Consider the following 105,441-nt stretch of genomic DNA (forward strand, 5'->3'; position numbering starts at 1 on the left):
CCCAGCCTCCCCCCTTTCCCCCGGCGCGGTATTAAGGGAATAAAACAATCTACGCCACACGGGTCCTATTGAGATTAATGAAAAAATTATGCAAAAAAGCAAAACACCCTCCCAAACCCCCTCCCAATATCTCATAAATCTCATTTTCCGTTCCCTGCGCCAGGCCTCGCCGCCTTGCCTTGCCTTGCACCTGATGATTTATTAACGTAATCTGCGGGGATAACTACACATGTGCCCAGCTCCGGCTTGTCCCAGCTCATCTTCTAAGTAATTGTTTCTCATTAGTTCTGATAATGTTTTAATAGCGTTACCCATAATTTAGTCAGCCAAGAATTAATAACGGAGGGTGCCCTGAAACGCGTGTTTGTGTGTATGGGGAAGGGGGGGGGGGAAGGAAGAGAACTGCGAGGCGCAATATAAACAGGTAGTCTTTAATTAATCAGATTAGCCCGGAGGTCCCCGCGCTGTAAGGGATCACCCGGCGCAGCGCCCTAGGACGGGACCCGAGTGGAGAGAGGGGATGGGGATAGGGATAGGGATGGGGATGGGGATGGGGATGGGGGTCGGTCCGCCCGCGCTGCTCGGCCCCAAGCCCCTTGGAGGGGAGGGGGGCTCTGTCCCGGGTGCTGCACCCGCCGGGCGCGGGAGCGCTGCGGGGGCGCCGGAGATGGGGCCGGGGGAGGCACCTGCTCCCCATCCCGCTCCGCCGCCGCTTCCCGGGCCGAGCCCAGCCGTGTCCCCGCCGTTCCCGGGGTTGGGGGCTGCCCCCCCCGCCCTGCTCCGCCGCCGCTCCCCGGGCCGAGCCCAGCCGTGTCCCCGCCGTTCCCGGGGGGGCCGCGGCGAGGCGCTCCCGCCGTCCCCGCGTTCTCTTTCCCCGCCGCTTCCGTGCGGGTTGGTCGGTGTTGTTTTTTGTATATTCTCTCTTTCCCCCCTCCTCCCCTTAATTAAACCCAAAATAACGGAAAATGTTTAATAAATGGCAGCTCGGAGCCGGGGGGTGGGGGGGAAGCAGCATCCTAGGGGAGCAGATGGGAGGAGTAAGGCACCGTGACTCCATACGTGAAATGGCCACGGAGGCGGTGGAAAATGAAACCCAAAAAACAACTGTTTTCTATTTACAAATTTAAATAAACAGAACAGCCTTCCCCGCGGTGTTTGTCTAAGTGCAGCAGCATTGCTGCTGTGTAGGTCATGAAAAGGTTGGTGCATAGTTTAAAACTTCCCATTCTGTTAATTTCTTAAAGAACAGTCGTTCATAGTCTGAGCACAAAAGCTCATGATTTAATGAGGAACAGAAACAAAATCTCTGATTGTTGGTGTTTCAAACTTCATTGGAGTCCTCTGGCAACCACAAGTTGATCCTCTGCAGCTTCAATACCCTTTAGCCCTCCATATAAGAGTACATGTTGAATAGAGGACAATGCCTGGTTGTTATGTTTATTTACCCTTACTACAAGCTGGGTTAACCTCTTCAAAACAGCTTTACTAAGCCCGTTAACCACACGGCCCACATGACCTGTAGCCGTATCCCTAATGTGATGTAAATCTGACTCGAGACCATATGCACAAGTTCTGCTGCATTGTGTCTCCGAAAACTACAAGTTTATTGCCGTCCAACCCTTCCTGGGCTGGATGCTTCCAGGAGGAAACGCGCTCTGAATAGCCACTGCTTGAAAAAGGAGAGGAAAAAGTCCAGAGTCCCACGTTGGCAGAGCAATATTTTTAGTGGCTGTTGCACATTTACAGGAAGGGGGTATATGTGTGTGTGTGTGTATGTGTGTGTGTGAACGTGATGTCTGCATGGAGTAATGATTTTCATCCTGATTATTTCAACCAGTGTGTAATTATTCAAGGCTTTTGCCCTGTCTGATGGGAGCTCTGCACTGGAGCAGGAAGATGCGCAGGTACAAATAGAAGCGATCGACCCAGTTTTCATCGTCTCTTTCAACAGAGCTGACAGCTCACGTTTTGCCTTTTTCCTTCAGTGAAGTCATAATCCCGCATTCGTAGTAATTACCGTGATGTCACACACGCTGGTGATGCAACCGAGTTACAGGCTTATGAGTAGTACGCAGGCCAGGCAGAAGCAAGCAGTGGTTTGAGTGGGGAATAGGTTTTAGTAATTAGCAATTCCAGCAAGCAAATTATGACAGATCTGCAAAATGGACATGAATTTCTGCTTAAGCTTGACATCTTTTAATTCCCCCCCCCCACATCCCCCCCCCCCCCCCCCTTACACCCCCAAGTATTATAGTCATCTTTTAAAACAGCTACTGGGGCCCCATGGCGAGAGCTTCATTTACCAGCTCATTTTTTCTTGATGGCTGTGGCAAGCGTAACAATGTTCTGTGCCTGCTTCAGTAATGGCATGTCGATCATGCTCCCGCGGAAAGTAAACGCTCCCTGGAAAAGAGAGAATATAAACTTCCTGAGAGGACCTCTGGAAATCACAGTTGGCTTGTCTTTTTTTTTTTTCCTTTTTTTTTTTTTTTTTCTTTAAAAACACAACCGTTTGCCAAGAAACATCAGCTCCCACAGGAATCCTGGATGGGTTTTAGGAGACAAACTAACCGAGACGGGGCAAATGGCGGCATTGAAAGAAATGCGGTGGGCGCCGAGTGCTCCAAAGAGGAGGGAAAACGAGAGAGAAAAGAGAAGCCCAGCGTGCAGCCTGCCTGTTTCAGCCTCTCGAGCTGGCAAATATCGAGGGCCAAGAGCAGCAAGGCCATGTGTGCCAACCGGCGTGGGGCAGCGGGAGCTGGTGGACACCAGGTCTAGAGGAGGGGAGGCTCTGCTCCCCATATCCAGCATCACCCATCAGCACCAGGGCTGTGCCACAGGGCTGAGGCAGGACTACCTCTGGATGGTGGGCAAAGCCAGAAGCATTTTCTTCATCAGGAAACAGCAAAGGGGCTTTTTATGGGTGTGTGTGTGTGGGGGGGGAGGAGTGCAGGGAAGTTTTCCTGACTTGGGCGGGGAGGGGGTGTGTGTTGAGGTTGTGCTGCTGCACCTCTCCATTTGGTCTTCTGTGCTAAAGATTGGTTGGACCCGTGCTTAGAGCCAGGGGCTGGGATGAACCCTGAAAAGACAAGCGGTAATACTGCCCAAATCTGCTGGGGAGCTAAGGTAAAGCCCACCCGGGCACTGCGTGTGTACCGGGAGCTTCCCTGAGCCAGTGTGCCCCAGCAGTGGTGATCTGAGAGCCAAGGGCATGTTTCAGAAGTCGTTTTGTATTTCAAGGGATTTTGTGGTGGTACCATGGTGACAAGTTTTGAACAATTTGCTACGAATCACAGTTAAGTCTTAAACAGAAGAGACACGCTTTAAACTGGGCCAAACCGGACTCATTCCTTTGGATACTTCAGTCCACGCGTGTTGAGGAGATGCGATTCTGTACCAAGACATGGCAAGGTTCAGTGGGGGCAGGGGTGGTGGGGAGGGAGTGGGGAATAAATATTCTTTGTAATTCTGACAGTACTTTGACACATTCTTGAAACCCCCCCAAACGCAAAGATGCAATTCCTTCCCCGAAGGATTCCGAACTGAAGGCCTGGCTCTGGTGTTGGATGGGGTGTGCCGCTGAAGCGCTGCGCACCCTTTTAAGGTCCTTGCTGCAATTGATACCGGATCATGGGCTGGTCTTGGATTTGTCAGTGAGCAAGGCTAACCCAGGGCAGGGTAAGAGCGATCGTGGCACGCGCGGCCGCGCGGGCGTAGGGAGAGAAATGCAGAGGAGAACAAGCCCTTTATTGTGTTCTGGCTTTCGTTTAAGGCTCGATAATCATTAAGTGGGGGACTCTAGTAAGTAAACTGAAAACACAACCCATTTAACCAAAATCTTTAGGAAATGGTGTTACTCTAGTGACATACCTAGCTTGACCGAAGCAGTATTAATTAAATATTAAATCATGTTCTAGAACAAAAAACTACCTGAAACAGTAATCTAATACAAACTGAGATTACTGCATGCAGGAACAGGCTGTATTAAAGCTATTAACAACCTTGTAGTTAAACCCATTACTCTAAATAGGATTTCCTACAATAGCTTGTAGTGTTTTAGGTGGGTTTGGGGAATAATGGGACTGATGGATACTCAGTGGTAGATGCTCCAAATTGAATTTCTTGTTTACAGAACAACCAATCAACCTTATGTTACCCCAACAACATTAATACTAATATTACTAACAATAACACACCACTTTTTATCTTAGCTACATCTCAGCCATTTTCACTTACACTTTGAAACCTGTACAGGAAATGCCACCTCAAATTATTAATTTTATTAACTTTTGTGAAAATTAATTTGGAACTATGTAGATATACTATGACACAGGACTTCTTCAGAATAATTCTGGTCTGTGCAGTGATCTCAAACTGCAAGAGACTCTTTTTTTTTATTTCTCCACTGTAAGAAAAAAAACATATTTTAACAGTGCCTATTTTCCTCCAGGCATTCAATCAGATAATTGCAATTGCTTAAAAGAAAAAACAAAATTGCATGTGGGTTGGCAGCGATAAGTAGAGATACGTTTAGGTTTGGAATCGTTCTCCCGACTTCTGTACAATGGCTGATGTAGGAGCACAGTTATCCTAAGTACCTGTGCCTGTGGTAGTTTGCACAAGGAGATGGGTGTACTAGCAATGGCAATTCCCATTTCTGGTGGTCCCAGTCATGACTGGGAGGGTCTTATCCCTTCCACTGAGTGTGTACGCAGGATGCTCTGAAGTCAGGTACCTCTGCAGGTGCCTAAGTTGGAGCATGAGGAATCTGGGTCAGAATGTCTTTTTTTTGTTGTTTTTTTTTTTGAAAGCAGGAGTTAATTAAACAGCATGTCTGTCTTCTCTGTATTACAATAACATGTTTAGAAAGGAAAGCAGGATAATAGTGCCTGTGTGGACACACGAACACTGTACCACTTGCCGTACGTTCTCTTCTCGTCAGCGTGCAGCTGCAATTTGGGTTGCTAGGAATTTGAATTCTTGAAGGAAAAAAATGCCTTTTTTTTTCTTCCCACCCCCAACAGCAAAGAGCAACGCAAAGAAGTTGGCTTCTCTGCCTGTTCACTCTAAGGCTTATTTTCTCCCTGCTAATTTGCAGCGTTGAGCTAAAGTCCAGAAAAAGAAACCGATTTTAATGCCATTGAATATACTCTATTCACTGCCTCTCTTTCCACCCACAGGTTTCAACAGATAGGAAATACCAGTAATTATAGCTTTGTCCCCATGCTCTCCTTTCCAATTCTGCTAGATGAAATTTGCCTTTCGCATTCTTTTGATTTTCTCCCGCGCGAATATAAAGAAAACAAGACTTCCTATAAACACCATTTGCTTTGATAGCATTAATCTGGGGATGAATTTAGTCATAGACCTAAATTTTCTTTTTTGGCTAATTTTCTCAATAATCTCACGCTTCCAGCCTGTACTTAGACTCCCAGTAGTTCAACTGTGGGACCAGGGGTCTGTTCTTAAGGACGCTCGCAGCGTGAATGGGAGAGACGGCGGGCGTGTGGCACGGGGCTGGGGTTTGCATCCATGGTCTTCTGCGGTTGTGGTCCTTGCTCACCCACTGCATGGCCATATAAATCATTGAGTGGGAACCTTTTTTTGCGAAAGGACTCACCTGCCATCAGGTGGGGCAAACGTCAGGCCTGCCCTTGGGAAAGAGGCAGGCCTGCCAAGTAAAGGTGGATGGGGGAGCTGGGAGGAGGAGCGGCCAGGCGACAGAGTCGCAGCTGGCGGGCACAGCCTTTTGGGTGGCAATGCACAGTGAAAGTAGCTTGGGTGGGATGAGAAGTGGGGGAATGGAGGACAACTGTGGTGACCGCCATGCTACCAGCTGGAGGAGGTACTCTGAGGAGTGTGGGTGGGTGGCTCTGTGCGCCAAAGATACCGCCCCTGTTTTCAGCAATGGGGCACATATCCTGCTGTCCTTCCTTAACCAGTGCCATACTTCACATAGCAACACCATGAAGGTGCTAATGGTGAGGCCCAGTGAGAGATAAGGTGATTTTTGGCACCCACAGGCCCGTGGGGTACGGAAGCTGCAAGAGCACTTTGGCTGACCTACACTGTGCGGCTGTGCGGCAGAAGGGTTTGTGCTTGAACAACCTTTAGCTTTTCTCAACCTTATCTCTGTATGCCTTTATCAGGGCAGACTGTCATGGAAAAAACAAGGAAGAAAGGCCATTTTTCTCATTCGGGCCATCATTCAGACTACCGAAAAGTCCTTCCCAGCTGACTGACAAGTGAGGAAAGACTCAAAGGTGCTCCCTCCTGGATAGCTCTGTGAGACCAAAAAACATGAAAACAGACCCATCCAGGTCCTCTTCTCTCCGCCTGGTCACTGGAGCTGCCCACAGAGCCCACCAAGTCATCATTTCCACACCTCTGTCTCTTGCAGCGGGCCACCTTTCCCAGGCCGAACGATGCAGGAGTAGGACTGTGCAGTTTGCTACCTCCCCCAGGAACCGTGCAGTATTTGAATGCAATAAATTCCCAATGGCATTTAACACTCCGTTAAAACACTAGTACCATCTTTAAAAAAAAAGAAGCTATTTATGCAAGGTGCAGGCCATGCTGGGTAAGGCCTTAACAGCTCTGCTTTGAATTTCACTATGTCCTAAAGAGCTTTGAGAATGGAACCGAGAGGGCTTTTGGCAAATACAGAAAACAGCTGGAAGGGAATTAAAATTATACAAAGCTGCTAGTTTTATATATATATATATATATTTTAGAAAGAAAAAGCAAAAGAAAATGATAGTCTCGGAAAAAAAGAGAATTGAGCGTGGTCAGCCCCAAGTGATGCAAAGATCCAGCCAGCAGACAAGGGAAGTGATAAGGCAGAGTTGATAAAGAACAGTCATGGTCACGGGTCAGGAGCTGAAGATAAAGGCTTAGGAAAAAGGGGGAAAATCAAGTTATGCATTAGGAATATCTAATGCAACAGGTTTTTGGATGACTGTGGAGAGACTGATAAGATTAGTAATTAAACTTTGTAAGACAGTAGTTTGGCAAAGCTGATGCTTGTGTCTATGGGACCTCCTTTTGGATAGATGTAGCCACTACCAAACCCAGCTCAGGTCTAACAAAGTTCTACATAAATAATCAAGGGCTCTTCTTTGACAGCTTAGAAGAAAACTCAGGGTACGTATTGCTGTGGATCTTGGCTGTGGCTCCTCTCCTATTTGTATATCATCCTTAAAGATTTCCTTTACGTATAAGAAATGACATGCATCAAGAAGCAGAGTTTCAGCACTGGTCTGTGATTTTCCGTGGCCAGAAAATGAACATGTTAATGCTGTGGTTCCTGGAACACAAACACCTCCTCTTTTGTGCGTGTCCATATGTGGCAGCATCTAGGAACATTTGCTCTGTGACACTTCTGGGAGTAGTTAAGAGCTTGGTAAAATCTGTATGACCATCTCATAAACAGAGTATATTTTTTTATGGCAAGAAGCATTTTACCTTTCTAGAAGGCAAATGGAGGGGATGCAGAGTCAGTCAATGATTTTTGTACTGGCTGGGGATCAATATGTTCTTGGGGAACCAGGAAAGGGGAAGAAACAATACTGCCAGCTCTCTCATGAGTGTTTATTGTAGGTGGTAGAATTCTGTTGACTTTAACTACAACAAGGGATGGACAGGGCCACAAGTGAGGCTCCTTTCATGTTTTTCCAGAAGACTGGGGAGATTTTCAAAACTCTTCATTTCTCCTGAAACCTTTTTATAAAGTATGGAATGTTATGTGGGGTTTTACTCCCACCATCCTTCATTTGGTTATCTACCACTTGGGTAACAAAAGAAACAGGCTGGCTAAAACTACCATGATACAGAACACTTAGGGCGCCTTGTAGCTATGTGACACACTTCTCTCTGAGCTGTGGCTTGCAATAAAGTGCATGAGTTAATTAAAGCAAAGGAATAATTGTTGTGGGACTTATGGGACAGTGATCAGATGAGCTAGTCCCCTTTGGCTGATGAGACAGAGGAATCAGAGGTATGTACTCCTGCACCTGGGAATGCTTGAGGTTTTCCCCTCAGTGTTTGCTCTGCCTAGGGCTGTCTGTGCCTCTATCCACGTCCATCTGGATGACTGTGATGAACTCACTGAGAGACCTACTGCAGACCCTTGGTCCGTAGACCACTGGAAACTGCTAATGACCTGCATTGGTACTGTATGGGACAATATTATTTCCAAATGCATAGCAAGTATTTAAAATAAAGTATCAAATAAACCCTATAGCTGCCAAAAGTCTACTGGCTTCCTGGTGGATTGCAGATGGGACTCCAAGTGTGAGCACTAGTTGTAAGAACTCTGTGCTCTGTTTTGGGAACCACTGCTCTTGCTATTGATTACCTTAAGCATCGGTAGACCTTTGCTAATGAACCTTTGAGGTGATGCCCTGTTCTACCAGATCTCTCATACATCTAGCCATCAACTTCAACTCCCACATGACAGTGGGAAGGCCTTTCTTAAAGGTTTTTATATAGACTATGTTAAACCTGCAGCTTATCTGTAGTGGTAAAAACCCCCTCAATTGTCTTGCCTCACATGAAAGAAGGTGGTGCTACCTTCATTTCTTGTGTGTGTCACAAGACATGCAGAGACAGCCAACTTCTTTCAAAAGCAGTTTACTTTGGAGACCTAGTCGGGTGATTTGGATGGCAGGGTTGGAGGTGTTAGGGGATCCTGGGGTGTAGGTAGGACTTTGGCATGGGGAGGGGACTCTAGGTACTTGGGCCAGTGGAAGAAAAGGGAAATCAAGCCAAGGTCACATTCTATCAAATTGCAATATGGACAGGGAAGAGGCTACTGAATTTTGAATTAATATAGGTCTAAGACGTATCCAATGCTTATGGAACTGTAAAAATAATCTCTGCCCCTGGTTAGGTGTCTGTTGCTCAGAAGACAAGCAAACTTATGAGTGAGGGGAGGTCCTTTGACAGCACTCTGCTTTGGGTGGAAATACTGCCCTGTTGATGAATTACTTTGCCCGGTTGATAAATTCACTTGAATTACTTTTCTTAGTGTTTTAGCTAGTGATACTTTCCTTTCCAGACCAAAACCCTGCAATGAGTGTGTGTGGCAGTTGGGTTGTCTCCTCACCCTGTTTGGTTGCCTTTTGATGTGCAACCTAGGGGAAACAGGCGTAGGGGCATCAGTGAGCCAGCCACCCTTCTGTCCTCCACGCCCTTCATCATCAGGAGATGTCATGAATCAGATGGAGCTCCCACACCTCTCTGGCAGTGCAGGCCAGAGGCTGTGTGCAAATACAGCCCTTGTCTAAATAAGTAATTACATTAAGTCCCTTTCCAACCCCTATGACGCGTATCAGCACTCGTGGGCAGATACCAGGATAAATGGAGACGAGCAGAACAGGCGATGCCAGCTGGCCAGTGCAAACCTTGCCTGCCTCCTACAAGGGGAAGCAGAGAACACCTATAGACAAGCACCCTCAACTCCATGTATGCAAGAAATCTTTGTTCCACAGTTACCTGAGAAACAGGATTTTTTTTTTTCCCATGGCAATTCAGTGGCTTGTCCACTTCCAAATCCCAAAAGTCCAGTTATGACTCTTTGGAGACCACAAAAACACATGGAATTAACCCACTGCTTGGGTCTGAGAGCATTATCTCTAATCCTGCACGATGTTAAACTGCTACAAGGAAATAGAGTGTTGTGCTCTGGAAGACAGAGCAGATTTGCTCTTCTGAGGAGGGAAGGAAGCAGGTGGTTTGCAAAGGGTCCTCCCAAAAAGCACTGCATTCAGGAAGATAATTCCCCTAGGATTAAAAGAAAACACACATTGTTTAAATGACCCCCTGCAGAGGAAATTTGGAAATCTTTGCTTCGGGGCTTAAAGACTGCTTGGATTTGCTTACAGGTAATGAACAAAAGAGAAGAGAGTCCTGGTCGCAGCAAATGGCATTGGGTCTGTGCCTGGGGGAAGAGTGATTATCCTGACTGCAAAGGAATGACTTTCCCTTGAAACAGAAGGTTGAAACCACGTTTCTTGGGAAGTCAAGAGTAGGACATAAGCTAACAGCTGCGATGGTGCCGAATGCGGGTTTAATTAATTTTTTTCCTCTTCAAATTGTAGCCAAAGAGCTATCAGAAAGAGCTGGGTCATGATTCCACCTTTTAGTGATAAACTTCCAAAAGTTAGTGAGCTGCTGGGAAGTGTTCAATCATATCTGGGTCAACTGAGCACCTTTTTCAGGCTACAAGAAGATGATGTCTCCAACTCCTCTCTTCTCAGGCCTGTTCTGCCTCCAGATCAGGTCGACACACAGCTCTTGACCTTCTTTTAGCATCTTTGCAGTAGGTTGGAAATGCCTAAATAATTAGTGTAAGCTCTACAAACAGAGCTTTTTGGGTTACATCATTTCTGCACCCCCTCCTTCGAACCCTTTGGCATTCACCCCTTTTCTGCAGCAGCGTTATGGGAGGAAAGACACAAAACCTTTGGGGGGAAGAAAGGATCCCTGAAAAGGTTTGTCAAAAGTGTCTTTTTGGCGAGATGAGGTGCTCGGTGGCTCCCTCTGATCTGTTGGAGGAGGGGGTGGATGGGGAGGGAATTCTGCAAAGTTATCAAAACCAGCAAGTTTCTGTAGCCCCTCTGTGGGTATGAAGAAAGCACTAAGCATCACTACCCTTTGTTTCTTTTCACCAGTGTAAACTTCTACCAAAAGCAATTAGTTGGTTTAGGGGATAAATCAGCTTGTAATGCCAGAAGCAGGCCTGTTTCTGTGAGATAGGCTTCTACCTCTAGGAGTAGATGGAAGGACACAAAAGGTCGGGGAAGAAAGAGCAACAACAACATGAAATAGAGATTAATTTTTACCTCGGATAACTCCCTAGCAGCAGTAAAAGGACTCTGACAGAAAAAGCCCTTTCTAAAGCTCAACAGGTAGGAAGGACTTTGTGACCCCTCAGGTCCACAGTGGTGCAGGAAAGATGAAGAACAGGGACCTACAAGGTCCTTTACGTCTCCTCCGTCGGGCATTATCATTCCCAGCCCTTGGATAAGGTTCATGCCTTGCTGTGTGAGCCAGATGAGCTATTTTTCCCTCTTGCAGCCTCTCCAAGCTGGGGGACAGCCATTTAGGCTGGGATGGGCCAAGGGATCCTGCTTGGTCCAGCTCCAGAAACTCCTCCAAGGCACCAAAGTCTCTCCCTCTCCCTGAGCAAACAGGCTGTCTAAGATCCCCGAATGGAAGGCAGACTCGGGGCTTTTTATTTACCACTGTCTCGACATTTTCTTTTGTTTCCTTCTTACTGGGCTTGTTGCTTTCCTGCCTGCTCCTTTGGAGTAGCAGGAAAGAATGAAATTCAAGAAACAGAAGAAAGTCCTAGAAATCAGGAATATTCTCCGCTGGTTTCCATCCTCTCTCTTACAATGTTATCGGGAACGGAAGATTCCTAGAGAGCACCCTTGCTGCTGCCAAGCAAATCTTTATTTTATAGTACAAAAGCAGCCTACTGGACAAACATTCTATCCAAGCATGCATTCTGCCCTCTCCACCCCCCTACCCTAGTGAGAATCATGGATATTAGATGGAAAAAAATGAAGGGTAACCCATATTAAGACTGTAGTACCCTCAGATGCCCTTAATTAAGTCATTCAGAATTAAGTTGAGGAAGCTATTTGTTAAATACAGGCTTGAAAATTTCATCTGGAAGTAAATGACTCCAGGAGACAGAGAAGGCATTTGATCCCAAAGGGGAAGGCAGCTCTAAAATACAACGGAGGCCAGGAAAGTAGCAACAGTGATGCTCATTCTGCCAACAGGAACGGAATCACTGGTAGTTTTGTATTCTGTATTTTATTCTAATTTCAGGTTCATTTTCTGAATAGGACTGAAGAGCCACTTTTTTACTGTGGTTCTCTATTCCAGCTGATGGAGCTTTCATCGAGAGCTTCTCCAGGCCTCTGAAATAGCTGGCCAGCACAGAGAGGAGTGAAGAGGCAGCGAGAGTGCCGCTACTTAAATTAGCTGAAACACTATTTTGGCTGTACAGGCTTCTGAATTCCCCCAGTAAGCCTTAAAAAGAGCCATCTGGCCAGAACACTGCATCTCTGGTTAGATCCTGCTTTGGATATTGAAACGAAGCTTGTGAGCACTTGTTAATGCTTTTTAAGGAGGGATCTGGGAGGTGGGTAGTAGCCTCCATGAGTTGCTTGGTGCAGGGCAGGTTTTGGATGACAGTGGGAAGGTATCTGTAGGGATGGGTGTCTTCCCACTCCATGCCTGCTAAAAAAGCATCAGCTGCATTGGGAGGGTGCTGGCATGGCACAGCCCTTCCAAAAGCAAGAGTGCTCACCCTGCCTCATCGCGACCCTGCATACACCTCTTTGATGTGACAAGGACAAAGAGGTCATGCCTTGCTGAGGAGGAACCCCAAGGGGTGCCATCCCATGCCCTCTGCATGTCCAGCTGCATGCTTCAGGAGCTATCTCCAGGTGGGAAGGCTAGGGAGTGGCACAGCATCCATCCTTCTGCTCCGGGCTTGTGGAGGAACTTCTCCCTGTGGGAAATGTTGAAGTGCCATCTGAATCCCTCTCCCCCCATATTTTGGACCTAGGTCTTTAATGAGTGGAGTAGAACAGATTAAGAGCCACCAAATGCCTGCTGGGGAATGGGGGGGTAGAGGGGAGGAGTTGGCAAGAAAATGTCTTGTATGAGTATCTGCCCTGCTTAGGAGCTTTTGCAGCCCCGCGTAGTAAAACCTGTCTCCTTCTCTCCCCACCTGGCATAACTCCCTCAGGACTGATTTTGCCAGTGTAGGAACCAGTATAGCACAAGCAATTATCTACTACAGCCCCTTCTGCTCTGTTGTAAAGGTTCAAAATTTGCCCCAGATGGGTCTTTCTAAGAGAAAAGCCTTCAACTGTGACACAAAACACATTTTCAAAGAATAAAATTGTATAGAGAAACTTTAAGTACTAATATAAACTCTCTCAATATCTATTTAGTCATATTTTTTTCATGTGAAGATCTCACTTGGCCACTTCTAAAAAAGACAAATAAAGTAACAGGGGCCCATGCTTAAATCCCACCAGTGCTCTCTGTGTGGAGGTGCACGTGAGCCCACACTTCTCAAGGCTGCAGCTCTGGAAAGGTGGCAATTTCTCGCAAATCTCTGATATACATTGCCTAATTAACATAAACAAAAGCAAATGCCTGATGTCCTTGGTGAGAGGGCTGACTGCGCTGGAGCCCAGTGTGCACAGAGGTACCCCGTGCTGCCGGTGTCACCCTGGCAAGCTTAGCTGTTGGCACCTCATGGGGGGAGCAGGGACCTGGGCTGCTCCCTCACCCCCAGCTCTCCGTAAGGCCCTGAGATATAATACATATAAGATATAATATGTATAATATAAGATATAATTTATAAAGTGCAATGTAATTGCAGGTTGATGGGGTCCCACACTGTGCCATGCCAGAGGGATGCTCCAGTGCATCCCTCCCAGGAGGTGGCCAAGGGAGCCTGCTACCCCCAGGGCACAGTCCTGCTACCCCAGCACCCTCAGGCTGGATTGAGACAGGCTAGATCCCTCGTACATTGTAAAGAGGCCATACATGAAAGGCTGTGGCACTGACAGGAGAAGGGAGGGCAGTGGGGAAAGACCTCCCTGGGTGGCGGTGGGAGCTGGACCTGGCCCAAGCACGAGGGCACATCGTCTCCAAGATACAGTGGCTTGGGGTAGCTTTTCCTAAACAAAGAGCATTATAAGGGAGCCACTGCTGGAAATTTCCATTCCTTTGTTGGGTAGATGCTGTGTAAATAAATGCATTCCTAAGATATTTCATAGCCCTGGCAAGGTCCGTAAAAGAAACTGTACGGTTTGTCAAATTGCTGGAGTGTATATACATTATTCCTCAGCCACCAGGAACATGGTATACAATGGCATAGAATACAATGCAAGAAACATATGCTACAGATCTAAGCAGCGCTCAGCGCATTCGTACGGTGCGTGTACAGATATTTCTTGTGTTTCACCCCACGGGATCTAAAATATTACAGCTTGGGTTTGTGAATTACCTTAACCCTAAATAATCCTTACCTGACAGGTGACTTTGGCAGCAGCATTTAGATCCCTATTCCCTGGTTTAATACGAAAGCATTTATAAATTGGTACATGACATAAATGTGTAAGCAACATCTCCCGTTACTCTTTAGCAACCCCTCCCTTTACTCTTTAGTAACCTCTCCCTTTACCCTTCTGCTTTTCTTTCTGTCTGAATTTTATTTAAAACCCAGACGACCTGGGAAGATCCCATTACAGTAACGATGTTGTGCCTGATGCATTTACAAGTCAGACGGCTCACAAATGCATTTTCGGTGCCTTACTTTCTTGCCATATATAAATACTAACTACACACAGAAGAGATTATATTCCTGTATCCAGTGCACTGGCAATGTAAACGCAGGAGTTACTTACATAGTGAAGTCCATTGTACCTTCATGGATAGAATTGAGGTCTTTTTTCTTGCAATAAGCTCGTAGCTTCTCTCACTAACTCTACCCTCTTGGACTCAGTTAATCTGGGTTTCTAAGATCATTTCCCTATTCAAGGCGGTGCATCTACTTCAGAAATTTAGAACAGAAACTGCCCTTTAGGCTACCAGAATGATGATTATTACCCTGCTTTTTCCTTTTTGAACACATTCTGACAGTTATCTTGTATTTAGATCTGCCCAACAGCTACCCCTGCTTTCTTTAGGGTGAATTTTCATAGTTTTGGAAATCACATCCCCTAGTAATGCAAAATACTGGAAAAATACTGAAATGATACAGAAAAGAATACTTTGCTTTTTAAGCACGTTTTAGATCTCAAAGTACTGGGCAAAAAGAGAGCACTTAAGTAGTTGAATAAAATACAAACTGTACTTTTTTGGCATTTGTCTTTTAACTGTCCAAAACACAATGTTAGTATTTATTGCTTCACTATGCTGTCTTTCAATCAGATTGCATATATCTATCTATATATAAAAGCCCCATGACCAAAACAACCTAGAAGAGAAACCAAAACAAGCCCCCCAGACGTGACTATCTCCATAAGGTAATCCCAAATTCTTTTGGCCAGCGGGTTAGCACTCTGATTTCCTTCTGTTTGGACACTGTCACAGTGTCTCCTGTTCTGCAGTGCTCATCCAAGATCCTAATATTTCCTGACCTCAGTACTCACATTTGGGGGGCTAATGTGTCAAAGCATTTCAGCCTCCAGGATGAAGTAGCTTGGGTCAGCCTGCTCTCAAAGACAGATTATTGCGTCAACTGTAGCTCTGGAACCGGAATGGATTATTAAACCTTATTACTGAATTCTAATATAAAATATTGTTGACGAAAGGCATCGCACTTTAAACCCAATTAATAACAAGCGACGAGCCCAGAGACTGCAGACCCATAACTCATCTACCACACAAACAGCTGCCCAAATCCTTCGTATTTATTTTTTCCAGGCTTTCAACTTTGATTAATAACACAGCAGAACCGTGCAAGTCCCGACCATATTAACCACAGCTATATTTTTAGCCTTACTGACACGAGCGCTTTAATATAATAAAAGGAAAACAGAAGAGGTGTTTCATTAGGACATGAGGATTACTAAAACCGCTGCGTGGAGTATTTGTCAGGGGGTGGTAGGGGAAGAGTTATTACTTACATTTTAGCATGTCTCTAGGATGTGGAGCAAGAGGCTCCCTCAGTGAGATATGTTTGCTTTGGGAGGAAAATATTAAGCAATCAGACGGCTCAGGCTCTTCTTACTGACACATTTATAATGCCAAATTGCAAACTCGGTTAAGAAGTTTGCAGCACAACACAGAAAACTGTTTTTCCAGTTCGGTTATGAAGCCCAGCAATACAGGCGTGATTCAAGATCCAGAGGTTCACATATTAACCTGCCAGTCCTTTTTTACTGATAGACGGCTACATGCAAAAATATATGAAGCATGCAAGATGGCTGGTTAAAAAAAAAATAGCCCAAGCCACAAATCTGTCCTTGCAGCTGATTAAATAACCTTATAACCTGTTTTAAAAGCATTTATTACCAATAAATAAATAAAATTACCCAAACCCAACCCCCCACCCCCCCAAACAGCTGATATAAAAGCATTATGTCAGTAAAATAGCAGCTTCGAAACAAATCCAAAGGCTAATACTTGCCTAATACAGAATTCTTCCATAATAAACATGATTGACTTCACGACTGTGTGATACTGGGACTAGAAATTTAAATTTAGCCTAGTCTCCTCATCGATTGCTCGTATGACAGGGGTGTTTGTCAGACGGGTTTCTGACCCCAAATTCAGCTGAATGAATGGCATTACACACATCATAAACATAAACAATATTTGGCTGAGTATGTTGGTTGACTTCTTCCTTTTTTTGCCTCTACCTGCCCACACGTTTGCACCAGCACTATGTATTTGTAACGATCCCTTTTGCAGGAGAGCCAAGCTTCGTAAATCGGCATAACGGGCAAAACCAGTCACACATTTCCTATTTCTAATTGTCTGCATGAAGACACCTCCATTTCAAAAGCAAGGAAGCAGAAAAAAGAGGTACAGGCATAGAGCATCCTAGTAGTAACCCTGAAGTAACAGCTCAGGACAGCACTCAAATACTGTGGTCATGGATGGGTCTGAAACACCCAGGTACCGCAGAGGGGATGAGATAGCCAAGCAAAGAGAAGGGTAGAGCAGGAGCAAATATCTCATCACACTTTTACCCCAAGATGAAAGCATCATTTCAGCTCTGACCCTTTTAGCATTTCTAATGCACAACATCTGCGGTATCAGAAACGCAGGGGAACAGGGGAGGCACACACCCCAATCTATCTCTATCCACCAGAAAGCGAAGACAACCCTGAAATATGGCACCAGAGAAAGTGAGACCCTGTGCACAGTCTTATATACCAACTTCACTACCAAAGAGATGAGGTTTGTCTCCCACTTGAATGTCCCAGGAGCACACATGAACCGGTTCCACTCATCTACATTCCCCGTTCTGACACTGGGACTTTGCTTTTTAACAAGCCCGGGCTTGGCTGCAACTAAGATAAACATATTTAGTGGCAACTTTCTTTCCCCCCCCACCTTCTTTTTTTTTTTTTTTTTCCCCTTTCAAAAAGAGGCAAACTGGATTATAGCAAATAACCTTTAAGATAATTAACTGACAATGCCGCAACTAGCATAAAATCTTCCTTCAGGCGACCCCTAATTTAAGTATTACTGGCACAAAGTGGAGACAGATTGTGCATCACCACCGCAATATTTACATAGCAGAAACCCACAGAGCAGGAAACGTGAGACTCAATGATGCACTAAATTAGGAACAATCATATTCCAGTGTTAATTTGCTTTCTCCTCTATCCAAATTTCAGGTCCAGCAATTGGTACAAATGCACATAAAACATTCCCATTTTTAATGATTAAGAACCACAATCTGCAAGCAGTTCTGCCCAAGGAGTAAATTCACTCACTACTAGGGATGTTTGATGCGGGATCACACCCCCAAAAGCGAAACAGGTTTGCTAACACAGAGATTATTTTTTTGTCCAGAAAGCCAAGATTCCTAATTGTTTTATTCCTTTCCATAAATATTTGCCTATGACAGCAGCACCGTGCTTCTGCGGCATAATGAAGAAGCAGGTTTAATTTACCAATGCTGCAGATATACACAGGTACTCAAAAGGCTATGTACCCAAAGAATAAAAGTTAAACAGGAGCTGGGGGGGTGGGGGGTGGGGAGAAAAAGAGAGCCAGTCTATTTGTAAATATATTGGGAAGTGAGACATTTATAATAAATATACACTCTATAGTCTATCCAGACAGAGATTCCACGAGCGCTACTCTCAGCTACAGCACACTTCGCAAGATAAACGCAAAGAGCCATCACCAATCTTTCTAAATCTCAAATACTAATCAAATTTGTTTTCCACAATGGCATAGTAACAAAATATTTACCTTGCCTAATCGCTGATGTTCTTCAAAAGCAGAAATCAGTTCTTGTGCCCACTTTATTTTTTCAGGGCTCGGAGAGAACTGTTCCTGGACAACAGCAATTTGGTTGGGGTGAATCACCTGCTTACCTACAAAGAAGATTAATAACACCAGAATCATGCATCGACAAACAGATGTTCAAGCAAAATGTTCCAACCACTTGAGGCTCTCATATGCCTCACAGACTTTCTTGCTCTTTCACTAATTATTTTACTTGCTTTCTTTTATTTTTTAAACTGGAGATAGCCTTATGCTGGACTGTTTTAAGAATAAAAATACAGTGGGCTCTGCTTGCATCTCATATAGTTTGAAGGAACCCACGATTCATTCTCCTCCCTCCCCATTTCAATCCTTCTATCTTCTCTCAGGTGCAATTGTTTGTCTGGGGCAGTCAATAACACTTTACAATGCATCTCTGAATTTTAACTCTGTACATAACAGCTCCAGCCACTCTCAAATAAGTGGCATTAAAATGCAATAGAAAAATGAGACCTGAACAAAGTGGCAAGAGATTTGTAGGACCGAAAAGTTACCAGTTACCTAAGGATCAGTGCCCTGAATTCTCAGTACTGGCTTAGCATCATAAAATCCTCAGTGCTGTTTAAGCTGTCAGTGTTGCAATAGTTAGTTGCAGGTAGGTTGCAATGTTTATGACATTAAACAGCTACTGAGGTTTTATGAAGTGAGTTTGGTTTTATTTTTAATTTAATCCTTTCTTGTAGAAACACACCCTAAGAAAATAAAAATAGAGGTTGCCTTTTTTTTTTTTTTTTTTTTCTTTTTCCTTTTTTTCTCCTGGAGATTTTCAAACGTGAATAGACAGCCACGTAATCTGTTTTAATCTGCTATTGTATTCGGCCGCCTTAAAACAAATACACGTCTAATTTGCTGGACAGTTTTAGAAGTGTAACGTTTGACATTATACGAGTTCATTTCTAAGGGAACTTCCCCGACCAGCGTGGTCTCCGCGCTTGGGTTTCAAAGCGTGTTCATAAAGGGAGCTACCGCGACTCCCAGCTCCTCGCGGAATCACTGCCTCTCCTCCGTGCCAGATAACAAAACCAGTCCCAGGGATGAGCCTGATCCTTCCAACCTGCCACCAAGTGAGCAGTGCCCTGCACACAGAGGGTCCCGCAGCCGTCTGCCGTCCCGCTGCAGGCTCCAGCCTCTCCTGGGAGCCAGATTGTTTATTATATTTTATTTTATTTTATTTTAATTTAATTTAATTTTTTTCCCGCACTCAAGAAGAAGTTTTGAAGTGCCAGGACCTAAGGAGAGGTTTCCTGTGTGCAGCGGGGTCTGCTCTGAAGTTCTGACTGACGTTAAGCCGGCCGTACGTTAGAAATCAGCCCCTCACTCGGCGTAAGAAGCCTCACGCGTGACCGCAGAGATACACCTATTTTTTTTTCAAGGAAATCACTGCTGCGAACACAACCCCCCACACCCCCAAACCAAACCCACAAACCCTGGGATTATTTTTACCAGGCTGCACTGAGGCTGAGTGATAACCTGGAGTACAAACAAAATCTGGGGAGGCAGCGGCACAATCTACTTAATTTAAGGAGCAAAGAAATAGTGATTTTTTTTTTTAGTGCTGCTACTTTTCTTTGCTAAAGAGCCACGAGTAGCTCAACTTTAATTTATTCCCTATTAAGCAACCTTTACTTTATGGTGTCACGTGCATCCAGATGCTCATTTTGAAATTTCACTGTCATAACTATTTAAAAAATAGCTTAAAAACAGGTAAAAGCTTAAAACTTGCTAAGAACTATGTTCTTCGAAAGCGATCACATGGACACAATTTTTCTTAACTAATGTGCTTTACATTAGGTCTAATCAAAGGGTTTTTAGTCAATTTAATCAAGTGTCACCGTTAATAAGATTATGATGTTCCTTATTTATAATACAACAAATTCTCCCTAGCTGGACTACTAATTCTAAAATTGAAGGGTGTACAAATAATTCCTGAAAAATCTAAGGAGCTTAACTTTCTGGGAAAAAATGTGGAAGATATTTTAAATTATATTTAAAGTCGCTCTAAAATTATAACAAAACTAAAAAATGTGTGTGTGTGTAGATAGATATATATAATTTTTTTTTTTTGGTAAAGTGTAAAACATGCTTGTAAAAAAGATTTGCTTTGAAGAAAGTAATCTGTAGCAGTAAGCTATACATTTCATCGTTAAAACACTACCGAGCAATTTAAGGAGAACATAGTCTAAGTTTTGATTTATAGCACTCGGTTTTTGCCACAGATTATGTATCCAAATAACTGGATAACAGACGTAATGCCATGCAGGAATGAAGCAGATATTTTAAACAGAATTGTTGTTATTGACAAGTTACTGAAGAGAGTGCAAAATTGGAAGACATTAAAATTTATGACCATGAAATCCTTTTTACAGTACCGCTTGATATATCGTGCTTTAAATCAATACCTGTCAAGTCTTTTAGGTAACTGTATGATGGTGTCATTTCAGTCTTCTACAAAAGACTGCAGAAAGAGAGGAAACCTATAGTGTTTCGTATTTATATCTGGCTTCTCAGCATGGAGCACAGGACTTTCTATAATGACTAAGTCAGCTGTTAAAGCTTATGGCAAGGTTTACTTCATTTTTTTACAGAAATGTTCCTAAAACTGATGACTGTTTATATAGGCAACACACTGACTTTAAGTCCATGGGTTATGGTATGGTAAAACATCTTCCTGGGCAGGTATGCATGCATGTGTGTGTATATGTTCATCTTAAAAAAAAAAAAAATATATATATATAATTAATTATACGTAATATATAATACATTAAATTATATTATAAAAATAAAATTACCCTGTCCCAAATTACATATGCATAAAATATAAACTAATAGAAAGAAATATCTATTCATTTCACTAAGTTACATTTGAAAACATTTGATTTTATGAACAGCACTCTCTGAAGGAAAAAATGAGCTGCTTTTAAGATAACCAGGAAAGAAAACTTGGCTACAATAAGCAGTGAGGGTCACAATAGCAACTAAATAGCCAGTAAATTTGCTGCTACATTATTTTAGTCTGGAGTGAACGTGTTTGATTACATTAATTCTACCAGTGAAAATCTGAATATAGGAAAAATCTAAGGACATGTAACTTTCCTGAGTATTTTGGATTAGCATTAGTTTAGAGGGTGGTGAATTTGGTCCTGTGCACGCAAAGAAGTGTGTGTTCTCCAGCTAAGAGAGCGATCTGAAAGCCTCAACTCATTTCAGTCCTGTTGATTTCTGTGATTTTGATTCTTTGTGAAAAAGTAGGAGGAAGGGAGCTTAAATATTAAAAAATATTAGGAATTGGGTGTTTTGAACTTGCTATTAAGTATGTTACTCTCATGTTATCAGAGGACTGTCAGTGGCAAATACGATCTTGCAGACTTCTGCTTTCTACAAGGTCATGGATTAAGCTAAGACCCATTTGTAATTTTCTGTGATGAATATTAAATTGGAAATGTGCAAATGTTTTGGTTATTTAGTTTTGGAATGAAATGGTTTTGTTTTCGGTTTTGAAACGTTTTATTTTCATCAAAGCAAGCAAGAAAGATTGTAAGAAACCTGAGATAAACTGAAAGCAAAAGAGACAAAAGAACAAGTGAAAAATTTTGGACGACTGCAATTTGTTTTTTCTTTTTCACTAAAAATATGAAAAATGCTGTTTTGTTGTGACTTGAACAGATAGGGGTTTTTTTCTATTTTTTTTTGCCACCAAATTAGAAGAATCAGTGTTGCCCTGTCTCTAATTATGGTTATGGTTGTCAGGTTGGTTGCTGGATTTTTGGAAATGTGTGGATGGTATCTGTGGAAAGGCAGGAAGCAAAGAGCAGGAGCTGTGAGTTCACCATAATGAAGTCTGTACCTTTTACAGATCTTTCCTTCCCGTATGGAAAGGCAAGACACCTCTATGGCAAGTTAGAAATTCACCTTACGCCCTAAATTTCCATGTGTGACCTTTCTATTTGTCTCCTCTCTGGAGCCTATCCTGATGTCAGACAACTTCCACAGTAAAGTCAGCGGAGGGCAAACCACCATCAACGCTGTTTACTCTCAGCATTACTAAATGTCCTTAAATTGGCAGCCTGAGTTAAGTATTTAAATAGACATTAAGTGTTAAAAGAGAGTGCTCTCAAAGGTGCTGGGCATCTGCAACTCCATCTTCTGACAACAGGAGGTTCAGATGCTTTTTTCAAAAAAAAATCAAGCCCTTCCGTAAACTAGGAAATATATATAGCTCAAGATTGGGTAGCCATCAGCTGGTGCTGCAGCTCAGGAGCTCTAGCATTTTCCCAGCCTTAATTGCAGACGAGTGAAGGCTGTAAGTCCACATGGACGTGGTCAACGTAGCCACGAGGAGCTAATCATTTTCCCTCCGACACAAGATCCATTGTTGCAGATGCTGAAGTTCGACAGTGAGGCAGAGTTTATGCTGAAGAGCATCAGTTGCTGTTCTTTCACAGGCACGTTGAGAGCACTTAAAAAAAAAGCTTGTTTATTTTTTTTTTGCTTGGTGCTTTGAGGTATCATGTACTGCTAACTGTAAGCATATGGCTTGCTAGATGGCATCACCAGGAACCTTGCCTTGAGTAACAAAAGCCTCAGAGATGCATTATTGCCATAGGTATAGGATGGTAAGAGACGAGTAACGTAAAGCGTTGGTCCCACACACTAGAATCCCTGGCTGCAGGTGTCAAATGGCTGATGGCTGTTGTGAAACCCCCATCTTTGGTGGCCGCGCTGTCGCGCCGGGGCGTCCGAGCGATCTGGTACACCAATCACAGGGTAACAGGCTGCATTACAGGACGCTGGCGCAAGAAGCCTGCGGCTCGTGCTGGCTGCCAATCCCCGTAGGTGACACCAGCACTTACTGGGAGGGGAGCCAGGAGATGAAAAACAAATCAAAGAAAATAATAAGAAAATAATTTTCCCCTAGCAATTAGCACGGGAGGTTTCTCAGCTCCTTTACCTAAGGAGTATCTTTTAACAACTGCCATTTAAAAAAAAAAAGCCAAAATAAAAAATAAAAGGAGGAAGGGAACCATGTATTTTAAGAAGCGATTGCAGAGTGGTCATTGCACAGTACAGTATTGCCTTTCCCCTGCTCTGGGGCAAGAGGAATTGCTGTGCAGCCTCCACCCCAGCTTCTCTTCAAAAGCAGTCACACGCTTCGTGGGATGTGATTTTTAAAAAAGCAGCTTGTGACTTTTCAGGCAAAATTTCCAGCCCCAATTTTAAAGGTTCTAATAAACGTTGGTATTACTGAGTTTTTCAATTAATGATCTGAAATAAAACCCAAGGTGTTTGTCTAAGTGACAGTAAATGCAGTGATATATTTCAATTGAAGAAGCTACACAGTATTTTGAGACATGGGCAGAAAGCCATACCAGTGAATCCCATTGAGGCACCTTCCCTTGACTGCCTGCGGAGCCCATCTTCGTCTCGGAAATCGATGTAAACGAGGTCTATTGCTTGAAGGCCAAATGCCTTTGCTGTGACTATTATTTTTTGCTGGGCATATAGAATATCCTGAGTTTCCTTATTGCTTGTTGCACCTATGAAAACAATGAAAACAAAGAAAAGCTGTCAAGAGTGTTTTAAACTTGTCTATTTTGAATACTTCCAATGATAAAAAAGAGAAAAGTTTGAGATTTCATTTAATTGATTTAGAAAACAGAGGAGGGGTGCAAGGCTACACTGTCAAAATTATACACTTCTGAGGAAAAGAAAAGCCTGCTTAACGAAAAAAAAAAGTCTCTTTAAGCAGTAGCTTATAAAATTCAGATTTTTATTTAGTTCAAATCAGAATTTGTAACCCTGAAGTCAGTGGAATCTTTAGCTGGTGAGGGCTGCTGGCTTGGGACTAACATGAAGTAATGATTTGATTGTATTATTTACTGTATGTACACTGAGAAGCATTACAGCGAAAGAAGCTTTATACAAACTGGCATACTTCATACAACTAATGGGTTAAAAAATTGCACACTGAGAATTGAATTGCACTTTTCTTGGTTCTGGTTCTATCACAAGTGAGGTCCTAAGCTGAATATTTAAGCTTTGGTATTTGGATGAAAAATTGATGGTAAATGACTTCTGAGAAGAGGCAAAAGTATTCATGAGATTTCATGTGCTCATAGGACACCAGCTAAGTATTGTGCTCACATGAAGGCTGGTGTGAAACAACAACAGAAATAACAACAGCAATAACAATAATAACAATAATAATAATTATTATTACATCCCTTATGATCACTATTTAGACACAGATTTCCAGTTTGTAAGGAACATTTTAGTAAAGCAATGTTATTTTTTACATCAACATACTTATTTTTCAATTAAATGTTGATAGCTCTGCACTTTTATCATTAAAGTGAATCAGATTAACAAGCAGCTCCTCAGAAAAGAAATTGTGAGATACTTTTTGTTTTTGAGGGAGGCTGACGTTTTTGAGGGAGGCTGTCTCGACATGGGACACAGTTAATGTATGAAAGCAAAATGCACCAGGAGAATATTTGTGCATAACACCAAGAGACTGGCTGATAATTGTCCACAAAACAGTGATGAAGCAGGCTCTGAATTTTAGGACTTTAAATGTTGTTCCTAACAGCATATGCATGTTTCTTTTGAATATCACATTTTAAAATCATTTCAGTGGCCCTCAACAGGTTTTGGGGGGTTTTGTCTTTAATTTCTGGCAAGAAGCACGAGGAAGCGCCAGCGCCCTGTAAGGCGCAGGGACTGTGATTTAATTGGCCAGCGATACGTTCTGCACCGAGAAGACCGAAAGGAGAAAAGTGAAAACGTAAAAAGCAGAAGCAAGAGAGTTGCCATTAGTTTGTGCCATCAGAAAAGCCACGGCCATAAATCATGCCAGGCTTCTCTGATGCAAACGCCACACATTAACATTTATAGTAACCAGGCAGGTAGCAACCTATGCTGGCACGGAAATCCTCTCCTCCGAAGACGACTGCATCCAAATGAAAGCCAGCCCGGGGTCCCGTTCTCAGCGCTTCTTCACAGACAGCCTTCAAACCAGAACAAGGTATTAATTTCCACGGAAATGCAGGAAGGGGAGAGGCGACAAGAGGATATCACAGCGATTCAGCGCTACCAAAACCCTTCAGCTGCTGTTGCTCCCGTTAGGCAAAGCCCGTTACCGGTGCTCGACTACGCACAGTGCCTCAAAATGACTCAGCAAAAGAGAAAGACATTACTTTTCCCTAAGCATCCGTGTGCGTGGGCTGTGTAAATGCAGGACACTGTACCAGATTCCCTACCTTCTGGTTGACATAAGGCCCTAGCTGTTACTGCGATTGGTACTTCAGATGTTTGTGTAATACCTGAATATTCTAATAAGAAGGGAAACATTTGTCAAACACTTGCTTGAAAGCAAAGAAAAAGTATTATGTTTGATTAGTTTGACACATATCTGAACTCAAGAGCAGGATGTCTTTTGTTAAATAAATTGTGTGAACGGTTTAAAGTGGTTTTGGATTCCTTACAAGATGTGGGGGCTCCTTACAGGATTGCCAATTTAAAGTCTTGCGCTACACATAACTAAAAAGTAGCCAAGGAAGTTAAAAATGCAACAAGTGCTGCAGAAAAGTATTAAAATACCAGCGAGCAAAATGCTGCTGCTGTAGCTCTGTCTAGAAAGAAGGGCATTTCCAAAACATCACTCTTTTAAATTGGTATTCAGATAATATTAATGTTTTGTAAGGCTAAGGTACACAGGGAGAGGCAGATGTCATTAAAAGCTCTGCTGGTGGGTGTTCTTCTACGGCAGCTGGTGGGACAAGAAATTATTCTTAACCTGGACCTGCAATACTAAAAAATTCCACTATAAAATCTTGTGGGTGAAGAAAAACCTCAGCGGGTTTAAAATACAGTTTAACTCTGTATATGCACACCGGACAGGAGCGTGTCTATTTGGTTCCTGCTTTATTATGTTCCTGGCGATGTTAGTGTGTGCTGTAAAATAAAATACATGGCCATATGAGACGAGCAGGCTGCCTTGTGAGGCTGGATGGTACTTCTGGAGATACTTCTGATACGTGTGTGTGCGTGTGTGTGTGTGTGTGTGTGTCCCCTCAGCTGGTCCGAAACTTTCCCCTTAGAGCACGCTGAATTCCGGGTGTGTGCACAAGATGTTTCCTTTCATTACCACACTGCCTGGCCTTTCTGACAAACCTGGACTCGATAGCAAAGGTTGGGAGTAATTGATACTAAAATGGACTTTAAAGAGAAGATCACTCTAAAATTACCCTAAAAGAGGAGCACCTTCTTCAGCTATTTGCGATTTCTGAAGTTAATTATACTTCCAGTCTTAGCATTACACACCCCATCACACAGACTGAAAAACGAGAACATCAAATTTGGTTGTAATGAAATTTGGCTCCAATGTTTTCAGTAGAAACCACTACAAAGGTGCCAGTTTAGCAATAGCTTTTCTACTTTTTTCTAATTAAATCCAATACGGAAGTCGAGTCTGATCACTAGTAAACAGCCAAGTGTGTTGCAGCACTGTGAGTATTTCAGATATTTGGAGGAGCGCGTTTCCACTCCCAGCATATTAAAAATGGTAACAGTAAGGAAGAGAGGTTTCATTATTTGGGATGCACTATCTGGACATGATCTGTCACTGAAATATTTTTAATGTAGGAAGGCCTTTACAATGCAAACGTGAGAGTTTAAATGTACCAATGTTTTAGGGGATCGAACAATATGTTTAGTATTTTTTTAACCTCTCTTCCCTGATGAAATTAGGGGAGGGGGGAGGCTGAGGAGGATTTGGCTTCTCCTAGTTTGCTGAGATGGCAAAATATGAACACTTCGAGACCTGCTTACCTTAAAATTGAGCAAGCCCATTGCGGTTTCCACAAAGGGGATAAAATTCATTGGTTCTGCAAGTGTTCGGCCTTTTAGGTGCTGTAAGAATTTGTCTGAAAACTAAAACTAGACAGTATGAGCTAGCAAAGAGAGAGAGAGAAAAAAAAACCCAACCCAACAAACCAACAACCAAAGAGTCTACATGTGTATGTAGCACGTTAATTTTTCACCTGGCTGTAACAACACTCCTCCCCACCCCAAACACTTATGGTTAAAAAAATTCAAACCAGCATTTAGCGAGGCCTGTGATTCAAAACCTCAGCATTCCCATACATTTCTAAGTTTGGAGGCTGGTTTGCCCCCCAAAAAAAAAAAAAAAATTAAAAAAAAAGAGTCTCCAGGCTTAGCACCTCTCACCCTGGCTTAGTGAAATGCAAATCCGCGGGCCCTGGAAAAAACAATGAAGTGCTGCTGTACCTGAGGTCCGGTTTTGTTTCAGGTCCAGCACTGCCATCACTGGAAGTGCTCCCCAGCCTTCTAAGTGGCATCCGTATTATTCATTACGGCACCGTTACCCTTTTGTTCAATAGGCTTTTCTTCATAATTTTTTAGCTTACCTAGGAAGGCCTTAAAAAGGAAGTTTAATTCTTTGAAGACCAAAGCTTGCCAATTTTTTCCATGAGACCAGTTCACAGCTAGCTCTGAGCTGCCAGTGGGGTAGCCCAAATTCCAAAATCTATCATCTGGAAACATACAAAAGCTCTTGCACAGATTTTTCCCCTTTCAAAAGAGGGAAAAAAAAAAAAAAGGGAAAAAAAAAGGGGGGGAAAAAACCCCCTCAGCCCTATATTGTAAATCTATTATGTCTGTCCAGATCGAGTAATTTGTGTGGAGATAAACGTGCTGCAGGTATAGAGAGAATATGTTAGTAAATAAAGACAAAAAATAACATATGCATATATTTTAAATTTAAGGAATATTTGACTATTAATGGATATAAAAGGAAAAGGAATTTTAATCATCTCTCCATTCAGTCTCAGTTGGGTAAATCATATCTAAGAGATTTGCATAAATATAAACCATCAAAGACTTTTCATCTTCAAAGGGGGTTTCAAGACCCTATAAGCTTTGTACTGTAATCATCGCAGGTCACAACCCTGCAGGAATAAGGCTGCTATGGCAACATAAAAAACTAATGCTTAAGGCTTAGCATAATATTCTGACTAATAGAAAGGAAACTCATTTTAAAAGCTGGCAGCCTATTTACCAGAAGCTGGATTAGAGGTGTTATTTCCCCTTTTAGCTTCCCCCCACTGCCCCTCCCCAAAAGAAGGAAAATCTAATCACCCAGATCTTGGGGGGGTGGGAGGGGGGAGCAAAAAAAAAAAAAAAAAGCTTTCCAGCAATTTGCAGTAACTTTACAATTAGGCCAAAATAAATCACAGCTTTCTTCGATGAAGAATTCTGCCCTTCCCATCCCTGCTTTGCATCATCACCGTGGCCCTCCCGGTAACTTTTCTTTGGAGAAGAGAATTTCAACCAAAATCGTTGCAAGGAGGGAAACAAACAAATAAATCAATGCAATTCACACATGTGAGTGTACAGTATGGCAGGTACCAGACTGGCAGGAAATGGGAAACTTCAGGCAAACGCAGAGAATGAGGTAATAGAGTGGCATCAGCGTATGTTCTTGAGACTCCTATCTGATTTTTATTTTTAAGCAAAAAAAAAGTTTTTAAAAAAGGAAGCAAATAGTATTGGTGTGTTTATATTTTAGGCGCAGGTTAAGGCAGCAGAGCTCGTCTTTAATTTTAAAGCATTTAAAAAGTTACACTCCTGCGTTTTGTTTTGAAGGGAAATAAATAATAATTAAAAGAGAAAAAAAGGCATGTTTAATTAAATATTATTCCCTTTCCTCGCCCTTTTATAACATTTGCAATAAGCACCAATAGAAAAAGGGAACAAGTGGAGAAGTTTCAATTAATTTTTTTTTTTCTGGGTTTTTTTTTTTTCCCTCCCCCAAAAAAAGGAGACGATTAAATGTTTCCGGCCTGGTAAAGTGTTCATTTCAGGGAGAAAGGGGAAAGGAAAAAAAAACAAAAAAAAAAAAGAAAAAGGGAGGGGAAAAAAAAAAAAAGGAGGCGGAGAGAAAAAAAACAAACCCCACAAAGCTTGGGGAGGGGATGAAGTAGCAAGGCCTCAGCAATTCTTTCAATTCCAGTGCACACCCAATAGTGTGTCGGGAAGAATGCACACTGGTCGGGATTTGTGGGAGAATTGTCCCGCCACAAAGGAGGGAGAGTTACGCTTGTTATAGTCCAATAAGCCATGCCAGTCAAACAAGTACCCACACTAGGGACAAAAGGAAAGCAAGAGATTCTCACACAAAAGAAAACAAGTAAGCCCATCTTTTAGTTGTGCATCAGCCTCCAGGTTTTCTGCTGCACATAAATAAAAATGAAGGGGGGGGCTGTGGGGGGGTGCGTGTGCGTGTGTGAGCGTGCACGCGTGCGCGCGCGTATGCGTTGGGGGGGGGGGGGGGAATAAACAGCTTCTGGGAGGCTGAAAAATCGCACCGGGGTGAATTTTGGGAGGGTTGGAAAGGAAGGTGGCGGCGCTGAGCGGAGCGCTCTCTTTGTGTGCAAAGGTTTGGGTGAAGTGAGAGGGAAGCGAAAGGCGGACAATGAGGCACAAGTTGTTGGGGCTGGCTTGTTTTCTACGACGGAAATCAAAGTCAGCGAGAGGGATGGTGGAAAGGGAAGAGGGGACAAAGAGTCCCCCCCCCCCGCATCCCTCCCACCTCCCCACAAAACCTACTTGGTGGCAGCAAGGGCCCTGCCATTTTGGAAGCATGAATATTCATTGCTGACAAGTTATGTCTAACACTTACACGGCCGTAAACCCTGAGAGGTATATTCCAGTTAATTTAATTAAACGCCGGTGGAAGGGGACGACGGTGTGCTTCCCACCACGATCGGCAGAGGCCGAAGGGGCAGTGCCACGGAACGGACGGGGCTCCTCACGTACCCAACGTATTTGCTCAGTTGTAGGCTCATGCCTGATCTCAACGGCTTGATCAAGGTTAGATGCTGAGATTAAAATAGATCCTGATACGTCCGCCTGCCTTTCATCACAGCTTGCATGCGTGCTAGTTGCTCGGCTAGTGGTTTGCAAAAATATAGAAGTGAGTAATTAAGCATTATTCCTTTACTGGCACGTTATGGGAATAATGGTATATCCAAGCAAACGTGTCGTCGTGTGTCCCCCTCCCTTTCTTGACAATTAAAACAATTACAGCATAATTAGGCCTATTTCAAAGTTTTCTTAAGTAATTTGACATGCCAACCATTTACATTTCAGGTTTTTATTGGCTGAAAAGTCAGTCGTGAAATGCAAACACACCTGTCAGCAATTAAAAAGGAAGAAATAGAGAACTGTTCAGGAAATAATATCTGTGCTAATTAAAAACACTAGTTAAAAGCTTCCTGTTTGTTCCTCCAGCTGCCCCAAAGACTGACCTTCCCCCCCAACCCATTTTTTCCTATGCTGCTAACAGGGTTTCCCCATCTCCTGCTTGCAATGTGCGCAACTAAGGCACATGGATGTAGATGAGAGTCATTTTAACTGTCAGGGTGTTCAGAAAAGAGACAGATTTTTATGCCTCTATTTTTGATAAGGTGCTCTGACATCAATATTGGTTCTTCATTGACCGCAGGGGAAATAAATCTGGTTTTCTTTATAAATGCAAGGTGTTTCAGGTATGCTTTTGGTTTAGTACGTCTTGCACACGTTTAAATGGATACATTTCCCAGTTGCCTTTGCCAAGCAATGTCATTAACCAGTATTTGCAGCCTTCCTCACAACCTGCAGACATTCATCTCTCTGCCTGAGTCAACTTGGCCTGACACCTTCAGTCAAAAGCTACCGTGTTGTTGGGAAACAGACAACTACTCACCCATCTTATTTCTTCAACATTTTCAACCTTTGGCAGCATCATGCTTGAAGGAAGGGTCTTGGATTGCAAAAGCACCTCTAGATCTTCTTCTGCGAGACCGCTGGACACGGAGTTTATTCTAACGCACTTTTCAGTGCGGCCGAAGTCAAAGCCTTCAAGGGTTTTCACAACTGCCAGTCTTGCTTCTCTCTGCAACATGTATGTATTTAAAGGCATCAAGGAAAGGGAAAGAAAGCTTATTTTTCTATTGACAGGAAAGAGCACTGAGCAGAAAACTTGTTGCAGCGATGTGAAACGATCAAAAAGCTAGACAGCCAGTTTATTGGTGTTCCCAAAATGTCTGGACTCCTACTGAAGCAGTCATCTCCTGCAACCTCACCATTTTACCTTCCTCCTGGCTTTATTGCCGGTAAATAAACTGCCCATGTCTAAGTATTTTACGCCATCACTTGTAGAAAACATGACTTTTGTGTCCGCTGTTGCCAAACACGTTGAACAATGCGCAAACCTTTATACTAACCACAACGCGTTGCGCTATCTGCACTCACAAAACAAGCATGTTAAAAAAATTGCATAAACTAATTCGTTTTTGGAAAGTCATCTCCATACTGCCTGTGCTAGAACAGCACGGACGTCAGAGAGCACTGATGTGCATGTACTTTTCTGGCTTTGCTGTATAAATCTCCCTTGTATCTCTCCACGTATCCCAAGCGTATTAAAGCCCGTGGCAGAGCTGACGACTCCCATGTGAAAACACCACCCAAATAACTTGGGAGGATTTTTTTTTTCTTGAGCCACGTAAAAAGCTATTCTCCTGCTGGCACGAAACAGAATCTCCAAAAGACACGCGCTTCCCATGGCCGCTCGCCACTTTCGCAAATGTAAATCCGCACATCTGTTTAATATTTGATTTGCAGGAAGAATACTTGCATGCTTTGGGTTTTTTTGGAAAATGGAACGTGTTTCTTGGTCTGGAGAAGAAGAGGGGAAGGAGATGGAGGGCGTTGGGCTCCTCACTTCCCGCCAACTGCAGTTTCAACCCCAAATCCCTTCCAGTGGCCAACAGCCCCTAACAAATTCACATTGTCAAAGACGCGCCCTTATCAGAAGTCATTTCATTTGCGACGAGTTTTTATGGGGCTGATAAAACTTTAAAGCTCCTGACCCACGGAGGTTCGGGAACAACTTTTAACGACACACAGTCGCTGAATAGAGATGCTTTTCAAGAAAGCAGGAAAAATCAAGGAGCAAGAGGGGGGAAAAAACATCATCAAAGTTAATATCCAGGCTAATACCAATCAGCAAGACAGCACATGACAGTAGATTTAAACCAGACGGATGCAAATCTCTGCTGGCGAGAAGGGCGGGGGTGGTTTCCCAATGTGGTCCGAGTTAAACAGTGTGAGGGAACAGTAGCTTACAGTTGTCAGGTCCGATCAGAACAGGCTCTCCCGGGCCAGTTTAAGACAGCTCTGTGGTGTACTGATTTACAGGGCTGGGACCCCCTGATAATTAGGGTAAGTTTAGAGAAAAAGCAAGCGATGGCTCTAACTGGTTAAAAGGAAGGAATAATGAAGCAGAAAGTTAATGAAATCTGAAGCAAACAGCCTTGAGCTTGGGGCTACTAGCTGTGCTCCTCCGAAGGTTGGGAGCATATGCCCGTTAATCGGACAGACGGGAGCAAGGCGCACATGTACGCATCCCTGTGCTGCGATCAAGGGGCACGTTCAGAGGTAATCTCTGGAAAATACAACCCGAAACGTTCGAGCTGCTGTGAATGGACCCTGGCTGGGGCCATTAGGAGAGCTGCACAAAGATGCATGCAGTTTACTACAAACACGTCCAGCTGGAAGACAGCTCCGGCGCACAGCCGTCTGAAATGGTGCTTCCGAATTAGGTAAACCGAACCATATGATGCCAATACTGGGTAATACAAATCCCCTGCGTTTTCCTTCTCCAACCAGGGGTAATGGGTTTCTGGGGCTGGGCTGAAAGTTTCTGGGTATGATGCAGAAGGGTAGCTCGAAAACACACTCCGAGCCAATTTATGCTTTTTAATTAAAGTCAGATTATCACCGTTTCGGCACACACTGATCCAATTTGCAAAAGAAAGATCTCCCCCAAATTATCCACTAAGGCAGCATCCAATTCCAACTGAAGGCACATCTCTAGCAAACTTACAGCCTAATTCATTATGATTTTTTTTTTTTTTTCAGATTATAATAATGAGCAGTAGACCGTCTCATTAGCTATTTTCCTCCTCAGGCTGCAAACTCCCTTCCCAAAAAAGACAGATCGTGTCTTTCTAGGTATATTTCCATACAAAACACTTATTAACAGGCTGTTGCTGTTATCAATTTACATAAACTAAATGTGCAGCCCTCTGGTACGTATCCCAAAAATAACCAACAACTTCACTGAATTTATACCAACCAACAAACATGGGGAGGGGGTTGTTGTTTTTTTCCCATATTTTAATAGAAAATATGTTGCTATGTTAGTTAACACACCCATGCCATCTGTCGGGTTGAGAATTGATGCATTTTCTTAGAACCGCTACGGTTTAGATCTGTCTGCCTAGATACCCCAGGAATGGAAACGTTTCCCTTCCATGGTAAAATACTTCTAGTCACTGTAGTTTCCGCATCAGGATTTAATTTATGGTTTTAATTGTGGAACAAACTGAGAGGACCTGGTTGCCAAAGTCAGAGCTCATGAGGTGTTCTGTACCCTTCCTACAACAGAGAAAATCCCACCGATACTGATGGGGTGTATCAGACCTCCACCCAGGCTTCCAATAAAACATTTCATGAGTAAATAATAAAAAAAATATGTACTAAAACCTCTGATTAAGTGTACTGAAAACATGGAGGAAAGGGAGAGCCCTTTCTGCCTCATTCTGCAATGAAGTCTAGAAACCTAGATGGTATTTTGATTGTGGGATCCATGCAAAAAAGCAAAAATTTTAAGCTAGGTAAACTACTTCAACATTGAAATAGTATAGAAAAACAGCAGCCCTTCATAGAGTAAGGACTTTGCATCAGTAGATGCAAGAATAAATGCATTTCTCCAACCTACATGTAATATCCCTGCCAAGAACGATCAAACTAGAATTTTTAAGGAAAGGTGAAAAAAACCCACACGAGAACTACACCACTGGATAATACTCTGTCATGACTGAATAGCTGGTAAAGAAATAAACCTGATTGTTAAGTAAACAATTCCATCCTGAGATAACTTGGAACAGTAGTATCCCTGCTGGGTCCTACATGGATTGGGGTCCTTTATCAAACTGAACATGAGAGAAAGGCAACAGAGAGCTTCCACGGTAAACAGCGGTATTGTTAAAATAGGCTAAGTTTGCAATTCGGGCTGGGAAACCCACTGGAAGGAAAAGAAAGTTGTTTGGAGCCGCTACTTTAGCATCCCTTCTGTTTAACTCAGGTGGGGATACAGGAAGACGTTTGCTACCACGCGCAGCTACGCCAACTGGAGAAGATAAAGGTTTCAGTGACGCGGCGTGGCCGACAAATCTACCAGACACCCGGACACGCCAACACTGAAATTAAAGACGGCTCGATTGGCACCCGTTAAACCTAATAACCAGCCATCCTCACAAGTTCCTAGCTCTGAATTATCGAATCTGCAAAGAAAACAACATCCGTCCACTTTTACACTCCAGTGGAAGAGGTGGTCCCTCGCGGCGGGGCTGCGCAGTCTCGCCATCTGGAGAATAAATCGAGTGTGAAGTACAGTATAGTTTGGGACCAAGCTCCGTGGCGGCAGCCCAGCAGTTAGTTCATTAGTCCCAAACTTGCGGGGATTAGTGCGGTATCAGCTCTACTGTCGGATGGGATCAGGCAGGCAGAGCGCGAGACTCGGGGAAGGGGGTGGCAGGGAAGAAGGAGCCCCTCAGGCTTCCTTATAAAACTACATGCTATAAGCACACCTAAATAGGTGGCTTTGGTAACAGTGCCACGGTAGTCTCCCACCAGCTGAATCAGTACCTTTCCTTCTTACATTTTTTTTTCCCTTTCTTCTTTCCCCCCTTTTTTTTTCTTCAAGTTATATGTCAAGACACAGAAATTTCCGCTTCGAAGCAGAAGGAATGCTGCAGAGCTGGAAGCTCAGCCACCCACTCACTCTGGACACAGTGTTAGCACAGCAACAACAAAACAAAGGTGGTCAGATTAACAGAATTTTGGGGGCTACAACAGCAGGCAGAAGAAAACGACATTTTCTTCTTTCTTTTCAAACTGGTGCAGTGCCCCACAAACCAGTTTTCCATCACCGTGATTTCTCGACCTGCACGATTTGGAGGACAAAATCCTCTTTTTGCTTTATCTTTCCTGCCTAGTCTTTTTTTTTTTTTTTTTTTTTCCTCAAGACCTTCAGACAGTTGGGTACACTTAAAAGACACGTTTATGTGTAGATCTCGTCCTGTTAACATCGTTTGGTAATAATCCTTCATATGGAAGCCTAAATATATGATGCGCTAAAATGGCAGGCCAGAATCTATCATCCTCATTGCCATAATAAGTTTGCATGTTTCAAATGGCAGTGGAAAAATTAATTACTATAATCACAATTCCAGTTATTTTTTGTGACAGGTCTGACACGGTAAAAACATACAATTATGTGTTAATGTTACTTCCCTGGAGTGGTTTGTTTACCGGACTTGACATTGCTGAATCTTTTGTCACTTACGTTAGCGCGTACCCTGAGAATGTGTCTCTCAAATCAGACTGTGAAGAAGCACACACACACACACACACACACACACACACACATATATATATTTATACACACACACATTCTGTACCCACACTGGGTTTTGGGGAAAAATTGAGTTTCTACAGAGGGAAAGCCCATCACTCCCCACATGCTTAATTCTCTGTCACTGAAGCGATGCCACGCAGAAAGATCCTTCATTTAGCTTCAAATTCACAGATGAGATCAGCAAGAGAAAAGACAAATTACACTTATTTTTAAGGAAACAAAGAGAATCATGACCGCAGAGCAGGGTGTTTCTGAGAACAGGAGGCGCCTGGTTGACAAACCCTGCCTTCTACCTTACACAAGTACCACATCTCAGGTACTTGTAAGAATAAGTCTTTGAAATGGCAAACTCTTATTCCCAGTTAGTCTTGTTAGACTGAAAATCTGCCTACGTCGCGAAGCCTTCAGGCAGCTGTTATGAAATAATTTCTGTGGTTACCTATGAGCAGGTAATCAGTTGAGGAGTGTTTGAAGACACGTGAGGGTTTCTAAAAGACGTTTTCTTTTGGTTCAACAGGGAACCTGTCAAACCCACCACGTCATCCTAAAATGGGGAGGAGGAGGGAGAACAAGGCCTCTGTTGTGTAGGTACATGTTTCTCCTCTGCAGTTCAGGCAAGCACACATTTTAGAGTGCTGCAAGATTCTGATTTTTCCGCTACTCTTTCCTGAAATTGTTGAATTCTCTCTTTAATAATTATTCAGTCTATCTGAGCCTTTTCTTTTTTTACACCAACCTTTTCACTTTTCTGAGAGCGAGCTTCTTCATGACATAATGAATCATCTAACTCTGTGCATCTCTAGCATCTGCTGCTTTCCTCTCTGCTAATTGTCTTTGCATGCAGTACATGGTCTAGCGACACTAAAATGAAGCAAACTTTAGTGGCCACTATTATGAACCAAGCGGCAATTTAATTATGTTCTGCTGAGGAATCTTTATTTCTTTGCCCATTTTCCTAGAAGTTTTATTTAAGGGCTAGGAACGCATCAGTGCACCTATTGACAATATTTATCCTGCACTTTTAAAGGACAAGATCTCTTAAAGCTGTTTATGAATAGCTCCTTAGCAAGCCTTTCCCTCCCTCTACCAGCATGGCTGAGTCTGAAGACATTAAGTGGGGTCTATCCAACATCATTAGAGTTGGAATAATTTCTACATATGACGGTCAGGTGATGGCCTGACTTGAGATGCTGTGAACGTGGGGAACCAGAGAAGAATCTGAAGTCCACCCAGCTGGTGGTCCAGGACCCATGAATCCCCATACAGTTTTATGGGTGATTAGCTATGTAAGAAGTATGCAAGTACCCACAAGCTGGGTACCTGAGGATGTGTAAATTAGTGCAAGAGCAAGTAATTTGCACAAGTTGTGCTTAAGGTATTTTTCTGACTGGCACATGTCTGGTAGGAATGTAAACAGAGGCCAGTAGGCTGCTGGAACTGGCACATAGGCATATTCATGTAATATGAGGACTTAGCATAAATATCTCTGTAGCAAAAATAATACAGCATGGGTGTGCGTGTCTGTGTGTGTGTGTGTACATAAACAAAGAGACAGGCTTATACTTTAAGACTATGTGTACAGAAATATTTCAAAAGGGTTTTTTTTAATGATAGCACTATATACAACAGCTTCAATACAAGAAAATTTTGCTCATGTACGTAGGCAGCTATTCTTCTGTCTGCCAACTTTTATAAACACTTACAAAAGAGATGTAAACAACCTTTCAATTAAGACAAATCAAGCTAACACTAATTTAAGCTGGCTGCAAGATGTAGTCTCTTTACTTTTTTTCCCCAGCTTTCTGAGGATGCTTTTGGTTTTGTGACAGATTAGCATCACAAATGAAAATTCTTTAGAAGCATTAGTGTTAATTAGTCTTCCTGGACAGTCCGAATGAGCTGCTGCATGATGAAATGAGACTGCAAAATATTCAATCAGATGTATCAATTAAAAAAAAAAAAAAGCTATACTTTTCTTTCATTCAACACAAGAATTTAACTGTATGGAATTTATTTTTAAATTTAAAAATATTCTAGTTTAAGATGTATTTTCTTGGCATGATGTAATAAATTGTTATGTAAAATGTGTACGTTTGGGCATCCATTTTTTTCTTTTACTAATTTAAGTTTTTGTTAATGCTGATAATGAACCACATCGCTGTCTATCAAAAGTACATCTGCTTTAGCAAATTATCCACCCCTGTTCAGCGGATGATTTTTAAGGTGTGGTGATTCCAAGTGAGATACGGATCAAGCAGTTTGAAAATTAGTACCTCTGAAAAAATTATGTTTGGCAAATGGGTACCATCAGGAGCACTGTTTAACTACTGCTTCAGCTATTTAATAAATTATTTGGGAGGGGTGGGGGGGAAAAGCCAACTGAGGTTAAAATTAAACAGCTTGGAAAGTTAAAGGCAAGCTAAAGGCAATAACAAGTTTATCAGAAGCAACTGGCCAGAGGCTTATACCTGCTTCTACCGAAGGAGCCGGCATCATCTGCCCCAAGCTGCTCAGAAGCCCCCAGGAACGAAGGTGGCACTAAGCAAAATTGGCTCAGCTATGGCATGGCTTCCTTCAGCCTTTCTCTTTTCTGGAAGAAACTTTTCCTAATGTACCCACAGCATCCATAAAACTAGGTCTTCTGAAGAGAAAACTCAGACCAACTCTGTGTGCGTTTTGGTACTGTGCAAGTACTGAGTAGCATCCCTCAGCTCAGGTTTTGTAAAGTGCTTTGTCCACATTGATAAATTAACAAATTAATATTCTGCAACGTGATCAAAATCCCACAGAATTCCCCGTGTCCCAGTGTTTATAGGTAACCCCCCCAAAGTAAAACTGTACTTGTGCAAGAAAGCTCTCCTATGATCCTTCTCAGCTCACACTTCAAAAGTGAAGTGGTGCTGCCTTGCAGATGCACGTGTTTCCACGCAGCTGGATTTAGGATGCCAGCTGGTCACTCAGGTGTCATCTGCTGAGCAAGGCACTCCAAGGAAAGTCCTCCCACTGGGTGGATTCTCGCGCTGTCTAGAGAGGACTTAAACCTTCTCATCTCATGGACAGCTTTTCAGAGCAGAGCTTATCTCATGCAGCCCGGTGCTCCCTTGTGAGGTCATGTCATTTGTTTCTGTTCATGGACTATCAGAGAAATTCTGTATCATCAGATAATTTAGCTCCCAGCTTCACCCAAAGATCCTGGGTCCCAACTGCCCACAAGGATGCTCATGGCATCCAGACCCTCCTTTGGTGCATTTCCAAACAACAGAAAAAAATAACCTATTTCCTCCAAACCAAAACAAAAAGGTCTGGTTTTAGAGACAGGTCTCTGCAGGTGTCATGCCCAAGGAGCGGTATGGGCGGGACTGCACCAAGTTCAGCTGCCTCCACCCTGCTCAATCCTGTGATGCTTGCTCCAGTGAGGCTTTCAAACACTCATGTGTGCCACCTTGCATGCAACGCATATACTCAGCTAAAGGTTAACCTTCCCTCCCCCTGTTGATATGGCACACTGCTCATATTATTTCAGCTGCTGGAACTGAAGAAAAAACAACTGCACTAGAAGTCCATCAGAACCCCATTCCATGTCATAAGAAGATCCAGACCCATGTGCTGCATTTCCATCACTGCAGTCAGTCTCCTCTACTGGTCTGCCCCTACCCAATGTGGACATGAACCCCACTAAGCAAGGGCACCAGGGATCTCTCCTCAGAAGAGATGCACTTAGCATTGTAGAAGTAGCCTGTAATTACGGTAATTACTTCCATGGGAGAATAATGTTAGGGGAGCATGAACGTAATTTTAGATGGTTTTAAGTTTAGAAGCTTGAAAGAAGTAGATGCCAGGAGCACTGAATAGATAGCTCTCCGTGGGGATGTTCAACACAGGAAACTTTGATCTAACAAGCTTCGCACTAAATTGACACAAGTCCTGCCTTCCTGCAAAGCAAACTTGTTTTATAAGTGTATTTCTCAGCCAGCGCTTACCTTAACAAAGACCTACCTCACTATGCTGGATTTTGCCAGAAATCCTTCTTTCTCTACCAGAAGGGCTTCCTTCTGAGAGATAGACCGCTTGGATGGGTGCCTGGGGTGAGTCACGGGACCCAGACATCCCACTCCATCCCAAATGTAAGCTTTAGCACCTCCTGTAGGCAGCGTTTTCTCAGAGGCTGCCAATGGCGTGACGAAGCCCGTTACAGCTAGCTGTTCGTTCTTGGCAGAGTCCCCTAAAGATGGGCAGCAGTACAAAAGCAACAGCACCCCTTTCTTCCCACCCCCGCATCCCCAAAGTGGCAGAGGGGAAGCAGCACCAAAATGCCATGTCCCACACGTCCCCGCATCGGCAGTGACTAGCTGAGGCAGAGACTGAGCCCTCTTATAAAATAAGATTAACTCCATGACTCACGTATTCATGGCAAGGAGTGAGGACTTTTTAGAAATGACTTCACTTGTTCTCTGCAGTCAAAACCAAATCTGACCATGGGATTTATTTTTTTCCCCTTCCTGGACCTATGATTGGTGTTAAAGCAACTGTGATTCTTCTCCAGTTTGAAAGCAGGACCCGAGGAGGTGGTTATTTTCTGGGTGAAACCGCCCGCGTGTGGTTGTAGTATGGTATTTGTACATCACTGACAGGTGTGTTGCATTGGTACAACATAATGCACATGTTTATAGACATGTAGAGAAGAGATTGTCATTGTTTATTGGTGTCCTTCAAAACATTTTAAGGTTCTCATTTAGCTATTCCTGATTGCAGTGGAACAAACTACTGGGACTCGGGGCATTTCTTTCCCTAAGTTTTTCTTCATTTTTTTTTTCTTCTGATGAATTCAACTATTTTAAAATGCTAGGCAGCCTGAGAAGGTGCTCCTTGGTTGGGTTTCTGGAACATTTCTTCGCACATATAATAAGTGCTGGGACCAGCTCAGATCCTGCCTTTGTATCGATTTAACTACTTTGAACACAAAGTTGATGCAAAGCTCTGGCATGCACCTGCTCACCAAGACACTGCTAGCAGAATAATTATCTTCCCCTGTGAACCAACTCCATGGACTGTAATAATTTTGCAGCAGTACAGCTGCATTCATACAGCACTGCTGCTTTGGGTTTATCATATTAATTTTTAAAGAACAGCGATAAAATGGAATTCAGTACTCACAAGTTTGATGGCCACTGAATTGCCATTTTCCCTCACTTTTTTTCTTTCCTTTGCTCATTTGTGCCCAACTTGCTTTATTGTGTAACTGTCTGGACTAAAAATGTATTCAGTGATCTTTTTGTCCCTTTGACTTGATACGAATCTCTTCCTTGACCTGAATGAAGGAATGCCAAAAGAGATGCATGAAAACGTGTCCTACTTACTTAACAAATGCTTTTTAAGGGAAAGTGTTCTGCTTTATGTGCTAAACTTCTTCACACTTTTTGATTGCCCCGGTAATAAAATGTTTTGTATTGAGACCAGAAGTCAGTTTTCTTCACAAAGCTCTCAGAGATGTCTTCTCCAGCCAGAATCTATCTCCACTCCTACATCACCTGCATCAGGTGCAGGTTAGCCCTGGTGGGACTTGGGTGATGCTCTTGTTCCTTTCCTTGGCAGTGGCTGCTCTCTCCACTGCCAGCTTGCCACCAAGCATTGTGTCCGTCTGGCAGCTGCCCATACAACCTCCAGAAGTTCCCAAATCCATTTGCTCATTCCAGCTGGCCAGCATGTTTGTGGTGCTCATGCTGGCGTTTGGTTACGCTGCTGGATACAGGAAGTTGTTCGGGTTCTTTGCTAGTTAAGGTGTCTTTGCTTTCAGTTGGGGTGGGGCTGTGGTCCAAGGTTGGTCCTCACACCACTTGTCAAGGGTTTTCTATATATCCAGAGAACTTCACTTCTTTTCTAAGGGTAATATACACAGTGACATCAGTGCTGTTCTGCTTTATCTGTCAGTACCCATTTCTTTCCCCACTCTTTCATTTGGCATACAACGGTCAATATGAAGTCTCCTCTTCTGAGGCAGCAGGTTTCTGTGGTGAGGGTGCAGTAACAAGTTGCTTGTCCCTCACTGGACTACTCCAATATCTGAGGGTGCTGTACCAGGTACAACAGAGCCAGAAAAGCACTGTAAAGTGTGTATCTCACCAAAGTGGCTTGCATTCCTCATTTGATCTATCACCTCATTTGACCTATCACTATCAGAGACACAGAATCACAGGATAGTTGAGGTTAGAAGTGTTCATCTAGTTTAACCCACCTGCTCAAGCAGGGCCACCTAGATCTGATTGCCCAGGGCCATGCCCGGATGGCTTCTGAATATGCTCAAGGATGGAGACTCCATGACCTCTCTAGGCATCAACTGTGTTGGCCACCCTCACAGTGGAAAAGTGTTTCCTGATGTTCAGAGGGGACCTCCTGTTCATCAGGTTGTGCCTATTGCCTCTGGTCCTGGCACTGGGCACCGCTGAGCAGAGCCTGCCTGTGTCCTGTTTGTGCCCTTCCTTCAGGTATTTATGTACATTGGTGAGATCCCCCTGAGCCTGCTCTTCTCCAGGCTAAGCAGCCCTGGCTCCCTCAGCCTCTCCTCATAGGAGAGATGCTCCAGTCTGTTCATCATCCTTGTGGCCCCTTGCTGGATCCTCTCCAGTATATCTGTGCCTCTCTTCTACTGGGACCTCTGGCATTCCCTTCCAAATGATTCACAAAGTTTAAAAGTCCTCTCTGCTATTTGTCAGAAGTCTTTAAGCATATTAAAACTGTCTACTTATTTTTCATTTTCTTGAAAAATGTTAAGGTCCATTTAAAACAAAACAATACTGCTGTTCACCACTCCAGTTTATTATTAATATTAATTTGAAAAAAGTTCCTATGTCCCTTCATGGTCTCAACATCACCTTTTCCAATACAATTCTTGTTTCCAACTGAGTGATTTGATCTTTGCTTTAAGATAATTTTTCATCTGTTGCTTATTTGGCTTTATTTCTTCTTGACCAGGTTTCACAGCTTCAGATTCTGTGTTGGCAGTTTCTTGGCCAGTTTTCCTTTCCCAGTGACCAGATGTAATCTCTGCCAGTATGGAAGCTAAGTCCTCTATCGCCGGCCAAGCAAGAATCAATCATGCTGAATCTTGCTAATATAAATCTACGCTTAACACACATCCTCCTGGGAATTATCATCCACCCTAACATAAACTTTGTCACATCTTATGAATGCTTAGGAATATTAATTCTTCTGTGCACTTCTGTGCATGTTTGCTAATAGACAGCTATCAGGGTAATTAAAATAGCAAAAGAAGAGTGGCAAAATGGCTTCAATCTAACAGCTATATATCTATATCTATATCTATATCTATATCTATATCTATATCTATATCTATATCTATATCTATATCTATATCTATATCTATATCTATATCTATATCTATATCTATTTAAGAATGCTGCCTGTATTTCTCAGGACAGGTTGCTGTTCAGCTCCATACACATGTGGACCTACTTTCCATCTATTCTAGTTTCACATCTATAGTGCGGAATCGTTGCCGAGCCACAGGCAGGTTGAACCCCATTGTCCTCTAGACCATTCAGGCTTAGCACAAACGCGTGATCTAGCGACGAGAGCTTTCACTCAGCCAATTCTGCGTGCCCAAAAGTTCAGCGCAGCTTTTTCATCCTGAACAATAGGGAAGCAAGGGGGATAGCCTAATATTTTATCCTCTGATTTGCCTACGTAGTCTTTGTCCACCAGCGGTTTGCGGCATTAAAGGCAAACGTCTCACGTGCAGTAACTCTCAAAAGGCCTTCCCCCACCCCCGCCCCGTATACAGAGCAAGGATGAGTTAGAGTCACCGCTTGCTCTTATCCTAATCTGTTTTTCAAATGAAGATGCCTTTTCTATCGACTATGTAAGTCATTCTCTTCCCTCTCTCCGTGTCTTCCCACGCCATGGCACGCTCTCTGGGCTGAGCACAGGACAAAATTCAGGAAATCTGTTCTGCTGCTGCCCTGTCTCTCAAGGATCACCTCCTCCCTTCGAGCTCTGCTCGTACTTTTTTCACTGCTCCTAGTCAAACAAGTTATTGAAATGTTTTTGTTTGTTTTTTGCTGTTTCCCTCCCTCGCCTTCAGTCGATGTTTGTAAAGCATTTAACACTACACCAGGCGGGTTAATTTACTGCACTGGTAAAACAGGCTATTTGGAGTGTCTTGCAACACTGACATGTTTTCAGCTTGAAAATCAGATGTCTCCATCCCAAAGGAAAGAATTCTTGCCAAAGCTTTGTTTATATCGATGCCAGGTGCAATCTGGCCCAACAGTGGTAATGACATATGAACACTAAACAGTTTGTAAAAAGCATGCTTCAAAATGAAATCTGAATCCTATATATAAAGACCCAGGTAAGAGTCTTTGCCTGGTGTAGGTAAGTATTTCTTTGTAGAAACATTAATTTGGCTTCTGGGCTCCCTTTAGTGTTATTAGTGGCTTCTGATTTCAATTTTGTCATTACAGATTGTTTTTCTTTCGCTTCTGGTAGAGTTTTCAAAGCCACAGGTTTATTGTGTAGAAATATTTTAACAAAAATTACTGTAATTACTGTATTTAATACTTTATTTTGTACATGGCTCTTGCATGTATGATTAACAAAAGAAACCTTTCCTCTTTTGCCTCTGTAGAGAGCGACCTTGGTTTGGTGAAAATTAGAAATACTGAGATTCAATGCATACCACAGCACCTCCTGAAAGGAAATTGCCAGAACTGAATCGCATCCTCTTCTTTCTTAGACAAGTTCAAAATAGGCTTTCAAGCCTTGAGGAGATTTTTTTTTTTTTTTTTGGTTACTGCTGGCTACACAGAGGGGAGAAAAAAAAAAAAGAATAAAGAAAAGAGTTAAACCTATATGAGAGTCCTGACCTTTAGATTAAGCAACTCCCTGCCATAACGTGAAAGCATCAGAAACCCTGGTAGGCTGCAACTTGCGTATGCCTGCCTGAGCTCTGTGATGGTCACATCCTCAGCACGGCTGTGCAAACTTACAGTCAGATAAAACTGCAGAAAACGACAGTGGGTTGACACTCCGAGGGGTTTTTACAATTCTGCCCAGATTTTGTTTGCGAACCTATAAAAAAATCGACCCTCCCATTAAATCAGCGTCCGTCTGCATGAAGATCTGACCCTGAAAAATCAATGACATTTACACAGGGATTGGATTCTTCTCTCTTCTGAGGGGCAGCACTAAAACTAAACCCCCATTGCTGCTGTTGAGTGTATGAGAAGGTGCTCGGTGTGATCTCCGTATCATACAGGCAGAGAGCAAATCATTTGCCCGTAGAGCACACCAAACAAAAGACGGGAGAACAACAGCAATAAGAGACTATTTGACAAAAAGCTATTCATGTGTGCAGCCCATTACCTCACCGCATACCTAAGCGTGAGCCAGTGGCTTTGGGTTTTGTCTTAAGGAGAAATCCGAGAGAAATTTTCAGGATGCCTTTCCCATGCGTTTGAAGTAAAACCATGAGATCAGTGTGCCTTTAAAATGAGAGATAAACCACTTAATACTTCGGCTCAAACTTCGGAAATCATGATTCTTGAATCAGTGCCTCAGCAGAAAAGGAAAGACTCAGATTTGCAGATGGCAAGTTGCTTGCCGCAATCTGAGAGGGTCTATACGGTAATGGCAAAAAATATGACTATACACACTTTCTTCCTCTGTCCATCTGCCACTGTTATAGTCTAGTGTGGGGGTGATTTTATTTAAATTTGGACTGTTTGCAGGCTGATTTCTCATTTCTGCAATCATTAGGTTTGTCACAAAAAGAGTAAATAGATTTTTTTTCTTTTTAAAAAAAAAAACAAACCCACAACTGCTGCCTCGGTGCCGTGTGACTTAAATAGTGAAATCATCGCAATAGACTCCCAGCGAAGAAATCTACGTACATCTGCTGCTGGTTTGCATGCTATCTCATCCAGTGACTGTCTATGTATATCTACACATGGAAGCTTTGGGTGCCTTTATAATGCTTGTAAGCATTTTCAGAAATAGAAGGTGCAGAATAGTGGCAATGACCAAACAGGGCAGGAACAAAAGAAGAGAAATATCTTTAATAATAGAAAATGAGTAATGCAAATGGATATTTAATTTATTATTATTTAAAGGTCATAGGAAGAGTCATCTTGTTTTACTCACTTATTATTCACCTTCATCCGGAAAAATTACAGACTAGATTGCCGTGGTTTCCTCCACACTCATTTCGTAAGGAGAAAATATCAGTGGATAGAAGCATGGATATATCAAGACAGGGAAACATTGAAAAGCTGTCAGGCACCATGACTGCAAATGTCAGATCACTCACCTTTCCTCTTGCTCAAGACTTGCCAAGAACAGGGCATATAGATGGGTTATTATTTACTTTTGCAGAGGGACTGGATTTAACTAGAAGAAGCTTTTGTGCCTGCAGCCATCAGACCCTCAACCCTGCAGGCACCACTTGGTGAACCCACCTCATGGACAAATTCCCCCCCACTCCCTCATCTCCCCCAGCTCAGGCCAGCCCCCTGAGCTATCCTCATGCCTTTGGGCTCCCAGCAGCACTGATGTACCAAAAGCTTGTCCCCACTGCTCTGCAAAGTCACCCCCAGAAGTCAAGCTGGTAGAGGTTGCAGGGGATGGGATGGGAGCAGCTGGCTAAAGCTGCCAGCTCTGCCAGGCTGATGGCAAAGGAATTGCAGCGGATAATGGAAATTGGCTCCTTAACGTGCTACATTTTACAGGGTGCATACAATGAGTTTAGGGCCTGTAGTCCCCTATTCGGGGGCTCTAAAATTTTAATATCTGAAAGCAGACCTTTTAAAGGTTGGCTTTAAATAGTTTATCCTGTTAAATTAGAAACTATTAGAAAATATCCAACTAAATTTATTAGAGAATGTTGATTCCCCTCTCATTTGCACCCCAGGAGGAGCATCAGTGTGCAAGCTGGAACTCAGGCCCGTCAGGATATTAAAAGTTTTGGATCTATGTTTTGTGCAAGCTGGAAGAAAAAAAAGGCAGCTGCCAATAAGGTTTCACCCTATTTTTAGTCCCACAGCAACTCCACCCGTGAAGGGAGGAGTTTAGCCCATTGCTCGGCAGCACCTTGCAAGGTATACATCTCTAAGTCATCTTCCTGGTCTAAATACTAACAAAGTAGTCTGGGCACTTTATGGATGACCTCCCTTATATATTTTTGGGTTTGGTTTTTTTTTTCCTCTTCTGTTTCCTTTAAAATTTAAAAGGAACTTTGATTTTTGTTGTAGCTCGCATTCAATATTGCTATGTTGCTGAGAGAATACAACACACATGTTGTTCTGAAGTCACTGAAAATGGTGTTAAAGAGCACTGGAAAATATTATTTGTTGTGGCTCAAAAAATATATAACACAAATGTATTTCTTGAAGGGAAGAAAATGAATAGGCAGGAGACAAACCGTTACATGGTTCTGAAATTAGGATCTTTGCCCAAAGCTGATGTAAAAAATAAATGGGTTTTAAGCTATGCAAGGTTTAAACTATCACCTAGCAGATTTTTGTCACTTACTCCATGTCAAGCAGGTACAGACTGCAGTGATTTTGATAAGGAGGCTTCTCACATTCGCTTCTACCAGTAGCAACCCAAGATGCGGAGAGGGGTGAAGAACAAGGGTCATATTTATAATCTGGAATGCTGCAAAATGCATCTCTTCAAGTTTTCAGCTGAACTGAGATATTTATCTTAACAAGATCTAATTAGACCTAATTTCCATAGCATATCAATTATTTTCCTCATTAGAGTAGCTAATGCCATGTTCAGATATCATGGCAATCAAGCTTGCGATTTCTGGAAAAACTGGTTAGAAGGCTTAGTATTAAGTGTGTTTCCAACTGTGAAATTTATCCTTCCGAGCAATGCCTCCCAGTTTACTCACTTTGTTCCAGGATTCTCTGCAGCATATGGCCACTGGAACCCATTAAATAACAAGAAGTAAGACAAAGTCAGCGATGAGTCAAAAATAGCTGCACTAGTGAATCGCCTTTCAAAATTCTGTCTCTAACAAGAAAAATAATGAAGAATAAGACATGCAATTAGAAGAAATTAAGGTCAATTTTCAAGCCGAGTTGCCTACGTGGTGGTTTCGAAATCCACGTTAGGCACCTCAAATAAAAGCAGTCTGATTGAACACCTGCAGCTCTTGGCAACGCACTTGCACGTATAAGGCAGCCAGGCAATTCTTGTACACAAAGTCTCTGCCTCTTGGTTTTATTGTCCCCATCCCTTAAAACTCCTAAAACTCCAGGTCCTAATGGCTAGGTTTGACACACTTCTTTCTCCTCCTAAGGAAGCTACCCGGTGTTTCCAGTGCGTGGCCATATGCGTGCCATATACTTGTTGGATAAGTCCCATTTGCTCAGCAGGAGAGCGAAGGCACTTGGGTTTTTTTCAGTACAGGAGCTTGTCACAATATATTTGGCCAAACATATTGTCACAATATATTTGGATTCCTTGCATCCACCAGCCTGAGTCATCTAAAAGTTAGGTGTCTGGGGTTTTTTTATTTTTCTTTTTTTTTCCCCCTTCCTTTTCCCTAGGATCTTCTAACAGTCAGTCGTGAGAGGTCCATGTATCTGGAAGGAGATTTACCTTCTCCTACGCTACCTGCCTAAGGTGTAGTGATGCTTTGTTCTTTGGAGGAACCCAGCTCCCTCGGCTGAACATGCAGTGAGCCTTGTCAGCCTGCTGAGATGAAGCACCTTCTTCCTTGAGAGCTACAACGGGCAAGATCAGCCTCACCTCAGTGTTTTTTGGGCTGGTAGCGCCTATCCCAGATGAGAGACATGAAACACTTCACTAATACGAAAGGCCTAACTATAGACATTTGCTGCTATAAAAATATCACACTAAGGGTGGATCTTCAGGATGAGCTCAGTGTATGGCTGTACTGAGGCGTCGTACGGCTGGGAACAGGGAGATGGTTTCATTCAGAGCTAGACCTTATCCAAATGCTAGCCAGCTACTTTTATCTCCTCTCACTTAAAACACACCCAGTGCTGTAATGGGCCCACCTCAAATGAGGCGTAGGAGACACGCAAGATTCTGAATAAACCGAGTTCTTTATTGAATGCATTTTGAAGCTTTGTATTTATTATTATATTTGGTTACTTCTGTACCCAACTCCCTTCATTTGCAAGTAAAAAGGTGCTTCATCTGGCCATCCAAATAGTACACACAGGCAAAACCTCCCAGGAAATAAACAACTGTGCTCTTCTGATCCATGCTACGAACAACAAAATGTTATCTGGAACCCACAGAAATCACATACTGTGCCTGTCCCCTCACACCTAAGCATATCCATGGACTTAACGGGCATATTCAGGTGAAGCGCAGATTGGAGTCTGGCCACGCAACTCCTAATTGATTTAAAACTACAGGGACGGTAACAGTGCCAGAAGACAATTTAGTTTGCTCTCTTCCCTTCTGAGCTGAAGTTGTTTGGTTTTCTTAAAAGAAATAAAACTGATAATTGTCACTACAGTAAGTAAATATGTCTGAATACACGCGGAAAGCAGATCTATTGGGTAAGAAGGTTACAGAATCTCATTTTGTGGTCCATCTGCTCCCTCTTTGCTTCCCAAGCCAACAGACACTAATCTGGGATGAAGAAACTGACAGGACATGGGGGAGGAGTAGACGGTCATGATTCCGACTCGTTTCAGCTTTTTGATATATGTGCTCATGCCACTGTGATATAATAGAAGGAAAATAATGCACTGGAGTCAGGAGGACAATTCAAACAATTATGTATTGCAGCAGCATTTTACGGCTGAAGACTTGCTCATAATTTCAGTGCAATTTATATACTCTACCTCTAAGACCCAAGCTCTCAAAATTAATGTTCAAGGGGAAAAAGGTGCATTACTAAACAGATCATAAAGCTGAAATAAAGAGTAAAATAACCAGGTAGAGCCAAGGAAAGTGTCCAGCGTGCTCCTGTTGGAATTTTTTTTTTGTTATAATTTGCATCTATGCCAATGGCCTTGAAGAAAATCTGACCATCACCCCAATAAAAATTTTCTAGCGAACCCGACGTGAAACAAAAAAAAAAAAATCAAAAGGAGTGCACGGGGATGAGAACTAAATACAAAAGAGCTGAGGATAAAACCAAAATTCAAAGCCACGGACCGTCAGAGAGGAAGACAAAGCTGAGGCAGCAGTGTGGCTAACCAGGGATGGCAAATGAGAAGGAGATGTGCCGTGTGACAGTGCAGTGGTGAAAAAACAGTCAACGGAGCTGTATCATGTCACCTCCATCTCTATGTGGCTCTGCAACAACAGCACTGCCAGGCTTTAGTTATTTTTAATTCCGGGCACTTTGTCATCAGGAAGACCATAACAAATAGAGATATGTTCATGCAGAAGCAAGGAGGAGCAAGATAAAAAGGACAGATGAAAAGAGATAAATGTGTGTTGTTTGGTTTAACTGTGATTAAGCCCGGGGCATGTACAAATGATTTAAGCATGTTAACACTCCACTGAAAGTGGTCAGGTTTTCAACGCACTCAGAGAGATGCATCCCTAGCATTTTGTGGAAGTACCATGAAGATGTTACAAAAAAATAAAGCTGCAGTCAGAGGGAAAGCATGTCTTGTAATTAAAGCACTTAATCTCAGATTTTAAAACCATTTTGACCAGACGATGTGAAGCAGTGACACAGCATAAGGTCCCTCTGCCAGGTGAAGGCTGGCTGTACTTTCTGGGAGGGCCACTTTAGCCCGGATCAGAGGCTGTGGATGTACACAAAACTGTCTGAACTTCTCTCGTTTAATCACGGACTTCTCATGCATCCTTTCTCATCCCTTTTCCACACTCAGTGCTCCAAAGCTATGGTTACTGGTTGTTCCTTGGATGTGGTCGTTCTCCCTTACATGCAGGCCCACTAAGACTCATTTGGCTTAACTTTGACCTTTTGTTGCCCACTACAAAACACCTTAACTGACTCAACTGTTCCCAAGACACGGTAGCCCAAGTCAACCACACCAAACTGCTGATCACCAGTGTCAGGACTGAGCTGGTGACCCCAGCCAAACATGACAGAGACTGCTTGCTGACAGCGGTATTCCTGGGGAAACCAGCATTTGGTCAGGGCACTGAAGGCACTTGGGTTGGGTTGTGAAGGCAGCAGCCACGCAGGAGCAACCAGGTCAAACTCAGGATGCTGCCATGCACAGGACGTGTAGATACTTCAGAGCACTGGAACAGTAGACAGCCCAGGGAAAGCTCTGAGCTAAGCCTATGAAATGGTCAAGGGCAATGACAGAAATTCAAGGTCAGCACTACAAGGAGCTTGTCTGCATCCAGACAAGGACATAGACACAACTACAAATGCCACAGAGCATTCCCTGGGGAAGTGATCCTCCTTTGACCAAGGGCAACTCAGTTCTTTCCAGAGGAGGCTAATAACCCACATCATAGATGGAGAAGAGATGACTGGAGGACACCTCATCGAAATACTGATTTTCCAAGATGTCCAGAAATTGGCTTGACTTCCATGTCCCTCAGTGTGAAAGCAATGTTTGGAGGCCTTTTGTTGCTTGGTTTTTTTCTGAGCACACTGGGAAAAACTGGGCAAAAAGGTAACTTTTTCAGTTCTGTGCTCTCACACACACACATACAGACACCTACAGAGCTGGCTAAGCCTTGCAGACCCCCAGAGCACCCCAGCCCTGGCACAGGGTCTAAAATTTCCAGGGTCAGAGGCCTTTTCCCTTAGTGGTTTGTCCTGGATTAGTGGTCATGAATCACATGGTATTGATTTTGTGACAGGCAAGAATTTCATACAGCAAAGCCTATACATAATTACAGATGATCCTCTGAACTTCATCTAATGCATCAGGATCTATAAAAATCAAACATGAACTTGAGATAACAAAAGGGATTCCCAGCACAGCAAGCTTTTCCAGAGGAACCCGTGCAGATCTCTGCTTTTGTGGTTTAGTGCACCACAGGCACAGTATGCAATCATGGAGTAAGGATACGCTTCGCACCAGCAAAGATGCGCGTTCGTCAGCCTGGAAGAGCATGGATCCCAGTCACATCCTCTGATTTGTGTGGTGCCTTCAAATGGTCAGAGATCACCAAAAAAGTCAGCCTGCGTTCCCCCTCCTCACTCTCATGTACTTTGGAAGTTGGTTTGGATCCTTTTGTCTTCTACTGAAGCTGTCAAAAATTCAGTGTTCCCAGGAGTATGAAGAAACTGTCCCCTTTTACCTAGTCTGGATCAAGGATCTCTGGGACAAGAGGCAATATCTTTGTGTTTAATAGTTCCCAATTAGGTCCTTTCAGGAATGTGCTTTGTTGCTTTTTGGACTGAAGTTCATTTCAACACTACCAGGACGAAAAAGAGCCTAACTATTCCTTGTGTGAAACAGAGCTGCTTTTCGATTTGCTTGGAACATGCCACTTGATAATTTTTCTTGTTTGAAGCATCTTGGCATCTGCAGCTAAGGCCAGACAACTCAAGGACACAGCTGGTCCTACAGGCTCTAGAGAAAGCCTGGGAACAGAACCAGGGCTGCAGTGGTGAGAGAAGACTCAGCAGAGTGAACGTGCAAAATCAGACTTGGCAGAGAAGGCACCATGACCGTGGAGCACGGCCAGGCTTCAGTGGGTGCCTCAGTGGAAAACATGAGGCCTTTGTCCAGGACATGATTAACAGAGGTCATCACTTTCTCCTCCTCAAAGTCCCATGTCCAGCCTTTAGATCCCACTTCTTGATGCAGCTGCAAAGCCCAATGCAAGCAAAGGCTGGTTTGACAACCTGTGTGTCTGTCACCTGTGGGATGTGAGGGCCAAGAGCTTTTCTGGCTTTCACTTTGCAGTCCTGGATGTTTGACAGCATAGCAGATAGAGCTGAGCAACCACCAGCTTCCAGGCAGCCACGGCAGCATGTTTGTTCCTCCTCTGCAAGGGGGTTACTCAGCCATGAACGGGGTCCTTCTCATCATGGAGCCCTCACTGTGCTGGACCTCCTGCCCTTGCCCTGTCCTGCAGGACAGACACCAGAGTGCTCAGTAAGCCCAGCTCCACTTGCAGACTCAAGTACCATGTCCTGTGTCTGGCTGGCACAGGACACGGTACTTGAGGCTGAAGATTCCAAGCATATCCCCTGCTCCTGCTTGTAGTGTCTTTGCCACCTCCAGCATGTGCTTCTGCAGCCATGAGCTGCTGAAAAGCAAACAGCACCCTGAAAATGGCACAGAGTTTCTCTGTCAGGTTATCCTACATGGTGGCCAGTGCCCCACACTGCAGAGGGTGGGAAAGCTGAATGTGGTAGGACAGGGGATGCTGCGGACCAGCCCCATGCCCCACACTGGGCAAAAACACTGTCCCATGTTGCCCTTGTCCTGCTCAGCAGAGGTGCCTGATCTGGAGCTGCATCCACTGACTCAGCAGTGCCTGAGATCCTGCAGCGCTGGCCTGGGACCAATTAGCTTGGGAAGGAGTTGGCTGCAGGAGTGGCAAGATCTGACGGGCAGCATGCAGACGGAGAGGAAGGAAACCTCTGTCATTTGCTGTTATTTGATTGACTGCAAATTCCTTTCTGGGGAAGGGAAAAAACTTCCATGTCTTGTGCTAGACCAAAGATCTGGGCTTGGAAGATCATGAAATACTTCAGTACTTACCGGGACTTAAAGACTAAACAAAACCAAAAGCCCTGGGGAAAAAAAATTCAAAATCTGTTCACCTTGGGACCCACCTTTCGACAGAGCTGAGCACTGGAACTAAGGACTATGTGGTTTCTCTTAACATGGGGCTCTTCTCTTACCTTCACACAGCCACTTACTACTGTGCATCTTGGTTCAAGTCCAGGCATCTATCCTGAAAACAGGACACGTGACTTCTAAAAGCATTGGAAGGATTTACTGCTCACGGTAAATCACCAGATGTAGTAACCTCTCAAGAAGGAAGCAAAGGCAGCCAAAATAACATAGGTGGGTAGGTCTGCAGGAGCTAAGTAATCCATCCTGACTAGGAACTGCTGCCAACCATAAACGTAAGAGAAACAACTTGTGGTTGTAAAATGCACCCTGAATGTAGCTATAAAGAGCTATGAAAATAGGGATGTTCAGATTCACTAATTAAAAGCAGAGACAATTTTGATTGGTTCATAAAAAATACCTTTTTGTTTAACTTTTCTTTTTCCTGCAGATAGATAAAAATATATAAACTGTAAAGGAAAATCCAAACAACCCTTTATGCTTTAGGTCAAATATATTTGGTGACAGCCTAATTTAGGAGATTTAAATGGTGCTTTACGCAAGTGTTGGGTACCGACCCCCTTAGTTCCAGCCCCCACAGGGGCAAGCACAGTCCTCTGCCCAGCACCAGGCTCCCACCCTTCCCACGACAATAACGTTTCCTTACTAAGGGCTGTGTCTCCAAAAGCTGTAAATGGGCCCTCGTTCGAGCTCGTCACAGATTCAGCTTTATTCTTTTATCTTCAGTAATTTGGAGGGGTTTTTTTTTTTCTTCCCCTGCAGATAGTTTCTATGTTCCACTCGCTGCTATTCGCTACAGAAAGTCTCTTGGGCTTTTTGCCCTTTGTATTTCCTCTCTTCTTTCATGTGGAGAAGACTGCCAACGTGGGATTTGCAAACTGCTGCCAATATGGGATTTGTGCTGCTGCGGCTGCCAATCTTTAATTTAGCATATGTATAAAGCTAATTTTTGGACACGATGCTAGTGCCTGGCATCTCTGCAGGAGTCAGCCAGGTTGTAATGTTTGTATTGTACTGCACTATAAAAAACAATAAAAAGAAAATATAAAGGAAAAAGCCTTTTATCTCTAGCTTTATAGCTACAGATATGGTCTAAATACTTGTATTCTCCCTCTGCATCTAAAATCCGCTTCCTCCTTTCTGTGCCGTAGCCCTTTCTTTTAGAGTCGCAGTTTGCGTTGCCTGCAGTAGGAGCCAATGATGGGCTCCCGCTCCCTACTGAGCATATCTTCGAATTAAAATGTATAAATGCAACTCTTTAGCGGAAGGGGAGGAAAAAAAAAAAGAGACTAGTTTCCCTTTAATTATATTTAAACTACACAGCCACAGGCGGGAAGTAATACTTTCTCCTTTTCTAAAATCTTTTAATACAGAGAGTCGGAGGGAAAAAAAAAAAAGAAAAAAGAATATCTAATCATCCAGGAAACATCTTTCTTACAGAAAACATAAGCTTGACTACCCTTCTTTGGCAAGGATAGCTGCTGTTCAGGAGGGGGTTCCTGCAGTGAATCTTCTAAAATATGGCAATGCTGTTCCGGCCCCTGCACAGGAGGGAGCTGGAGTCCTGTTCCAGGAGGCTCCCCCACCTCCCCGTATGGAAGACCCTCCGCAGCCCCAGGTAGCTCCTGGGCTGTGCCCTGAGAACGGGCGAAGGGGAAAGCTGCTGGGGCAGCAAGGCGGGCAGAGTGGAACAGCTTCACACCACCCCAGGACTCTGGTTGAGCAGGACAAAGGCTGTAACAGGGGTTGTGCTGGTTTTGGCTCCCAGTGATCCTAGATGGATTTACAGGTGGATTTATTGGAAGAGATGGATATATAGGAAGAGATGGATATATAGGAAGAGCCTCCAGCCAGAGTTTGCAGCTCTTCCTTTTGGAAGAGATTTACTAAACCCTTTACCTACACCAATTCCAGCTCTTCCACCTCATCCACCTGAAGGGTAGATGTTCACCAGAAGCGCCGGCATGAAGGAAACTCCAGAAAACAGGCTGTGGTTTGGAAAAGCACAGCAGCCCACGACAGTGGCAAATTGAGCTTGTGACTTAAAGCAGGGCCCATCAAATGCATCCAGGCTGAGCATCTTTCCTCAAATGCAGAGGAAAAAAAATAAATCATCAGACAAACAGAGAAATACAGAGGCATTTGCACATTTGCTTTTTACATACATTTAATTTTCCCCTGGGCTGCAGAATTTGTTTTGATATCATGATGGGTTTTTTTAAACAGAGATTTTTGTAATTTCTTTTCCATGGCTTACATTAGACAAAGGAAAACTGTATTACACTGTCCTGGCATCACTTTTTAATTTTAATTACTGTGATTTAAATTACCCCATCTACAGAAGTCCACAATATAGCACTGACTACCCAGCAATAGAGGGTAGTTTTTCCACACGGCTAGACTGGTATTTTCTAAGAAGGAGATCTGCTGGCTTGCCTACTTTCACAGCAGCAGTGCCATGTGCCGTAATGAGACAGGATTATTGTTGCAACTGCTCTTGAAGGCCTCTCTCCCCAGGCAGCCGAAGAATGACTGAGTCATGCAGGTGATGCATTCGCTGTAACGAGACGGACAAAACCCTGAAACCCACATCCAGGCCTCTCCGCTCGGTGCTGAACAATCCCCCGTGTACCCACGCTTCCGGTGGAGCAGGGGGGGACAGGGATGGGGGCCGAGAACAAAACCATCAATGCTGGGAAAAAACCTAAATAGATAATATTTATTAGGAAAAAAATTAATAAAAAAAAAGGGGGTGGGTGATGTTATCTCATAGTAATACACCCTACACAGTCATGCAGAAAACCTGGAGTTTGATTTCTAATCCCGGCCTCTCGTTCCCCCGGCTGTTGGGGAGCGAGCGCAGGATGGAAGGAGGTGCCGTGCATCACTCAGCAGCAGCCCCTCCGGCTGCCTAATGAAAGGGACTGACAGGCTCTTACGGGAGACCCATCCAGCCCGCCTTGGCTGGAAGGATGATGGCCTTGGCACAGAGCATCGCGCCACAGGAGGGGACTTTTTCCCGGCTTTATAAACTCCATCCTTGAGGCCCTGTGTCGCTGCCAACTTCTTCTGCCCAACGCAGGACTGTCTAGGACTCCCTCTGGGGCTCATCCGACGGTTGGAGAGGCTGTTATTGAGAAACACAGGATACACTCTTGCAGAGCGTGCTGAGCCTCGGACCACCCTCGCTGAGCTTCCCACACCTGCTGGCCGGGAGACTGAGCATCGAGGCTGGGAACGGTCGCAAGAATAGTACCATTGATAGGAAGCAGAAGCTCAAAACAATTATTTATCTTGTGCTAGGAGTTCATGAGGGGGGTATCGTGCCAAGCCCTCTGTAAATTAGAAATCGGCTTTGTTCCCAGAGCATCAGTCCATCAGAACAACCTACTGACAGGCACCTCGGAAATACGGAAAGGATTAGCACTCTGAATGCCAGGATGCTGTCACCAACATTGTGCTCACGTTAGCAGCCCTGCTTCAAGCCCTCCCCCCCCCCCAGCTCTCCCATTGTAGTGGCGGCAGGAGGAAATGCTGTCATCTTTTTTGGAGTCAGGTGTAACTGGACAAATGTGGGACAGACTCTATTTTATAGACCTCCACACAGCTTTCAGATTACCATGCAAACATCATTTTCCAATCTGTAATGGAGAAAGGGGAAGGATTTCTGTGCCTTTGCTTTGCCAACTCCTCTCCTGGGCACCAGTGCATGAGCATTGGTGACTGCACAGGGGAGCCTTTCCTGGCGACTAAGGTCTCATTTCCACCGTGAGTACCTGCTGTGTTTTGGATCAGTCATTTGATTTCACAGCACACAGGACTGACTGCCCTCTGCTATGAGCCAGTGGCATCTGAAGCTACTGGAGAAGCAAAGGGACACTTCAGGCCTGTCTACCAGGATAAAACCTACCACAGGTTTTGTTTTGCCTATGTCTGGCCCTAGACATCTGATTTATTATTTTTATTATTTATTAAATCCTCCCATGATTTATTAGGCTTTCCTGATGCATTCAGAGCCCAGGCACCCTATTTTCCCAAACAAGGTACCAATCAAACTCATGAAAGCACTGTTCAGCCCCAGTACAAAGATACTATCCCTGGGTGGAACACACAGGTCAGCGTCCGTGTCCGATCAACCACTGGTGACTCTGCTAAACCTGCCAGAAAAGAGACTGCCACCAAGTATTGCTGCTGTCAGAGAGTTAAAATCTTTGACAGCACCAACCAAGAATAAATCTGAACCGATGGATGAGTACTTAAACCGCATGCGGCATCATGAAAAACCTATTCAGCAGCGTACACAAAACCCAACCCAACCAAAACAACAACAAAGAGCTTTTCTGGAGGTCTTTGTATGACCTCATCATTGACCTGCTGATTCACCATTCAGTTAGGCAAAGGATTCATATGACACGAGTCTTTCCCAATCATGTGAGAAAGGTACCAAATAAAATGGAGTCACTGGTGTGAAACATGAAATTATCCTCTCACATTTCATCTGTCAATTATTTCACATCAGCAGTCAAGGAAAACAGATGTAATGAACAGCTCATCATTCAAAACAATCACCCACTAAACCCAATTCTCTCACTAAATATATTCAGGGGAAGATCAGCAATGATTGGATTTACACACGATGTGAGTCGAGTTCACCGGCCTACACCGGGCCACACCAACCCAACACCTCCGAGGGTCTGGGCAGGCTCTTGCTTCCAATCTGTGCCCCCTCACCATACAAAAACACATCCAAAGGCAACCCCCTTAACTTAAAGCACAGTGCCTTAACGTCGCTTACTCAATATCCTGGGCATCTACCTCCCCTGGGGTACCAGTGCTCTAGAAAAACTACCTGTGCAGGTTAAGAAAATAAAGACAATAAAATAGCTGGGGCAAGAGATAATCATAATACCATGATTACATCCAAAGCAGATCACAATCAACAGTGAAAGCAAGAACACATCAAGCATGAATGATACAGCTTCATTTAAAAAAATCACTGGTGTTTCTAAAAATAATCCATAGTTAAGAAGCAGGGAGACACCCCAATTTTTTGCTACCTATTTTCTCCAAGTCTTAGCTCTTTGCAGCCTTTGCCATCCTACCCACGTCTGACTTCAGGACTACTAAAGCCTTAACGCCGCTGACTGTATCTTAGCGTAAGAAATACCTTAGAAATAGCACAGATGAGAGAATTATCACTGCAGCCTGCTATTTAAAAATGTGTTATTATGACTAATGGAGGAAGAAAAGAGGGTTGTTTCTTTCTTATTTCTCAAAATATGGCACACACCTCTACCAAGCAACAATTAAATGCAGGGTTTCTCCACACAGTCCTTCTCCGATAGGAGCACTGGAAACGGATGCTCTGTGGTCACCGGAGCACCGCTTGAGCGCGGGCAGCCACACAAGAGTGACGTTTCCCATCTAATCTCACAAACAGGCCAACAAACGGCAGCGCCTCGGTGGTCTGGTTCCTCACTGATATTTCAGTTGTTCGGCTGCCGCAGCCGCCGCCACGGCGAATTTGGAATTAAGCACCGGTGCTCGGCGGTGCTGACGCTCGCAGTCAAGCATATCTTGATGAAATTAGAGATGCAGAAGATTATTTTTTTGACAGAGCACACACACACAAAAAAAAAACCAAACCAACAAACCAGCCAGAAGTGCAGCCGGTTCGGTGCGAACGGCTCGTGCAGAGAGAGAGACCGGGGAGATGTTGAAAATTGGACTCTCTGATTTTGGCAGGAAGAGGCGAATTTTATTAGCCTTCTACGCCGCAAACATAACTTTCGGACTATTAACAGTTTTCAGTTGCCAAAAGAAAATCACTATTTCTAATTGCTTCTCAGCTCTTACATTTTATAATGGAAGGGGAAGGGGGGTGGGGAGGGGGGTGGGAAGGCAAGGAAACTTACATCTCCATTATGTAAAATATTAGATGAGCGGAGAGCACAGTAGCATTCCAGTTTAACGAAATCCTCACAAACATAAACACTTTACAACCTTCCCCCCCCCAAACCCAGCACCTGTACCTGTACTTCCACAACAGTTGTGCAGGCGTATTAAATGTGAGCAGGCGAATTTCACAAATTAAATAGGAGACGCTAAAAATAAGGCTGGCTATTTTTACTGCTGCTCTTTATTACGTAGTGTGCGGTGTCTTAGAAGACTAAGGACACTTCATTTCCTTGAAGAAACATGTTGCTTTCGGATTTTCCTTTGAATTCAACAGAATGCAAATTTTAAATTGGTAGTACGAGAGACAGCAGGATTACTTCCCATCCATAAAGCACCGAGCCCCACCTGTTTCACTGTATTCCTTCCTATCTCACAAGGAAAATATAGCCTTCCTGGCTCTGCAAGTACCACCGTGATCACCAAGCAGAGGAAATGGCTATGAAACAATACTGTAAGTGTCCCTGGCTTAGAGGTTTGGATGCGTTAAATGAGACTTTTAAAGCAATGTGCCTGAACTCCATTGAAAATACCCTCAGGCTTTTAAAAGGTTCCTAAAGGTTCACTAGGACACAGCATGTAAAAATAAGCATCTAGATCCTTTGCAGGGAAAAGCTGGCAAGCTCAATGGGCTTGTGCAAGGCCTTTGACACAGTCCCCCATCACATCCTTATCTCTAAATTGGAGAGAAGTGGATTTGATGGGTGGACCATCCAGTGGATAAGAAACTGGTTAACAGACCATAGCCAAAGGGTGGTGGTCAATGGGTCTATGTCCAGGTGGAGGCCGGTGACAAGTGGTGTCCCCCAGGGGTCTGTCTTGGGACCGGTGCTCTTTAACATCTTTATCAATGACATCGATGATGGAATTGAGTGCACCCTCAGCAAGTTTGTGGATGACACCAAGCTGAGTGGTGTGGTCGACACCCCAGAAGGAAAGGAAGCCATCCAGAGGGATCTTGACAGGCTTGAAAGATGGGCCCGGGGGAACCTAATGAGGTTCAACACTGCCAAGTGTAAGGTGTTGCACTTGGGATGGAAGAATCCCAGACACAGATACAGACTGGGAGAAGAGCTTATTGAGAGTAGCCGTGCTGAGAAGGACTTGGGGATTGTGGTGGATGAGAAACTTGACATGAGCCAGCAGTGTGCTCTTGCAGCTCGCAAGGCCAATGGTATCTTGGGCTCCATTAGAAGAGGGGTGGCCAGCAGGGACAGGGAGGTGACTGTCCCTCTCTACTCTGCCCTTGTGAGGCCCCATCTGGAGTACTGTGTCCAGATCTGGGGCCCCCAATACAAGAAGGATGTGGAACTGTTGGAGAGGGTTCAGAGGAGGGCCACAAGGATGATTAGAGGGCTGGAGCACCTGCCCTACAAAGAGAGGCTGAGGGAGCTGGGCTTGTTCAGCCTGGAGAAGAGAAGGCTGCGGGGGGACCTCATTGCAGCCTTCCAGTACCTGAAGGAAGTTTATAAGCAGGAGGGGATTCAACTTTTTAAAAGAGCAGATAATGGCAGGACAAGGGGGAATGGACTAAAGCTAAAGAAAAGAAAGGTTTAGATTAGATATTAGGGGCAAGTTTTTTACAGAAAGAGTGGTGAGGTGCTGGAACAGGCTGCCCAGAGAAGTAGTGGATGCCCGTCCCTGGAGGTGTTCAAGGCCAGGTTGGATGGGGCCCTGGTCAGCCTTGTGTAGATCCAGGCCTGGAGGTTGGTGTCCCTGCCTATGGCAGGGGGGTTGGAGCTCTATGATCCTTGGGGTCCCTTCCAACCCAGACCATTCTATGATTCTATGATTCTATGGGGAAAGACCCTTTAGTCATAGTGAGGAGACCAGCCCCTGGGGAAGGGCCCAGATGGACTTGGCTCCCATGGTCAGCTACGTTGCTCACCCAAAAAAACACTGCTTGCCACTAAACCCAAAGCAACTGTCCTCAAACACAAGGTTATGTATTTGTCAGCTGCAAAAGTGTCTCTATCCAGTGCTTTGGTCATGCTAGGCCAGAAGACACAGTTCCAGCTGCATTAAAAAAAAGCACTGATTAGTTGCTCCGTGAGGTGAGCGGGGACATTTCCTACCCTAGCTTGCCAGAACATGGCTAGCATATGTACCAGCTTCCAGAAGACAGGGACTTGAAAATGAAATACAAATCCTTCTACATATCTTTACTGGAACAATGGATGTTGGACAGAAGATAATGGAGCGGTGAGCAGAGCCAGAAGCTCAATGGCTTGAAACTCATGCTGCTGATAAATGTGGGAGACCCAGTACAAGAAAGATGCTGAACTGTTGGAGTGAGTCCAGAGGAGGGTCACAAAGGTGATGAGAGCGCTGGTGCATCTCTCCTATGAAGACAGGCTGAGAGAGTTGGGCTTGTTCAGCCTGGAGAAGAGATGGCTCTGAGGAGACCTTAGAGCAGCCGTCCAGTACCTGAAGAGGCCTACAGGAAAGCTGGAGCAGGGCAGTTTACAAGGACATGGAATGACAGGACACGGGGTAATGGCCATCAGATGAAGGAGGGGAAGTTTGGATTCGATATAGGAAGAAATTCTTCCCTGTGAGGGGGGTGAGGCCCTGGCAGAGGTTGCCCAGAGAAGCTGTGGCTGCCCCCTCCCTGGCAGTGTTGAAGGCCAGGTTGGGTGGGGCTTTGGGCAACCTGGTCTAGTGGAGGGTGTCCCTGTCCATGGCAGGGGGGTTGGAACTAGATGGTCTTTGAGGTCCCTTCCAACCCAAACCAGTCTATGATTCTGGGATTCTGTGTATGGGCACAAGGCAGGGCTCAACTACAAGTTCCCTGGACTACAATGTGCCAGTTAAAGCACAGAGCTGCAGATGGCCAAGCTTCCTCAGCTGTCTCTGTGGCTGGGCACAGCCAAGCACATGTGTCAGTGGAAGTTCCATTGGAGATCTTTTGGGGCCCTGGAGGTTTCTTGCAGCTTTTCTATGTGGTAGCCTTGGATCATGGTGTTCTTCTCTTCCTCCACAAAATATTTCCGAACCAGAAGGGAAATGTAGTTCAGATGAAACAGGTGGGTGGCAAGCACTACATCCTCATACAAGAAGCCCCAGGCTCCAGCCCCTGGGGTAGAACCCACTGCAAGGGCAGACCTGACATTCCTCTGGCTGCCAATGCTCGGGTCTACCTCAACCAGGACCCCTGAAGAGTGCACAGAGGAGCAGGAGGGCAATGAAACCCCACTTCTCTTTCTTCCCTCTGCGAGACTGCAGAGCAACCCCTGCACGTGCATGTGTGCATTTGGAAGCCCAGCCCCTGGGAGATGCAGCAACCATGACTGCCTTTGCATGCCGCGTCCTGCCGGGTGCCCGCTGGGCCGGCGTGGCACTGCACCCACCCCTACTGCTAGCCCCCTCGCAGTGCAACAATTTACCCTTGAATAAATTAGCAATAATTGGAAATCCACTTCACTGGACCTTACGCAGCATGACTAATGTGACTCACTTTTTAGCTCTGTTCCTTTTGTGTGACTACTCAGCGAAGAGGGTGCCTTAGAAAAGAGGAGAACCAGTAAACTTTATGCTGTGGAAAAAGAAATGACAGTCTCTGAAGAGTGATATAAAGGTTTAATGGGCACTTTGGATGCACAAGAAGCAAGTGTTTTAAGAGTACTGTGGGGCACAGTGCTTCTACTGATGGCTTTTTTGCCTTTGTATCCTTGTCTACCTTTTTAGATGGTGCATGTTAATTTTGGTGGCACAGGGACAAGGCTCAGAAATGTACGTCACTTCAACAAAGGGAATACAAATAATTTGGAAAAAACAACAGAATTGTGTGCTATTTAATGGAAACATTGCAGGGGTTGGGTGGGCTGAGAGTTGTCTGAATCTCAGCCTTTGTCTTTGCCTAATTCTCTTATGAGAACGTGGTTGAGCCATTTAAGCCCCTCCTTCATGGAAAGAAAAGAATATTAAAGGATATTTAGAACAGTAAACACTTAGAGTGAAATTACAGCATAAAATGCTAATGTGCCAGAAATGCAGTTTTTAAAAAAGTGAGAATGTAAACATTGTTAATTCTGGAGTGTCACATACATCAGTTTTCTTTCACGACCCTATTCAAGCTCATTGTATCGAGCTAATTGCTAGGCCATTAAAATAAAAAAAAAAAAAAAAAAAAAGGAAAAAAAAAGGGGGCATATCCAGCACACAAATGCCCATGCAAGCCCTGTAATACAGCACAGCTACAATAGTCAAGCAATTTGGCAAACTCTGCGTGCCAACAGTAACTCGCAACCCGGTATGTGAAGTAAGCACTGTGAATTTACAATATAGAATTCCTGACTTAGTTGGTGTGGGTTTATTAATGTCACATGCCAGTGCCATGTTTAAATATTTATCCTTTGGTACCTGCCAACAGGTATTTTCCATTCTAGGGGGAGTACTTTTCTCTTGATTTATGCACATAATTCCTACGACACGGAGCCCAGATATGTGTGCAGGAGGAGGGAAAAATACATCCCTGTAGCTCCAATTTTTTCTAAGACATTAGTAAGACAAGTGTTTCACAATTTCTGTGCAGGATCCTTAAGCAGAAATTGTGGTGCGTGAAACAATCCCAATTTCCAAGGAAAAAATTATAGCCTTTCATTCTCATAGCAGCATGTAACTAAGGTTTAGATGAGTGAACAGATGCATGCAAAAATCAGCCATGAGAATGGAAAACATTCATTTTCACAATCTGCTAAATCTGCTAGGTATGCATGAAACGGAGCCAAAGAGATCTCCAGCAGAACGCAATGTCACAGTCTTGGCACAACGGGGAACTTTCTCAGATGCTCCTCGTGCCAGCACTGGCGCTTGTACTGTACAGCTGTGTTTAGAGATCACCGAAATACACTGGGATCTCAAAGAGTTAACAATATCACTGCTATTAGAATATATTAAAATAGGGATGTGATTTATTTTTTTCTTGTTACTGCAACTACTGCTTTACACCAAGTAATGAGTTCAGCGGAGAGATTTTCTGAGCGCCTTTCCCTCAGCGACAATCTAAGTCCCTTATCAAACCCTTTCAATGAAAACTCCATGGTGTTGCCTTCACAGCACTCACATGACCCAAGCTTAGTGACCTCATGCAATGCTGAAAAAGATCCCAAATTTTGTATGATTTTTTTATATTACCGTTCTTTTAACCTAGAGTAGAAATGAGCATATAATTAGACTGGGTAGATTAGATTAAATTAAAGAGTATAGTCAAATCTTCTCTTAAGTAGTAGTTTCTCAGAAATAAGGCTTCTGACTTTTCAAGGGTGAATTATATGTCTTATTCTGTTGAAATGTAGATCTTATCAATTTAACTTCACAGCTGGCGCCCGGCCTCCAAAAGCCTGACTCTCTAAAGCCCAAAGAAAGCAACTGGATTGAGCACCACCCTGTCTCATTTTAGCACGTTGAAAACAAGGGCCGTGGGCAAGAACGGATATATGGAAAAGCAGGAAGGGAGGAGACGGCTCCCTTGAGCGGCAGGCTTCGGCTGACAGCTCCTTTGTGCCTGCTCCTGGCGTGGGAGGCTCGGGCCCTCCCGTTCCTAAAGAAGGCACCTTTAATCTCTTTCCCCTTAAAAGCAGTTGCTTGGAAGCACTTGGTTTTAGCAGCACCTTCAGGCTGAAGACCTTTTCCCTAAGACATAGGAGAGGTTTTCCACAGAGGTAGCGCTGTTTTCTGAACGGATTCTTTCCTTTTGGAAAACTGGCAGCTTCACACGTAAGGGGATCTTCTTACCTTTTGGGATCTTGGATCAATTTTAATGGGAAAGAGCATTAAAGGACCTTGTCACACGGCTCCTGGAACCACATGGAGAGTCAAGGATGTCTCTGCTCTCCAAGGCTGCTGTGCAAGCCCTTGCATTTATATTTCGTGGCAAAAAAACCCCAACGTTTTTATGTACTCACTCAATTTCCAGAACAGGGTGAAAAACAGATGCCCTTCTTTGCACCACGTGACTTACACCCTGGGATGTCTACATGAAAGATACTGTGATGATGGGGTTTATTTTAAGGAGGTGGTTGATTGGTAGCCTACAGTGTTGCCCTTTTCTGGAAGGAAAAAACCCAACCCCCTATGAAAGGAGGTGTGCTTGCGCCAAGGCGCGCTATGAAGTACACCTTCCCTCTGATCTATGACCTGGAATCGGTCCCCAGAGGCAGGGAGGTAGATGCTGCCAGGATGGCCCTCGGACTGCTTACAAAACTCTGCTGGAGTCCTGACATGAGGAGGAGGAAAATGAAAAGAGTAGTTTAGAAAAAAATACTTTTGTTTAGGCCAGATCTGTGACCTGTAAAGCTGTCTCAAAAGGGGTATGCAGCCTCTATCCTTCCTTCAGAGGCTCCATCAAAAGGAATGCCTGGAATCTGCAGCTCCACACAGTGTAATGTTTCACTGCGCACTCTTTCCTCTTTGTTAAGCTGTGGTAACGTGCATTACCATTTTGTATCTTCAGCAATTTATCTGCCCTTTACTGGAGTATCTCTCTTTCTTCCTATTGAAGAAATTTCCAGGGATATTACTCAGCACCAGAAGAACGGACAATTTATTTGTGTAAGTCAGAGGGAACACCGGCGTCCACTTCTCCGGTTTGTCCTGTTAACTGGCAATAGTGATTTTTAACAGTGCTTTGGGGAACAAATCCTCTGCAGTTAGGGAATCCCAGCAAAGTTTGCAAGTTCTTCAATATTGTAATGGAAGGATAAAGCCTTACCTGGTTTTCCTTCTGTGGAGAATGGGATGCAAACCCACGTTTTGGGGGGGGTGGGGGGTGGGGGTGGGGTTGGGATGCTATGCCATGGGTTACAGAGATGCCCCAAAACCCATGTAACTCCCATTCCGTGACAGCCAACTGCAGCCACTTGAATAAAAGGCAACAAAGCAATAAATTGAACTAGTTCACTGCCATTACTGCCAAGCAAGCTCTTTACTGTACACGCTGCGAAGGCGACCTCGGCACGCCCACGGGCCGCTACGGCGGGACTGACAAATGGCGGGGAACCCGTTTGCACGGCTGGGTGAGCCCGGAGGAGGGAACGCGGTGAGCAACCCGGGCCAGCCTCGCCACCGCCACTCACGGAGACGGGTAAAGTGCCAAAAGGGAACCGGCAGAACATTACACTCCTAGGAAATGGGAGTAATCTCATTACCAAAGGTGATAACCATTGCACCCCTGATGGAAATGCATAATTACTGAAAACAGCTAATCAACTGCAAGAGCAGCAGGGTAGCCAGAAGCTCCTATCTACACCATCTACTGTGCTTAACCCAGTTGAGCTGCTCCTCCCCCTCCACCGTCTACAAAACACGCTGCATGTACAGACCCTCACATGTGGGTCAGTGCAGCTAAGTGATGCAGAGCTTTGCATTTTTAATCACCAGTAAAACACACATTAATGCTGTGAAGTTTCCTGCCTAATTCTGTAGGATGCTCAAGCATGTCACGCTTACAGCTGTTCACTTCATAGCTACACTGAAGATAAACAGGGTTTGGAATAACAGTTGAACTCCCAAGTCCTATTGAAAAAACCAGTGACAGCAAGCTTCTTAGCATTAATCTTGATCTCTTGAGTTTGGGAAAACTCACCTTTAATTTACTAACAACATATATGGCTACGGGCAATAAGAAGTGGTAATGCTCCAGCTAATGGTAAGCTAAGTTGAACTGTGAATAGGATCTGGGGCCAGCTGCAGGAGTTCTCTAGTGCGTGTGCCCGTCTGCGTGCTTAAAGAAAAGAAGTCTGAGTAACAGCAACTACAGTGGGGCCGTGAACATCCGTGCTTCATAGGTCTGGGGGAGATGAGTGGGAACTGGGGCCGGTGATGGGTTCTGCTGCCTCTGGAACAGGTTGCCCAGAGATGCTGTGGAAGCCCCATCCTTGGCAGTGTTCAGGGCCAAGCTGGATGAGGCTTTGGGCAACCTGGTCTAGCAGAAGGTGTCCCTGCCCATGGCAGGGGGATTGGAACTAGATGATCTTTCAGGTCCCTTCCAACCCAAACCATTCTATGAGTCTATGATTGAGCAACCTCTAACACATTGGGCTTTTCCTGTCCCACCCTTCACAGTCTCTATGCAGGCACTTGCAACAAAAGGAGAAACTGCTTTGATTTGCTTTTTCCAACTGCAACAGGTGAGGGAAGAGTAGAGAAGGGAAAAAAATAGCTGCTAGCAGTTGTAAGTAAAATATATAATTTTCCACTTACAACTAGAAAAGCTCAGTAAATTGTTTCAAGCTTTTTAAACAGAACGAACTGGTCATGGAGGTGGCAGCCTGATGAGAAAAAGCATAAATGAAAAATTCCCTGGTAGTACAGGAGTACCGTTGATGGTACCAGTTTTGTGCCTGTTGAGGATCTGATTTCCTGATTAGGTTAGTAAACTAGGACTAGAACCACACAGGGACACACATGTGCATTGAGATATTTGAAAAAAAAGCCATAGGCTAAAATGTATGAGCTCTCCCTGGAGCACAGGCAGAAACACAGGTCTCTCTTCTCTTAGGTTCATGCCCTAATCACTGAGCTAGAAAGTCAGCTTGACTCACTCTCTGGCCCAGTTAATATCTACTTATTTCAAGCAAGGTGAAGGATGTCTCCACCACAGAGGTGTGTGCATACAGATGGCACATTAGAGTTTTATTTAGCAAGGAGGGTGCTGTCATCACTAAGGACAAATAGACCTCTGCTCTTCCTAGACAAGATCTCTAACCACTAGGAAAATCATACAGTCACATAGTCTAATTCAGGTTGGAAGAGACCTCAGGAGACCACCTCATCTATCTGCCTCCTCAAAGCAGGGCTAACTGCTGCTCTGTGCCAGGTTGCTCACGGCTTCATGCAGCCAAGGCTTGAATACCCCCATGGAGGGAGGGAGGATGCACCATTGCTCTGGGCAACCTTTTCCGGTGTTTGAACACCTGCATGGGGAAACAGGGAAGACTTTTTTCCTTTATCTCCATTCAGCATTTCCACTCATGCAGCTTGTGGCCATTGTCCTGTTCCTGTTGCTGAACTCTGCCGAGAAGAGCATGGCTCTGCCACCCATCCAGCTCCCCTCGAGCAGCAAAGCTTCCATCAAGGTCCATCTCAGCTGTCTTTTCTCCAGGATGAACAAACCCAGCTCCTCAGCATCTCTTCCTGTTCCATCACCACCTTGGTGGCCCTTCCTGGTCCCTCTCCTGTTGTTCAGTGACTCTCTTACCCTGGGTCTCCTCAAAACTCAAGTGGAGGGGATGGACCTCTTCCCCAGACCTTTGGAGAAGATTAGTGGGATCTGGGTACTTTTAACCAAGCACCAGTCAGGCTCCTATCTACTGAGCACTATTCTTTGAGCTCTACAGTCCAGGCATTTGGCATGTGTGGTCCCTGTCTCTTCCAGCTGGCTAACAGAGTATCATGGGACACTATGTCAAAAGTCTTACTAATTTAAAGGTGAAAGATGACCACATCTCTCGCCTCATCCAAACTGCCAGTCATCTCAAAATAGAAGGCCAATCAGATTTTTCAGGCATGATTTTGTCCCAATCAATCCACTCTGTGTAAGTCCTTAGGTGCCCTGAAATATCTTCCATGAAAACCAGCACCATTGCTTTCCTTGAAACTAGTGTGAGGTTGATGTGCCTGCAGTTCTTTACTCTTTCCTCTCCTGTGACAGCTGCAACATTTACCTTTCTCCAGGAACCAGGAACCTCCTCTAGCCACCAAAACCTTTCAATGATGACAGACAGCGGTTTCATGATGTCACTAGTCAGCTTCCTCAGCAGCCTCCTGTCTGGTCCCATGGCTTAGCCTATTTAAATAGACCCTAACTTCACCCTCTACCACATGTAAAACCTCTCTTCCCAGGTGTTGCTTCTAGACACAGGGACATGACCAGGACACCTGAGAGCAGACTCTGACTGTGAAGCCCAAGGCAAGGAAAGTATTGAACACCTCAGCCTTACCCGCATCCTGCAAGCAAAGGTGATCACTAGGTAGCACATCCACATTTTCCCTGATCTTTCTTATGTTGCTGATTAAAGTGTCAAAACCTTTGTGGTCGCTCTCCTGATCCCTCACCAGTTTTGACTCCAGCCAGGCTTTGACCTTCCTTATTCTGTCCTTACATGCCGAGGCGATGTTTCTCTATTCCTCCGTGGTGGCCCATTCCTGTTTCCATTTCCTGTGTGCTTCCTTTTTGCATTTGAGTTAAATCAAGAGTTTCCTGTTCAGCAAGCTGGCCTCCTGCCATGCCTGCCTGTCCTCCTACCCTTCAGATGATTTTCTTGCATTTTGAGCAGGTTGTCACTGAATCAGTCCTTATGAGCTCCCTTACCTTAAGGGGCAGCCTAACATGGGATCAGTCCTGCCTACCGGTCTGTGTCCTTGCCTTCCTTGCTGCCTTCAGGATCATAAACTTCAGCATCTGACAGCTCCTGCAGTCAAGGCTGCTATTGACTGACAGTTCATTCTCATTCAGGAGTCCAGCAAAACATCTCTCCTAGTTAGCTTGTTCAGCACTTGCATCAAAAAATTGTCTTCCATGCACTCCAGAAATACGTATTGCTTGTGTTCTATCACACTGTCCTCTCAGTAGATACTGGCATGGTTAGAGTCCTCCATGAGAGCTAGAAAGAATTTGAGATACCTTCAGTTGTTTAAAGAAATCTTTGATCATGGTCTCTTCTTGATCAGGCACCACCATGATGCCCCCCACCCCCCTCTGGCTTTCCCTCTGACCATGATCCATCAGCTCACAGTGAGCCTGCTACCCGTGCCACCATGGACATGACCGTTATTGCTTCTTTCCTATCCTAGCCATTTTTTAAATCAAAAGGCCATTGTTTCTGTGGTTTGCATGTGTCTCCTGTCAGAGTTTTCTAGGCAAATTTTGATCCCATCTGCTCAAGGGCCTTAGACAGAAGACACCTTTCTGATGGCCTTGGCATGAGAGAGACCACAAGCTGCCAGGACAGAAGTATTTCTGAGTATGCATAAAAGCAGACTTTCAAGCACTTAAAGGCACATGCAGAGATTTAGCAGCGTGGCTGGGCATCGCATTCACAGATGCAGATGTCTAAAGTCAACTCAAAGCAACTAAAATTTTAATGCTCAGAAAGTACAGTATGATCCAGTGCTAATGAGCCTTCAAAACACCTGACACCATGAAGCTGTTATGATGAAGTAAGAATAAAGTCTCTTGTTCATTAAATCTATTGATTCTAGCTGGGTAAAGAAGAAAGCTGGACAGGACAGAACAGGTTGCAATCATGATATTGTGGTAACCACAGGCAACATAACGAGGGAAGAAAATGGGTAAGTCTGTGTGGGTTGGAGACAGGCGAAGGACATCTCTGCTTGCACAATCTGATGGCCTTTTATGGCAAAATGACTGGCCACACAGACAAAGAGAGGGAAGCAGATGTAATACACCCTAACTTTAGAGGGCACAGCACTTAGGTCTGGAAGCTGAGAAAATGTGGGCTAGAAGAACTGGCTATTAGATGGGTTAAAAACACTGGAAGGCTGAGTTTGAAGGATAGTTATCCATGGCTCGGTGCTTAATTGGCAGCTGGTAATAAGTGGAGAACCCCAGGCTTTGACACTGAGGGCAAATTTCATCCAGCATCTTCTGCATCAACCTTAGCGACGACACAGAACCCTCAGCAAATTTTCCAATGATACTAACCTAGAGGGACATGAGCTTCAGTCCAGAGGCACCATGAGAAACAAAAGGACCAGGCCAGCAAGACCTCCAGAAAGTTCAGAAAGGAGAAACAAGAAGTTGTACAGCAGGAGCAGGATAACCCCACACATCTGCCCAGCCAGAGGTGACATGTTAAAGATTGTGCCTGTTGAAAGGGGCCTGGGGCTTTAGTGGATGGATACCTGAATGAGGGCTAGCAAGGGAATGATATGTTCTCATTGCAAACAAGGAAGACTACACACCGGGCTACATTAGGAGGAGTGTAGCCATAAGAATAAGGAGGTCATTGTCTCCTTTTACTCAGCACTGGTGAAGCTGCACGTGGAGTATGATGTCCAGCTTTGGCCACTTTCTTCGAGAGAGGTGTTGAGACACTGTGCAGGGCAGTCAAGATGTGAGAAAGCTTTTGACACCACTGCACATAACCTCAAAGGAAAAGTGCTAATGTGGAAACCCACCTTCAAAAAGTAGCAACCAGTATTCAACTGAGCACCTCTCCTGGAGGTGACATAATTTCAATATTTCCATTAAAAACTCGGGGAGTGCAAGAGAGATTAGATTTTCAGTATCTTCAGAGACCTGTAACTTGGAGGGAGATGCAAAGACATTCTCAGACTGGACAGACAGTAAAAAGTGAGAGAGACAGAGCTCTACCACGTATGAGACAGAGACACAGAGGCAGAAACAAAGCTGAAAATGCAGTAAGAGTAGTAGGTTGAAGTGAATGAGTGCCACCAATGCAGCGGTCTGCAGGAGACATTGATACCAATTCAATACACAGAGTAAAATTTTATAGGAGAAGGTTATAGATTTCTGCTTTTCTTTCTGTAAGTGGTCATGGACAACAATTACACAATTCAGTAAATGTTCTACTTAATGAATCAGGGTTGATAGTCACGGCAGACTTACAATACATACCAACTTTACTCAGCACTTGGGGAGTTCTGGGTCTGAAAAAGCCAGTGGCTGGCAACTTGGCAGCTTCCTGCATGTAACTTGCCTATTTAAAAGCCTCCCAGTTAGGATGCTGCTTGCCAAGACCATATGGCCTGGAAAGGTGGTCCTTGTGGGTTTGCTCTCCCTTAGCAGCACAGAGAAAGCTCAGAGCCTCAACCACCAAAAAAAGGAAAAAAAATGTGAGGTCTTTGGTTGGCTGGTTGACCTTACAGCAAAGTTCCTGTAGGGAACATCACCCCCAGGGGGGAATGAGCCACCCAGCACTTTGTTGGGTAGCACCCAATACACCTTTATGAAGAGACAGACATACAGAGAGGTGATGCCTGTTGACTGGGGATCGGGATTGCCCTGACAGGCTAAGAGCCAGTTGCTCTTTCTGCTAGTTCCTGTCAAGTCACATCAAGCGTTGCTCAGAGGTTGCTCAGTGCGTGAATTCCCCCCAGCTACAAAATCAAGCTTGTGTGTGCAAGGCTACTTGTAGCAGCCTCAAGCACAGAAACCCACAACTAAACATCACATTTCTGGGCATTTCTTTCTCTTCTTGGCACTTCCATCACACCTTACCAATGATAAGCAAATTTGACAACAAAACAAAGCCAAATTCTGAGATCAGGTGCCCTGACACACAATGTTCAGGTGCTGTTGCTGTGATTTTCCACATGCTGGCCCTGAACAAGCCCCTAAAAAGCATCTAGTCTAGAAAAATACATACTCAGGTGCAAGAGCACATGACAAGTGTCCCTCAGCCCTCCCTCCTGATTCAGTGAGGTCTTAGGTGCATAGTCAACACTACTGTCATAGCCAGTCTAGGGTCACCTGGAAGATGAAAGATGCTGTCCTCAGTAACCACATCACCTCCCTGCATCTCCATGTCTCTCTTCCAGAGACTAGGAGCAGAGTGTACAGGCAGGTGATACAGATGCAATTCCCCAGTCATGTAAGTCTTCCCATATTATCTTTCTCCTATCTCAGTTGAGAGCTGCTTCACCTGCTGGGTCAACATATGAAAAACGAAGAGCTAAATGTATTTTCACGAGATGAGGAGCTATCCAAATGCATTAAAAAAACCCCAAGTCTCACTGGCCAAATGTCTGTACTTTCCAACCCAGACAGCAAAACTGGAAACAAAAATGTTATAGGATATAGTAGTTTATTACTTGAGGGGGAAAGAAAGGTCCTTTATCTAAGGAACATGTACTTCTCAAAGTCATATCCTTTCTGATGTGAGAAATCACAGGCATGTTTTACCCAAAGGTGCCCAGCACTCCATAAAGCTGTGGCAATGGCTGAGAGATACCTGTGTGCTCCAAAATACCAGGTTTATGGACTGTTGCACACTTCTACATAGACGCTGGGGGGAAGCATTTGGGGGGCAGATTTTGGGGAGAAAAAAAAAAAAAAGAAAAAAGAAAAAAAAGCCACAACAGAGGCCATACATCTATTTCCAGTTCCCACTAGGGTTCATTATCTTTGATGTAACGCACATCAGGTGATAAATCTTGGTCCTGTTGATGCCAAATGGTGTGAGTTTTCCCGCTGACATAATGGTGCCAAGGTTCCTCCTCATGGCACTAACTTCAGAGGAGGGCAGTTTGGCAACACAGAAATTTCACACTATTTCCCCAGCTTAGATGTTGTTGTATCCTTTGCAAGGTAAAGCCTGTGTTACCCAACCATGAGTGAATAAAGCCCTTAAGGCAGTCACAGCCACACCTCTGGTAATGGGTTTACCCACAGCAATGATTGCTATAAACGCACGCACCGGCAGAAAAGATGCTTGCTAAAAATATAAGCCAGTAAGTAATAATGGTTAAAGTAGCAACCCACAAAGAGGAAAACCACAGCATTTCAAAAGCACCAAACCAAGAATCAATCCAGGAAGCCACATATTAGGTTTGCAAAGCCACAGTTAAATCCCTGATAACAAAACCCCAGTCTGACAGCAACTCGGGTCCAGTTCTCCTTTACTTGAACCAAGAGACTGGGAGGTTGGAAGGCAATGTTAAAACAAATGGCTTCAGTTTAGTTCTCATTAGTAATGAATGAAGTTATCTATTTGATAAGAAACAAGAAATTTATGAGGCAAGATGGCAACCAACAGATACTGTTACAGTACCATTGGTACTGGATCGACAACACTGAACATGATGTTGAAAAGTCTAGAAGAAATTGTTTGGCATGTTTTTGTGGCTGATATGTTTATCAAGTGGATTCCTCTTAACCCTCCACACCATCAAATCATGCACTACTTTCATTATTTCAGTGCTGCAGCTGTGAATAAAGGTTCAGATTTTAAACACAAAGCTTTTAAAATAATTTAAAGAAGATTTGTACTTAGTGATTTTAAGTCATAAAAGCTTTGCTCTGCAATTGTGATGGGGACAAAGATTTCTTAATGTAAATATGACATGGCACGTAACCTTACAGCTTGCCTTCAGCCTATTTAGTCTATTGATGCCTAGAATCACTGAGTGTTAGGAGTTGGAAAGGACCTCGAAAGATCATCTAGTCCAACCCCCCTGCCAGAGCAGGATCACCTAGACTAACGCATCCAGGCAGGGTTTGAATGTCTCCAGAGAAGGAGACTCCACAACCTCACTGGGCAGCCTCTTCCAGTGCTCCATCACCATCACAGCAAAAAAGTTCCTCCTAACAATCACATGGAACCTCCTATGCTCCAGTTTGCACCCGTTGCCCCTTGTCCTATTGCTGGCCGTCACTGAGAAGAGCCTGTCTCCATCTTCCTGACTCTCATCCTTCACATATATATAAACATTAATAAGTTCACCCCTCAGTCTCCTCTTCTCCAAGCTAAACAGTCCCAGCTCCCTCAGCCTCTCCTGATAAGGAAGGTGGTTCCACTCTCTTAATCATCTTGGTGGCCCTGTGCTGGACTCTTTCAAGGAGTTCTATGTCCTTCTTGAACTGAGGGGCCCAGAACTGCGCACAATACTGCAGATGTGGTCTCACCAGAGCAGAGTAGAAGGGGAGAAGGACCTCTCTTGCCCTACTAACCACACCCCTTCTAATACACCACCCCACCCCCCCCCCGCCCCAGGATGCCATTGGCCTTCTTAGCAATGAGGGCACACTGCTGGCTCATGGTCATCCTGCTCTCCACCAGGACCCACAGGTCCCTCTCACCTACAACAGGCCAGTCCCCACCCTATACTGGTACCTGGGGTTGTTCTTCTTGTGCAAGACCCTCCACTTGCCCCAGTTAAATCTCATTAAACTTCTCCTCATCCAGCTCTCCAGCCTGTCCAGTCTTGCTGAATGGCAGCACAGGCCTCTGGTGTGTCAGCCACCCCTCCCAGTTTTGTGTCATCAGCAAACTTGCTGACTGTGCACTCTATTCCCTTATCCAGATCATCAATTAATATATTGAATAGTACAGGTCCCAGTACCAACGCCTGAGGGACTCTACTAGATACAGGCCTCCAGCCAGACTCTGTCCCATTGATCAGAACTCGCTGGCTTCTTCCCTTTAACCAGCTCTCAATTCACCTCACTACCAGACCCCACACTTCCTCAGTTTAGCCACGAGGATGCCGTGGGAAATGGTGTCAAATGCTTTACTGAGGTCAAGGTAGACCACATCCACTGCCCTACCATCATGCATCTACCTGGTGATATCCTCATAAAAGACTATTAGATTAGTTAGATATTACTTCCCCTTGGTAAAACCGTGCCTGCTCCTAATAACCCTCTTATCCTTGACGTGCCTAGAGACAGCACCAAGGAGAAGTCTTTCCATCACCTTTCCAGGGATGGAAAGTGAGGCTGATCAGTCTGTAGTCATCTGGGTCCTGCTTCTTGCCCTTTTTGAAGACTGGAGTAACATTTGCTTTCCTCCAGTCCTCAGACACCTCTCCCATTTCCCAGGATTTAGCAAAGATGATGGACAGTGGCCTAGCAATAATAATATACTGCAAGACAAAGCAAGCTTGGTGACCAACTCATGTCCTGTACCACTGCCTACAGCAGTTGTCCCCTAACTGTCCTCCAAGGTATGTAAGGAAAACTTCATCAGGGCCTCTATGGAACACCTTCACAGGCCTGTTCATTAAAGGAACATGTGTTTCTTCTGCAGTGCTGCCAGTCCTTTGCTCCTATAGTATCTAGCTGGAATGGAAAGACCTCAGCCCTCGGGACAGGAAAAGGCCTTTGTGGCTATGCCACAGGCACTTTGGATAGCTATGAATTAGTCACTAGGCACGTAGAAGTAACTGTGTGGGCTAACACATGAATTACTGGTTGTGGAGCCTTTTCCTATTTGGTGTATTTCTTTTGTATTTGAAGCAGAACATGGCCACTCCCAGATTTCATTTCTCATGCATATTTCGCTCCATTTTTCCTTTCTGCAGCATTTGTGCCATTTATCTTGTCCTATATTCACTTTCCTTTTTTTCCTACTTTTGGGAAAAGCATCTAATATCCCTGTAGCATTAGTTTTTCTTTGTTAATGTCAAAAAATGTTAATCCGTGAAGACTTGCTTCCTAGATAATGTTAATTCAGCTGCCAGTTTTATAATAGGATTATGCTTTCCAGGATTTAAAAATCCCACTTGTTAGCTGCAAAACAGACTTCTACTAACAGCTATAAAATCTAATTTAATCCCTATTGGCATTAACTAAATAGCTGAGGTATAATTTCTGTCTAGCTACACTTAACACCCTGCTATTGCCATAAATATATAAAATTCCCTTTGAAGTTATAAAAGAAACTGTTCAGTAGGATAAACAGGGTCTCATGAGTCCAATCATATGCTATCTCCAAGGCATAACAAATGTTGTTTACATATTGTAAGGATTTTGTGGACAGTTTATTTAAATAGATTTACCCATGTTTACATGTATTAATTTGCCCTTTTTTCTCAAGAAAATACATACTAAATTACGATCTGCAATTCTTCTCTCTAAAAATAATTGGTTAATGAGTGGAAGATTTGGTCTGTGTGGATTCAAAGTTTAAAATGTAACCAAATAACCTGATTAGGCTGGAAGAAAATACCAATTTGTTCAAGTGTATCCCCTGTTAACGCACAGTTGTATCGTGAAACCTCAGAAGATGAAGTTATCTCAAGCCTGGCATAGGAGCAGCTATTCTGACTCAGTCTGGTATGAGACCGTAACAACTAAGGAGGAAAGAATGAGCAAGCCTTGGTTCATAATGATCCTAAAATGAAGAATAGCCAGGATCTTTACAACCATTTGCTCCCAAATGAGGAACAACAGGAGTATTTATGGTCTTCTGGAGCTCAGTGATCAGAAATAAAGAAAAATACTTAGAATTCTTTCCCCCCCCCAGCCTTAAAGAGGTAATAACTGGCAAGTACATCATTCTGGAGAGGGTAGTCCTCATGCAAGGCAGTGAAAGGATAGCAAAAAGAGCTATTACCATGATCCACTGTAGACAGCACTATGTTGCTCAGGAGCTGAAACAGCAATCTCAGAGCAACCAGGCTGCTTTAAAGTTAGAAACTGTAGCGAAACTCAGAAACCACTAAGATTTTATTTATCCTTTCAGAAAAAGATGCCAAGTCCTACTCAGACTCCACAGTTTATCACATTCCTTGCTGATAAACAAGAAGCCAGATTGTAATCTCCTATATGTTATTTGTAGCCAAAAGGAAAGGTGGGCAACCTTAGCAGAGCCTCTTACGTTAGCACCCAAATCTGTAGTACGCTGGATTTGCAGATGTGTGCGTTTGTCTTTGGAGATGGATACACAACGTGCTTCCATCAGTGCATTTAGATGTGCTAACAACTGCATGTGTTTCATACACACATAGAAAGCACTGAAGGTAGCTTTGACTTACCTGAAGTGAAGGAAGGGGGGAAAAAAAACCCAAAAAAGGCAATTGTTTTGTTTCTTTGCAAAATAATTCCTTGGTTGGAAGCCCAAACTCTGGGCACAGCAATGTGCAAGGTGGGGATACGTTAAAAGGTTTTGTGCCCCTGGAGTCTGCTGTGTACCACGCAGCCAGCGTGATGTGAGCAAACAAATGCACGTACTTCCTAATGCTCTGCCCCTGTTTGTTATGGCTTTTATGGCAGGGACTAGAAAAATCACGAGAGTTCCTTATCATTTTTTTCTATTCTGGTATGTGAGTGCATAATGAATTCATGGCTCTGGGTGGTCTCCAGTTTCAGTAAACCAGAGATGTGGTTTTGTAGCTATTTTGCCTACTAGCCTGTTCTGTGAAAGCATATTCTTTTGGTGTATAAAGCACTGTTTAGCAGACAGTCTTTTCATAATTCAGAGAGGAAAGTCATTCACAGAATATGTAAAACCCAGGGCTTTAGGCAATCGTAATCCATGTGTTTTTCTTCTGTTGAACAGAGATAAATTACTCCACTCTAAGTTGAAGGGACATCATGGCATGACGGCTTAGTTCGTGGTGGAAATAAAAGGCTGATTTCAGATGGTTCTATGCTTATATTTGGAATAGTGTGTCCTGCAACTAGCACAGCACACGTGCCTTCAGTTCAACGTATGGCAGGGTATAGGAGGAAGAAGATCTGACTCCTGAAGGGCTTAAACCCAAATTACTCATTTAGACACAAAAGTATTCATTGAGAAACTTTATCTGAATAAGGACTATAGAATCTGCAGCATCACAACTGTTGTGGACTCCTGAGACATATAGTGGAAGGAAACTAAAACTTCCACATAGGTACTGGTGGTTCAGTTCCCACCAGTGAATGGTAAAATCCTTGCCTCTGGTTTCCAGAATAAGAGATGAAACTAAAAGCATAGAGTTTAATTATCCTGCTTCCAGCTGACACCTGCCAAGGTTCCCAAGACTGGTCATAATCATACATCTCCAACTCCCATCAAAAATTCCTTTCTCTTACCCAACATCCCACCACACTTCCTTATTTTGCTACCTAGTAACACCACCAAACCCCAGGTTATCAAGTACTGTTTAAACAGTCTGGTAAGAGAAAACACAGATTTTGCCTGTAATCTTCTGAGTATCTCTAAGGTTCTGTCTGCTTCTTACCATCCTGGGACAGGTCCATTTTTGATGGCACTAATGCACTGGGAAAAGTACCACACATTTCTGCCTTCCCTTGCCTACCTATCTTACCTAAATCAGACCAATGGTCCACTATGCCACCACCTTGACCGTGACTGCAGAGATACATTGTAGAAGAGTTTATCAGTGAGGCCAAGTGCTGTATTCTCTGTGTCCTACCACTTTCTGATCCGCATTCCTTGGGGGTGGGGAGGGGGGCAGGTTTAATGGGGTCTATGGGTTCCCTCACGCTTGGTCTGCCTCTCTGTTTTCAAAATGTGGCTCTTGCAATCTGAAGGAGTAAGCAGGGTGAACTGCTGGTTATGAGCACAACAGTCTTAGGTTCCAGACTAGGTTTCAAGACCAACTGCAACAGAAACTTGGACATACAAACATATTGCTCTGCCTGCTCAAAGCCAACAAAAAGGCAAAGAACACCTGGAGCAAATGGTGTTGAGTGCTGAGACCCCTGTGAAGGATCTGAGCAGTACCTTTATGTTTTGCTCACGCCCCAGTACCATTGCAGAGCTGTCAACACAACCCAACAGGTGGCTCTGCATACAAACAGGTCTGTCCAAATCTGATCCAAGGGATTGTTTCTAGGCTACACGTGTATACTCAGCTTTTTGCATTGGCTTGATTTTCTGTAGCACGCTTGAAGCACAGCATCTCCCTTCAAATTAAGGGCTGGATGCTCACTGGCTGTGCAGTCAGGTCCTTTCTGCTGTGAAAGCAGGTGAGATACTAAAAACTGGTGCAGGGATGTGTAGTGATACATGACCTCTAGTCCTGCAATTAGCTGTCAGTACTTGGGTGTGCAGATGTGCCTGCAGACAGCAGACTCTGCAACAGAGAGTCGAAGTACTGTGAATTCCAAGTCCATACAAACATTAACTTTATTATAATATTTTAAAATATCTTCCCAGGTCTGTGAGTGTATTTCTGCCTGAAATCCCTGTTAATGCAGAGCCAAGGCATTTTCCCTAAGTTTCTAGACGCCATTCTGTCAGTAGTAATTGTTATATCAGAACATGTCCAAGTCAAACTTAATTGGATACATCTGAATCAGTGGAAAAGAAATAACTGGCAATTCAAAGGCTCTGCTCGAAGAGACACAGGCATTACTGAGCTCATTAAGAAGAAAATTGCTGAATATTGTGAACATCCTCATGAACCCTCAAATCTTTATGTAAGGAAGATGATTGGCTTGCAGAGTAAAACAATAGGAACAAAAACTTTTATTGTCACAGTTACCACTCAGGAGTGGCAGTTCTTCCAGGATCATGGTGGGATTAATGAGGAAATGAAAACACTTTACAACTTTCATAAAAATGTATATTCATCAGAACTCTTCAAGGATCAAAAAGGCCTTGCAGAGTTTCACTGTACAGTTCAGCTTCCCTACAATAAACCAGAGAGACTTTTGGATTCCTCAATTCCTACAGAAGAAATTTCCCATGCTACTGAGACTTTTAATAATGGCAAGCCACCAGGGAAAGCAGCATTCCCATTTTAATTTTGTGCATCTTTTGAAGAGAAGTCACCCTACTATGCGCCTGTGTACATTTAATCATTCTCTACACACTTTATCAGCAAGCCTTCTCCCTGTAGGAGGAATACAATTAGGTACAGTACTAATTTATTATAAATAAAGCAAAGACCTGGTAAAATAACCTAGTTATCAATGTTTCATGCAACTGTGCCTATGAAGTACTAGCTAACATTCTCACTATGAGCCTAGAGAAATACCTATGGCATTGATAAATCCTAACCAACTTGGCTTTATTAGAAAAAAGAAAAAGAGAGAAGATTATCATCACATAATACAGGAAAACTGTTGATTTTAATTGAAGTAGCTAGAGATTTATGGAAACCAACTGCAGCTTTTTTACACTGATACTGCAGAAGGCCTCAATAAGATCAATAAGGAAATGCATTCCAATAAGGAAAGCCTAGGATTTTTTTTTTTTAAATCATGCTGACCCGTTTCATGTATTTATCTCCACCCCCAAATTTAGCTGAAGTGCTATTTTATATGCAAGAGTCTCTTCTCATCAATGATAGGGAATAAAAAGGTCAGAAGGCCTCAGATTAGGGGAGAAATGGTAGGCAAGGATGCTCTCTTGCCAGCGTGCTGTTTGTTCTGACCCCAGGATCAGATCACTAGAGAGATGGAGGAGGCATTCTCACGGGGACAAATCTCCATAAAATCAGCATGTATGCGGATGATCTGCTCTTAACTGTGATGAACCCAGAGTCATCTCTTACGTATGCGTTATTCACAATGGAACAGCCTGAAAAGTGGTCAGCCTTTAATCCTATTTTTAAAAACAGACGATTCAAAAGAATTAATTGAATTTTTTTCCCCCCCTTTCCTTCTGTGGCACAGCACAGCAATGATCTTTTAAGTGGCTGCTACATGATATTAAGTAGGAACACATTTATGCGCTATGACCTTAAGAGGCCATGCTGTGGATAAGCAAAATAGGTCCTTCCCTATCCATCCTCCTAGCCAAAGCAAACTTCCCCTCGCTGTGGAGGGGAGCAGGGAGAACAGAAGAGGAAGGGACCTGAGGGCAGAGCGGAAGCTTCCTCTTGTCCAGCTTCTGTTGCCCAAGCACAGGGAGAGAGTGCCCAGTCTTCCTAAAAGAGACAAAGCGATACAATCACAATTCACAGCAAAATGGGCTTAGGAACTTAAATGCTAATCAGTCCTACGTAATTTTACAGCATACCCTTGAATATTAAGAACTTTCATTGGATGAACAAGATCTATGTAGTTCTAGAACAGCATTAAAATTTCTGTATTTTCAAATGTTTTTTGTCAACTGCACAGACATTTCCCAGCCATGCACATAGTCCAAGAGACTGCCTTTACACCTCTGATATAAAAAGCATGAGGGTGGGGTTTCCATTCCTAATTAAAACACTGTCGTTCTCCATGGAAACAAAATGCTGAATCCTAGCCCTTTCAAAATTTGCCTGAGATAATTTTCAAAGGTCGTCCTTGGCAGGAGGGACTGTGCCCTGGCTGGCCTGATGGCAGAAAGAGTCTAGAGAGTGGTAGAGTAAGGCTCTATTATACCCCGATTATTCAAAACTATCTTTGTGATCTCAGTAAAGATAAAGCCACTAATAACACCAGTTTAGAGGCATCACTGCAGGAGAAGATCAGTTTGGAGAATATGTAAAGAAGACGAAGATGCACAAGTCCATGGGACCTGATGAGGTGCACCCACAGGTCCTGTCAGAACTGGCAGATGGAATTGCTAGGCTACTCTCCATCATATGTGAGAAGTTAATTGTGAGAAGTCCAGTGAAGCTCCCACTGACTGGTAAAGGGGAAACATAACACCCATTTTTAAAAAGGGAAAAAAAGGAAGACCCAGGAAACTACAGGTTGGCCAGTCTCACTGCTCTGCCCATCAAGATCATGGAGCAGATCCTCCTGGAAGCTTTGCTCAGGCACATGGAAAATAAGGAGGCATTGGTGGCAGCCAACATGGCTTCACTAATGGCAAATCATGCCTGACAAATTCAGTGGCCTTCTATGATGTCGTTACAGCATCAGTGGATAAGGGAAGAGCAACTGACATTATCTACCTGGGCTTGTGCAAAGCACTTGACATTGTCCCACATGACACACTATTTCTAAATCTGGAGAGACATGGATTTGACAGTTGGGCCACTCTGTGGATAAGGAATTAGCTGGATGCTCACACTAAAAGAGTTGCGGTCAACAGCTCAATGTCCAAGTGGAGACCAGTGACAAATGGTGTTCCAGCACTGTTTAATACCTTTCTCAGAGACATGGACAGTGGGATTGAGAGCACCTTTAGCAAGTTTGATGATGACACCAAGCTGTGTGATCTGGTTGATATGCTGGAGGGAAGGGATGCCATCCAGAGGGGCTTGGACAGGCTTGAGAGGTGGGCCTGTGTGAACTTCATGAAGTTCAACAAGGCCAAGTACAGTGCAAGGCCCTGTGCATGGGTCAGGGCAATCCCAAGCACAACTATAAGGTGGATTGAGAGCAGCCTTGAGGAGAAGGACTTGGAAGTGTTGGTGGATGAAAAGCTCAACATGAGCTGGTAGTGTGTGCTTGCAGACCAGAAAGCCAACCATATCCTGGGCTACATCAAAAACAGTGTGACCAGCAGATCAGGGGAGATGATTCTACCCCTCTACTCTGCTCTGATAAAACCCCATCTGGAGTACTGTGTCCAGCTCTGGGGTCCCCAGTACAAGAAGAACATGGACCTGTAGGAGTGAGTCCAGAGGGCCATGAAGATGGTTAGGGGGCTGGAGCACCTCTGCTGTCAAGACAGTTGTCTCACTTGGGCTTGTTCAGCCTGGAGAAGGCTCCGGGGAGACCTTAAAGCAGCCTTCCAGTACCTGAACGGGCCTACAGGAAAGCTGGGGAGTGGCGCATTACAACGGCATAGAGTGACAGGAAAAGGGGTAATGGCCTTAAGCTGAAGGAGGGTAGATTTATATTAGACAGTAGGAAGAAACTCTTCTCTGTGAGGGTGATGAGGCTCTGGCACAGGTTTCCTAGAGAGATGGTGAACAACCCCTCCCTGGCAGTGTTGAAGGCCAGGCTGGATGGGGCATAGAAATCTTCCCTTCTCCAACAGGAGAAGGAAACTTTCCTGCGTGGTAACAGGTTGACCTGCACGGAAGCATGGTGAGTAACACAGCTCTACGGAGAAAGCTACACCAAAGAGTGCTGGTTTGGCTGAGAGCCCTTGAGAGATCTTCAGACAGCCCAGCTCCTGCAGAGACCTCTCACTGGCATAACATGCAATTCAGCCTACTGGCTTCTGTGACTTAGTCAAGCATGTGGACGCAGCCCTGTTTATCTTTTCCCTCTTTACAATTAAAATGAAAGAATATCCGGGCCTTCTCCTGTGAAGAGCTAAAACAGACACAGGCTATTTTTGGACCATTGCACAAAACGTCTCTACAGCGCGGTGCGTTTGCAACATACCAACACCGCAATCTGTATTATTCCTAATTTTCTAGTTTCAGAATTTCTATTTGAACTGCTCACTTAATAATATCGCCAAGAGAGCCATTCTGAGTCATTTCTTTAAAATGTATAGCAACACCGGAGAAACTTTCCCTGTGCAGCAGCGGGGAAGAGCTCCTATCCTCATCTGTGAATAGTACCTCAGGGAAAGTAATTTCCCTTCAGCGGCATTCAATTCTTCCCTCAACCAAACCCCTAAATTTCTTTTGTAGAAATTCCTGATGTCTGACAGAGCCAGATACCCGGAGAGGCAGCTGACAGTCCACATCATGTGACATTATGCATTTGAACCTCTCAAAGCAGTGTGTGGAGCCCCAAACAGTAGGTCAACCTGACTGGTAGGCTACGTTCAGCAAGACTAAAGCTAATTCTGTAAAGAAGGCTTAAATTTCCTATCATTTTCCCTATTCTGAATTTTTTAAGAGCTCCTACAGTTCTGTCCACTCTCAAAGGAGCTGCAGCAGCCCCATGTATCCTACTTACACCAGGATCAGCTGTCACCCTACTTGCAGTACACTACAAATTTGCTTTTTAGCCATTTCTTCCAACTAGATCCACTTAAAAGCTGAGAAGTTTTCTCCTTGTGAACTTCTTGCTGGAAAGGTTTTGGGGTTTGTTATTCTTCCTGATTTAGTCAAAATATCAGCTAGAAAAAAATCCTTGATAAGAAGGAGATACCAACAGATGATCCCCGAATTCATGGTCACATTGTAGCTCATAACAGTGAGAGCTGCAGGCACCAAAATGGTATGAGGATTAGGGTACAGGTATGGGCTCCCCTTTTCTGGTGTTCTCTGTGAGCTGTTACAAAACTTAATTGTGGGGCAAGAGTGCAGGGAAAGAAATCTAAAATTCATTTGAGAGACAAATACTGTACAGAAAATAGTTCAAGATTTTTAATTTACAACTGCTGCTTCAAAAGCAGCTGCTGTGACCAGGTGCAGTTTTGCAAATGTTACCACCTTTGGTTAGAGGAAGCTCATCTTCCTCATTTCCCTCCAAATGAGTAATTAAACATTCCAGATTCTTGATCTCTGCAAGTGTAAATTAAGCCTAATACAAACCACACAGCATCTCGTTGAAACAGACTTGTTAAAAAGGGGTTCAAACTTGCTGCTTGGACTTGATGTGAGTAAAAGCCTTCTGTACACAGCTACGTTTGGCCCAAAGCACTGTGAGCCTTCAACCAGATCCTTCTCTTCCCAAACCCCAACATTTCAGCAGCAGTATTTGAGAAAATCAATGAGTAGTATTTTTACATTTATATAAAACACTGCCATAAACAGTCAAATTGATCGATGCTATTTGTTTGGAAAAAAAAAAACAATTAAAGGATAGACTCAGCATTACTGTGTTTCCCAGTAGCTCTTTTTCTGTTTCAGATGACCCATTTGCAATAGACCACTGAATACTGTACTTCAGTGCATGCTCTTGACATGTCTTTCACACAGTCTCCAACCACCTCAGAAACATTAATAAATTAAGCTGCAAGAGCAACAATAATTTCAGCTTCACATTCACAGAACCTAAGTCTCATAGTCTTCCTGAGTATCTGTGGCAGAGCTAAAAATGAAATTCAATCTTCCAATCACTTTGAATTATGCTTTGCTACTACATCATGCAGTCACACAGCCTAATTCAGGTTGGAAGAGACCTCAGGAGACCATCTCATCCATCTGCCTCCTCAAAGCAGGGCTAACTGCTGCTCTGTGCCAGGATGCTCACAGCTTCATCCAGCCAAGGCTTGAATACCCCCATGGAGGGAGGGAGGATGCACCATTGCTCTGGGCAACCTTTTCTGGTGTTTGAACACCTGCATGGGGAAACAGGGAAGACTTCTTTCCTTTATCTCCATTCAGCATTTCCACTCATGCAGCTTGTGGCCATTGTCCTGTTCCTGTTGCTGAACTCTTCTGAGAAGAGCACGGCTCTGCCACCCCTCCAGCTCCCCTCGAGCAGCAAAGCTTCCATCAAGGTCCAACTCAGCTGCCTCTTCTCCAGGATGAACAAACCCAGCTCCTCAGCGTCTCTTCCTGTGCCATCACCACCTTGGTGGCCCTTCCTGGTCCCTCTCCTGTTGTTCAGTGACTCTCTTGCCCTGGGTCCCCTCAAAACTCAAGTGGAGGGGATGGACCCGTTCCTCGGACCTGCCGGCTGCATTCAGGCCAGCACAGCCTGGAGGCAGTCAAGCCACCCTTGCTGTACAGACTCACTCACCACTGACCCTGTTCAGCTTGTAAAGCATCACCCAGGGCCCTATTTCGCAGAGTTACCTCTGAGAGTGTCTCCCCAGCTTGTTAGTCTGGAAGGCTGGTTATGGCAGCCCAGTGCTCTGGAGTTTGTTTTTGCTTCTGCCAGACTTCATTACCTTTCTGTCACGTTGTTCCTCCAACTGTGAAGCCCCTTTAGAAGAGCAGCTGTGCCTTTCCAGTGTATCAACTGCACCCCAGTTTGGTTTCATCACGAACGCGGTGAGAGTGAGCTCCATCCCATCAACAAGGTTGCTAGTGAAGAAGTTAAATAGTACTGGCCCCAGCAGAGGTAAGTGCAATAAGGCACAGAGCACGGACCACCCAATTCCTGTCAAACTGTCCCCAGCCCTATAGCCCTATCCATCCAGACCATTTTTTCTCAGCCTTATGAGCATATTACGAGGGACCATGTCAAAAGTCTTGCTAAAGTCAAGGTAGACAAGATCTGTTCAACTCTCATAGTCAAAGACAGTAATTTCTTCAGAGAAGGTGATCAGGTATGTCAGGTGTGATCGCTCCTGAACAGACTGTTCTGGCTACATCCTTAGGCCCTTGAAACAGCTTCCATGAGAACCAGCACCACTACTTTCCTGGACACTAATGTGAGGTTGACGGGCCCACAGTTTCTCACTCTTACTCTTTCCAATGACACATATGACATTTACCTTTCTCCAGGCATCAGGAACCTCCCCCAACCACCATAATTTTTCAGTGATGACAGGCAGCAGTTCCAGGATGACAGTAGCCAGCTCTCAGCAGCCCCCAGCACGCCCTGTCTGACCCCACGGATTAATTTATCTAAATAGACCCTAACTGCATCCTCCCCTACTGTGATTACGACATTCCTCACACAAGTTTTGCTTCTAGGAGGTGACCTAGGAGGTCTGAGTGTAGACTCCAACATGAAAGCCTGAGGTTTCATGGAGCAGCACATCCACAATTGCCCTGGTTTTCCTTCTCATTTTTACTGCTGATGCACTCATAGTAGCCATTTTTATGCTGCTCATCCCTCACCAGTTTTGATTCCATCCAAGCTTTGACCTTTCTCATTCTGTTCCTACGTGCCTGGACAACAGTTCTATGTTGCTCCTTGGTTACCTGTCTGCGCTTCTACCTCCTGTCTGCTTCCCTTTTTTATTTAAACTCAGTCAGGGGCTCATCTGTCCTCTCAAGTTCCTATTACAGATTTTCCCCCTAATTTCTTTGAAATCTTATAGCCAGTGGCACAACTCCCCTTCACTTCACCAGAGCTAGAATTTTGCCACCCTTTAGAAATGATTACTAGCAACTTTATCACCTTGATCATAAAATTTTGGTTTGCTGTCATTCTCTATTAGAAATAGGTGCTTCTGCTAGGAATGATTTGGCTTCTAGAATTAAGCTGCACCTACAAACACTGCAGTTTAGCACACAATTGTGTGTCTCGTGTCACCTTACAGTAGCAGCTACCCAAATATAACCTATACAATACCAAATCACGGTGACACCAGATATAACCTTAGTCACCCACAGAGAATTCTAGCAACTGGAAAGTGTTTTCCAAGTTTCTTAAGCAGTACACATGAATGCTTGGCAATGCTATTTTCACTTTTCAGAACTAAAATGGATATATTCAAACTCTGGAAACATTTTTCTTTCCAGCAGACTTATAAAGAGCTGGAGGTTAAAGAGAACACTACCCAAGAGAGTCTGTAGTGGTTCAGCCCCTAACAGCATCTGAGCACCACACGCCACTTGCTCGCTCCCAGAGGACAGACAGAGCCTGGTGGGTTGGGATAAGGACAGTTTACTGACAAAAGCATTGTGAAAAGGGAACAATAACAGCCCGTAGCAAATTTCACTCACACACACAGTGATAATGCAGAGTTCCTTATTGACCCACCTATAACAGAGTGCTATATGGCACAAGGACTGACCCAATGCCCTGGAGGCACCCAGGAGCACCCCTCCCCAACCAGCCCCTTTTATGGGGGAGTGATGTCAGGTGGTGTGGAAACAGCCTGGGCTAACTCAGCTCACCTGGGCTGGTTGCTTGGAGAGGTTGACTCTGGCCTGGCCAGAACCAGGACAGTCCTTCTGGAAAGCACTAACTCCCAAGAAACAGAAAAGACTACAATTTCATCTGCATCTCTGAAATGGGAAAATTTTCAAGCCTGTTCTTGTAACTTCCTTGTCAACACATTCGTACTCAAAACCTAAGCAATCTTTGGTCTAGTTTGAAGCACTGTAAAATGGACAGAAAAACTGCCAAATACAAAAGGGTTGCAAAACTTATGGCAAACGTACGTCCCTGCTCAGAAACACCTTTCACTAGGAGACATTTATGCCAGTTCCTCAAATACATTGTTTGTGATGTGAAACATTTTGAAAAGGTTATTTTCGGATATTTAAAAAACCTGCTTGCAAGCACAACTGAGTACACCTTAGATCCTTCTCCTTTCACAGTTCAGTGTCAACAAAGCTTGGCACTGGTATGTAATACCTCCACATCTCTTTCTTTCCTGTGCTGCTCTCCATGCCTTCTTCCTCACAGCCCCTTCAATCTAAACTGCCCTCTCCAAAACCTGGTGTACTTGGGCTGTAGGTTCTTCCTTCAGAAACACCCCTAACAGCACTTCTTCTGAAAAGCTTGGTAAGTCTTTCTAAACCCCCCAAGGCTGGAACCCAACCCCACGCTGTTTTGCTCGCAGTCTGAAGATGCTCTCGTTTCAGCAACAAAACCCCCAACCTGCTGATTCTGAACTAACTCTTCCTTTCCTGCTAGACCATTTTCCCCTCTTCTCTAAGAAGTATGCAGCAACAACAACAGTATCTCCCACTCTTCTGTGATGAGGGCTTACACCCAGTTCTGTATTCCGTCAAAACTCCCTCCCCACTTACACTAGGGGAGAAGGTGTGTGGGGGGGGGGGGGTTGTGGGCAGGGTGGGAGATGATCTCTTTTGGTTCTGGGTAAGCAGATTTCCCCAATGACTTCACAAAGCCTGTCACTGTTACGTTACTTTCTGTATCTTAAGATTTATCTTTGTCTCTCTGGTTGTCACTTCCCCAAGGCAAAGGCAGTGTTTTCCCACACGTTCTCTCCAGCGCTGATTGCATCACACAGATAATGTTTTTAATTACCTTTCTGTTCAGAGCCACGCCGTCCTCACAGTCCAGCACCGCACAATCCACATCTAGTGACGGGATTTTCCGTATCTTCTTCTCATCATCCGCGGGTACGTAGAGCACGGCTCGCCTGGGAACGTACGTGTGAGATGATGCAAAGCGATAACTAAGCTTCGGAACACCAGCTGGCAGAGGAGAATCCACCCTGTAAAGGATATTGTTGAAATTAGGCTCTTGGCTACAATGCTGTAAAGACTACTTGACCACATTTTTAAAGGGAAACACTCCTACATAGATAGTGGCTAGTTTGGGGTTATTTATATATATTTTTTAACCTTAGTAAGATACAGTTAATTACAGCACAGCTCCAAAACCGCCACGTACAACAGCAGTTGGAATGCACTGAGAACTGAAGAAGTGCCAGGGTTGAGGTTCTCTCTGCAGCCTTAACTACGCTGCCTGTTCCATGTGCCAGGGCAAGTATTAAATACAGAAGGGCAGTGGTTGGGTTCTTCCCCTGCCACAGGACTCCCCACAGGCTGGAGGCTGTGCTGAGCACAGATCCGGGTTGCTTCAGGGAGGAGGCTGCTATCAGCCACCTCTGCTCCAGGAGCTGGGCTGCACGCTGGGAATGAACCAGGGGTGTTGGTTAAAGCAAACATGGGGTTTTTTACAACCTTAGTGTTATATCAACAAATGCATTTGCATGCAAATTTAAAATAAGCAAAATGGATGGGGGGGTAGGGAATGAGGGAAACAGGCATGAAAACCCCATGTAAGGTGGAACCTCACTAATCCCAACACATCCTCTCAGAAGCCTGCAGATCCACAGCACTGACTTCCATCAACAGAGTTTATAAACCCACTGGGAGCAGCAGGTTGTTGGCCTTATAAAAATTAGCCATGCTTTGTGCACCTCACTTCAGCGCAGATGCGAGTCTGTGGTGCCACATGGCTCGAGTGGGCCAGGTTTGCGTTCATCTCCACCCTGTGCCTGGTATTCCCAGTGAGGGACCAGCTAATTCACCAGGGGCATGAGACCTCCGCTTGGAAAGAGAGGAGCAGTCGAGGGAGGCTGCCCTCAGGTGCTGTAGGGAGCTTGCTTTGCTCCATAATTACAAGCGCAGAGAAATAAATTGCAGAAGGTGCAACTGTGTTTCATGGTCTTCCAGAAAAAAACCCCACACAAAACCAACCTGTGCCTGCTACTGTTCCTTCCCGTTTCACGCTGTACCCCCAGGCCAATTCTGCTACATCAAAACCGAGGGCAAAATAATACAATTTGCCTTCATATTCAGAGCACGAGTCACTTACACTGCAAAATAATCCTACCATATAACACCATTATGCATTATCATGTATATTATTCAGCACTTTGAATAATGCAAAGCTTTTCTAGCACCATGCTGAACATGTCATTATCGCATCATGTCAGGAATCCATGCATTTTCCTACGCCCCTCTTAATAATGCTTCCTTCCCAAGTTGCTACACTTGGATGACACACGGCTGTATGCACATGTGGCTTTTCTTCAAAGTGAACATGACTAAACCCCCCCACCCCTTGCAAATGCTTGGAAATTAGTTCAGTCAATCTAAATCAGAGCATACGTGATGCGTCACTGACAGACCACTACAGTATTTGCCTTTCTAAGCTAACCCCTATTGAAGAACCTTCACTTTCCCTAGAGTGGGCACCCTAAAAGCTGAATACAAGTCTTGAGTTAACAACAGGAAGAAGCCTTTTATCACGTTTTATCTCAGTAAACTGAGCTGAAAAGGACACCCACTCCACCACCTCCTCTGCTGGGTCTCTGCCATGTCCTGGGTGGACCCACTTTACGAGCCCACAAAAACCCACCACCAATCTCTTCTTCCTAATGTGCCTGATAATGCTCAATGCAGCCTGAGCAATGGGGCAGCTTTGCTGTCCAACATAAACAACACATTATGTTAACACAAGTGGAAGCGCTACCTTTGTTGATAAATCTTCACCTCAAACTGCAAGATCTTCATGTCTTAGGTGGTAGAAGGCCTGACAAACCTGGAGACATGCAACTGAGAACCACCAATCCCTCCTAAGTATCCCCTTTGCGACTCCCTCACGAACCACTTCATGTCCTTTGCCTCATGGTGAAGTGGGGATGGCAACACAACTTGTGGCAACTCAAGTGGCTGCTGGTTAAATCCACTTAATCCCATTTTCTCACAGTAGTACGCTTGGGGAGAGCAAGGAGGTGGTGGTGGAGTGGTTTATCTCAAATGGAAATAGAAGGGTCTTTTTTTCAGTGTGACACAGAGGTCAGCAAAGAAGCCTGCAGTCCTTCACTAAACATATATGAGGGGACAAAAGTGATTAGTTTCTATTCTCTTTCTCTGATGGCTTCAACCTTGTATTTCCCAAAGGCACAAAGGAGTCAAAGAGCTCAGCCCATTAATAGTTAACTCCAGCCTAGAGCCAAGCAGCCCCTCAAGGACCCTTAATGACTGCCTCTGCCAACCCTCCAACCCCAAAACTCTGTAGAGGCAACTAACACCATAACCTCAGAGCACACCAAGATGCATCTCCTGTCACACACATTTGCTAGGATTTCTTCTGAGTTGCCATCAAACCCAGGACTGCTTGACAAGCCAGGTTCCCTCTCACTGCTGCTTCACCCTACACACTATGTAGTATTGCACAGGCAAAACCACCACTACCCCCAAACCAGATTTAGCCAAGCACCACCAAGAAAGCCTGCAAACTTCCACTTAACTGAACAAACACCACAACTTTCTCCCCAACTAACCCTGGGGAAGCAGTTGATTAAATCTACTTAGATACCATCACCTAACTAGCCTTAATGTTTGGAATACTATCACCTGGTGACTATTGCTATCTCCTCTTCAGCTAACGAACTCTGTAGCCTCATGGGCCCAAGCAACAGATTTCTCAAGACACATATTATTATAAAAATATTCTGTAAATTTGTCAAATTATTAGTCTTATGGAACACTTTAGAAAGTTGAAGAAGTAATTTTTTTTTTTTTTTAATGTAAGACTAGGAAAAAAAGTACAGGAAGAACTGGAGTCAGTGGACCAACACTGCATCCTTCTTTCAAAAGAAAGAGCTCTAAAAATGTAAGTTTTTAAAATAAGAGTTTTCAACAAGTATGTTTAGGTGTGACTGCAATACACATTTTCATATGCTATTATATTGACATGTATATATATAATCTAAAAAAAAATAATCTTCCATTTTCACTGTGCCTTTCCTTGTGCAGTTCTATTTTAGGTTCTATAACAAAATGAACACAGAGGAAGAACCTGCTTTATTAAGAGATCAATTTTCCTATAGACCTTTTTTTAAAACAGTGGCAAGGCCTAGGGCATTATGTGTGTGAGCAGTTAGCTACCGTGGTAGGAAACACTATCCTGATCATCTCAACTTCTATAACTTTGATAGAATAAAACCATCCCCAACAGTTACTTTTTTAGGACAACCCACCCACCCACCACTGAAATTTCAATGATATAGTTAATCCCTTGCCATAAAGAGGAAGAAAATGTTGAGCATGTTTCCTGAGTGCAGGTATGTTAATGATTCGAACTATGCTTGACTGTTTTAAATTAAACACGTGGACAAAAGCCAAGTGAATTTGCTAAGACAGTGTTTCTTCCTTTAATCGCTGTTAAGTCAAAACAAGGACTAGGCTATTGGGTAATGCTCATTAAATTGTTTTACAGCAGCCCATTTTCATTCATAGCATCTTGCAGCACACTGGATGCTCCTGGCTCTTGGAAATGAAACATAACACTGCCCTAAAGTCTTCATCAAATATGTAAAAGTGGTTGGCAAGTTGAAGTTACCTGTGATCCTCTGAGAGCTGTGTCACCCAAGAGCAAACATTTCACCCTTGGGAAGAGGAAAACAAACCCTTTTTGATTCCTAGGCGACACTACACTGCAACGGCAGCCGTGTGGTGTGACAGCCAGCCAGGGAAACTACCTGAAACGACAGGCGTTTCCCTGCCGTAGACTGGGCTTTCACACGTGTACCTGGCTGCACACACCTGCACAGTCTCACCGGAGCCAGTGATGTCTAGCTGACAAGGAAAAGCACTCCCACGAGTGATTTTCAGGGTCAGAACCTTAACCTGTGCCTCTGTTCCCTCTTTATTTGCTAGGTGGAACCATCCCTGGAAGAGATGCTACACTGTGGTCTGCCTAAGGCGTACAAAAATATCCCTTGCTCCGTGGGCCAGATCTCTCCTTCTACAGTCGTTGGCACAGCGCTGGCAAAGCATTTCCTGGGAACATGTTTAGGCATTTGAACCAAGCCATTAAAAAAGCTGGCTCATCTCCACAACGTGCATCTCCGACCTGTATGCACGTAACCACATACCAACCACGGTCCTGGGGATCTCCGGTGCTGGGGCAGACACACGGGGGTGACCTGAGACCCAAGAGCCTGCTCAACATGACCCAGGGAGTGCAGCAAAATCTTCTTCAAATTATTTCTCCCATATGTGCAAAAAATAAAGCCCCGGAGTAAATATAATGGTTTTCCACAGTCGAATTGACTAGGGAGCAGCTCACGACTGCACACAAATAACCTGCCAAAGACAAAGGAAACTTCTCCGAAATTGCAAAGCCCTGCAATTTGCATAGTAATTCTTTCTAATTAAGAAAAGAAGATATAAGTTGTTTGTTATAAACATCAGCAGGCCCTGTGCAAATAGGAAGGGCTCGCAGCCGAGCTCAGTGTTTGCCGAATCAAAGTGACTCGCCGGAGAGTTTTATTGGTACAGCTGCGGTGCATGCATTTTATCACACATGCTAATAATCCTGGTTATGGCACTAACATTTTAATCATTTGTTCTGTGGGCTTGTTTCTCAAACAATTAGCACTAATGAATGGCCAAAATACCTCGGATCATATATGTCTAATTGCAGTCAAGAGCGGTTATTGTCCGCATGTACATTTCAATTCACCTCTGGGGATAATGTTTGTTAATTGTATTTCTTTATATAGCAAGTGAAAAAAGGCTGTTCACTCAAAAAGGGACTAAGTGTTCTCTTCTTTCCCTTTGTTCCCACAAGAAGCTAAAGTCACTTCAAGAGGCACTTAATCCCATCATCCATGGTTACAATTGCCTTACAGCATCAATCAAAAAGAATCTGAAGTAAAATGATGCAGCTATATTGTGTAATTAAAAGCAATTCAGGTAGTTATTGCTTGGGGCATTTTCCAGGTCCAAATACTTAAAATGGCACCGCGGGGATGCTAAATACTGTAGTGTTTTAAATTTGGTCAACTACAATATCTCACAGAGAAAGGGGAGGAATATGCAAAAAAAAAAAAATAAAAAAAAATCTCCTAGTGTGTATTGTAAAGCGAAAGAAAAGAGGAGGAACAGCCTAACGTTTGAAGTGACAAAATCTACAAGTCTCCATATAAAAGGGAAATAAAAATATCAAGAAGAGAGAAAAGGGGAGGAAAAAAGAGAAAAGGCCGGCAGTTTTCAAGGGGAAGAAATTCCCCGCAATTGTTAAAAAGTTAACATGTGAAAAAAAAACGCTCACGTTTCCTCCTCGCACGGGGAAACAAAAGCTCATGTCACAAGCTTTACCATCAGAATACAGGGCCCTGAAATCTCTGTGGCTTTCCTGGCAGAAAATAAATCCGAGGTAAACTGAGCAGTTCTTCTTTGGACTGGGGGGGAAGGAAGCATGAAAGGAAAAGGCTTAGGTTAACAGAGAAAAGCAATGATATTTACTTCTGAATAAAGCCAGAACTTCCCGAAGGTACTTTACCTAACAACTGCCACTAACCCTGATCCAATTATGCTAAAATTAAAACTGGGGGGGTTATCAACATATCAAACACTCTGCTTTACATTTTGATTTCTTCCTTTGTTCCAGACTCTCTACGGTCATTTCCCTGACCCTCCAAAAACTAATTAAGACACCCCCCCCCTCCCCCCCCTCCAACCTAACCCCTTGCCAGGGCAGGCAGAAGCCACCAGCTCTGGTGGTTTGAGATCCCTTTGACAAGCAGCTTTCCTTCCCAGTTAAAGCGCCCTGGAAGAGGCTTTGTCTGATTTTAAACTCCACCAATAAGGCTGGTACGATCTCGCACGGATGCAACGCAGAGATTAATTCCCCAGAAGCTGATGGGACCATATACAGGTATAAAACCGGCCCACGTCCCTCGAGTTTGAGGACAGCGAAAGGATAAACCCTAACGCTCGGACAGCATCCTTAGGGAGAGAAGCGGTCTGCACCCGGCCGCGGGGACCCAGCGCGATGGGCTAAAGAAGCGCTCACAAAAAAAACCCTCAGCGAATTAAGAAATTTAACCCCCCCCCCCCCCGTAACAACCAGCTTTGGATATCAAAAGGGACAGATTGGAGGGGGTTGCTCCCAAGAGCGGTTGCCTGCTGGAAAAACTGTAGCGGGGAGAAATGAAAAGGGGGCTTCCAAGTGACCTTTCGCAAGCACTTGCTCCAGCTGATGGGGCGCAGCGCATGATTAGCCAAAAAAATAGCGAGGCAAACCAAATGGGGAAGGAGAGCCCTGCTGATGGAAAAACAAAATCACGAGGCAGAGAAGAGTAGAGGAGGCAGTTTAGGGCTTGAAGGGAAGCTGAGTACCAAATCCATAGCTGTGGGCAAGTCATTTTAGGAAAAACATCTAACTTTGGCTATTTATAATTTTTTTCCTATCTCCACTACATTGCTACAAGTCTTCTAGCCAGACACCAGAGCCTTTCTGAGGAAAAGATCGAATACAAACCAGGAACATACTGACAAAGGCTTAAAATCACGGGTCCCTCAGCCATAAAATGATAAAAGGCTATCATAGGTTAAATAGTTAACCAAACTTTCTCCTCCCACCAGCACTAACCGTAAAAAAAAAAAAAAAAGACAAAAAAAAAAAAAAAGAAGAGACCTTTTATTTACCCCACCATGTTCTTTCAACTACATTTGACCCTGTTGTTTTGGTTCACTCTGAGCTCCACCATGCCTTGAATTGCTTTGACTGAAGAGCAGGGTTTTTTTTTTTCTTCTGGGTTCAAAATGTCCAAATTAGACAGCGGAGATTTAAAAAGGAAAAAAAACCCACCAAAAAAAGAAGGACCATTGGCTTCTCGTATTACTGACATCTCCTATTCTCCTATTTCCAGCAAAAATAGTCTGGTTTTAAGGAAGTGGAGAGTGCTACCGTTCTTCGTTCTTCAACTTAACAAGAGGATTTTTAAAGAGATTTAAATAATGGCTCAGGGTGACAAGGGCTGCTGCTTCCTCCTAATGGCAACAGGCTGCTTCTCTTGGGCAGCCTGTGTGTGTGTGTTTGCTATCATCCAAGGTTAATTGGTGTCCTGTCTTGGGGAGCTTTAACATACGTGAGACATACAGTCGAGGGTTCGCTCCTTTCCTTACAGCGTGGATGACTGAATAACTCATCGTGCACATAAAGTATTCCCCACCTCAGCTGTGCTTCGCTTTGCTTTTACCGTTTGCAGAAGTTCTTGGCTCCTTGGGATGTTTTCGGCTGCTTAAGCAAACCTGCATCACTGCTGGACAATGGAAAAGCACTATCTCTGTCTGTGACATGCTTGCTTAGCCACATTAACCAAAGATACCAATTAATTTCCCTCTTTTCCTAAATATAAAGACCTATAAATAAACATGAATGCTAAATAGAAAAAGTTCTGAAGTTTTAATTTCAGTGAGTAAATTTTCAGTGCTTTCATTTGTTTCTGTGTTGCATTGTTCTTGAACCTACAACACTGTAAGGGGATTTTGTAAAATTTTGTTTAGTTATACATTTTTCCCAACATAAGCTTCTGCACTATGTAATTTTATGGAATTGCAACTAGCAGCTGCGACAGAAAATTACAACGCATTTTAAATAACAAAACCACCCCACAATAGGGATGAAGAATATCCCATACCATGTTGAGACACTTAGGAAGGACTACATATAAAATTAGCCTTTTTTAAATGTTCATTGACAAGTGAGAAGAGATTACTCTGGCCGCATGACATGGATGTGTGCTTTGTTTTGGTTTATCACTGCTGTGTACAAACCAATCCCTAGTACCAAGTGTGCCCAGGGCTGTGCAACACAAAGGGAAAAGGGTGACTTCTGAGGTCAAGCATCTTCCAGTTCTGGATGAGCAGGCACATATCACCAACAGGCTGTCCTGGAGCATCCCACGCCAAACTTTGTCTGAGGAAGTGAATATATAAACCCCACAAATCTGTGATGGTTGCATAGAGTCAGACCCACATTGGTGGGCTCTGCTGAAAAACCGAACTTTTGAGAATATTCTTTATGTCACCCACTCTTGCCTCGTCCAATTCTCCCCTCCAGCTCACTGCCAGACACTTCCTTTCCTACCCATTCTGCCCCAACGTTGCCTCACACTGACTCCGCATCCACCCACATCTCTATGTACATATACACAAAAACTCCTCACAATGCTTGGACAGAACTTCCTTTCTCACTGAACAAGCTTTCTCCCTCTTTTCTCCACCCTGGTGTGGACACTGGGATACCGGGAGCATCCCCAACGCTGAGCTCCTGCAGCTCCCGCCACCGGTACCGCTGTGTACACATCGGCTAAATGCTGCAAGGTCAAGATCCAGACCAGGATTTGAAAATTCAGCGCTAATTACTGCGATTACAACCCGAGGCCCAAAGAGCCAAAGCCTCCTGAGCAGTTTAGGAGCGGGCTGCTAACAAGTTATATGTAAAATAAGAAGCAGGGGCTTGATAAAGCCTGAATCCTTACAGTGCCATTCCTGCCTGTTAAATGACCTTGCTGTAACACCACGCCACCATGTTCACCGGACCCTACACAGGTCAGGTATCCATATTGGCACCATGTGAGAGAAAAGGGACAGTAGAGTCCTTAAAAATGACTTCTGATTTACATCAGAGAGGAAATAAAATCCCACTGAAAGCCGTGCCGGAGAATATCTGGCAGAGGGACGTGAATCGAGTATCAACATACTGGTGCTACATAAGATGTAAGAAAGAATAAATCTGTCACCTGCTTTGGGACTTTTAGAACTCCTGAATTTTTGTGACAAATTGCCTTCGTTGTAATTTTGGTTGTGGCAGGGATATTTTACAAACTGAGGTTCCCTTCATGCTTCTGAGGGTTTTTCCTTGAATAGCCCATATTTTATCTTGATTTGCAATTTACGGCAGTCTGCACTTAGCCACAGCACAAACAGCGTGACGATTCCTGTACTTAGAAATGTATCTAAATTATGCCACTAAATAAAGCACAGACATTTTTACTGCTTAGGAAAAACAAAACAATATTGCAGTCTTCTCTGCACTTTGAGACTGCTCCTGTAAACCCACTCAAGCATGTGCTTAGCCCAGAGAAATCAAAAGGACTAGTCAAACACTTAAAATTAACCATGTGCTTAAGTGCCTGCAGGACCAGGGATTAATTTTGGATTATGAAACTGGTCCATTTTCATGTGTTCTTAGGCAATGCGTGGGCCAACCTGCTGTTCTCAGGTTTTGGTGCAGAGGCTTGTGCAAAATTGAGACTTTGATGGATGCAGATGCAACCCAGCTGGTATCTTTTAAACCAGATATATAAAGATGCACGATCTGAGATGGGAGGAAAAAAAAAAAGCCCAACCCCAACAAACACCCCAAAATGTGCAATATTTTCAGAGCAAGATGCAAAGCAAAAATGCTCAGCCAAGCAGGAGTTTGTAGAAGAGCTGTTTCGCAGCAGAATTATTTTGCATTAAGCTGAACTTACTCAGGGCGGCTTCTGTGCCAAAAAGAACCCCGAGTAGTAAAGACCGATCCAGGAAGCAATTAGTAAATACGAAACCACCGAAGAACAGAACTATAAAACTAAAACCACCACCACCCCCCCCAAATGTTGTAATTACATCAGAGCTGATGCAATATGACAGAAGAAAGACCGAACGCACAATGCTATTAGTTCAGCAGCGAGTACGGCCACGCTAATTGAGAACCAGGCGCTCTCTGCTTTTCAATACCAGCCTGGTGGAAATGTTCAAACATTCCCTAAACGGACGATAAAGAAGAATACTTGTGAATCCTGGGGTGCCCCAGGCAGCACTTAACTTCAGAAAGGTCTACAGGCAGAAATAGGGTGTCCCCTCCAGTATGGCTCAGGATGGCACAAACGAGCATCTGCTGTGTTTATTTTTTTAACTAGTCGGATTTATAAGAGCAATGAAATCCCTACATAAGCATTTTATATTGACCTGATATGGACTGACTGCTTTAACCAGCTTTTTAACTAACTCCACAAGTTAATAAAGGCGACTACATGAATCCTTACTGCCTATACATTAAGATAAGAAAAACATTCATTAAGCAATATCCAGATTGTTTTAATTACAGGAATATCACTCTTATTTGTAGTATAATGTTCGTTAAGTAGAGTATAACATTTTCTTAAAATGCCCCAGAGGCAGTTAAACTCTTGATTAGCTATAAAAAAAAAATATAAAAAACCCCCGCCCTTAACTTCAATCGCAGGAGCTAATGCCTACTGCAATGAAATTCCAGTACTTTTAATCATTCAGAAATGTCATATGTAAATCTTATTAAACCATGAAAACATTATGTAAGATCAAATGAATCTTCTGTGCCGCTGTCGCTACTCACTGGTAGCAAATTGTGGGAATCTTTTCTGTGACAGTCATGGTTGTAACAATGGTTAAGTCCAGCCCTATTTCCTTCGAGAGCGAAAGAAGATGAAAACCAGATCTTATTTTATTAATTTCAAAAGATAGCGGGGAACGCCCCAAAATTTTGACTTTTATTATATTTTCATGGCTTTAACTATGTCTCTGTTCAACTACCAAATGACAAAAGATATACAACTAGTAGCAGTGGTGGGATTAAACAGCTTTATGGAAACTGCAGAACTTTCTTCAAATTAAGCAAACACCAAGCAAAGCTTTATTACCCAATAATAAAACTTGTTTTTTCTTCTGCCTTTTTCAGCATGTTATGAGAATTATCACTACTACCCCTTTTGTATAGATGATGAAACACCTGTATTTTCTGCACTATTTATCCTGCATCTGCCCATTATTCCATACATCTCTTAAAAAAACCCCCAAACTGTTCTTTTTTTTTTTGTTTGCTATCAACACCAAGAATTCAAAAAACCATGAATAATATAATGCATGAAAAATTGCAACCTTTTTCAAATTGCACAGCAAAATACGGTTTTCAGGTTCTTGTGTTCCTGGCTTTGTGCTTTCAAGCTCTTCCTTGCAACAGCCAAAGCCCGAAATTTTCTTTAGAAGTGAAAGAAAAAAATTAAAGCTGAGATTTTAGGAAGCCAGGCTGAAAGGAAATACCAAATTTTGTGAAAGTAATGGTAAAAATATATCAGTTTTCAATTCATTGTGATCATACACATAAGCATCTGAATGATATTTTTATTAGGTGGAAACAGGCGTGCCAATCCTTAACTCAGCAGCGGCCCTCCAAAATCGTCTCCTTTCTCTGGTCAGCAAACTAAAAATGGCAATTTTAGCGCCCACCAGCCTTTTCAGGCTCAGCACCCCTCTAACCACCCAATTCCCCTTAGCAAGTGAGAAGGCTTTGCATATCCACTTTGAAAGGGACAAGCCCCTCACCCTATTGAGCTGGTGAGTCGGGTCTTGACGACCCTGTGGGTGCACATTCAGGGCCTGTGGTCAAAAGCCCAGGTGCAGCCTCCAAGGGGGGATTCAACCATAATCAATTCAACCTCCCGACTCAGGCGCCTTGAGGAGGTGAGCAGGCTTGGAGGAGATGAACCCCACCCTGGGCTGTGCATGGTAAGGAACTAAATGTGGAGGACGACGTTGGTACACTTCATCGCAGCCAGACCTACCAGGGCAGATAATATGAATGTGATGGAGGAAAAACATTGGCCAAGGAACATATTGTAACACAAAAGCAGAAGCCCATTTCTAAGCTATTTTTGTAATTTAATTATCCCTAAACATTTTCACAGAACTCTTCATATCTGCTTTGTCGCATCCTGGGAGACTTGGAAACTGGAGATAACACCGTGACTCCCACCTCCCCATCACAGATCCCCCAGGTACTAAGTCCCATCCCGTGTGTGATGGTCAGTCAGTCACCAATGTGAGCACCTTACACAGACCAGAGTTTAAAAAATCATCATGGTGTGAAAATCAACTTCTCTGCAAAACAATGTTTTTATTTTCATGAAAAAAGTCAAATTATCAGCTGGTAGCCCCTCCTGGGGCACTGAGAGCACCTCATGGGCCTTGCTCTGTGCAAGTGCAAGCGCAAGTGCTTTTATTACAGGCTCTGTGGGAGTTTCTTATCTGTGTTTCCCAGGTGAGATTTCTTGTGTGGTGACGGCTGCTACAGCATGTATTTACCATGGCTGGTGAGCACACGAAAAAGCCAATAGGAACTTAGGTAAAGCTCAAGAATCAAAGTTGCTCTCCTCTCTGGTGGCCTTGTTTCACAGGATGTCCATTTCCCCCAAACACCTCCATTTCATTAAATGCGGATTTCCTACCACACTGTATCACAACAAACATCAACATCCTAAAGCATTCTCCCTTAAATCCAAATTTTAGAAAACGGTCCTGCCCCTGGTGGCTGCCTAGCTGGGAGGGAAGAGTTGGACATGGCTGAGAGGGAAGGGAAGAGCAAGGCAGGAGGAAGGGGCGCTGAGCACACAGCTCCATCAGGAGTACTGTGGAGAAGAAATTCTTCCAGACTGCCTCTCTTTAAGAGTGAGGACTATTTTTTCCTCTAAATTCCTGACATGGGTTGCCCAATATTTATTTAAAGAAGAGAAGATAAATACAGTGCCTCCCTTGCAACCTATACAGACAAAGAAAGTGGCTTCCATAATGACGCTGTGTGATAGATAAGCGAAAGTCTTGGATTACATGAAAAGAAAATCTATACGGAGAAATAGGATTAGGTCTGCTTCCATATAACAGTTTTTATGACATTTAAACGAGCAGCTGTGTTTCTCTAAGTAAGTGTTACAGCACTCTACATCTGTATAAAAACCGAACAACATACAGACTCACATATATAACCTCGCGGAAAAAACTCCCCGTGAAAATGTGCGAAGGCATCACTTGGTTTCCCTTGAAAAGTCTTCTTTAACAACCTCTGTCGTGAATTCAGGCTCAGACTTAAGGACTTATATAATTAGATGACATATGTCTTTTACCCTGTACTGGATAAAAAGTATTCCATTACTGTATCTGCCTACTTTTTTTGTTCAGGTATCATTTTTAGATATACTTTAGTACAAAGGCGAAATAATATGATTGAGACACGTTTTAATTCTGTACAGCATGTCAGTAATCAGTACTAATATTAAGAAACAAAGTGTCTCCCATAGTGGGGATTGTATATGTGGAATGTGGATGGTTCAAAGCATCATTTTCAGTCTCACAACGTCCCTTGATCGTCATAATTTGTTTTCCTGCTGATAGGAAGAATCCCACGGAGGTTTCAATTTTTATGTTCCTGAACAACACTTTAGTTGTGCTAGTGTCTCAGATATGGCAAGACTTCTTGTCAGAGACTAGCATCAGATGTGCTGGGGAAAAAATGTGGTATATCCATTCTCGACTCCAGAACAGATCCAGCAGGCAAAGTCTTTCCCCCTTTTACAGGTCATTTGAGTTTAGAGGAGAAAATACAAAATAGCAACCTCACTAGCTCTGGGTGGAAGCAAAAACGAAGTGTGAGACACTGGACAGACAGTACAATATCCCTACTCTCAAAGGTAAGGTTTTCTTTGGGCTTGCAACCACAATAGTTAGAGGTGAACTTTTATGTATTTGTGGGTATGCTTATGCTTGTGTATTCATGTGCCTGTATATATGCACACAATTTATTTATTTATTTCTGCACATATAAATGTGCATACATGGACACATGGATTTGTATAGAAAGACCTAATGTTGTATAGCACAACAATAATACATAATGATGAAAAGCAGCAAGAAGAATTGTCTTCCATAAATCCAAGAAACAACCCCCTTTTTTTCAATAATGTTTAGTCTCAAATATTCCTCATTCTTTGCTGGAATAAACTGCCTTTTCCTGCATCCCCAGTGACGGCGTTAGAATGGGAATTCTGTAATGAAATTTGAAGTCTCCCCAGGACACCCCACGTACACTAGCTGGAAGATTGTTCCACCATTAGTCATTGATGACGGCGCCTTGCATCTTCACACTGTGGACATCCTGGGTGTCTTGCAAGTACAGGTGTGACCCTGCAGATTTAGAGCTGCTGTAGGCAGAAGACAGGACTCAGTGAGCCGAAGCAGCTCTGCCCCTAACGTTACCACTTCCTTTCTGTGCCCAATCCCTGCCAGAACAAAGCAAGCAGCCTGCTATTTCACACAAATGACACTCCTTCCACTTCATCTCTTGGAGGTCAGCGTTTTAGCCCTAGAAGAGTAGGAGAACAATCTCATTATCTTCCTTTCCTTGTCCCTGCTCAGATTATTTAGGGAGGCGAGGAGGGAATTTAAGGGCTGTTTCATCAGTGGTCTCCACCACATGCTTTTAGGTGGGAAGACTGACAACTTCTTGGCTTAAAAAAAAAAAAAAAAGAAAAAGTTTTGTCTACCATTTGCAGTGGTAGCTATGATGGTCCAAAGGGCCTTTCCCAATCTAAATGATGGGCTGTTCTTCACCCCTCTCCTGAGGCTGCATGGTTCTTGTGCCCTGACTGGGCTATGAAAACCACAGCTGAGCCCTTTGCAAAAGGAGGCTCAAGTCTCCTATGGAAAGAGTGGAGAGGCACATCCCTGGGAAGACCTCCATGCCCATCTTAGCTACCTGAACCTGAATGGATATGTATTTAGGCTGTTTTGCATAGCTTTGGATATAGCTGAAAGCACTGCCAGCCCTAGTGCTGTGTTCAAATAATTTCTTTCACTATACATTAGAACAACTACTTCTTCAGAGGGAATGTTGTTCCATTGCTGGACATTCCAGATGATCTACAAGATAAGCCCCAGCATTCAGCATGCTCAAAGGAAAAAAACACAACCTGGTGCAATGTGGCCCAAAACCTTGCTTTTCCTTTCAGGAAACAGTTATGTTTCAGGGGGCTTTTAAAGATAAATTGCCTCTGTTCCTGTCCTAAGCAGATATAATGTGAATTGTTCTCATGCCTGCTAACTCGAGCATTTCAAGGATGATGCTAGATTTTTGATCCACAAAAAGGTTATTATAACTATTAGTACATTTATTCATGCCTTGGAAACTTATATTAGTTTGAAAAATAAATAAATTCTGGTTTATTATTTTCTAAGTTCTGTAAAAATGCTGCCTGTTATGAAGAAAGTGAACAGAAAACAGGTTCCAGTCCAGGATGGATTGACTTATGGAGAAGTGAAGATACAAGAGCCTGGAGAGACAAATAAGGCTTCTTCAGGCAGCTGCAGTACACTGACTACTCTGTTACTCAACTAGATGTGTGTACATCTTGATTCAAAATACACTTTTATTATTCTATACACCTTTTCCATTGCTTGGAAACCAGTAAGCAACCAACCAATTTTTAACATAGCACAAGGAGTCTTAGGGTGAGTTTGAGTGCTGGGAACATGGAGGATGTTGCTAAGACCCCTCATGTTTGAGGGCCAGTAAGTAAGAAGCTTAAAAAGCATCTGCTGAGGAAGAGAATAAAAGGGTAGCTGTAGGCTGCAAGAAGCCACTTTTGGCAGAGGGATGAGGTAAGGAAAACCCAGGACTGGGACAGGGTAGACATGGAATCTGAAGCGGGTGACATGCAATGGGCAGCACTATAGGCAAGTCAAAACAAGAGAGGTGATCCTGGGCAGACAGGACCCAGCAAGGTAGGGTGGCCCAGTCGGCCAGGAGAGGGGTAAGAAATGCATACTGTTTTGGTGAGATGGCCACCGGGCACCAAAGGGAGGAATGGGTTTTGTGCAAGTGGCAAGGTGGATGGTGCCAGGATGTACATGACCCTAACAGAGCCACCACGGGAGAAGAGCAGGAGGGACTGTGGGAGAGATGCACAAGGATAGGAAGCAAACCATCAA

General features: G+C 43.9%; 1 protein-coding gene across 1 annotated transcript; it reads right to left on the reverse strand.

The window, feature by feature from the left end:
• Positions 1–2,259: 2,259 nt before the first annotated feature.
• On the reverse strand, positions 2,260–91,374 carry CLYBL (citramalyl-CoA lyase; the record flags this gene model as incomplete). The annotated part of the gene is made up of 8 exons (XM_084280111.1): positions 2,260–2,403; positions 17,974–18,098; positions 23,415–23,582; positions 24,959–25,052; positions 26,875–26,976; positions 30,812–31,000; positions 89,375–89,564; positions 91,334–91,374. The coding sequence occupies 8 exons, from the start codon at positions 91,372–91,374 to the stop codon at positions 2,308–2,310; spliced, it is 1,005 nt and encodes a 334-aa protein (XP_084136237.1). The 3' UTR covers positions 2,260–2,307.
• Positions 91,375–105,441: the final 14,067 nt, after the last annotated feature.

This window comes from Gallinula chloropus (genome assembly GCF_964237585.1).
Source record: "Gallinula chloropus genome assembly, chromosome: 1".
Taxonomy (NCBI): domain Eukaryota; kingdom Metazoa; phylum Chordata; class Aves; order Gruiformes; family Rallidae; genus Gallinula; species Gallinula chloropus.